General features: G+C 39.0%; 1 protein-coding gene, 1 long non-coding RNA gene, 1 other non-coding gene and 1 pseudogene across 6 annotated transcripts; 1 reads left to right on the top strand and 3 right to left on the bottom strand.

Moving 5' to 3' along the window:
- Positions 1 to 43,597: 43,597 nt before the first annotated feature.
- On the bottom strand, positions 43,598 to 99,457 carry TMEM64 (transmembrane protein 64). Of its 2 annotated transcripts, XM_076005170.1 has the most exons (4): positions 98,428 to 99,457; positions 82,151 to 82,306; positions 76,186 to 76,357; positions 43,598 to 43,713 (listed from the first exon to the last, which is right to left on the bottom strand). In XM_076005170.1, exons 1-4 carry the CDS (start codon positions 99,220 to 99,222, stop codon positions 43,667 to 43,669), a joined length of 1,170 nt encoding a protein of 389 aa, XP_075861285.1. In that variant the 5' UTR covers positions 99,223 to 99,457; the 3' UTR covers positions 43,598 to 43,666. The 2 variants fall into 2 exon arrangements, with proteins under 2 accessions (XP_075861285.1, XP_012616180.2); XM_012760726.2 differs by lacking the exon at positions 43,598 to 43,713 and having other exon boundaries at positions 74,025 to 76,357.
- Positions 99,458 to 99,581: 124 nt separating this feature from the next.
- Positions 99,582 to 139,973, top strand: LOC105869109 (uncharacterized). Of its 3 annotated transcripts, XR_012920186.1 has the most exons (5): positions 99,582 to 99,968; positions 101,520 to 101,750; positions 121,087 to 121,187; positions 122,975 to 123,083; positions 139,794 to 139,973. It is a non-coding gene; the product is annotated as an uncharacterized LOC105869109 (long non-coding RNA). The 3 variants fall into 3 exon arrangements; XR_012920185.1 differs by lacking the exon at positions 121,087 to 121,187; XR_002224435.2 differs by lacking the exons at positions 121,087 to 121,187; positions 122,975 to 123,083.
- On the bottom strand, positions 122,973 to 123,040 carry LOC142872229 (small nucleolar RNA SNORD77). The gene has a single exon (XR_012920444.1). It is a non-coding gene; the product is annotated as a small nucleolar RNA SNORD77 (small nucleolar RNA).
- Positions 129,920 to 130,268, bottom strand: LOC105869108 (non-histone chromosomal protein HMG-17 pseudogene; annotated as a pseudogene).
- Positions 139,974 to 144,179: the final 4,206 nt, after the last annotated feature.

Raw genomic sequence — 144,179 nt, 5'->3', positions numbered from 1 at the left:
TTAAGGGAACCGGTGTTTTGCTCTTGGACCAACATATGATCTGAGTGTGGAGGGTGTATGTAGGAATCCAGTGGCTGGCAATCTGCAACGACTCCACCGTGCTGGTCTGGCGAGAGTAGGATGACCTAGTGAGAGTTAAGAGTTGTATGGGCTGCAAAGGGATTTTTGGCAATGGTGCCCTAACATCTCTGTTACCCAATCTGTTAGCTTCCTTTCATTCATTCATTTAATACTCATTCACTAAGCACCTAATATGTACTGAGCACTGTGTAGGGAATTATGAATTATTCATCTATGTACTGCATCAGGGGAGGCAGTATAGAATAATCTACAGGGCAGGGATGTTAGAGTTGGGGGGTACAGATGACCCCCCCATGAGGGGATGATGCAGCAGAAGCCCTGGGGCTGCACACACCTAAGTACAACTTTGGCTCTTAGAACACATGTCAAAGGCCCGTAAAATGATGCCCCTTGCAGGTGTAGCTCTGCATCGCCCAGAATATATTCTAATATTCTAATATATTCTAAATATATTCTAATAATAAGCTACTAGATATTGTCAATTTGACCCTTACCACAGCCCCTTTAGGTAAGAATTATTATACATGCTGTATGAGTCTTTCATTCAACAAACACTAATTGCATTCCATTTGTGTGACAGGCACTGTTCTAGGGAGAGAGTTCAGGGTTGAGCAGATAGATGAGGTTAAGTTGTCCAGAGGCCACATTGCCATCAGGTGTAAAGTCTAAATTCAAATCCAGATCTTTATCTAACCTCAAAAATATTAGCTGCTGCCCAGTACTTACTTCCAAATGTTGCAAATGAACATTTTTGTTTGTTTGAGACAGGGTCTCGCTGTGTCTCCCAGGCTAGAGTGCAGTGGCATCATCACAGCTCGCTGCAACCTCAAACTCCTGGGCTTAAATGATTCTCCAGCCTAAGCCTCCCAAGTAGCTGGGACTTCAGGCATACACCACTATACCCAGCTTTTTTTTTTTTTTTTTTCCATTTTTTTGTAGAGACAGGGTCTGGCTCTTGCTCAGGCTGGTCTCAAACTCCTGGCCTCAAGCAATCCTCCTACATCAGCCTTCCAGAGTGCTGGGATAACAGGGCTCAGCCACCACACCCAGCCCATTTTTATAATTGTGGTATTGTGAGGTTTTTTTTCCTTTTTTTATTGCCTCTGCTTTCCATTTGCCTTTCTCCTAGTCGTATCCTATCTTAGAGAGCTACTTCTCTTCATGAAGGATTTTTTAAGCCAGCTACTAGCTCAAATTTTCAACAGAAATTTAAAGTGTTGCAATAAAACAAACCTAGTCAAACCTAAAGGATGACACATATTTAAAAACGTTTCAGACAAAATGGAAATTCAAAAGATTTATAGCTTAATATTGTCTCTTTTTTTGAAAGACTTTTTCTAATTCTTCTTTCTTTTCTTCCATTCACTTCTTTTCACAGTGTCCAAGTTTGTACTCTATTCCAGCTCTGAAAAGAAAGTGGCTTAATGTTCAACTTCTTTGTTCCTATCTTTTCTGTTGGTTCACATCTATTTTTTGCTTTGCTTTCCAAATTAAATCTTCACATTTCCTACACTGTTAGCCTCTTCCCATCCTTCAAACATGGTTTCTTTATAATGCTTTAGTTTTTAAAACTCTTTCTTCACAGAAAACTTGCCTTTTTTCTAAAACGTTTTGAAGAATTTTCTGTGGTAAGGGAACCAAGACATAAGGGAAACCTTGAAAGCTTATGTTCCATTAGTTTACAAACGCTTCCTGCTGTACTGAAAAGGAGAGAAAAAGGAAAATGAAAAACATTAAAGACATTTTTTTTTCCTGATTCCGGCTTATGTTGACGCATAGTTCTAAGAAGAAAACAGAACATTTTTGTTCACCAATGTTTTGCAGCAAGAACTTATGATCTCTACATGTCAGTATATACTGCCAGGAGGGCTGGATTATGTGTTAACAGAGGCCATGTCAGCATGCCCTTGGCCCAGACAGCCCTCTGCCCATCACGTGACATCAGGTAGAGCATGGTCTAACTCCTGGTTCACCTTTAAGAATGGAGGGATGACACCTTTAGTTGTTGCTAATGCCTTGGAGTGAATGAACCTATCAAAGGGCTCTTTAAGGGGTATTTTGAAAAGGGCACTGACAAGAATGGGAGGAGAGTGGCCAGGCCATGGTGGGGAAGTCAAGCATGATGTGCAGGATGCAAAGAAAAGCTACACAGGTAGGTCACCTGGGAGGCCCCTTGAGGACCCTGGTACCTGGAGAATGGAGTGAGCAAGAAACAAAAGGATGCCCCAAATAGAAACTTACAGAATGGAGTGGAAGGATTGGAGAAAGCTCAGCATGAGGACTTAGAGGCTGAACTTGCAGAACAAGAGTCAGCACCTGGGCCACAGATGCTGACAGTTCTGACCTTGGTTGCCCCATTAGTGCTGGGGCACACCCTTGTGGCAATTGCCGCCAAATAGTGGGACTCCCCTTCTGTGCTGAAAAGAAAACCTTGCATTTATTACTCAACTCTGTATACAAAGCTCCCTCTCAGTACCCAGGATATTTTTGTGGTTTTATTTTTCCCAGCTCAGGGAGGAAAACCCCAGGCACATCATGTCTGCTCTGCTGAGGCTTTAGGATTTAACATGCAATGAGCAGCAAGATCCCCAATGTTTACAAAAAGGGGGAAAAAAGTTTCCCACATTCAATACTGCTGCAAATTTTGCAAATTGTGCTTCTAATTCATTCATGACAAAAAAGCTTCACCAAGCTTCTTGCAGCCAATTTTGGCAAATGCATCAATACTGCCCTCCCTTCTTCCCAAACAGACATTGTGTGTTGTCCACAGTCTCTTCTGCAGCTGAAATCTTTATGGTCTTATGTCTTTAACACTGTGCTCCAGGAAGCCGTGAAAATTTAATAGAGACTGACACCCCAGGTAGGGACTGTGTGAACCTGATAACTTAATCCCTGCCGTGTGCTAGGAGAACCCAGGTTAGCTAAAGCCAGACAGCTGTCCAAGTTTGTCTTTCTTTTGTCACGAGCGACTTACCTTTCTCCCCACATTTCTTACACGCAGAGGTTCAGGGTTTTCCTTTGCTTTCAAGGCCACACTCCTGAACCAAATGAGAAAGAACTCCTGCCAACAAAGTTTTGCTCTCTACCCCTCAAAATACCATGCACTTTTCTGACTCAGCCCTTGAGTCACACTACGGAAGGGTGGCAGAATATGCCATCCCAAAATATGCCACTTTGACATAAAGATTACTTCAAGCTAAAGGCACTTGAAAAACAGCAGATGCAAGAAGATTAAATGCATTCTAATCCTCCACCTTTTTTTCCCTGAAGTCAGGAGATAAAGACTCACATGGGAAACATGGCCTCCTTGTACCAGGAGAAAAGAAACATTCTTCAATGGGGAGTCATGGCCAAGATAATTCTGTATGAACAGACCTTGTTGCAATAATTATCTCCCTTTGCCATCCTTGCATAATTTACTTTTTCATGGTTGCTTCTCTTTGTTCGACCTAACAAAAAAGCAGGTAAGTTCTGCCATTGTGGGGGGTGGAGGGGTCTTCATTCCCTTATGAGGCCTCCCACACCATGTAAAACATATTAAATTTATATGTTTTTCTTCCATTAACCCATCTTATGTCAATTTAATTCTCAGGCCTTGCTGAAACCCTAAGAAGGTAGAGGTAAGGTTTTGCCTCCCCTACACTGTTCATCCCAACACACACACACACACACACACACACACACACACACACACAAGAATTCTCTCTTCCTATTCTCTGCCAATAAACTTCTGCCATCCTCTCCAACTCAAAGTCCCCACACCAGCCAGATATGAGATATCTCCCTTGTTTCCCAGATTTATGTTCATTCTGCCTTATATGGTTACTTACCTGGAATCCTGCTGCAAATTTCCAGCCTCATGACCTGCAAGCCCCACCCCATAGAGCTGCATAGACCCATGAGCTTCCTCCTCTGCCTGGCACCTTGCCCCTTGTAAGTATTCAGTTGAAATCTGCCCAACCTGATCCAAAGGGAAGGATAAAGTTCATGCAGCAAACATGTTTTTTCTGACCTTAAAATGCTGACTACAGTGGAGATTAAAATCTTCCTACCAAGGTTGCTGCAGAATCTGTGATGTATTAAGTTTTACCAGAAGACTTCCACTCCACTGTGCAATTCATTCATTCAACAGTGTTTGTGAATGAACAGGAAAGGTGATTCTAAGCAGGTCAGCCACCTCCAGTGAGCACCTAAAATATATGCCAGACATTTGACTAGATGGTGGGAACATACCAGTCAATGAAGCAAACAAATCTCTACCCCATGGAGAGATACCTACAGTGCTGATTGGCAAGTGGGTTCACTTGCTGAGATTCCAAAGAAGATGATAAACAAAGAAATGAGTCATCAGATAGGAATACATTCTTTGGGAGGGAAATCAAGCATGGGAAGAAGATAGAGACGGTTGGAATAGAGCAGGGTGGTGATTTTCAACATAGTGCTCAAGGAAGGACTTACTGGAGTGAAATGTTAGGGCAAGAACTTGAAGGAGATAAGGGAATGACCATATCTTGGAGGAAAGTATTCCTGGCAGAAAGCCTAGAAAGTACAAAGGCCCTGAGGTTTCAGGGATGACAGAAAGGCCTGTGCGGCTGGAACATATTATCTGGGTGGGAGAGTAGCAGGAACAAGGATGGAGAAATAAAAGGACCTGTGTTTGGTGATTGTTAAGGACTTTGGCTTTTTCTCTGAAATGGGAAGCCAAGGGAATTTTTTGAGCAGAGAATTGACATGATCTGGTTTAGGTTTTTAAAGCTTCGCTCTGGCTGGTGTGTTGAGAACAGAGTGAAAGGATCAAAGGCAGAACCAGGGGGATCAGTTAGGAGACTGTTGTAGTAATTTAAGCGAGAGACGATAGCGGCCCCAACCAGGACTGTAACAGTGGAGGTGCCAACAGGATTTGCTGATGAATTAAAAGTGGAATGTGAAACAAAGAGAGAGGTCAAGGGACAGGTGTACAAAGGTATGCTAAGAAGGGAAATAGAATAGACAGGGTGAAAGCAGAAGCTCATAGTTCCGCTTCTGTTTCTCCTTCTTTTCTCAGATACCTCGCTCTTTCTCCAAGGAAAAGTGACCCTAAGCAGGTTGGTCACCTCCAGGTATTATTGAAGCAATGTGCACTGAATTGTGAAGAATCAACTGATTTTCATTTTGCAGAGAACATGTGTGTCTTGGATTTTTCCTACTGAAAAACCTGCTAACCCACTTTAATAATCTTCTTCTTTTTTAACAATGAAGCAGAACTTTGGCTTTTATTGCTGCCTCTGATACAAAGTGATTAGTTGTGTTTTCTTGTTAGGACACTTTTTTTTTATTCCAGTAGATAATTTTTGCCTTTCACTTGTGGCGCTGAATTCACTTACATTTAATTTAATTATTTATACAGCAATGTTCAAGTCTGCCAACTTGCATTTGTGTATAGTTGTGCCATCTGTTTTTTTTTTTTTTCCATAGTATTACGAAGGTACAAATGCTTTGGTTACATAAATTGCCTTTGTACCACCCAAGTCAGAGTATAAGCATGCCCATCCCCCAGACAGCATGCACCACACCTGTTAGGTGTGACTTTACCCATCTTCCCTCCCACCCGCTCAAGACTCTATGAATATTACTTCCCATATGTGCATGTAAGTGCTGATCAATTAGTACCATGTTTCCCCCCAAATAAGACAGGGTCTTATATTTGTTTTTCCTCAAGAAGACACCCTACAGCTTATTTTCAGGGGATGTGTTATTTTCCCCTCAAAACCTCAGCTTGCAGCATGCACAGGATGGCCAGGACCTGCGGGGGGAGCCGACCTTGTTGGTGGGGCTGCCCCCACCGTTCTGGTCACATTTGGGATAGTAGCTGTCACGATGGGGCAGATGAGAAGGGCTGCTCGTCTTCTTTACCGCTCTGTGACGAAATGCATGGGTTGTGCAGATACTCTGCGTAGCCACGCCCATCACTAGGTCTTATTTTCTGGGCAGGGCTTATGTTGTGCAAATGCTTAGAAATCCTGCTAGGGCTTATTTTATGGGTAAGTCTTATTTTCAGGGAAACACAGTACCCATTTAATGGTGAGGTCATGTGGTGTTTGTTTTTCCATTTTTGTGATACTTCACTTAGAAGAAGAGGCTCCGGCTCCATCCAGATAATATAAGAGGCAGGTCACCAGTTTTTATGGCTGAGTAGTACTCAATGGTAAACATATACCATATTTTATTAATCCACTCATGTATCGATGGGCACTTGGGTTGTTTCCACGGCTTTGCAATTGTGAATTGTGCTGCTATAAACTTTTGAGTGCAGATATCCTTTTTATAGAATGTCTTTTTTCCTTTGGGTAGATGCCCAGTAATGGAATTGCTGGATCAAATGGTAGTTCTACTTTTAGCTCTTTGAGGTATCTCCATATTGCCTTCCACAGAGGTTGCACTAGTTTGCAGTCCCACCAGCAGTGTAGGAGTGTTCCTATCTCTCCACATCCATGCCAACATTTATTGTTTTGGGACTTTTTGATAAAGGCTATTCTCACTGGAGATAAGTGGTATCTCATTGTGGTTCTGATTTGCATTTCCCTGATGATTAGAGATGTTGAGCATTTTTTCATATGTTTGTTGGCTATTAGTCTGTCTTCTTTTGAAAAGTTTCTGCTCATGTTCTTTTCCCACTTTTTGATGGGGTTGTTTGCTTTTTTTCTTGCTGATTTTCCTGAGTTCCATATAGATTCTAGTTATCAGCCCTTTATCAGATGTTATAGCTTTAATCTTCTAATGGAAGGATGTGCCTGGGTGAGTTTTGAATGGAGTTGGTGGACAATGGAATGGGGCCACAGTATCTACACCTTAGAAGTAAAATATATCAAACCAGTGTCGTGCAATACTAACTGGTCAGAAACCATTTGTTCAATAAATATTTTGGGGACATTGATTAAGTTCCAGGTACTGTACTGGGCACTGGGGATATAATGGTGAACCAAATAAATATGGTGTGGGCATCACAAAGCTTATAATTTTGTAAGGGAGACAGATCACACAGATAGATATTAACACACTATTATGTGGTATAATATGCAACTGGCAAGACAATGGCAGGGTATCCCAGCCTATATAACAGGTAGAGATACATTCACTCCTTCTTCACTTTTCTAAAGTATTTCTTCTGTGCCCTAGGACAGCTACAGAAAATACTCAAAACTAGAGAAAAATAATTGGAAAATATAAAGGTTTTTTATATTTTTAAATCATTGCAAATCATATGTAACATCAGTCATATGATTAAGGTAAGAGTACAAAATTCATTTCATAATTCAAAATCAAAGACAGTTATAATAAGGAAGACCTTTGCATTTTAAAAAGCATTGTCATAAAAATTATATATAAATATCATATATGCATAAAATGATACATATGCATATTTCTGGAAGTCAGTTTATCCCCTTAGATACTATCTCTGTTTTTATAATGAACAGATAAGTGAAAAATACATTATCTTTGTTTTTATGAAAAGATATAACCAGAACACTTCAGATTCACTATATATGACAATTTCTAACATTCAGCATGTATATTATAACACATACATGGCACTATAAAGTCATGTATTTATACTACATAAATACTTACATAAATATAAATAATGTACACTCAATGTAAAAATATAAAATATGTTAGTATTTGCAAGATTTCATTCATTCAAATGAATTTAAAGAGCTTTTTTTTATGTCTCTACTAGGTAGCTTTGAGAACTATTTCAATAAAGAATTAAAAACATCATAATATATTTTAATTTTCCTTACTTAGAAGCCTACAAATAATTATATTAGGCCCATGTAAGTTTGTGTGTATGTGTGCCTTTCAGAGAGAAAACAGATTATTTTAATAGTTAAAACTGACATTACTCATTTATTTACTTAAATAAAGCTAAAAGAAAGCAATCAAATTCAAAATAAAACATAAAATATTATTTTAGAAGAATTTGATGACAAAAAGAAAGTCTTATAATGTTACCCTATCTGGATAACTTAGATTTTTTACACTCTATTATTTCAATTTCATTCAAATTTTTTTCTAAACTGGGTTTTCTTATTTAATCATAAAATATTAGTGCTAAGTATAAAAATTAAGAAAAATACTAAAACTCTAACCCAATGTAAAAGAGATAGTCACAAAGACCCATCTATACATAATGCTAGTATAACCCAGAATTTTCTTAACTTCTACTTAAAGTTATGTTTATATGAGCTTTTTTTTTAATCCTGAGCTTTGAAAAGCTCAATTAAAATGCTTATTTTTGAAATCTTAATATCTTGCTTTCTGGTTTTAAATCAGCTCAGTAACATGGAATCAATCATCTTTTTTCAATGCATCTTTTAGAAATAAAAGTAGTGCAAATTCTCACTCTCTTTCTTAGGTAAGCACTAAAATTTAAGTTCAGTTATAAGGTTTATTGTTTCTATTACCTTACCTGAGAAATTAAAGAATTAATTACCTCCACTAATTAACTGACACACAAATAGTTCATAGTAGGCCATTCTTGGAAGTTTTAGGAAAAGAGCCCATCTGGTCCAGAAATGCATAAAAGTCTTACAAAAATTATTATTTGTGTTAGGGCTTATAAGAATGTATTCCTTTGTCAAAGATTAGATGGCTATATGAGGATGGTTTTATATCTGGGTTCTCCGTTCTATTCCACTGGTCAATGTCCCTGTTCTTGTGAATGGTGCTGGGAAAACTGGATAGCCACATGTAGAAGACTGAAACAGGACCCACACCTTTTACCCTTCACAAAAATCAACTCATATTGGGTAACAAATTTAAACCTAAGGTGTGAGAAACTATTAAAATTCTAGAGGAAAACGTTGGAAATACTCTTCTAGACATTGGCCTAGGCAAAGAATTTATGAAGACGCCAAAGGCAATCACAGCAACAACAAAAATAAATAAATGGAACCTGATCAAATTAAAAAGCTTCTTCTGCACAGCCAAAGAAACTGTCACGAGAGCAAACAGACAACCTACCAAAATGGGAGAAAATTTTTGCATGCTACACATTTGATAAAGGGCTGATAACTAGAATCTATTTAGAACTCAGGAAAATCAACAAGAAAAAATCAAACAATCCTATCAAAAAGTAGGCAAAGGACATGAACAGAAACTTTTCAAAAGAAGAGAGAATAATGGCCAACAAACATATGAAAAAATGCTCAACATCTCTAATCATCAGGGAAATGCAAATCAAAACCACAATGAGATATCACTTATCTCCAGTGAGAATGGCCTTTATCAAAAAGTCCCAAAACAATAAATATTGGCATAGATGCGGAGAGATAGGAACACTCCTACACTGCTGGTGGGACTGCAAACTAGTGCAAACTCTGTGTAAAACTGTATGAAGACATCTCAAAGAGATACAAGTAGATCTACCATTTGATCTAGCAATCCCATTACTGGGCATCTACCCAAAAAACAAAATACATTCTATAAAAAAGACATCTGCACTCAAATGTTTACAGTAGCACAATTCACAATTGCAAAGATGTGGAAACAACCCAGGTACCCATCAATACATGAGTGGATATAAAATGCGGTATATGTATACCATGGAGTACTATTCAGCTATAAGAAACAACGGTGATCTAGCACCTCTTGTATTTTCCTGGATCGAGCTGGAACCCATTCTACTAAGTGAAGTATCCCAAGAATGGACAAATAAGCACCACATGTACTCACCAGCAAATTGGTTTTACTGATCAACACCTAAGTGGACAAATAGGAATAACATTTATGGGGTGTCAGGCAGGTGGGAGGGGGAGGAGGGGATGAGTATATATATACATATTGCGTGTGATGCACACTGTCTGGGAGATGGACACGCTTGAAGCTCTGACTTGGGGAGGGGGAGGGGGGCAAGGGTAACATATGTAACTTAAACATTTGTACCCCCATAATATGCAAAAATAATTTTAAAAAAAGAATGTATTCCTATTCATCAAATATTTGATTGGCATTACATTTGTCACTCAAAAACAAACATATATATGTATATGTATATATACTTTTATTTTAAACACTCCCTCTCTCAAAAAAAAAAAGATTGTGAAAGCTTTCAAAGAAGATAAAGCAGTTTACTGAAACACTGTCAAAAGTTTTATTATCCTGCCATCTTGTGGTTAGCAGCAGTACTACAGTGCTATCTCATTTGGAATTTCCATCCATGTACCCCAAAGTATCAGAAATGCAGTTAGCTTCAAGAATAAAGTAACTTCTAAAAGAACTCAGAATATAAGGAAGCATTCTAAAGTCTCTAAAAATGTATTTCATCCTAAAATAAAAACTTGTTCAGTTACGTCCCTGAAAAGATAAGGCTGTGGTTATATATAAACCGTGTTTTAAATTTTAAATTTTTGAAATACTTCTGCAGTCAATAGATTCCAAGAGTGACAAGCTAACATATCAATAAACTAAATATTTTCTATTTTAATAAACAGAGACATCTTGTCAAGCCAAGCAAGAAAAAAAACTTCTTTTGATATTCCAAGCATGTAACTGATCTTTAACTAAAAAGGCTAGTTTGATATTTTTTTTTTTTTTTTTTTTTTTTTTTGTTAACCTCCATTTTACAGATGGAGCTAGTTTGATATTGTCACCGAAAAGGTAAGCAGAAATCTGCAAGACTGTAGGCACAGTCATGGGCTTGAAGGGGAGGAGAGCCTCTCCCTAACTGAATCTAGAGGCAGACAATAGATTTTTATTTTTGAAATACAGATTTCGTGCTAGGATTTCACGTTTCATTAGACCCATAAAATAGAACATCTATCAAAAACTCAAGTACCAGAATGGTGATTCTAAATTTTATTGAATAAAATTATTCATTTTGAATAAAATTATTCAAAAATTTTATTCAAATTATTTATTGAATAAAATTTATTGCTTCACTCCCCATAACTTTCCTGAATCGAGTGAGAAGCCTCCTTCAGTGCTAAACAATTAGAATAGCCCACTGCAGGCATTGCCAGGAAACGGTACAAAAATCCCAAGCAGGCCGGGCGCGGTGGCTCACACCTGTAATCCTAGCTCTCTGGGAGGCCGAGGCGGGCGGATCGTTTGAGTTCAGGAGTTCGAAACCAACCTGAGCAAGAGCGAGACCCCGTCTCTACTATAAATAGAAAGAAATTAATTGGCCAACTAATATATATACAAAAAAATTAGCCGGGCATGGTGGCTCATGCCTGTAGTCCCAGCTACTTGGGAGGCTGAGGCAGAAGGATCGCTTGAGCCCAGGAGTTTGAGGTTGCTGTGAGCTAGGCTGACGCCACGGCACTCACTCTAGCCTAGGCAACAAAGCGAGACTCTGTCTCAAAAAAAAAAAAAAAAAAAAAAAATCCCAAGCAACCATCAGCAAGAACTGTTACACTTTCACCTGCACCATGACAGAAATAATGACTCAGCTAAACATGCTTACACTTTGTTCCAATAACCATCAAACAGGATGTTTGGAAGTATCTGTAGTTTGCTCTCACTCGGTTTTTAAGCAAGCCACAGCTCGCCAACACATATATTTATAAATCTAGCTGGTGAACTTAATTGGCAATAAAAGGTTATTTAAGATTTATTTCAAATTATTGGTTCACTTCAAATTTGAATACAGATGCGATTGTGATTTCACTGTGCACACATTTACTCTTTATCCTGCTTTCATGTTCCCTTTACAACTCTTCGAGTCTTTTGCTTTCTCTTTTCTTTAACTTCGTTTTCAGCTTTTGGTTGGAGCTCTTCTTCCCACGTGCCCCTCTGGGCAGCTTCCCCTTCAACGCCTTCACAGTCTGACTTCCGTCCTCCATGACACCCTGAATAGAAATAAAATACTCCAATGGGAGGCACAGGGAAATTTGCCACAGGTTGGCAGAGGTAGATGCAGATCTTCAATCCGTTTTCTCTCAATATTTGCTTTGTGGTAGGAATAGGCTAGTTCTATCAATTGATCTGAACTTTGAAAGCTAAATTGTCAAACTGGCTTCCTGGGGCCAAGGGCTTTGGGAAGATGTATGTTCAGAGATTAGAAGGAACATTGATCAAGCCAGATTTTTGAGGTATTCAACTCAGAAGGAGTGTAAGCATTGATTTAAGGGCTGCATAAAGAAAGGTCCCTTAGAAAAGGAAGGAAAAAAGGGAGGGAGGGAAGGAGGGAGGAGTGGACAGAGGAAGACTTAAACCTCAGTATAGAAATGAGAATAGTTTTGTGAGGCCTTTCTTACTGTACTTTAGTATCGAACCCTAATGATGCCCAACATGCAGACTTCATTTTGCATATAACGACATGAATCTTTACTGAGCATACATCATGTGTGTTCTTAGCATTTTACATGTGGCCTTTTAATCTTGACAATGACACTGTGCAGTAAGTACTTATTTTATCTCCATTTAACAACTGAGAAACTTGGGTTATGGAGAAAAGTGAAGGAACTTGCTTCCAAGCTGAGGTAGGCAGCTTTTTGAAAAGTAGGCAGACGGCTGCCCCTGAGGAAACAAACTCCAGAGATGGAATAATATGTTGCAGGAAGAAATGCATAAGAGATTTGAACCCAGACCTCTCTATTGTTCTAGAGCACCCTGCTCTATATGTACACTGTTCACATGCGTATTGCCTAAATTTCCTTTTCTGCCCTTACATCCCCACTCTTGTTTCTCTTTGACTTCTTCTCTATTCTTTCACAGTTCATCTTTCTTCCTTTTATACCTTGACTTTCTCTTTTCTCTTCCTGTTTCTAGATATTTTTTCTATATTTATTACAATAATGTACTTACTTCCCTTTTCCTTCAACCTGAGAAGAATGACAAGCAGGAACAGTGAAACGTAGTGGTTAAGTGCACACCGGCCGGAGTTTGACCCTTGCTCCACTGTTCTTAAACTGTGGGACTTTGAGTAAGTCACTCAGTCAGAAATCTCAGGCTCCTCATATATAAACTAAAACAATAGGACAAACCTCAAGAAGTTAATCTGCAGATTAAAAGGCATAACCCCTGTAAATAGGCAGGAGGATTGCTTGAGGACAGGAGTTCGAGACCAGCCTGAGCAAAAAAGCAAGACCCTGTCCCTACCAAAAAAAATAAAATAAAATAAAATACAAAAATAGCCTTTTATAGTATCTGGCTCACAGCAAGAATGCCATATTAGTGGCTCCTCCTTCTCCTCATTTTTCTTGTCATTATCATCATCATTATTAAATGTTGCTTGTTTAAAAATCTTTTTTGAGTGTAAATGTCAAAATGCCCTTCCCATTTAAGTTTTTCTCCTTTCTTTTAGATGACAAATTGCTCAAGGGAGGTGACCTCTCTTTTTTGAATGCCAGAGATTAAGAAAAAAAAAATAAGTTAAATAGTTGCTATTATAACCCAATCTCTGGTCTCCAGTGTAAAGTTGGGGAAGTCTAAATTTAGAACAAATTGTTGCATTAAAGGTCAATTTCTCAGTGAGGACAAGAGATATGTTGCCTTTTGCTTTAAAGTGGGGCATGAGCTGAAGAGGGATGGATTTAAGAGGCGTCCTAGGGCCACGGCTTTCGGTGCGTGTTAACGACCCACCCCACAGCTGCAGGACACAGCCAGGGCGGACTGGAAGGAGCTGAGTGATGTGTCCCTCACCGCTGACTTCCAATTACCCATGGCCTCTCAATCAACTGCTGCTTTCCCTAAAGCAATCTACCACTTGGGCCTCTCCAAAGGAACAGAGAAAATTAAGGGCCACATGAATTCACCTTTCGAAAAAGCATTTCTACTCAGGCAAGCTTAAAGTGAACCGACTTTGGGGGCAAAGGAAGGTCACAGTAATTGCTCACAATAAGACTGCCTCTATTGGTGCAGATAATTCTCTTTTTTAAAAAATAAAAATAAAAACATCATGTTCTTAACTTGGCTTAATAAATATAAGCATGAGTATAAATGCTAAATTCCACTTATATCTGTGTTAACAGACTTAAAGCAAACTCTGATTTCTAATTTCCATGCTATACTTTTGGTTTCTAAATTTCTCATCCTCAGTGTACTTGAATTTGCCCAAATGTTAGGGAATAGTTTCAATTTTCCTCTTGTTCCCAGCATGTTCTTCTTAGTGCTATGTTCACTCCCTACACTCCACTCTTTCCGTGCAATGACTGAAAAATAGACTAGGTAGATTTTCAGAGTTTGACAATGTTTCGAACATAGTTCACATACCAGAATGTTTAGTGAATGCAGAATCTTCCTAAAGAAGATATTTAACCTCAATAACTGCGCTAATGGCATGCATGTATGCTGGTCCCTTCCTTAGACTCCATGAAGGAGGAAGTCATTCTGATAAAATCTCCAAACTACCTGTAAAAACATCCTCAGATTTGCTGTCAGAATGTCTAATGGAAAGGACAGAGAGGCAATGGAAACTGTAGGTTTCATTGCTGCTGTTGTTTAAATCACGGCTGCTACCATTACCCCCGAAATGTCTGTAAGATGGTACTTTATGAATTCCACATTTGTGTTCCTCATGACGTTTCTGCATTACTACATTTGAATGGCAATAGCTTTTTTGAGTTTTTACCAACTTGGCTTCAAAATACAATCACAAAGCAGTCACATTTCTTAGCCTTGCTTATCCTTTTGATATTTTCCCATTAAAAGCTAGCCCATGTTACCTTTAGCAGAACGATATGATCTCAAAAATTCTTTTGATCAGAAAACTGATTCTCACGGGTTGAGGGCCTCCCAGCCAGTTCAGATCCACACTTGTTAGGTCAGTCAACTCTGTATTAGGTTAACAATTAACTTGTCTAATCTGAAAATCAGGCATATTTCTCTGATCAGCCTCCGCTGTTTGGACAAAATATAACGAAAGAATCTGGAAATATCGGTTCCAAGGCAAAGCACCAAGATGACTCCTTGTTCTTAATAAAGAAATTTTCTGAGCTCACAAAAGGCAAGGTCTTCTAATCAGCATTTCCTCTTTTTCCTGCCACGGTTATATCATGTCAGAAGGACATTTTTTAGAAAAAAAAAATCATTCAACACATAGACACAAGAGCCTCTCTAAGGGAGGGGACAAGGGTGGGGTTACCAGACACAGAGCCACTATGTCTGTTTTTAATCTGCAGCTGCTACTGCAGATGAGTTGATCTGAGGAAGGGAATTCAAGTTCAGGGTGGAGCTGCCCTGGCCGACTCCCATCTGCCTGGCACAGAGCTCATGAATGCATTTTACAGCACACCAACTGCATTCCCAAGTTCCCTCCAGCTCAAAAAAAAAAATTGTGAGAATTTTACTGTGACCTTCCAGCTCCAGCACACACAATAATTTTAGCTCACACCTAGAGCCCCAAGTTCTCTGTCTGATACCGGCATTCTCCTAGATCCTGCTTCTCTGGAAACACCAGGTTTCAAACTGGACCAACCAGGCCCACTGCAAACTCACTCCTGTACTTGACCTTACTATAATAATTTAGGATTTCCATCTATCAGAAAGCAAATGGTTTCCAGGGTGACTTACAAGTAAATTAGGTAGCAGTTAAAGTTGATCCCTGAGTGGCAGATAAGTCTCTTGGTACTTTTTAACAGAATGTTGAAGATACAGCTTGCGTTCAAGAAATATGTACTAAATGCACAACAACAATAATAATTTAAAATCCTTAAGAGAATGAAAGGTTCCTTTTTAATGTTAAGATGAAAAAAGTCTTTTTAGAGTAATGAAAGAGCCTGAACACAGACCATGGAGGACTCCGTGCTGTGTAGTTGGGGAAACAGAAACTCTCATAGGCCCCCAGATCTTTGGCATAATATATGCATGTTACTGGGGAGAAGCAGGAAGATGACAATTTGCTAGAGTATGCTCTTCCCTCCAGATAGATGACATGGAGAGAAAACTGGGCTACTTAGAACTAATTCAATGTAGTTCACTCCAGTTTCTTGAAGTCTGGATAATTTGTGATCCATGCAGAAGACGACTTCCGTGTCAGCGCAGAGGTTTTGTTGGCTGGGAAAGAGGAAGGCGGAGGCAGAGGAACAAGCATTCTCAACAGCTGGAGAGAGGTTTAGGGCCATTTTGAACGGGGCCTACAGAATTTTGTTAAATCTAAGCCATGACTCTGGTATCAAACAACCGATAAATAGCAGTGTGTCCTGTTGCCACCTTCCCGCATTGCCCAGGCTCTTTCTCCTGCTGACCTTGGCTTGCCTCATTGAGACCTACTGTCCCTCCATGGTCTCCTAGTCTTGTAAGCCTTTAGGGTCTTTCCAACCACACTAGGTTCCCTTGCTGTTGATCAACCATGTAACTCAGGGGAATTGCTCACCACTCTGAGGTTCAGGTTCCAAATCTCTAAAACAAGCATAACATGACATCTAAGTGAGAGGGATTGTGAGAATCACTTTCTCTCTTGGAGTGCCTTGCACAGGCACCTTAGAATCCTGCACCTCTTTGGTCTATGGTCTCGGCCAAATGCAGAGAGAAACCCACCCTCTGTTTCCTCTGCTCCTGCTCAGCTCATCCTATCCTTCTATTTAATATATCAAAATAATTGTAAGACTATTTAGTCAAGCAATTGAAATTTCACTCCAAATACTTCAAGAAAAGTTGATGCTAGAGAAAGATGTGCTGCGTTCCTATAATTACGAGTGTCCTTATAATAGGAGGCAGAGGAAAGGGCGATGTGATGTGTCTCCAAGGCACAATGTCGCTAGGCCCTAGGGTGTGGATGGCTGGATTTGGGAAACCTGGCCTGGCTGACTGTTGTCTTACAGACTGTGATCTGCAGTCTCACCCAGGCCCTCCTTCTGTTCAATAATGTTTTCATTCATCTTATAGTTATTTTCTACCACATTATTCATGTTTATGGAAAAAAAACCAAACTGTAAAATAATTTAAAGAGGTTTATTCTGAGCCCAATATGATTGATCATGGTCCAGAGCTACGCAATCTCAAGAGGTCCTTAGAAAGTGGTCCCCCTCCAGAGTAGCTGGGACTACAGGCATGCACCACCATGCCCAGCTAATTTTTTCTATATATATTAGTTGGCCAATTAATTTCTTCCTATTTATAGTAGAGACAGGGGTCTCACTCTTGCTCAGGCTGGTTTTAAACTCCTGACCTCGAGCAATCTGCCCACTTCGGCCTCCCAGAATGCTAGGATTACAGGTGTGAGCTGCCGCGCCGGGCCTGGTTTTATACATTTTAAGGAGACAGGAATTGCAGGTAAAATCATGAATCAATACATGGAAAGTATACATTGGTTTGGCCCCAAAAGGCAGGACATTTTCAAACAGGATTTACAGGTTAAAGGTGGGTTCAAAGATTCTTTGATTTGTAATTGGTTAAAGAAATGAAGCTTTGTATAAAGGCTTGGAATCAGTAGGAAGGAATTTTTAAGTTAAGACAGTCTTCTAATCAGAGAGCAAGCCACAATATACTGACTGAAAGTGATCTGTTGAGCAAATTGGTTTGCTTTGCATGGCCTTGGGTCCTATTTGCAATTAGTCTAAACTCCAAAAGAGAGGGGACTCCCTTCACCACAGAGAACTCATTTTTAAGGTTTTTCTGGGGTCCCCTTGGCCAAGAAGGAGTCTGGTCAGTCGGCGAGGAGCTTAAGATTTAAATTTTGGTTTATATTCACAAATATTGTACTGAACATTTCCCTCTTCAAACTCTGATCTCACCTGCATTTTCCTCACTGAAACAATCAATGGATGCCCTCTGACATCTCCCAACTTCCATCACAAAAGCTAACAAATCAATACTTAATCCCACCTTTTCTCTTTCTTTTCTAATTCCATGACCAAACCCCTCTTCTGCTGCAAATTTAACCTCCCTTGAACCCTCTTGCCTCATCTGAACTTGTGCCCCTAACTCTCCCTCTCTTTCTTTTTTGTACTTTCAGTTTCTTCTCTGAATTGAGCGCTTTCTGGTCCATGCCTCCGTAACCTAGTTAAGCTTGCCCCACACTCTGTCTGCTAGCCAAGCCTCTTGCCTTCCTTTTACTTCTTAGTATTTCAAGATTTCCACTGAGACTTGCAGTGTGCACACCAACGATTATGAAAAGGGCTCTCCACTCACCAAGAGCACACAACTTCAGCTCTAAAGTCAGTAACTGCTTTTCCATTTGCACAATAAAAACAGCACCCACTATATAAAAACCATAAAGCTTTAACTGATAGGAGGTTCAAATAAGGTCAAAAGTCAGCAAGGAAAAATCAAACAACCCTATCAAAAAGTAGGCAAAGGACATGAACAGAAATTTTTCCAAAGAAGACAGAATAAAGGCCTACAAATATATGAGAAAATCATACATCTCTAATCATGAGGGAAATGCAAAGCAAAACCACAATGAGATATCACTTATCTCCAATAAGAATGGCCTTTATCAAAAAGTCCCCAAACAATAAATGTTGGCGTAGATGCAGAGAGACAGGAACAGTCCTACACTGCTGGTGAGACTGCAAACTGGTTCAGCCTCTGTGGAAAGCAATATGAAGATACCTTAAAGAGATACAAGAACATCTACCATTTGAGCCAGCAATTCCTCTACTGGGCATCTACCCAAAATATCAAATGACACTTTACAAATGGGACACCTGCACTCGAATGTTTATAGCAGCACAGTTCACAATCGCAAAGGAGTAGAAACAACCCAAGTGCCCATCAATTCATGAGTGGATTAATAAAATGTGGTATATGTATACCATAGAGTGCTATTCTGCTCTAAGAAACAATGGTGATATAGCACATCTTGTATTTTCCTGGATACAGCTGGGGATATTTTCCTGGATAGAGCCCATTCTACTAAGTGAAGTATATCAAGAATGGAGAAACAAGCACCACATGTATTCACCAGCAAATTGGTATTAATGGATCAACTCCTAAGTCGACATATAGAAATAACATTTATCAGATGTTGGGCGGGTGGGAGGGGGGAGGAGGGGATGGATATATACAAACACAATGAGTGAGATGTGCAACGTTTGGAGGATGGTCACGCTTGAAGCTCTGACTCGAGGGGTGTCATGGGCAATGTACATAACCTTAATATTTGTACTCCCATAATATGCTGAAATTAAAAAAAATAGAAAAAAAAGTCCATTAGACTCACATGTCTCTATTAGGAATTTTAAGATAACAGCAAATCTTCACATAATCATTATTGAGGAAAAAGCTTTAGAAGATTTTCAATCATTAATTTCTAAATTACAATAAATGTCTCGCAGTGAAAATTAAAAAACTCCTGTTCTGTGTTTTTAAGCCAGGCACACTTGCCACAAAGAACAAAGTGGCAACTTGCAGTTAGTCATTTTAAATAAGGCTAGAAAGCACCTTTGTGTTTCCTTTTTCAGAGTGCATTTATAGGTAAGGTACTATCCTTACTAAGATAAACTAGTGCCTTGGGGCCCTGCGGCCACCGTGGCTAAGTGGAAGGTGGCTTTCAGGTGGTTTGGGCAGCGTTCCAAATAGGATTCAGAAATCTGAGCAGCAGCAGAACTGGCTCATGAGCCTAAGAACTTCTCTACAATATCCACCTTGCTGATCTGCTGTCATTAACTCTGTTCACTTGAGAATAAAATTTGAAAAGGAAAATAGTTACATCCAAAGGTCTTCTGTGAAGTCTAATTGGATTAGAGGTTTTGAATATAAATTCCTAAAAGCCACAGGAAGGTGGGGAAGAGAGTAGGCAGAGGAAGGAAGAGTGATAATATTCTAACCGGTTTACTAGGTAAACACAAACGTGACTGCTATAATTAGTATGCACATTTATTTGGCATTCTTTGATCATCTTTCCTCTGCTTCACCTTTGTAAAGGGCCGTTTGGCATTTTTCCAGACCTACAATTTGACCCAGATACTAGAAATAAGCAGCTCATACAGACCTGGAGTGCAGAAGAGAACGATATGAAATCTACACAAATAAATAAATTCGCAGTCTGCAGCCTGACCCTCAGCACTAAACAGTCAGCAGAGGATATACTTAAGGACAATCAAGGACTCCTCCTGCCATTTCTTGCAAACACAGGACACCCAGCTATATTACGCCAACTGAGGAAACAATATCAAAAGGCAAAGTTTGTGACTCACGTTAACTCACATTAACATTTTCTGAAAAGAAGGATTGCATATATTTTTTAAGGTTATTACTGGGCTTCCAGCGATAAGCATCCAACCCCTTATTAGTAAAACTGAGTGCAATGCTCTGAAGGTGGTATTATTTTCTAAAATGTTCTTGGTAAAAAAGATGGTAACATTTCACATTTTGTGGGGTATTCTATTAAAAGTTCAAAATACGAGTGCATTGGTTTCCTATGGCTGCTCTAACAAACGAGCACAAATGTGGTCCTTGAAACTGTGCTCATTTATTCTCTTACACTTGTGGATCTCAGAAATCTGAAATTAGTTTCACTGGGTTCAAGTCGAGGCACTGACAGCCTCCGCTCCCTGCAGTGCCTCTGGGGGAGAAGCCCTATCCTCTCCCTTTCCTGCTTCCAGAGCTGCATTCCTTGCGTTCTTTGGCTCAGAATCCCTTTCTTCGTAGCCAAAGACAGCAGCATAGACTCTTCACCTCTCTCTGCTTCCAATTACATCACCCTTTCCTCTGCCTCCTATTATGAGGACACTTGTAATTACATCTAGTACCCACCCAGATAACTATCTCTTTCAGGATAATCTTTCTCATCCCTAAATCCTTAATCACATCTGCAAAGTCCCGTTTGCCAAATAAAGTAACATACACAAGTTCCAGGAATGAGGACCTGGCCATTGTTCAGGCTACCACAGCGTGTGCCCATAGAGTTGTTTGACTTAAATATTATACTATAGAGTAAGAAAGAGAAAGAAGTAACAGTATGGCGGCTCGAGCTATACGCTCCATTGATGCTAAGACCCATCTTGTCATTGTGCATCCTGTGAGCCTAGAATGATTGAAGTTCCTACATAAAACAAGTGCAGACCTAAACAGCTGTGACTCCAGTCCCCAGCTTTGCAAAAGGGCAAAACTGGGTCACACAGGGGAGAAACCCAATCATACTGAGATGCGGAGTGGAAATCAGGAGGCATAGTTAGAGCTGATTCCAAGTGGGCAAAATTACCTGACCTCTCCGGAAAGCCCTTGAAGCCAGAGCTAAGCTGCAGTCAATAGCACTATGGAGAGAAAAAGTAACACTAAAGAAATGGCCAGGATAGCTGGAAAGCGACAGGGGGCTGGCAGGGGAATATTATGCAGAAAAGCTGTAAATATTCTCCAAAAGGAGAGAAATATGTTAGAATATTTAATCTGGAGATTTCTGAGCTGGCCACTGACAATGATGAGTTATCATTACAAATAGCAATGGTTTGTCCCAGAAACGCCTGAATAGAAACACTTTAAATTCTAATGAACCTAAGCTTGAATCCAGCTCTGCCACTCACTAGCTGGGTTTACCTTGGGCAGGTTACTGAACTTTTCTGAGCCTCAGTTTCCTTACCTTTAAAGCAAGATTAAATAAAATCTCTTCCATAGGATTATTATAAGGCTACAGGATATCATATATTATCTGAGTGTCCGGAACACATGGCTGTTCCCGTAGCCCTACGTGCAAGGGCAGTGGTAGCTAAAGGAGAGGGAGTATAACATAGCGCTAAGGACATTCAGCTGCAGGCCGCGATGATAACCCTCCACCTCTGTTGCCAGGTTGCTGGATGTATTGGTTGATGTACCCTAGTTCACAGCTGTATAAACAACGGTGCATATGGTACAATGGTCACCTAGAGAGTTGTTAAGGTGCGAGTGAATTCTTGAATCCCATGCTATCTTTCCTACATACACGGGTCTGAGATGCCACTACCAATGTTCTGCATTTCTGAATTTCTTGTGTCTCTGGCTTAATGGGTTTTGGTGCAAGAGTATAAGCTGCAGTTTGTAGCACCAGACTAAAGACCTCATTGATACTCAGAATCGACTCGTTGACTTGCCCATATTGACATCAAGATGCCTGCTTACTTGCAGCCCTGCTGCCACAAGCATCCCTGCTGATGCTGTTGCCACCATTAGCTCTCCTCTTCTGACTGCTCGTTCTGTGTTTTCCCTAGAGACATCAGTTTGACATCATCTCTATTTATTGCAGTGTTTACACAAAAAGGCAGGCCTTTTTTTCCTTTTCTTTTCTTTCTTTCTTTTTTTTTTTTTTTTTTTTTTTTTGAGACAGAGTCCCACTTTGTTGCCTAGGCTAGCGTGAGTGTTGTGGCATCAGCCTAGCTCACAGCAACCTCTAACTCCTGGGCTCAAGCAATCCTGCTGCCTCAGCCTCCCGAGTAGCTGGGACTACAGACATGTGCCACCATGCCCAGCTAATTTTTTCTATATATATTAGTTGGCCAATTAATTTCTTTCTGTTTATAGTAGAGACGGGGTCTCGCTCTTGCTCAGGCTAGTTTTGAGCTCCTGACCTCGAGCAATCCACCCACCTTGGCCTCCCAAAGTGCTAGGATTAAAGGCGTTAGCCACTGTGCCAGGCCAAAAGGTGGGCCTTTTGTAGACATCATGAACCAATTGCAGAAACTAATACTATTGGTAAACTGACCAAACACCACATAGGGTAAATTTGGGGGTCTTTGCTACTTTTCATTGGTGATTGCACAAGAGTTTTCCTAGACCCAAAAGGCATGATTCCCCCCCCCCACCCCTTCTCCCTTTTTTCCTAATCAGTAGCTGTTCAGTGCTCAACACTATCCAAAGGCTATTCTCCAGCTAATGATTCTAATTTCTCTGGGATGTCATGACTAACTCCTAGGGAATATGTACTATCATTTAATTTGTCTAAAAATTGAAATTGCTTTTTCTTTCATTTCTAAAAGGCTTTTAAACTGCCTATGAATTATATCAAGAAGAAGCAAGTAAGAATCCAACAAGAGAAAACATCTAAAGGAAGTGAACAGAGTAGATGTTTTTAGGCACACAAGTTCAGTGGATTATAGCTTTGGGGCAATACACTTGGTTCCAGGCTTTCTGGATGGTAGAATAAAAAGGGAAACACCTAAAGACAAAAACTTTTAAAAAGGAAAACATATATGTTACCATACAAAACTGTTCTTGCCACTAAACTCAGAAACTTATTATAATAGTCTCTATTACAGCATGTTGGTATATTAACAATAGCTTTACAAAACATAAAGGCTTACTTAAACAAAGTTTTCATATCAACATTCTGAAGGCATAGAAAAATATATTTAACTCTAAATCAATGAAGATATTTCTGTGATCCTCCATGTATTGGTTTGGCATGACTGTCATAACAAACTATCACAAACCAGATTTCTTAAACAACGGAAATGTATTGTTACAAGTCCAAGAGCAAGGCATCAGCAGGATTGGTTCCTTCTGAACGTCCTAAGGAAGAATCTGCTCCATGTTCCTGTCCTAGCTTCTGGCAGTTTTCTGGCAATCTGGGTGTCCTTGGCTTGTAGATGCATCACTCTGAACTCTGCCTTCATGTTCACATGGCATTCTCCCTATGTGTCTCTGTGTCCACATTTCTCGCTTTTAAAAATATGTATTTATTTATTTTTTATTTCAGAATACTATGGGGGTACAAATGTTTAGGTTACATATATTGCCTTTGCCCTGCCTGAGTCAGAGTTACAAGCATGCCCATCCCCCAGACAGTGCCCTCTGCACCCACTAGGTGTGAAGATACTCATCTTCTCCTTCCCCTCTCACCTGCCCGACATCCAATGAATGTTACTACCATATGTGCACATATCTGTTAATCAATTAGTAGCAATTTGATGGTGATTACATGTGATGCTTGTTTTTCCATTCTTTTGATACTTCACTTAGTAGAATGGACTCCAGCTCCATCCAGAATAATACCAGAGGTGCTAGTTCACCATTGTTTTTTGTGGCTGAGTAGTACTCCATGGCATACATATACCACATTTTATTAATGCACTCATGTATATGGGCACTTGGGTTGTTTCCACATCTTTGCAATTGTGAATTGTGCTGCTGTAAACATTCAAGTGAAAATGTCTTTTTTATGGAATTATTTTTTCCTTTGGGTAGATGCCCAGTAACGGGATTGCTGGATCAAAAGATAGTTACCTCAAAGAGCTAAAAGTAGAACTATTCATACCTTTTGATCCAAATTTCTCCTTTTCATAAGGACACCAATCATATCGGATTAGGAGCCTACCTTACGCTAATATAACTTCATGTTTACTTAACTAAGCATCTGTAACGACCCTATTTCCAAATAAGGTCACATTTTGAGGTTAGGACTTCAATGTATGAATTTGGGGGCAGAGAGACACAATTCAACCCCTAACAAACCAAGATGATGTAGGATAAATATTTTAGTTGCGAATGAGCTGTCCCAACACAGACATCGACCTGCAGCATTTAGTTAAATAGACTAGAGCACTGTCCCATATGTTAAGCAAGCTTTTGACAAGTCCCAGATCATATTTAATTCCTGACCAAGCTCTCTGTCATCTACTTATGTGCAGAAAGTCTTTGCTGTTGAAAACGATATGAATGAGATTCTAAGTATGAGGGGAAACTCTGAATTATTTTTGCAGTATTAATGATTAGATGGATACATCTATGCTCATTCCATTAAAACTGTACCTCCATACCCTGAGTTCATTTACAAGCTTCTCAACCTACTGGATCTTACCAGATGTCCTGAAAATATAAGTCACTAGGGTAAGTGAAAGAATAGGACCACCTTTATGAGGAGTCACCACCACTGGCAGGAAAAACAATGCCATTTCATGATCTACTGACATTATCTTCATACAAAAGCCAGGGTTATTATAAGGAAAGAAAGATATACAGGCCCATCTAGGATTTGTAGGAGGCCCCATATTTCCTCTTCAAATGTGAGAATTTTTTTTAAAAAGTGGTATCTGACTTCTCAAACACTTTTAAATCTAGGGAACAGGTACCAGGTAATAAATAATAACCAGGTAATAAGTAAATAACCAAGTAATGGTAGATAAAACAGAAAAAACAATCCTCAGGATGAATTACTCAGTGTCCTGGGAAGCACTATGGTGTAGTGATTAAAAGCAAGGTCGATGCCAGCTTCTAACATTATTATTATTTTCACACTGCTGCTGCTATCATAGTCATAACAGCCAACATATCAACATAACCCTCTCATTTTCTTGTTAAAAAGATACATCTCTTGAAGAATATGTTCAAGGGACGCCAAATATTCTCTCTGCTTCTCTATAGTTATAGGTTTGGTTAAACCTTCAGGCTTTAAATTTATGTAGATCTGGATTGAATCCTGTCCCTACCATTTTCTAGTTCTGTTACCTTGCACAACTTTAGGTTCCTTACCTATTAAATTGGTGTAAGATACCTATCCCATTAGATTTTTAACATAGTGCCTGGTACATACTAAATGCCAATATATTTCAAGAATTATTATTTTGAACAAGCACACTTTTTGTTAAAATAAAAAAAAAACCCATAATTTGATGCTAATTGATCAAAAGGCCATTTGTCACATTTTGTTGATAGAGAAACATAGAGGGTAGGTTGTTCTTATCAAAATTATTGTTTAAAACATTTCATGGTACATTTCTAACACTACTCACACTCAAGGCATGTGAATCATTCTTGTTAATGTTAATAACCAGGAAAAAACTGATGCTAAGAAACCAAATCTTTAGATAATTCTTTATTGGTAACAAGGGAATATGCTATTCTCTTTATGGCAATATTTCACTCTTCAACCAAATAAACAGAGAACACTCAGAGAAATACTAAATGAGAAAATTACACAGATGCTAGAATGTTACATAGAAAGACATGTAAATGTTGTATGTATTTGTAAATAAGTAGTTTATTACACTAAGATAATGTTTTCCCTGAGGAGCTAGAGATGTAATGCCCTGACAGCGTATCTCTACTTTATAAGAAATTCAGATGTAAGCATGAAACAAAGATGGGTTTGGTTAGGAGGCTCTATGCTTGGGAGTCTTTTATTTTAAAAGGCAGCATTTTAATGTGATATTTATTCCTTTTCCTTAATGCTGTACCTTGTCTAGACAGAAGGTTTTTTTACCCAACCCTAATTTGGGTTGACAGTTTGCAGTGTTAAACCTTGAATGTAGACTGAAAAAAAGTGATGAAAATAGTATGGGACTTTGACTTTTTCTGATTTGAGTGGAATCTTCTGAGAGTTTCACAAAAAAGGTATTTTTTACTTCACTTTTATTATTAATTTTAAGTCATATATTCTTTTATTCAAAGTTCGAATTATTGAAGCTGGAAGCCAGCACAAAAGAGAATCCTAAAGTTAATCTTTAATGAGGATATTCTTTTATCATAGAAAATTCCTTAACTTGAAATATTTGAAACACTATCTTTTTTTTTCATATTTCTGATCCAGCACTTCATTGTATAGAGATAGGTTTGAATAAACTATCAGTCCTGTGGATCTGATGAAGAATTTGGGGGAAAAGTGAGATGACAAGGGCAGGATAGGATAAGAAGAAAGGAAATGAGTGTTTTAAAAGTAAGGATTATAATAAGATCTCAAAATATTTTTGAAGGGTTCAGAATATATTAAATACATAAATGTACATAGGATAAGACTATGCTATTCTACTCAAAATATTTGAATTTTAAGAACTTTAAAGAAAATATTAATTCTTTTGGCCCAATTTATTTCAAAGTATGTTCCCTGGCCATCAATAGGATATTCATTGGAGTTCCATAAAAAAAAAAAAAAAAAAAAAACCAAAAGACAAAAACAATTACAGACCATTTTAGATAAGCTTAATCCATTAATACTCTATTCTCTTTCATCCTAGATCCTCTCACCAGGAAAGAGAGTATTTGGATAAAAAAAATAATATTCAAGGAATTCTACAGCCTCACAATTAAAAAAAATTATTATGGAAAGAAAGTTCAAAAGTGGTCTTTAAAATATTGTAGATTCTAAAATACACCCCAAAAATAAATAAATAAAATCCTTACTGGCATGAAGCACTCGTGACAATGGCATTGTAAAGAGTTCATTTTACTTAGGTTGTAAAAACTGAACATTTTCTTATAGAATTATATTGCAACTGATTATAATATAGGACACAACTGCTAAGCAAAAAGTCAATGGATAACAAAAATAAACCAAATATGTTGGAGGAGTTTAAAGAAATCTTTCATTGGCTGTGGCAGAAAGACAATCATTAGATTGACTGGTAAAGCATTTTGGTATACCCATGCAATGTTAACATCAGATATGGGTTTGCAACCCTATAATCAAGTTGATCAAAAGCAAGACAGAATATTTCATATCTTATTTTAAAATAAGCTGGATCTTATGGGAGGCAGCAGTATAGATTGCCATGCACATTGGTAAAAGCATCAGGGGATCCTCATCTAAACCCTGACTTTACTACTTCATAGTTATACAAATTTGGATGGTTCATTTAGCCTCATTAAACCTAAGTTGCTCCACTGGCAAAGGAAGAACAAAACTAGAATCTCCTTTTCATACTCACAGGACTCGTCTGAGAATTAAATGACTTCAAATATCTAAAAGAGCAACGTAAAGTATAAAGCTCTGTAAAATTTTAGCAGTTACTACTGTTTAAATATTTGTTAGATTTCACTCATAAAAGAGCTTTGTTATTTTTTACCTTTCAGGGTAATCCCATAGTTGTGTGTAGAATATATGTTTAATGTATGATTCAAGTTGGTGGTCAATTCACTTTCTAAAATTCCACTTGGAAAAAAATGGTGAATCATCATGCAAACATTTCAAACAAGTGCCCCTTAATACAATCATTTCCTAGCAGAGTACATATTTCAGTTTTCTTCAGAGTTTTAAACTGAGTGCTTCTGGCCCTTTGAGAATGCAATGCCAACATCCTAATTTATTTTCAATTAGTGGTTAATTTGCTTTGAAGTGTATGTTATCAACACTTCCTAGTTCTGAGAGTTTTTCCCAGATCAGACAAGAGTATTGGGGACCCACCTCATTTCCCTTGTGTGGCACATTAATAGGTCACATAACGTCATAACCTACTCTGAGCAAACTTTCAGAGACCCACACGAGGTTGTCAAGACCTCAGCATCCTTCCGTGGCAGTTCACTCGGTGACCATTTTCTCCCCAACATTCTACGGGACAGGAAACAGAAATCATCTGCTTAGAAACAATATGTTAGATAAAATAGTACCCCCCCAAAGATGCTGTAAATAACAACAGCTTTCCTCTATTACAACCATATCCAAGTAATAATTAGATGTAAAATAAAAGAGCTCTCACTCAGCAGCAACACTCATAAAAAGAGATCTAGGAATAAACCCTAAAACTTTTTCAAATAAGATTATAAAAATCTCAGACTAGTGGTAATGCATAATATACTCCATTCAGAAAACTCACTATAGTAAGATGTCGAATTGAATCAAAAGTTTAGCTAGAGAGTAAATACTCCAGTATACTCAAGAAATTTTTTAAAGAATAATGAAATAGGAGCGGCCCTACTGTATTTAAAAATGTAGAATAATGCTACTAACATTTAAAAATCTGGGCCAGGAGCGGTGGCTCACACCTGTAATCCTAGCACTCTGGGAGGCTAAGGCAGGAGGATCCGAGCATTACTTGAGGTCAGGAGTTCAAGACCAGCCTGAGCAAGAGCAAGACCCATCTCTACTAAAAATAGAAGTTAGCCGGGCATGGTGATACAGTTTGTAGACCCAGTTACTCTGGAAGCTGAGACAGGAGGATCGCTTGAGCCCAGTAGTTTGAGGTTGCTGTGAGCTAGGCTGACACCACTGCACACTAGCCCATGTGACAGAGGGAGACTCTGTCTCAAAAAAAAAAAAAAAAAAAAAAAAATCTGGCACAGGTACTAGAATAGATAAATATATCAATGGAACAGAATAGAGGGGCCCAAAATAAACTGAGATATACATGAAAATCATATATAACAAAGGTGGCATTTCAAAGCAATAGTTGAACATCTGGACTATTTGGGGTAAAACCTCAATCATTAAAAAATAAATTTCACATGTACTAAATATCTAAATTTAATATGATACTATATAATACATGTACATATAAGCATACATATAAGTATACCAGAAAATGGTGAATACTTTATAATCTTACAGAGAAAATGGCCTTTCCGAGTATGACTTAGAACTCAGAAGCTACATATGGAATATTTGGTGATTTGGTGATTTGATGGCATAAAATAATTTAAATTTTCATATAATAAAAGATAGCTCAAAGGTAAACTACGTGAACTATAGCCAAAAGCAAACAAAATGGCAGAAAATATTGAATTCCTCCTACAAATCAATAACCAAGACAAAAAACTTAATAGACACAAGAACAAAAGCTATCAGCAAGTTATTTATGGAAGAATACAAATGGCCAATTGACATTGTTTTGTTAAAATTTTTGTATTGAGTTTTGAGGATATAAATATGTATTTTTTCTCTATAAAAATTGGCCAAGAAGTTAGGAAAAAATATATATATACACACACACATTCAGATATGTGTGTGTATATGTGTATGAATGTGTGTATATCTATATAAAGGGGGATTATTAAAAACTAGGAAGTGTTCTATTGAAAAAAAAAAAGAAGAGCTGATAAGAATTTGCCTGTGTATCTTTTTCTCTTATTTTTCACAAATAGGTACCCTATATACATTATTTCTTTTTTCACTTAATTTTACAAACATACACAAAATTTTAGATTAAAAGAAAAATGACAAAAAGAATAAATATTAGAATAATAACAGTGGTTGTCTCTGGATTGTTGGATTATGGGTGATTATATTCTTTTTGTTTATTGTATTTTCTAGATTCTTTACATTTTGCATAAAGAAAAAAGATTTTAAGGGAATGTTCCTTTAAAAAAGGAATTAGTTCAACTATTCCTTTAAAAGTCATTTATGAGACTTCACATTGTTCTTGTTTTAGTTAGCACTGTGAAGAAAGGGGAAGAGCAAATCTTCAATTCAGATCCCCAAAAGAAATAGTCAACACAACAAAAACTTAAATAAAATACTTTTTTAATCAACAGGAATAAAACATAAATCATGATTATGAATTCATGATCCAGAAAATGGCTGAGAAATGGTTATAAAACATGATCTCTTTGCAATCAAAGTCAACATCTTATTTGAACTAGGACAGAAGATAGAATTTCAAATAATTCAGCAACATTTTCACCTTCATAATCAAATACAATTTGGTTGACAGCATAATTTCTAGCATCTTTGCCCTGGAGTCTAGATGCAAAAATAGAGAAAATGTATTTTTCTTGTTTAGAAAAAATAGATTAGAAACTGAGAAAGAAATACCCATTGTTTTTCCCAAATTAGGAGAAACTTGCATTAGAAGACTGGTGTGGATCAAGGGTCAAATATCCTATGAAATCTTGTCTCATGTATTATAATAATAAAATCAACTCTGTGCTCCCTTCCTGAGCTCCTGGTGCGCTCTCTCTTGCTCTCTGCTCAGCAGCACTTTCTCAGCCGGCCCCTTTCTGGATCAGCACATGCTTTGCTGACACTGCATGAACCGCCATGAGTAATTTCCTGTAGCTATCGGATAGAGAAAAACAAGGATTCCCATGGTTAACCAGTCAGTCTAACAAACAGAAGAGAAATAAGAGAGGAAGCGATTAGAGAAAGAAAAAGGAAGACAGAGTGAGGAAATCATGGATTTATGTGAAGACATCAAAGCAGTTAATAAACAGTCCACAAAGTTCGAACCAGCTGACAAGGGAGAGTGTGTAATGTCATTTACAGGGCAGAGAACCTTCTGCACTGCCTGGGAGGGTCGGCATCATTCACGCACCATTATTTCTCCACTTAGAGATGCATCCAGGGAATCAAGACCAGACAGACCAATCTGTCCAAAATGTAAAGTGAGTGTTACAAATGTAGGGCTGAAAGATAGACATCTAAACATGCAATGTGATAAATGTTAAAGGAGAGAACAGTATGAGTTGATATGGAGCACATGGGAAAGCCAACTATTAGTAATATGAACTTGAGGGAAGGAAAAATATTATAGCTGAGACCGAAAGAGTGGGGGGGAGTTAGCCAGGCAAAGAGCAGGAAGGGGTGATTCTCTGAGACAATTCTCAAGACAATTTAAACCAGAGGGTAATTAAGAATTTTACAAGGCCCCAAGGTTATATTACAGCTTTTAATCATTATACTTTTTTGATTTCAAAGTATTAAGGGGGTACAAATATTTTCGTTACGTAGATAGCTTTTATAATGCTTAAGTCAGGGCTATTAGTGTGCCCATCACCAAAGTAGTGTTCACTGTACCTATTAGGTAGGTTTTTACCCCTTCCTTCCACCTCCCTCCCCACTTCTTGATTTCCAATGACTTTTACTTCTCTCTGTACCTATGTGTGCCCATCAATTAGTTCCAAATTATTACAGAGTACATGTGGTGTTTGTTTTTTCATTCCTGTGATACTTAACTTAGGATAATAGTCTCCAGTTCCATCCAAATTGCTACAAAAGATATTAATTCATTCCTCTTTATAGCTGAGTATAGTTGGTTGCAGGTAGATGGTTTTATATCTGGAAATATATCTGAAATATATTTATATATTCTCTATTCGGTTCAATTGGTCTATGTCTCTATTTTTGTACCAATGCCATGCTGATTGGGTTACTATAGCTTTTAGTATAATTTGAAGTCTGGTAATGTGATCTCTTGAGATTTGTTCATTTAGATTATGATTGCTTTTTTGGCTATGCAGGCTCCTTTTTGGTTCCAAATGAAGGATAGAATTAGTTTTCTAGATCTGTGAAATATGATGTTGTTATTTTGATGGAGATTGTATTGAATCTGTAAATCACTTTGAGCACTATGGACATTTGACATTTTAAAAATGTTGATTCTGGTCCTTGCCTGCGAGAGTGGCCACTGCGTTGGTGCTCTGGGGCTTGGACCCTGGCTAGCCAGAAAATAAACCTCCTCTTGTGTGATTGCATCCTTGATGTCTTTGCCCCTCCTCCGGTGGGGCTGTGGAAGGTCAGTCCCTAACATTTGGGGACTCGTCTGGGATTTGCCTTCCCCACAGACTACTGGATAGAATTCAGGGCTGAGGGAAGAGTGTGAAAAATCCACCCCCGGACTAGCCGGGTGTGGTGTTAGGCAAGGGACGCAGAATCCAATTCCAGGACCCCGGATCAGGACGCTGGCACAGGACCTAGGTGGATGTGCTGGTGGGTCGCCGGTCGGAGCCAGGCGGAGATGTCCTATGGCCCCGTGGGGACTCTGGAGCTGACCTTGTAGCCAAGGGCTCGGTCAGGAGGAGACCAGGGAGCAGGTCCGGACCAGGTTAGGTTGTCTGTTTACCTCACTGTCCACTTGTCTGTTGTCTGCTTTGTTTGTCGCCGGCTTTCTGTGTGTGTGTGAGTGAGTGTGACATCTCTCGTTGGCTTGTTGGAGTCTCTGGGTTCTGTGGTTTCAGCCCAAGAACCCATCAGGGTTGCCTGGGTTTTTGGGCTGGGGCCGTAGAATCAGGGGACCCACGAAAAGATCCGCGGGGGCAACTAGAACCTCCAGGTGAGTATTCCCCTGCATGGGCTGGCAGCACACAGTGTATCTCCTGCCGCCCGTGCCAGGAGTGGCTAGTGCGGGAGGGGCACGGCCGTTACCTCCGTAGGGAGTGTGAAAGGCTAGGGATTCAGATCCTTGTCCCCAGTGCCCCAACTGCAGAATATCGGTTTGCACATCTGCCTATTATCGACTAGCCATGGGACAGGCTCTAACAACGCCGTTGTCCATCCTGGTGAGCCATTTTAAGGATGTCAGGGCAAGGGCACACAACCTGTCCCTGGAGGTCAAGAAGGGAAAGTTTGTTACCCTTTGTGAGGCCGAGTGGCCCACGTTTGGAGTGGGGTGGCCCAGGGAGGGCTCGTTTGATGCCTCCTTGATCGAAAAGGTAAAAGGGGTGGTATTTGGCCACCACGGCCACCCTGATCAGATCCTCTATATTGTGGTCTGGCAAGACTTGGTTCGAGACCCGCCACCCTGGCTGAAGGCCCTCCTACCTGCCCCGAGGGGAAAGGCGGAAGTTCTGGCAGTTAAAGAGGTCAGAAAGGAGGGGGCGCAGAGTCCGCAGTCCATTGGGACACCAGTGTTGCCGGACTCCAATCTCTGAGAATCTGAGAGACCTAATTAATCTTTTAGACTCTGTTCCTTTTACTCATCAGCCCACCTGAGATGATTGCCAGCAGTTGCTTAAGGTGCTCTTCACAACGGAGGAAAGAGAAAGGATTCAGGGGGAGGCGCGGAAGCTGGTTCCCGGGGAGGATGGCAGACCTACTACAAAGCCGAGAACCATCGACCAAACTTTTCCCCTTGAACAGCCACTTTGGGACTACGATGAGGCTGAAGGTAGGGAGCGTCTCTGGGTCTACCGCCAGACTCTGATGGCCGGTCTCCGTATGGCGGCTCAAAAGCTGACCAATTTGGCCAAGGTAGGAGATGTTTGTCAGGGGCCGGAGAGCCCAGCAGCATACTTAGAGAGGATCATAGAGGCCTTCCGGCAGTACACCCCATAGATCCCACAATGGAGGAGAATAAGCCGCTGTTATGATGGCGTTTGTCAATCAGGCGGCCCCCGACATTAGGCTCAAGGTGCAGAGAATAGATTGGGCGAGAAGACTCTGCAGGACCTGTTAGAAGTGGCAGAGAAGGTCTGTAACAATAGAGAGACACCAGAAGAGAGGTTAGAGAGGATCAGGATAGAAGATAGGAAATTCCAAGCTGGGGAAGCACGGAAAGCAAACAGAGAGATGGCTAAAATCCTGCTAGCCAACACAAGAGGGGGGCAGATAGGGTCAGAGGATAGGGAAAGGCCCCGGTGGGAGAGGCTAGGAAGGATCAATGTGCCAATTGCAAGGCGCATGGGCATTGGGCCCAAGAGTGCCCCCAAAAGAAAGGGGGGTCGAAGACTTGGAGGTCCTGAAAAAGTCATGGTTGCAGGACAGGTGACAGACGAATAGGGAAGACGAGGTTCTGTCCCCCTCCCCGAACCTAGGGTAACTTTGCAAGTGGAGGGGAACCCAGTCAGCTTCCTCATAGATACAGGAGCAGAACATTCGGTACTAATGGAAGACACAGGAAAATTGTCCAGTAAGACCAGTTGGGTGCAGGGGGCAACAGGAGCCAAACTATCGGTGGACCACACAGCGGAGATTGGATTTGGGTTCAGGACAAATGAGTCACGCCTTTATGGTCATCCCTGAGTGCTCCACGCCACTACTGGGAAGAGACATCCTTACCAAACTTAAGGCTCAAATTCATTTTGAAGAAGAGGGAGTAATAATAACTAATAATAAAGGCAATCTCATCAACAGCCCCCGGGTCACTCAGATCCTGACCCTGACACAGGCAGATGAATATAGACTGTACTAGCCCACAAAAAGCAGAGAGGAAGGCATGGAGCAATGGCTCTGTGTATTTCCCATGGTGTGGGCCCAGACAGGGGGCACAGGATGGGCAAAACACTGGCTGCCTCTTTACGTTGAGTTAAAACCCGGAGCCGAGCCAGCCCGAGTCAGACAGTACCCCATGTCCCAGGAAGCCAGAGTGGGAATTACGTCCCACATTCGGAGACTCCTGGACAGTGGGATTCTCCGAAAATGCCAGTCGGCCTGGAATACCCCCGTGTTGCCGGTGAAGAAAAAGGGGGGTAAGGACTATAGGCCTGTGCAAGACCTCAGGGAAGTCAATGCAAGGGCCCTGGATATCCACCCCACAGTCCCTAACCCCTATACTCTGTTGAGCTCTCTCTCTCCCACGCTGTCTTGGTATACTGTCCTAGACCTAAAGGATGCCTTCTTTAGCCTGGCGGTGGCGACACGCAGCCAGGAGATTTTCACCTTTGAGTGGCGGGACGACAAGAGAGGAATTCATGGGCAGCTGACGTAGACGAGACTGCCCCAGGGGTTTAAAAACTCGACTACCCTGTTCAACGAGGCCCTCCATGATGACCTTGGTGAGTACCAAACTAATCACCCAGAGGTGACTCTGCTGCAGTACGTGGATGACTTGCTGTTAGCTGCACCTAACCCCCGAGCCTGCCTAGAGGGCACCAAAAACTTATTCAAAATATTAGGCGAGTTGGGGTACCAAGCCAGTGCAAAGAAGGCTCAAATTTGCAAGGATGAAGTCACCTATTTGGGATATAAAATAAAAGGTGGCCGAAGGTGGCTAACCGAGGCAATGAAGCAGACTGTGTTAAAGATACCCACTTCAGCCTCGAGCCGAGAACTGAGGGAATTCCTGGGGTCGGTGGGTTCCTGCCACCTCTGGATTCCAGGGTTTGCGGAAAAGGCTCGACCTCTGTATGAAGGGTGTAAGGCGGGGAGAGCATGGGAGTGGACTGTGCAAATGGAAGACGCTTTTCAGGCCCTGAGGGCAGCCATGCTGGAAGCCCTGGCCCTAGCACTCCCTGATCCTACAAAAGAGTTTCACCTGTTCATAGACGAGAAGAGGGAATAGCAAAGGGGGTACTCACGCAGGCCCTGGGACCCTAGAAGAGACCGGTTGCATACTTGTCAAAAACAAAAAACAAAAACTAGATCCGGTGGCGGCGGGGTGGCCAGCATGCTTGCAAATCATCACAGCCACGGCCCTGTTGGTCAAAGACGCTGATAAGCTCATCCTAGGGCAGCGGCTGCAGATCACCACCCTTAATGCCATAGAGGGGGTTCTGAAGCAGCCACCGGGACAGTGGATCACAAATGCAAGGCTGACTCATTACCAAGGGCTTTTGCTGGACGCACCCCGCATCGAGTTCTGGACCCCTGCCGCCTTAAATCTGGCTACGCTTCTGCCAACCCCCAATGCAGCCGCACCTGAACATGATTGCCTTGAGATCCTAGCCGAGACCCAGACGACCCGTAGAGACTTGAAGGATCGCTCCCTTCCAGGTAGCGACCTGACCTGGTTCACGGACAGAAGCAGTTTCGTCCGGGACGGACGCAGGTACGCAGGGGCGGCCATAGTAGATGACCAAGGTAAACTTGTCTGGGCGGCACGCCTTCCGCAAGGGACATCTGCTCAGAAGGCAGAACTAATAGCGCTGACGGAGGCTCTTAGCTGGGCCCAAGGAAAAAGGCTGACGGTGTACACTGACAGCCGCTATGCCTTTGGGACTGTGCACATACGTAGGGCCCTCTACAGGGAAAGGGGCTTCATCATGGCAGAGGGAAAAGAAATTAAGCACAAGCCTGAAATACTCCACTTACTGGAGGCTGTTTTGCTGCCAAAGGCAGTGGCGGTAGTCCATACCCCGAGACACCAGAGCGGGGATTCCGTGGAAGCACGGGGCAATCGGAGAGCGGACGCTGAAGCTAAGAAGGCTGCAGAAGGCACTCCGCAGCCAAACATCCTGCACCTTAGCCTGCCACCCCCGGGCATGGGACAGTTGCCTCCTCTGCCAGACTATTCCAGTGTAGATGAGGTCTGGGCCTCAGAGCAGCTACGTGTAAGCAAAAGTGAAGATGGCTGGTTGCGGGACGAAGGGCATCGCCTAATAGTGCCAGAACTCTTAGGACGCCACTTGTTAGAACACCTGCATCAGACCACACATCTAGGGAAGAGAAAGATGCTGCAACTGCTGGACACTGCTCAACTAAGGTTCAAGTCACAAGGATGGGTTCCAGATGACATCGTCAAAAGTTGCCGAGCCTGTCAGGTCATGCAGCCGGGGAGGACCAGAGGGACCCACGCAGGTACGAGGGAAAGGGGGAGGCAGCCAGGACTATTTTGGGAAGTGGATTTCACAGAGGTCAAGCCTGGAAAATACGGGTACCCATATTTACTGGTCATGGTAGATACGTTTTCCGGATGGGTAGAAGTCTTCCCTACGAAAGGAGAAACAGCTTTGACAGTAGCTAAGAAAATATTAGAAGAAATAGTCCCCAGGTATGGACTGCCGGAAGGGATAGGATCAGATAATGGACCTGCATTTGTCTGTCAGGTTAGTAGTCAAGGGCTGGCCCAGGCTATGGGGATAGATTGGAAATTACATTGTGCATATAATCCCCAGAGCTCTGGGCAGGTAGAGCAAATGAATAGAACAATAAAGGAGACCCTGACTAAATTGGCCCTGGAGACTGGCGGAGACTGGGTGACCCTCTTTCCCTTCTCCCTGGTCCGATCCCGGAACACCCCTTATCACTTGGGTTTAACCCCTTTTGAAATCATGTACGGCACACCCCCTCCTGTAGTTCCTAGGATGAGCCCTGAGGCTCTTCTGGGACATCCCAAAGAAGTGTTACAAGCGGTGCAGGCTCTGCAACGTGTCCACAGTCGAGTATGGCCGGGCCTCCGTGCTATCTACCGGCCTGAGGAGGAGGGTACCAGACACCCTTTTCACCCACACCAGCCGGGGGACTGGGTGTGGATGAAACGGCATAACAGCAGAACCCTCGAGCCGAGGTGGAAGGGCCCCTATCAAATTATTCTTGTTACCCCCACTGCTCTTAAGGTCGATAGAATAGTAGTGACCTGGATACACCACTCCACGTGAGACCTGCTAATAAAAAAGACCAGGAGCGGTGCCAGGACCAGTGGAAAGCAACTGCAGACCCGAAGAATCCTCTGAAGACCAGACTGACCCGAGTGGCGGCGACAGCCCAGGACTGCTGACACAGACTTGGACTAGGGTTGTGGCATCTAAGAATTAACTGGGTGACAAACCTGGACGAGTCGCAGTGGGGGTTGGTTGCTGTGTTTTGGGGATGTTGTGTTTTTGGTCTAATGTTTTTGGGATAGAGACCTACAGCTGTATTTACCGCCCCGAACCCCCACCAACCCCATAACCTTACATGGGTCTAAAGATTACTGTATAATGGTGTTAGTGTTGCCAAAAAACGTACCACACTGAAGAGGCAATGTATGAGGGCATAGTAGGGCGAAGAGTCACCAACCTAATTTTTGAAAGAAAAAGAGAGCCCTTCACAGCCATAACCCTGGCTACTCTTTTTGGCTTAGGGGCAATAAGAACAGGAACTAGTATCTCTTTTCTGGCAATGCAACAAAGAGGGTTTAATACTCTGAGGGCAGCTGTTGATGAAGATATTGCAAGGATAAAAGATTCAATCTCACACCTAGAAAAGTCACTAACCTCCCTATGTGCTGCCCTCAAAGAAGAATGTTATTTCTATGCAAACCATACGGGAGTTGTTAGAGAATCTATGGCTAAGGTCAGGGAAGGGCTTGCCCGCTGCAAACAGGAATATGAACAGCAAGCAGGTTGGTTTGAGTCTTGGTTTAACAGTTCCCCCTGGTTAAGAACGCTACTATCCACCCTACTAGGTCCCTTTATTATGCTAATCTTAGTCCTTACTTTCACGCCATGTGTAATTAATAGACTAGTAGCTTTTGTGAAAGAACGGATAAACACTGTCCAGCTACTAGTATTGCAACAACAATATCAGCAGCTGTGGTCAAGTGCTATAGAACTAAAGCACCTAAGAGACCTTGAGGACGAGTAGGAGTGCTCGTCTGCTACTTAGAGAAAGGGGGGAATGTAGGGCAGAGGAAGGGCAGAGGAATTTGTAGGACAGAGGAAGGGCAGAGGAATTTTTCCAATTGTCGGGAATTTACTTGGGTGGGGCAATGAGCTAACCGCAAACTTTTGCTTCTGGTCATTGCTTGCTTGCTACACAGCTGTAGGGGGAATTATGGGATGTCATTGAAGCACGGGCGACTGGCCCATCAGGCAATAGAGGGCAACCAACCCGCCAATTATTTCAAAAGGCAGTAGTGGGCAACCAATCATTTTAAAGGTCAACGCATGATCCATGCGTAGTCGGCTTGTGCGCAGCTTGTGCACCATGGGGATAAAAGGCATGCCGTTGTTCCGGTCGGGGTCCTTGCCTGCGAGAGTGGCCACTGCGTTGGTGCTCTGGAGCTTGGACCCTGGCTAGCCAGAAAATAAACCTCCTCTTGTGTGATTGAAAAAAAAAAATGTTGATTCTAACAATCCATGAGCATGATATGTTTTTTTATTTGTTTGTGTCATCAGAGGTTTATCTTCAGTGTTTCATAGTTCTCCTTGTACAGATCTTTCACCTCTTTGGTTAAATATATTCCTAACTATTTCATTTTCTTGACAGCTACTATGAATGGTATTGAGTCTGATTTAACTCTCAGCTTGACTGTGACTAGTATATAGAAATGGTACTAATTTTTATACATTGATTTTGTAACCTGAGACTTTGCTGAATTTATTTATCAAATATAGGAGTCTGTTGGTAGAGTCTTTGGGATTTTCTAGATACAAGACCCTATAGTCAACAAAAAGTGATAGTTTGACCTCCTTTTTCCTGATTTGAATGCCCTTTATTTCTCTCTCTTGCCTGCTTGCACTGACTAGGACTTCCAGTACTGCGTTAAATAGAAATGTTGCTAATTTGTGATCTTTCTTTCTTTTTGATATAGGCATTAGGATTGTTATGTCTTCTTGTTGAATTGCTCCCTTTATCATTATATAATGACCATCTTTGTGTTTCTTTACCATTGTTGATTTAGAGCCAATTTTATCTGATATGAGAATGGCCACACCTACTCTCTTTTGATTTCTATTTGCATGGAATATTTTTTTCCACCCTTTCACATTGAGTCTGTGTGCATCCTTGTGGTTTAGATATGTTTCCTGGAGAGAGTGGATAGCTTGGGTTGTGTTTTCTCTTCCAGTCAGCTAGCCTATGTCTTTTGAGTGGAGCATTCAGACCACTAATATTGAGTGATATTATTTATTTGTGGGATACTGTTCTGTTCATCATGTTGGGTATACCTTAGTGGTTTGGTTACCCCCTTGTGCTATTGTTTTTTACGACCTGTGAGCTTTAGCTTTTGGGTGATTGTACACTGGTGGGTATCTATTGTGTTGATTCATGTATAACGCAGTTCTGAATATTTCCCACAGGGAAGGTCTGGTCATAAAAATTTTCCTTGGTATTTATTTGTCTGGAAAAGTCATTATTTATTCAACATTTATAAAATTTAGTTTTGCAGGATACAAAATTCTAGGCTGGCAGTTGTTCTTTTTAAGAATACAGAAGATGGGGTCCTAATCCCTTCTGGATTGTAAGGTCTCTGCTGAGAAGCCTGCAGTTAGGTCGATGGATTTATTGTAGTGGAATCGTTGTTGCTTTCATCTTGCTGCTTGTAGAATGTTCTCTTTCATTTTGACTTTGGCCAGGTTGGTTACTATGTGTCTTGGAGATTTCATATTTGCTATGGATCTTCCTGGTGTTTTATGATCATCTTGTATCTGGATGTCTTAAGCTCCAGCAATACCAGGGGAGTTTTCCTCAATAATTCCCTTGAATAGATTTTCTACACTTTTTGCTCTTTCTTTTGCTCCCTTAGTGATACCTACAATCCATATATTAGTTTGCTTCACATAGTCCCATATTTCTCTAAGTGAGTATTCAGTATTCTTTATTTTCTGCATCTTTGAATGACTGGGTTAGCTTGATAGCCTTGTCTTCAAGTTTTGAGATTCTTTCTTCTGCTCGGTTTAATCTTTTGTTGGCTTTCTGCTGTGTTTTCATATTCTCTAAAGCTGTGGTCCCCAACCTCTGAGCTGCAGACTGGTATTGGTTCACGGCCCGTTAGGAACCAGGCCACACAGCAGGAGGTGAGCCGCAGGTGAGCAAGCCTATATTTTCAGCGACTCCTCATTGCATGCATCACTGCATAGGCTCCATCACCTGTCAGATCAGCAGTTCATTAGATTCTCATAGGAGCAAGAACCCTGCTGTAAACTGTGAATGTGAGGGAGCTAGGTTGCACGCTCCTTATGAGAATCTAATGCCTGATGATCTGAAGTGGAGCTGAGGCGGTGATGCTAGAGCTGGGGAGCAGCTGCAAATACAGATTATCATAAACAGAGAGGTTTGACTGGACAATAAATGTCATGCACTTGAATCATTCCAAAACCATCCCCCCACCTCCGGTCTGTGGAAAAAATTGTTTTCCATGAAATTGGCCCCTGGTGCTAGAAAGGTTGGAGACCACTGCTAAATGATTCTTTCATTTCTTTAAGTTCTGTTCCATCCTTTCTTATGTTGTCTAGCTCTTTAGTGGAGTTTTTCAGTTTTTTCATTGATTTCCTGAAATATTTTTTTTTGGCTTCTTTTTTTTAACTTTCTCTTCAATTCCATTCATCATTTTTGCCATCCATATTCTGAAATCCATTTCTGTCATTTCAGCAATTTCCTTGCGATTGGAGTCTATTACTGTAGCTCCATGGTGATCTTTTGGGAGTGTTGAACTGTTTTATTTTTTCATGTTGCCAGGGTTCTTTTGCTGTTTTCTCCTCATCTGAATCCTCTTCTCTCAGGTCAGGGCTAATAGGTTTGTAGGACACCTATTCTCCTTTGCTGGGAATGCTTCTACTTAGTGGATAGAGGAGAGGTCCTTAGGTGGTGCTTTTGTGTCCTACTCTGGAACGTTGACCCATCAGGGGAGGGGAGGGTGCGCCAAGAGCCTATAATACAGCTGTTCTGTTTTGTCCCTTTCCCTGTGATTGTCACAGTTGCATCTGGTGCTGGATGGTCTTCATGTGGGTTGTTCCCCCAATCATTGCTGGAAGTTGAAGTTGGGGGCTGAGTGAGACCCTCTCCATGGAGGCCATTACTGTGGGGATTGCCCTGCGTGGGGTCTCCCCACAGAGGTGATAGTGGCAGCTGGGTGAGGCTCTCTAAGTAGTGATTGTAGGTGTCCAGGCTGTGGATGTTTGCTCCAACCAGGTCCAGGTGTGATGGTGGTTTGGAGGATCCCTGGAAGAGCAGTGGACCTTCCGTGGGCCCAGCAGCACTGGTAGAGACTTAGGGGTGGGGTCTGCAGGTCCAGGGGCAATGCTGGAATCTTGAGGTCCGCATCATGGGCCCGACAGGAGCTCTAGAGCCACAGGGGCAGAGTCTCAGGGGCAGGCCCAGGAACAGTGAAAACCTCAGAGACAGAACTGGGGACCATGGAGGCAGAGCCGCTTGGGTGGGGGGCTGTTCCAGTGACACAGGGATTGCACATGCTGAGCCACAGAGGCAGCAGGAGTCAGTTCCAGTGCCGCAGAGACCATGGAGGCATGGCAGGGCCACTGGACAGTTGGAGCTCTCACCTCCTCTAGGTCTCACTGAGTTAGTCATCCAAGGCTTCCCAGGTGCCTGTGGTACCTGAGACACCTCCTCTGCTCAGATCCTGCACTAGGGGTGAAGGGGCTCTCAGCTTCTAGTCATTAGGCATGGCATGTGGTAGTGTCTGCTCTGTCTGCTCCCTCCCCGGCTCAGCTGTTGCTGCAAACTGAGTCCCGTGCAGACCTGGCGCTGTGCACCTGAGAGCTGAAGAAGGCATCAATTGCAGGAACCTAGGATCGGCAGCCACCCGATCCCTGCTGCGCATGCTCTCTGGTGCACCGTCTCTGCACAGACCCTGAGCAACACCATGATCAGTCCAGAGGTCTGCAGTAATGGAGGGAGCCCCCTGTCAGCTAAAGCTACAGAGCCTGTGGGGTGAGGGTGGAGCCCCAGGGCTCTCTCCTCCTGACCTTCCCCACATGTGGATGTCTCCCCACAGATCCCTTGGATCTTGCCCAATTAATAACCCCATAACCTTCTCCTTCACTCTAAACATCCCCCATCACTTATCCAGAGTTTCACAATGCCTTTTCCAAGAAGAGCCACCTGTAAGTAGGTATCTGCTTGCAACTTTCAATCCTTTCCTTGGCAGTGGTGCACATGGTCTGCTTCTAGTCTGCTTCTAGTCTACCATCTTCCCCAGGATCTGATCATTGTGCTTTAATGGGAATGAACCTGGCATGTCCTACAAGTGGCCTTTTAATTTTATCTCCTGATATATGTACTATGGTTTAGCTGTTTCGCATGGAAATGTTGTATCTTTTTCTAAGAGTTCTGGTTATTTAAACTATTGGTTGGTTAGATTACAAATAAATAAATGCTTATTATATTTTTAAAATGTTAGAAGCTTAATTTTCAAATTCACAAGAATTCCTAATATTTAGTGATTTTAAAAGATCTCTAAACCAGTGCACTCCAGACTGTTTTTGATCACTCATTTCATCCAGAAAACATTTTTGAGCATGTACCTTATACATATATCATAGTATTATTACATAATTCAAATATAAATTATGGATTACTTGTTATAAAACATTTATGCTCATTTTAAAACATATACAAAAATGGAAATTAAAAAAGAATGATCTGGGGGAAAAAGAGTAGAAATTGAAGAATTTCATTGAAGAAATAGAACCTTCCCCATGGACTATCTTGTGGACTCACTCTGAAGACCACAGTTATAATCCACATGAAATCTTTTAATTTCTGATGTTATTTTCATATAGTCAATAAAGTCTACACATGGGACTTTTTATTTCTGATTTGAAAAAATAAAATATTCTGCATGGAGCATTCCTAATTCTTAATTTACAGGCACACCTTAACAGGGAATTAATCAATGTTCTTACTATTTTGATTTCAAAAGAAAAATTCCAAACACAAGAATCACTGAGATCACCATTTACTCTTGCATGGATTCAATGTTTTACGTCGCCATGTCCTTGACAAGGAATTTCAAACGTGTACAGTTGTATGGCCTTCTCGAAGCCTTATGTTTCTTACTGCAAGGAACAGAGAAGAACAGATGAATTTAGTATTTAAAAATTAACCCTAGAGGCCTCAATAAAAGAAAGATAAAGAGGGTAAGGAGATAAAAAGGTGCAGTAAAAAGGACCATCATTTACAGCTGTCCAGATGCTTCCTAAAGGAATAACTCAGTATTATTTTTCTGGATTGAGTAAGTGCCTTCAAACATACCACTGATGCCCTGGTGTGGTGGCCAGACCATGAGTTTTCGGGTCTGTTTGGTTTGATCCAGCTCTGCCACTCACTGTGTGATGTTAGGTAAGTCACTTAACCTAAGTCTTTGATTCCTTATCTACAAAATGAGTTAGAGCAGCATCTGCCTCGTAAGATTGCTGGATGGATTAACTGAAATAATACCTGTGAGATGCTTAACACAGTGCCTGGGCTGTTGTAAGCACTCAATAAATACCAGCATAACTGTTCAAAGAAGTAAAAGGATACGTGGAACATAACAGCATCTCTTCTGACAAAGAGCTCAGGGTTAATGTAAAATTTAAACACTTTCTCTTTTTTGGTCCCATTCTTATAGAATTTTTGTCTCCCTTGGTGATTACAGTGTCCTTTCAAATGTCTGTCTGAATCAGTGTCATTTCTTTTAGACTAAAAACTGGAGATAGGGAGATGTCACATTTGCTCTGCAGAGCAGCAGGCAGAGTCCTGAGGGCCAAGGGGATGGATGAGATGAAAGTAAGAAAATCACAAGTGTGGTGGCTTCCGGCAGTCTTCCTTGACGCCAGGCAGAATGCCCAAGGGTGAACAGGCCTAGCAGTGGACCGGCAAATGAGGTGGAAATTTCAGTTCCCAGATACAGAGTAAGCAGCTATGAGATGGTTATTAGGAGAACAGTCTCAAGGAGGAAGAAGCCTGGAAAAGTGTAACATAAACACTCCTGAACTTCTTTTCCCAATCTAGTATTTACCTAAATGCCCCACTGAAAGCCACACACTGTGCTAGGCATTCCCACAAGCTATCTTTATCCTCATGTTTTTGTGAACTAAAACAAAATATTAAGCTCCCCACCCCCACCAGCTGACTGAATGGACCCCCTCTTGGCCAAGGGGACCCCAGAAAAACCTTAAATGAAGTTGCCAGACACGAGGACTAGGGAAGTCAGATATGCCTCTGTCATGTCCCCTCCAATTTGGAGTTAGTCTTGGTAACAATAAGATACTAAATCATTACCAGGCCCTGAAGGCCACGCAAGACACAGCTTAAACCACATCTGCAGGCCATCACTTTACTTTACAGATTACTTGACTTGTGCCTGTGATTAACAGACTTGCTTATCTTAAATTAAAACATCCCAAGCCTTTAGACAAAGTTTCATTTCTTTAATTATAAATCAAAGATTCTTTAAACCAACTTATCACCTGTAAGCTCCCCCCACCCCCAGCTTCTAGATGTCCTGCATTTTAAGGCCAAACCAACGTATGCCTCCCATGTATTGACTTGCAATCTTAGTGTAATTCCTGGCTCCATGAATGTATAAAACCAAACTGTAACCTGCTACCACGGGCACATTTTCTCAGGACCTCTTGAGGCCATGGGCTCAGGGCCAGTCACACATATTTGGCTCAGAAAAAAAAAACCTCTTTAAATTATTTTACAGAGTTTAGGGTTTTTTTTTTTCCATTAACATTTTACAGATGAAATAACTGAGGCTGTTTGCCCAAGATTCTATAAAGAAAACAGAGATTGCAGTTGGAAGTGGCATTTGTTGGTTGTACTAACAGTTATCATAATCCGGGTTGTAAACATCAGAAGTACAAGGCATCAAGGAGCTGAACAGTCTGCCCTCAGATTTTTAAGTGAGAGGTTTAGGACATTCCACTTGACCAATAGAGTCACGTTTGCATTGAAAAGTCCCTGGAGTAAAGCAGTAAAAATCCTAAGAGAATTCATGTGGATAATTCATTGCTGCCGAAACAATTTCCTAGGTACTTGATGGTAACAGACTTAATGATTCCTGCATTGTGTTCATGAATGAATTGGCAATCGTGATGCAGAACTAAGGGAATTCAGACTTTGGAGGCAGGGAAACAGCTCATTTAGCTCATATACATGCAAAAAAGAAATACATTGTGCAATTGCTTCACATCTACAGGAGCTATTGTTTTTAAATAGGGGTTTTATTTTCTGGGTAATTAATCACATCTCTTGATTTAGACCATGATCATTTTTAATAATTTTTAAATATGTATGCCTTGTTGCCAACTAGTTTGCTCGCCAGCTGCACATTTTACTTGGGAAAGGAGTCAAGAGTCTGATAGGTAAAAAGGTGCTATACTAGGGCTGAAAACCTTCATCTTCACCCCAGTTAGAGCACCCACAAACTTAAGAGCTTCCCTTTAGAAATGTTTTCAGATTTGATACAGTCTTCTAAAAAAAAATCTGCTTCTATAATGTTTGTTGAAATACATTGATCACCCAAAGTATGCACAATAAAGACTATTTTTCTCCTATGCACATTATGCCTGTAATTTGCAGATATTATTAAGAAGATGGTGAAATTTAAGTTTATGGATGGGGACCCATGAGGTACAGAAACTCCAGCAATCAATGACTAAACAGTCTGGATTTCGCTTTTGCTATTAATAACAATTCTTAGTAAACCAGACACAAAAGGATAAATATTACATGATTCCACTAACATTTGGTACTTAGCATAGGTAAATTTATAGAGACAGAAAGTGGGATGGTGATTACCAGGGTCTGGGGTGAGAGAGAAAGAGGGAGTTATTGTTTAATCAGGGGTCTTCAAACTTTTTAAACAGGGGGCCAGTTCACTGTCCCTCAGACCGTTGGAGAGTGCGCACTGTGGGCCCGGGACGAGTCGGCTGCTAAGCAGGACAGGCAGCAGCGGCAAAAACACACCGGGAGGGCCGGATAAATGTGCTGGGAGGGCCGGATAAATGTGCTAGGCGGCCCGCATGTGGCCCATAGTGAGGATGCCTGGTTGAATGAGTACAGAGTTTCAGTTTGGGATATAAAAATGTGGAGATGGATGATGGTGATGGTTGCACAGCAATCTGAATGTACTTACTGCCTCTTAATTGCGCACTTAAAAGTGGTTAAAATGGTAAGTTTTATATTATGTACATTTTACCACAATAGGAACTTTTTAAAGCCATAACAATACCAATAGTACCTGCCAGTTTTGACCGCTGAGCTGGACAATATGCTAAGTGCTTTTCATGCATTCTGTTATTTAATCCCTAAGGTAAGAACGGAAGAGAACAAGATGCAAAAGCTTAAGTCACCTGCTTGAGCTCCGCACAGATAGCAAATGGTAGAGCAGTCTTTGGACCTGGGTCTATTCCAAAGCCCATGTTATATCTACATCATTCTATATCTAGGACTTTATAAAACTTTTTAAAGTTTGCGTGAAACTTTTATATTTGATTTATGTTTGCATATCAAACATAAAGGGGCAAAGTTTAAGTAAATAAAAATACTACGGCTTGATATTCTAACAATGACAAGTGGCTTTATTGTCAGCTGATATTTTTTTCTTTTTAAACTCTTCATTTCTGGAACCTCAGACACAAAAGCAAGCCCAGACCTAGCATCCTTTCCTCTCACGGTCAATTGTCATTTTGACAGTAAGAAAGGAGGAAAGTGAATCTACTCCCTTTTCCCTTGCTGTCCTCAACTATCGGTTTCAGATCATGAAGCCGATATACGCATCTGCGGGGCCTCTTTTGCGATTTCTAGAATGGGCTTCTGTTACTTTGCTTTGGTTTTGACCCATGTCACACGCTGCTTTCAAAACGCTCCCCTCCCCTCCCAGGAGTAGTCAGTCCATCAGGGTCCCCGCCACCTTGGCAGGCAGGTGACCCCAGCAGGGACAGAATAATTTTGGAGTAAATGTTGACTCTGCTGCCACTTGGGGGGACCCTGCCTAAAAATGATGCTACAGACGGAAAGAGTACTGCTGCCGTTGTTTAAGAATGTCTGACCTTTGTTCCAGGAATGCCTGGCACACAATGGGCGTCCTTTTATATTTTCTTTGAAATAACATGTCATCAGACCAGTTTATCAGAACTTCAAGGTCCTGGTTTCTGAAACGAGGCTCTGGGCACATCTCTTCTCATTCCACCTCTCTCATTTATTTATTCAGTGACACAGCAGGTGACACGAGAACCGAAACAGATAAGTATTACACGCTGGTGAATGCAGTGTCAGAAATTTCAGAGAGTATTATGGGAATGCAAAGGAAGCCCCAGCCTGTGTGGGAAGAATGTTCCAGGCTGAGGATGGAAGGTGCAGGCCCTGAGAGGAGTTGTGCCCGGTGGGTTCAAGAACATCAAGATCAGTTTGCCTGTCTCTTTTGCTGCCCAACTTTCTACTCCTATGAGGGTGGTCAACCAGGTAATGTGATAAAAGCCTATCTTTATGTATGCTCATCTGAATCCTTTCTTCCTTGGAAGTCTCTTTCACCCCTAACATTATGAGTACTTACCAAGTATCCTAACTCTAAACCTCCAGCCCTAATCTCTCTACATGACTAGAGGCAAGAATTTTCAATTGCTTTCCTGAACTCTCCACTTGGGTCTCTTCCTGGTTCCTCCAGATGCCTGATGAATTCATCACCCCTCCCCACCCCCAATACACTCATCCACCTCCTCTTCCTAGTAAGGCTTTCCTTGAATGAATGGACCTTTATTATTAAGACCATAAGGCTCACAGCCGCAGAGTCACCTTTGCTTCCCCCTGCCTTGTATTTCACGTGTAATCAGGTATCCAGACAAGATGACCAATTGTCAAAGCTCCCTAGAAGGCCCCATCAAGGCACTAAACTGGATCAGGTGTGTGTAAGTGGGCAAGCATTCTCCATTGCAATCAAGAGGAAATACATTTTTTTCTTCATCGATTCATCTGCAACATGTTTTATATTGGCCTGTAAACTTCTATTGAGGTAAAATCTGGAAAACCACAAACCACACTTTCAGATGGGCTTCCATGATTAATGCAGTATGAATCAATCATTTTAAACACAATGAAAACATTTGAGTTCAAGTGTTTATGTGTCTCACAGGGTGTGGTGGCTCACTCCTGTAGTCCTAGTACTTTGGGAGGCTGAGGCAGGAGGATTGCTTTAGGCCAGGAGTTTGAGACCAGCCTGAGCAACATAGAGAGACTCTGTCTCTACAAAAAAACAGAAAAATTAGCTGGGTGTGGTGGCACCTGTACACCTAGCTACTCAGGAGGCTGAGGCAGGAGGATCGCTTGAGCCCAGCAGTTTGAGGTTGCTGTGAGCTAGGCTGACACTACAGCACTCTAGCTCAGGCAATAGAATAAGACCCTACTTCAAAAAAAAAAAAAAAAAGAAAAGAAAAGAAAAAGAAATGTTTATGTGTCTCTACATTTTTATTTAAGCTAATTGGAATTACCTGTTGGGTTCCCTTGAAGGGTTTTTATGGTGCCTAGAAATTCTAAACTATTTTGTCTTTCTTTCAGTCCACGTACTAAAGTGACGTATAGTCTCCAATGTCACTTCAGTGCTACTCAAGAGTTATTCCTTATCAAGACAGTATACCTATTCTCTCCATCATATTTTTAAACTTGCAAGTATCACTTCTTTAGAAAGTATTCCCTTATTAACTGCATGCACCCTTATGTACCTAAGCATTCCAGCCTAAACACTTGGCAATTCTGATTAATTTGGAAGTAGGCAGTTCATAGAAACAGTAAAAAATAATTTATCAAGAATAATTAAATAAATTCATTTTTAATGATGTAATGACTGTGTCTTAACTCTAGGTAGAATATATGTTGCCTGATTCATAGTCTAGAATAATATGCAGCATAACAAAATATCTGTGGAAGAAATTATTAGTTTTTATCTCGAACGAGTTTTCTTTTCTTTCTTTTTTTTTGTTTTCCTTTTGAGACAGAGTCTCACTCTCTTGCCCAGGCTAGAGTGCAGTGGCATCATCATAGCTCAGTGCAACCTCAAACTCCTGGGCTCAAGCGATCCTCCTGCCTCAGCCTCCCGCATCGCTGGGACTACAGGCTGCACCACCATGTCCGGCTAATTTTTTCTATTTTTAGTAAAGATGAGGTCTTGCTCTTGCTCAGTCTGGTCTCAAATTCCTGACCTCAAGCAATTCTCCAATCCTCCTGCCTGGGCCTCCCAGAGTGCTGGGATTACAGGTGTGAGCCACTGTACCTGGCCTCAAGCCATTTTTCATACGTAATACGTGGACAAGAAGTAAAATAAAGTAGAATTATATAAGGTATACAAGTTATCCCTTGCCAGGGGGTTGATAAATCTGAAAAATTATTCTAATGCCAGTTAAAAATAGGAAACATTTAATATACTTATCTCTAAATGTTTTCTTTGCTCTCAGGCAGTGTGCTTGTCAAACTTTTTCACATCACAGCATACATAGAAAACAATCACCTTTGTGTAGCACACTGGTGTAAACGGATCAAGCTGCTCACAGCCATAAGAAGAGACCTGGGATGCTGGGTTGCAAGTCCTGCCCAGCACCCTAAAGGGCAGCCAGGGTCAATATCTGGGTATACTTGCAGCACTTTCATGACTGAAAAGCTGTAGTCTAGTAAATGGAAAGGCAATATAGCATAGTGGTCCTAAGCTCAGCTCTGGAATCAAACTATATTTTAAAGAGCTTCCTAATCATGAGCGTTCACTGTCCTTCAGTTTTCTCATCTGTGAAAGGGGTTAATAAAGTCTACCTCATACAGTTAGGTCATCCCTATACAGTGCTTGGCATTGTGCCTGACCCACAGTAGGAGTTCAAAAAAAATGTTAGCTTTACATTGAATTCAAACCCAGCGACTATCCAAATGAGCCAGACCAGCCTCAGTGGGATAGAGAGAATCACCCTTCCCAGGAGATGACAGCGAGGCACACCCTGCCCAGGAGATGAGTGGTGGGTCACTAGAGAAAATGCTACATGGTTACTATGGACATCTCCATGCTCTGTTCCTCTGTTTCTAAGAGCAGTGACACAGCTAAACTAGATCGTGGCATGCATTTTTCCAAAGAATAATTCCAGACATACAATAGAAGTCAATATAGGCAAACAGAATCTAATTTATGGGATTTACAGCACAGATCACTATTTCAGAAATGTATTTTCTACATTTAAAAAACATCATTTAAACTATTTCTTACTTTGACCATACCAGTATATGAACCTAAGATTGCATGGGCTTTGCAAGGAAATGATTTAATGTGAAAATTTTATAAATTTGAATGTAAATTTAATGAAGTGAAAAGGTAATTTTAACTTACCTTAAAAGGAGCCATATGTATGAATTAAACAGAATACTTGTTAATATGAAAGGAGTTAATATTTAAATATTAAATACAGTTTAATTCTCAAAGTTTCTATCTCTCCCTTATACATGTAATTAGCACCATTTATTCAATGCATAAATTCTGTGGTAGAAGGACAGATTTAACTAGTACTTTATTTCCCACTAGATAAAATTAGAAGATAGAATCATTATCTGAAATCTGTTTAGAATTATTTTGAGTTCTCGATATTTCTACTTATAAAGAATTTGCTACAAAGAAATTTCTTTACAAAATTACAAAATAATTCTAGTCTGGGATAATTTAAGTCTCAAGAAACATAAAAAAGAAGAAAACTAAAGTTGGACACATATTCAACATTAATTTATTAAGGCACCTGGGCAAAAATACTAGAAGGATGCACCTACTGTCTTTATTTTTAGTGACAAGAATAAGTCCATGGCATGTTCAACAGGATTTATCTAATATGTTTTGATTTAGTCACAAACATTTCAGTGATTTTAATTTTTTTGTTTGATTATATTGACTAGATTATCAGTATTCTTTCATATATATATATATATATAAAATGATGGTGATAATATTCAACTCATTTATGCAACATTTTCCCCTGGAAACATTAAATGCTTTGTTGTAATTTTATCACAACTAAAAGACAATAAGCCATAGTAATTATAAAATAGTGTTTTTAAGCTTTGAGAAATAAAGAATGTATTTTTAACTGAGTAATGCTAAGCCATTCACATCATTTTCTTCCTACCCTGATTAAAAATATAAATACTCTTTTCATTTTAAAAATTGAACAAAATAAGAGCACTTTTAAAATGGAAACACTAAACTATTTGACAAAAGCCCAGTGAAAAACAGACCTTGTTTTCCTTTCACCAAATTCTTTCTATTATCAGAGGGGAAAACATGGTAAATAAAATATCTTTTATTTTATTATAAAGGCCAACAGACAATATTTACATCAGTAACATAATGTATATCAATTATTACTATGTGTCATTTACACATATTTAGAAATCATTTAGATAAGCAGAGTACTTTTGCAACCCATTGAATTAATATGGATTTCTGGTTCCATAAAGAATCCTTGCAGTTTTAAAATACTGTTTTGGGGGAGGATATTTCCAGGGTAATCTACATCTATACATCTAAAATAACCCCTCTTTTTCATGAAATATGAAAATGTGTAACATAAAAGCCGATTTTTAAAAATAAATATTTGAACTCCTAAAAATCTAAGAAAATTAATTGCTAAACCCTAATGACCATATTCATTACACTGAACTCTATAATATCCCTTAATAAATTTATTTTAAAAATTCTATAAGTATCTGTCAAATTCACAAGAAATTAAATGTTTTTGTTTTCAGTAATCCAGAAAAAGCAAGATCCTCTGGTATAGTATAATATTGAGTATTAAATTATATGCCCTACTACTTATATAACATATGAAAAGTAAAAAATGATTTATGTCAGCATTTTTGAATATTTATTAAATCCAGTAAATTTAGCAAGCATATTCCACCTATACAAGGTGATATTAATTTTACTATTCAGTAAGTCAGCAAATGGTAAATAATGTATCTATTAGGCTCCAAGTACTGTACTAGGTGCTGCCATACAGTGAGCAAGACAGAGAATAAGACAAATGCTTCTGAGAGGGCAAGAGCGTTGAAGTTAAGAGAATTGTGTGCACATTAGCAGGCAGATTCCATGAAGCATTCTATTTCCATATATCTGCTACAGATGAGCCCTAATTAGGGTTCCTGGTCTACTCCAGGAAAGAGAAGAAAAGGAATTGTGCACAGAGAGACAAGGAAGAGAGACTCCAGCTGGCTCCATTTTTTGCTCTGTGTAATGGAAAACACCATTAGGTAACCCAATACACTGCTATTACTGATTTCACTGTTAAGATTCTGGAGAGTTATGAAACAAGAACTCTAGCTGTGCTTGCTCATAAATGTAAAAGGGACAGAGAACTTGAACCTAAGGAGAAGTCAGGGCCAAAACTCCAGTTAATGAAGCCTCTCCAAAGGGAATAGCAGAGCTGAGCTAGAAGTGTTTCTGTTAAATTAACAGATCAAGATTCCTCAGGCCTTTCAAAGGCAACTCTCTCAAGAGCTCTCTCAAAACGATCTTGAGTAGAGGTTATACAAAGTCCATATCCTACAGGACACTGGAAGGGATTCCTTGGAGTCACTGTGAATATTTGTGACATTTTCCTAGAAACCCCCTGCTGAAATGTCATCAAGACCACCCAGTTTTGTTTTTGCTTTCCTACTATCTGTTCTTGGGGTACTCAAACAGATCTACCAGCTAATTTTATCTACAGCATGTCAGCTATTTGCATTTAACTTGTGTAACAGCAAGCATATAACATATATAAAAGCAATTCGCCTATCTTTTGTATCTTTCAGACACATCAGCTAAAAGATTTTAAATAGGAATATTTTGTGAAAGAACACTTAAGTAGCCTCAAGCCTACTGTATTTCTTCAGAAAATTCTCTTGGAACTCCCTTTGATGATTACTTTGATAGTTAATTGAAAGTGAGCTCAGTCTTCTCCCTTTTACATACGTAATAATGCAAATAGTTACCTGTTTGTTAACCCTGGGAAGCTTCTAATGAGCCCCAGGAGGAAAAGGGTAATTCTCAAAGCTCTTTAGAGGGGTGAACCTATTGCGTGAGCAAATTTAAAGCCAGATTAAGAGCTCCTCTGTTTTCAGCCACTATTACAAAGGAGGATGGTGCCGGAAGGGAGGGAAAATTACAATGGAGAACACTTCCTGAGAGAGGAGCTGACAAACCCAGCACTCATTCAGGCTTGCCTTCCTCCTGGCTAAACACGCAGGGTTCTATCTTTATTCCATTTTATAAGTCTGGCATGGATAAGTAATGATGTAAATTTATCCCATCATAACTTGTCTCCTTAGCTGCTCTTTTTCCTCTAACTGTTCTGTAAACATTGGAGGTCATCACCATTTAACTATCTTTAATGACAATCTTTCTTTAATGTCTCCTCTTTTCCTCCAGATGATCTCATTCATTTCAGTGGCTTTATATACATACTCTTAAATTTATATCTCTATCCAAGACTTCTACTCTAAGATCTAGACCCATATAACCAACTGCTCACTGATATCTCTCTTTGGATGTCTGTCTAATAGGCTTCTCAATTATAATATGTTCAAAAGAGAACTCTTGAATTTCCTCCCAAACTTATTATCCCTCCAGTCTTTACTACACTAAATGGCTAGCACCCACTCAGTTGCTCAAGTCAGAAACAAAAAATTATCTTTAATAACTCCCTTTTCTTATCTCACATATCCAATTTGTTAATGGGTCCTGTTAATTCTATCATTTGAATCTACTTTGGAATCTTTTCTTGCCAAAACTGCTGGCTCAATCTTTTTTATCTGGACACCTAAAATAGTCTTCTAACTTGTCTCCAGGCTTTCCTTCTTGGCACCTTCCAATCCATTCTCCATACCCACCCAGGTTTATTTTTGGAAAAGTAAGAATTTCAAATTTACAGAGAAATTACAGGAATAGTGCAAAGAGCTTAATTTTTCTGAACCCAGTTTCACACATGATGACCTATTCAATATCCCTAAATTCTTCAGTAATTTCGCTTCTGCCATCAAAATCCAAAAATAAATACTAGTACATTATTGGCATCTAACACAAACAGCCAGTTCAATTTTTCCAATTATCTTAGTAATGTCCTTAATGACCAAAAGATTCAATCCAGGATCACACATTGCATTTAGTTGTCAGGTCTCGTTAGGCTCCTTTAATCTGCAACAGTTCCTGTGTTTCTTTTGGCATCCTAATTTTGACACTTTTGAAGACTATAGGTCAGTTATTTTGTATAATGTCCCTCAGTTTGGGTTTGTCTGATATTTCCTCATGAAGAGGATCATCCTATGTATACTTGGCAGAAATATCACAGAAGTGATATTTTCCCTCTCATTGCATCATATTTGGTTGTGTCAGTTCAGGTCTTCCAAAGAGTAGATGCCAAGATGGTGAAAATACAAGAGATTTATTGGATATGTATGAAGGATAATGGAGAAGAAAGAGGAGTGTGCAGGGAGAGCCTTCAGACCAAAGTACTGATCTGACAACTGTGAAAAGAGAGAAGAATAGAAAAAGTTCAAACTGCAGCACGGTTCTAAGAAAATGTCAGCCAGGCTGATGGAGCGTCCCAAAGGGAATGCTACCCATTAGAAGAATTCCATGTGAGGCAGGATGGACAGACACAAGTACCCTGCCATGCTCAGTGATTGGCTGGGAGCAGCCTGGGAGAAGTGTGACATTGGCATTCACGGGGACGGCAGCTGAAAGGGTCAACCATTCTTGCTCTCCATAACATGTTCTCTTGAAGGAGGTCTCGGCAGGGCAGTGCCACGGCCACCACACAGGTAGGTGCACACAATTTGGATGATACCAATTATACCAATTTCTGGTGATGTTCACATGATTAAAGGGAGCATCAGCCAGATTCCCCCACTATAGATATGGTAATTGCTAAATGATGATTTCCTATTTCTATCACTACTTCTATTCATTATGAAGGAGAGCTTTCTCTTTTCTCCATTTATTTACTAATTTTTTATAGTATGAACTCATATATTCTTATCTTATTAGCAGGCTATGACTCTTCATCATTATTTGTTTTGGTGCTCAAATTTTTCCACATTGGCCAGCAGGAGTCCCTTGAAGCTGGCCCCCATGTCTTTTTGACACGTGTCCTATCATTCTTTGAGCACTTCCTTACTTTCATCACAAAAAAAAAGCTCCAGGCTCAGCTTATGTTTTCCTTGCCTTGGTCCTGGATTAGCCATTTCTCCTAGAAGCACTGATTCCCTTTAGTGGACTATGACATTTTGAAACCAGTACCTAAGTACTAGGTATTCTCATTGTTGCTGGACTGGCATTGCTCCCAGGCCCTCTCAGTGAACAGAGCTGGGGGGATGGCGATGTCTATCTATCTATCTCTGTCTAGAAAATCATGAGATTAAACTTCCAATCCAACACCCCAAAGTTCATTCTAAGTTTCCTGCTTTCCATATTTGTAACTCCTTTCTCTCACACTGAGAAACACGGCTTCCATTTTACTCAAGTGTATTTATTTCTCAGTCCTCATGTATAAAACCCATCTCATGGCCTCGTTAGGTAATCACCCCACTTCACACTCTTTCCTTGAGAAACTCTTGATCCCCTTGGGATACTATCACACTACATCTTAAAATGCTTTAGAATCACAAAGGTTTTGAAAGACTCATACCATCATAGGAATAAATATTCTTTTCAATACTACCAAAATTGAACTTAGTAAAATAGGATATAAACTTAAGGAAGAAATACAAAGTACAGCAAAAATAACAAAGAAGAAAAATTCTAAATAAGCTGAGCGACATGAAAACTACTCATTTATTTAATCATCCAGCAAACAATTATGTAGCACCTACCATGAGCTGTGTGCTAGTCTAGTAACAGGATATATGGTAATGAAAAACAAAAGATATAGGTGTAAACCTGTGAGTAACAGAAGTGCCAATAAAGAATTTACAAAGGATAGAATCACTAATGAAGAATACAAGTTAAGATGATTTTCTATATATGGAACAATAAGATTGAAATGGAAAGAACTCGTCCTGTAAGGGAAAAACGAAAATAAAAAGCAGAAACCAAGATCAAAACATGTGTTGGGAAATTATTAAATGTCAAGGATGAATCACACACCTAATTATAAAACATAAAACTATAAAAGTTTTATGAAAAAAAGCTCGAGAAAATGTTGGCACATTCAACATCCTGCATGAATCTCCAGAGAATTATGTTGAGTGAAAAAAGTTTATCCTCAAAGGTTATACACTGCATGTATATACACTCCATTTATATAACATTCTTGAAATGACAAAATGGTAGAGATGGAGAACAGATTAGTAGCTGCCAGGGATGGAAAAGGAGGTGGGAGCTGGGTGGAAGTGGGTATGGCTGTAACATGGCAACATGTGGGATCCTTCCCTCTGGTAATGGAAACGTTCTGTATCTCAGCGATAACCACGTCAACATCCTGGTTGGGATGTTGCTTTGGTGTTGTAAGACGGTACCATCGGGGAAACTGGTAGGGAGTACACAGGATCTCTCTATTATTTCTTACAACTGCAAGTGAATTTACAATTATCTTAAAATTAAAAGTTGAATTAAAAATAAAAGTATGTAGTTCAAGATTAATCTAGCTATCATGTGTATGCAGAAGCACAGAAAGACATTTTTATCCCTGCAATATTTAGTATGTAAGTATATGTTTCCTATAAAGATCTCTAGAACACTCAAGAGAACTCCATGGATGGGGGTAAAGAGCTTTCCAACAGAGGCAGTTAAGTACTTATTCTAAGTATTGTGAAGTTGAAATGAATAAAAAAAACTCTACAACAACTAGAGATTTATATAATTACTGATAAAACAGTCATTATGAATAGTGTAGAAAGACAAGGGATACTACTAATTTTTAGGAACACTGAAACACTAGTTAGGATAAAAGTAGCAATGACAAGAAAAGACTTTCCAGTTTAACAGATGATGAAGAATGAGGAAGCATAAGATTAGTTTTCTTTTCTTAAAAGGAAACAAAATATGGTATGCTTGATTATTATAAATTAATAATTATAATACTGTGTGAATTATCGTAACTCATTTTTAAGTGTTAAAAATAGGATATTTAAGGCCTGGTGCTGTGGCTCACGCCTGTAATCCTAGCTCTTGGGAGGCCGAGGCGGGCGGATTGCTCGAGGTCAGGAGTTCAAAACCAGCCTGAGCAAGAGCGAGACCCCGTCTCTACTATAAATAGAAAGAAATTAATTGGCCAACTGATATATATATAAAAAATTAGCCGGGCATGGTGGCTCATGCTTGTAGTCCCAGCTACCCGGGAGGCTGAGGCAGAAGGATCACTCGAGCCCAGGAGTTTGAGGTTGCTGTGAGCTAGGCTGACGCCACGGCACTCACTCTAGCCTGGGCAACAAAGCGAGACTCTGTCTCAAAAAAAAAAAAAAAAAAAATAGGATATTTACCTCCAAATTTTATTAAAATATTAATGTAAATAGAATATACATTATGCAAGAAACACCATAATGAAAAAAGAAAATGGGAAATTCTAAATTTTTAAATTACAAAGTAAAATTATAATAATATATGAAAAGGCATAAATTAATCAATCAAAATAAGTAGGATCTCAGATAATATGCAACAGTATATTCTTCAAAATAGATAACTTAAAGTAGAAAAGTTTTTAAATACAGCCTAGAAATTAATTTAGAAAAAAATGACTTTACAGGAGGGATCAAGATGGTGGACGAGAAACACTGCCAGACAGAGTGTCTCTGCAGAAAAGACAGATTCTAGCAGAAATTAGAAAAAAGAAGCAAGAAGACGAGCATACAGCAGACAAGGGCTGGAAGGAGGGGTACCTGAGACACCGGGAGACTCCACGGGAGGAGGCTGTGGAGGAGAACTGGAAGCTGAGACTGCCGGAGCAGCCCGGAGACCAGCGGGAAGGGTAGGTGGATCAGTCACCTTTCCCCTCCCCTGCATCTGGGACTGCTAGTGGGCTCCCCAGCAGGTGGAGAGACCTGCGGACACCAGCCCAGAGATGGCCACCACCAGCGAGTGGTAAGCCTGTAGCGGATGTGGCACCAGGCTCCCAAATCCCCCGGGGCACCTCCATGTGCACAGACCTGAGCTGCGCGGCAGGCGCCATATTGCCTCCTCCTCCCCTCCGCCGACCCTACCCCTACCCGGGGCTGCCCAGAGAGACAATACAGCCACCAGCCGGAGACACCTCCAGGGAATGGGACCTTCTCTTTTGGGAACCTACAGCTGACTAAGGGGAACTCAGACAGTGAGCTCCCTACCTGCCAGCCCTCCCAGGTGCTGCTGGCATGGTGATCCCAGGAGAAGGGGCAGACCCTGAGGCTGAGAGACATAGACCCAGCTTGGGCTCCCTGTGGGTGAATTGGGACTGGCACTGCTCTCCCTGGTGGGGATATAGTTTGAACTCTGGGGCCCAGAAGTCGGACCTGCAGACCAGATCCCATGCACCGAGGACTTGCATTGCCCAGGGCACAGAAAGGATATACATGAACAGCCTACTGAGGTGTGTGTGCCTTAAGGGGAAGATCAGCATCCTAGAGGGCAACCCTCCCCCCAAAGGGAGGCCATGCGCCCAGCCCAGGTGGCGTTCCTGCGCAGGGAACCTCCCCACCGGCAGCACAGTCCAGAGAGACCTGGTGGCTTGTGGTCTGGCCTGCTGGCAGAGGCCCAAGAGTAGCTGCAGAGTTGGGGAGGGTGGAAAGAAGCCAGGCCTGCTCCAGATTGCAGGTCTGAGACAGCCCCACCCCCACACCCAGATTTTCTGATTGAGCGGGGCCATTCCAGCCCCTCCCTGACAGCTTTTCCTAGAAGCAGAGAACAAAACTTTGACCCCTGCTAATGGCATTGGTGGTGCCTGAGGGCAGGCTTACCCAACCCAGATCCAGACTCTCTCCTAGACCAGCCCTCACTGAGAGGGAGAAAAGGACACACCTGGAAGTCCCAGGGCCCCACCGACCACCTGAGGCACTAGAGTGTCTCTCTACAGGAACAAAAGCTGATAACAGAACACAAAAACAACAGCATAGCCTGTTCCTCCAAGCAAGCGCCATCTACTGACAGGGAGGGCATCCTGCACACCCTTTTCATGGCACCTACTGACTGATTATACATGGAGTGGTCAAATCTCACCCACAGACACCACCTACCGGCTCAGAAACTAAACAAGGTGTGTGAATACCCAAACAAAAACCTAAAGGAAAGAAACAACAACTGATCGACATGGGAAGAAATCAGCGAAGGAACTCTGGAAATATGAAGAACCAAATTGAAAACACACCCCCAAAGAGGAGCACCAGCCCCCTAGAAACAGACACCAACCAAAATCAGGCAACCAAAATGACAGAAGAGGAATTTCCTATGTGGATCATAAGAAAACTCACAAACCTGCAAGAACAACTCAATAACCAACACAAAGAAACCATAAAAAGCATCCAGGACCTAGAAGAAAAGTTCACTAAAGAAATAGATACAATGAAGAAAAGTTTAACCAAACTCCTGGAAATGAAGAATCAATTCAGGGAACTACAAAATACAGTGGAAAGTCTCAAGAACAGGGTAGATCAAACAGAAGAAAGAATCTCAGAGATTGAAGATAACACCCTCCAACTAAATAAAATAGTCACAGAGATAGAGCAGATAAACAAGAGAAAAGAGCAAAACCTACAAGAGATGTGGGATTATGTGAAGAAACCTAATGTGAGGGTCATAGGGTTACCAGAAGGGGAAGAGGACAACACCCAAGGGTTGGACAAGCTATTTGAAGATATACTAGAGGAAAATTTCCCAGGCCTTGCTCAAAATCTCGATACACTAGTTCAAGAAGCTCAGAGGACCCCTGGGAGAGTGCCTATAACCAAAAGTCAAAAAGATCACAAATAGACAATCTAATGAAACGACTCAAAGAGCTGGAAAAAGAAGAACAGACTAACCCCAAACCCAGCAGAAGAAGTGAAATCAACAAGATCAAATCAGAACTAAATGAAATTGAAAAAAGGGAAGCAATTCAGGAGATTAATAAAACAAAAAGTTGGTTCTTTGAAAAAATAAACAAAATTGACACGCCATTGGCTAAGCTAATGAAAAGCAGAAAAGAGAAATCTCTAATAAGCTCCATCAGGAACAAAAAAAGAGATATCACAACTGATCCCAAAGAGATACAAGATATAATTTATGAATACTACAAAAGTCTTTATGCACACAAACTGGAAAATGTGGAGGAAATGGACAAATTTCTAGAAACATACAGCCTCCCTAAGCTCAACCAGGAAGAAATAGATTTGCTGAACAGATCAATCTCAAGAGCTGAAATAGAAACAGCAATTAAAAACTTCCCTAAAAAGAAAAGTCCCAGTCCAGATGGTTTCACACCTGAATTTTACCACACTTACAAAGAAGAACTAGTACCTATCTTGCAGAAACTATTCCACAACATCGAGAAGAATGGAAACCTCCCCGACACCTTTTATGAAGCGAATATTACTCTGATACCAAAACCAGGAAAGGATGCAACAAAAAAAGAAAACTACAGACCAATATCCCTAATGAATATAGATGAAAAAGTTTTCAACAAAATCTTAGCTAACCGAATCCAGATGCTTATCAAAAAAATAATCCATCATGACCAAGTGGGCTTCATCCCAGGGATGCAGGGATGGTTCAGCATACGTAAATCTATAAATGCAATTCACCACATAAACAGAAGCAAAACAAAGACCACATGATTCTTTCAATAGATGCAGAAAAAGCTTTTGACAAAATTCAACATCCTTTCATGATACAAACACTTAATAAAATAGACATAGAAGGGACATACCTAAACATGATACAAGCCATTTATGACAGACCCATAGCCAACATCATACTGAATGGGGAAAAATGAAACCATTCCCACTTAGAACTGGAACCAGACAAGGCTGCTCACTATCTCCACTTCTATTCAACATAGTGCTGGAAGTCCTGGCTACAGCAATCAGACAGGAAAATGGAATTGAAGGTATCCAAATATGGGCAGAAGAGATCAAACTTTCACTGTTTGCTGATGATATGATATTATATCAAGAAAACTCCAAAGATTCAACCAAGAAACTCCTGGAACTGATAAATGAATTTAGTAAAGTCTCAGGATATAAAATCAATACACAGAAATCAGGGGCATTCATATACGCCAACAACAATCTAATTGAGAACCAAATCAAAGACTCAATTCCCTTCACAATAGCAACAAAGAAATTAAAGTACCTAGGAATATAGTTAACAAAGGAGGTAAAAGACCTCTACAGGGAGAACTATGAAACACTGAGGAAGGAAATAGCAGAGGATGTAAACAGATGGAAATCCATACCATGCTCGTGGATCCGCAGACTCAACATCATTAAAATGTCTATACTACCCAAACTGATCTACAGATTCAATGCAATACCTATTAAAATCCCATCAGCATTCTTCACAGATATAGAAAAAATAATTTTACGCTTCGTAAGGAACCAAAGGAGACCCCGAATATCAAAAGCAATTCTAGGCAACAAAAACAAAATGGGAGGCATTAATATGCCAGATATCAAACTATACTTCAAAGCTGTAGTAATTAAATCAATCTGGTATTGGCACAAAAATAGAAATATTGACCAGTGGAACAGATCTGAAAATCCTGATATAAAACCATCCTCATATAGCCATGTAATCTTTGACAAAGCAGACAAAAACATACGCTGGGGAAAAGAATCTCTTTTCAATAAATGGTACTAGGAAATCTGGATAGCCACCTGTAGAAGGCTAAAGCAGGACCCATACCTTTCACCTCTCACAAAAATCAACTCACGCTGGATAACAGACTTAAACCTAAGGTATGAAACTATTAGAATTCTAGAAGAAAATGTTGGAAACACTCTCCTAGACATAGGCCTGGGCAAAGAGTTTATGAAGAAGTCCCCAAAGGCAATCACAGCAGCAACAAAAATAAATAAATGGGACATGATCAAACTACAAAGCTTCTGCACAGCCAAAGAAATAGTCATAAGAGTAAACAGACAACCTACAGAATGGGAGAAAATTTTTGCATCCTACGCATCGATAAGGGGCTGATAACTAGAATATACTTAGAACTCACAAAAATCAGCAAGAAAAAATCAAATAACCCCATTAAAAAGTGGGCAAAGGACTTGAACAGAAACTTTTCTAAAGAAGACAGAAGAATGGCCAACAAACATATGAAAAAGTGCTCAACATCTCCAATCATCAGGGAAATGCAAATCAAAACCACAATGAGATATCCCTTAACTCCAGTGAGAATGGCCTTTATCAAAAAGTCTCCAAACAATAAATGCTGGCGTGGATGCGGAGAGAGAGGAACACTCCTACACTGCTGGTGGGACTGCAAACTAGTTCAACCTCTGTGAAAAGCAATATGGAGATACCTTTAAGCGATACAAGTGAATCTACCATTTGATCCAGCAATCCCATTGCTAGGCATCTACCCAAAAGATCCAATGACACTCTACAAAAAAGACACCTACACTCGAATGTTTATAGCAGCACAATTCATAATTGCAAGGCTGTGGAAACAGCCCAAGTGCCCATCAATCCAAGAATGGATTAATAAAATGTGGTATATGTATACCATGGAGTACTATTCAGCTCTAAGAAACAATGGTGATATAGCACATCTTATATTTTCCTGGTTAGAGCTGGAACCCATACTACTAAGTGAAGTATCCCAAGAATGGAAAAACAAGCACCAGATATATTCTCCAGCAAACTGGTATTAACTGAGTAGCACCTAAGTGGACACATAGGTACTACAGTAATAGGGTATTGGGCAGGTGGGAGGGGGGCGGGTATATACATATATAATGAGTGAGATGTGCACCATCTGGGGGATGATCATGCTGGAAACTCAGACTTGTGGGGGGTGGGGGGAATGGGCATTTATTAAAACCTTAAAATCTATACCCCCGTAATATGCCAAAATAAAAAAAAAGAATTAAAAAAATAAAATAAAATTTTAAAAATGACTTTACAAATTTGATTTCCAAATAAAATCATAGCAGACCTTGTTCCAAACTTGACAATTAGACAATGTGATTTTAAAGGACATCTTGTTTTTAAAATATATTGTGTACAGGAAAAAATTATAGATAATAGTAATAGTATACATAGCATGTTTCCATTATTGTCAATGAGGCAAATGCATGCAAACATTTTTATATACTTGTATAGAAAGAGAAATAACTCCAAAGGGTTTTATATCAAAGTGTTAGCTGTGACTTATATATACCTGCAAAAAAGGATAACATTGTTAAAATAACCATTTAACTGATAACTAAAAATGCTAAATATACCTAATAAAGATAATATTAAATAAAATAGGATATACACATATTTCTTCATTAAACAGTATGCATATGATAATAGATGACAAAAAACTAAGTATTTTAGGGAGGTGGAATTAAGGCTTGGATTTCTAAGTTAAAATTTTAAAATTTATCTATGTCCCTTCATTCTGGAAGTAGCAACTTGTATTCAGTTTTTTTCCATTTTAAGTCTTTAATTCACCTTTAATTTTCCCAAAAGATAGCTTGTTTTCCCAATGCTATTTATTGATACTACCTTTTTATGTAATATATTCCTAGGCATACATGGACCTGATTGTAGACTTTCTCTTTTGTTCCATTAATATAACTATTCTTCTGATTTCAATAACTTGACATTATTAAATTTTGGTATAGGAAGTCCTACTTTATCGCTTTTTTTCCCCCAAAACTTTCCTAGACATTTTTGCACATTTACTATTGCAAATGATCTTTGCATCGTTTGTTAAATGAAAAATCAAGAACAATCCTCTGGAATACTTATTGTAAGGACACTAAATCGATAGGATAATTTGAGAGAACCTACTATGTTGATTTGACAATGGGATCAACTGGCCTCTCTCACCTTACAATAAGAGCACAGTCCTACTCACTCATTCCCAGGTAAAAGTTGGAACTGACATTTAAATATATTAATAGTCCCTATAAGAAAAACAGTAGAGCATATATTTTTTTCTTTTTTATGCTGAGAGGTAATATGAAACACAGAAAGCCTTAATGAGAAAGATGGTTCTAATTTGATTACAAAATTCAAAAATGCTTATCAATCAATCCAGAGGTCAAACTTTGCCTTCAAGTTAAATCAACAGTTTTCAGCTCATTTGTCAGAAGTAAGGAGCCAAGGAAATTCAGTGTACTCAAGTGGTACTAACTGGCAACAACTCCACCTAAACAGGCTAATTCTTAATTTTTGGGTCAGGAGTAACTCAGACACCCAACAGAGAGACAATTCTAAATTATTTGTTCTCTTACACCTTAGAGTATTTAGACCTCCCTCTTGCCACTGGACCCTCCAAACGGTGGGCCCTGCAGAAGTAGTAACTGTGTCACTAAAAGGATCGTACGCAGTGAAGGAAGGAATCCACTTTTCTTAAGTGTCTGTTACGGGTTAGGGCCCAAGTGCTTTGCATATGTTATCATCATTTAATAACCTTTTCGGAGGGAATGCAGCTCAAAAATTGAATCAAAAGCCACAGTAAGTTTCACTTCTCTAACTTCAGTGAACTCTAACTCATTTATTAATAGCACTGCCAGAACGTTAGGTTAAAAAGCTTTGTAAAAGTAGTTTCTACACACATTTTGGTTTGTCAATAGTATTACAAATTGTTCCTTTTGATCTGTTTGAAGAAATTCTATTGTTTCTAATTTTCTCTATCAAATCAATAACTACAAAAGGTTCATAAGCTAAATCTGAAAAACTCAGTTCATAACATTTGCTCCTGTGTGTTTAGCACACATTTTTAACCCTGAAAACATATTATGACTATCTACATCTTTAGAACTTTCAGTATCATTTCCTAAGTTTGAGGTTAATGCTGGAGCCGAAATTATCTTATATGAGACCTAATGCCCTGCTTATACAGCCAGGAGATATGGCAGGGCTTGCAACTGCTACTTAGGAATAATTTTCTTTTCAATTATTTTTTATAAATATCTCTATTTAAAAAAATTTTTTTTTCTTTTATTTCATCATATGGAGGTACAAATATTGTTAGGGTTACATATATTGCCCCTGTCCCCTCCCTCCCCCCCCATATGTCCAATCCCCTGGTGGTGTGCATCACACACGTTATGGAAGCATACACCCCTTTCCTCCTCCCCACTCCCACCTGCCCACCACCTGTTAAAAAGTAAAAAAAAAAGATTTTGCTTATTTTGCTGGGTGGAAATTACATTTACTTTGACAAGTAAAAAACTTTTTACTGAGTGTCACTATGTAAACTAAGTACCCTTAAAAATCATTTTTCTTTATCTCAATGGCCAAGATTTGAAACTATGGGATTGGGATATATATATATATATATATATATATATATATTCACACACACACACACATATTATTATATACCACAGGTCTAAAATTATGTTATCATTACATATGCAGTTTTGTAGGACTTGGTATTTTTAAAGAATTCAGTCTTAATAAAATTCTACCAAGTTTAAGTGGTTGTGGAGTAAAACTTTTCACTACATCAGGGTGATTCGGGAGGTGCTCCAGAGCTTCCCGAATTACCAAGGCAACCCAGGCTGGGTGCCCCTGTGCCACTACTTCTGTGGACCTCTGGTCTGCCAGAGGTGACAATAAGCATTAGGATGCACAGCATGGGGCCATGAGATGCTCTGCCACTAACTTGCTCTCATGCAAAGGAAATGTCCTTTTTTAACCAAAAAATCTGAACTAGTCTTCATTCCTTTCAGTTTTAAAACATGTTTTTCTAGAATTGAACAAACTAATTTTAAAATAAATTTCACTGGAGAGTAAGCATTGAGGGTAGAGGAGAACACAGTGTTCTCTAAGCCTGGCAGTTATCTAAAGAGGGTCTTGGGTGTGCTTCAACCTGTGAACGTTTTGATATTCTTATTTCAGAGATGGAAAAAAAATGCTAACAAACAATCCTAATATTAGAGTTGAAATTACATTTAACAACAGATACAAATTACTTATTCTAGAGAACCATGATTCTGCTCAAAAAGTAGTTGAAAACTAAAACAAAATATAGATTGGAATGGGCCAATGGGTAAAAAGGATTGAAGGCTCCATGCTGTATACATGTGGAAATTTTTTTACTTGCACACAGTTATGTAGCTAATTGGCGACAGTCTGAAATAAAATGCATTACATCTCAACTCCTGGGCCAATGCACTATTTGCTTTTATAATACCAGCACCTTGTGATATAAGCTAAGGGTATCTCAAATCAATGATAAAACGTTAGTAATACACTAATATAAATTATTCCCTCAGCATTTACACTGGCTAAAGTCACTCTCATCTCGACTGAAAAATCTTTCCTCAGTGGTTTACCATCCTTACAAGGCATCAGAATTAGCTGAAGCTCTTAAAAAAAAAGTCAATGCCCAGACTGTACCCTAAAAGATTATAATTAATTGGTGGTAAGGGCCAGGTGTGGGCACTTTTTTGAAAGTTCCACAGATCGCTTTAATATGAGAGAGCTACAATGCTACCTCTTTTATCTTATCCCGCACCTTAGTTACTGCTTTATCCTCTTTAATTCAGTTTGACTTTTAAAAATTTTAAATGATATAATTAATAAATATATAAAAAGTTTAAGAGATGCAAAATTTAGAGGAAAGGGTAAAGAAATGTAAATCCCTTTGAAAAGCAGGTCCTCTCTAACCAACCAGTCTCCATGGTTATCACTTTCTTCCACTTTCCCACTGCCACGCTTGCTCAAGGTGGTCCACGTTTTGCAGCCTCACCTCATCTCCCATCCACACCTCAGCACACTCCAGCATGGCTTCCATGCCCCTTGTTTGTAATTACTGCCACCAAGCTACCAATGACTATCTAGATTGTTAAACTCAACGAACATTTTGAAGTCATTAATATATTGGCCTTTCTGTGGTATTTAACCGCAGCCTATTTCTCGAAACTTTCTCCTTCCACTGCTTGTGACATTCCCTCTCAGCTGCTCTTTATCAGTCTGCTTTAAAAGACCCTCTTCTCATGCCTGGTCCTAGTTTTGTTCACCATTTCTTCCCACTTGGTACCTGATCCACACTAAAAGCATCCAACACTACCTACGTATGTTGATAATTTCCAAACCTCTAGCTGCAGCCCTATCTCTTCTTGAATTTCAGTCCATATATTCAGTTACCCAGTATCTCTTGATCTCCATGCCCCAAAGATATCTCAAACCAAGGTCTCCAGTGCCTCCAAATTGCTCATACGTATGTCACCATCTACTGTGATTTAAATGTCCTTTCCAAAACTCATGGTGAAATTTAATTGCCACTGTAACAGTGTTAAGAAGTGGGACATTTAAGAGGTGGCAGAGCCCTCACAGGTGGGATTAATACCATCATAAAATGGCAAGCTCGGCCCCCTTTTGCCTCTAGGTTCTTCCACCTTCTGCCCTGTGGACAGCCAACCCTCCTCCTCTCCAGAGTGCACGGCATGCAAGGCTCCTTCTTGGAAGAAAAGAATGGCCCCAACAAGCACCAATCCTGCTGCTGCCTTGACCTTAGACTCCCCAGACTTCAGAACTGTCAGCCAATGAATATCTGTTCTTTAAAAATTACCCAGTATCAAGCATTCTGTTGCAGCAGCACAAAATGGACTAAAACACCATCCATACCAAAACCAGAGGAGCCTTCACAGCTTCTTCCCTCTTTTGATGCCCTATATCCTATACTTGCCAAATGTATTCTCTATATAACTCTCAAATATAACCCTTTCCCACATTTACTGTTATGTCTTATTTCTGACCTTCATCATTTCTCCCCTAATTAATTCTTAGATTGGTACTTTGGACCCTCTTCAATTTCTCCAAACTGTTGAGTGTGATTTAAAATGTAGACCCAATTGTCACTTCAGTATCTCCTCATTCACATATTTAAAGCCCATACTTGTTACTTCTTAATATTTTATATGAAATTACTTATGATCTATGTGTGTTATAACACACGCTCCTATATATAATTCTCCAGCCTTAGTTCAATATCCCCGTTGCCCAGTATCTGCTAGCTGTACTGAACTATTCTGGCATGTTCTCTTGAGCTTTTGTCTTTGGAACACCCTCTGTCCGCTTCTTCCTTTGGATGATTTGCACTTACCCTTCCAAACTCAATTCAGCCATCACTGTAGCACACTTTCCAACCCTGGTTCATCCACCCCACCCCTCTGCCCTAGGGCCCTCTGTCCCTGCCACAGCTCCTGTTTCCATCTTATCCTTCCACTTCTACAGTGGAAACCTGTATCATCGACCCGCTCACATTTTATTGCAACTATGTCATTTTTTTTACCTTCCCCACGAAATATTAAGGGTCCCTCTAGTATTATTCCTATCTCTGTAACCCCGAAGCCTACCAAATAGTTGATATCTAGCTGATTTTCTCTATTTACTGAGAAAAATAACTGAGTGGGAATGTATAAAATTTATATCTTACTATCTAATAATACGAGGCAGGAACGATACTGATGAAAGTTGACATAATAAACCACCAGAGTGCAATAAATATCAACCTTGGAGTTATCCAAAGAACTTGGATAACTCAAAAGATATGAATTCAAATAAGTCTAAGTTATACATTAGCTTTACAAAATTTAAAAAGCTGATGATGGAGGTAGTAGCCAACTGGGGAAAAATTTACTAGACTAAAAACCTGTTCGTTTATCAAACAAACAAACGAGTTCTTATCTGTTTGTACAACTTTCCCCTTTACTTCAATATTTTGTAATCTTTTTTGGGCAGAGACCTATTTGAGTACCATGCACTTTATAGTCTCTACCTGCAAAAAACAAGGTAACAAATGTATCCTCTTCTGTAAACTTGCCTGACCTGGCCCTAAATTCAATAATTTCTGTAAGTACTCCTTTCACTAATTACTTAGTTTGTGCTATAATAATTTTTACATTGATATTTTACCCTCTAAAGTATGATATAGTTGTCATTTTGTATACATGTTCTCTCTCCACCTTCCTTGTGCACTCTGTAAAGATGGGAGCCAGGTAAATTTTAATCTTCTCTTCTGCTGTAGCCCATAAATGTCCAACTCAATGTATTAATAGTTGCCAAATTCACATTCAAGTATTGAAAAAGCTTCTCAACACCCAAGAACAAGCTGGTTTCAAGTAACAACAGTGTATTTATTACCAAGTGTTACTCTTAATGTTTGGCCTGTATTACACTTGTTAATTCTCACAATTACTCCCACAAGGTAAGCTATTACCCAGAAGTATCAATAACTTCTTAACTTCTCAAGATCATGAATCCAAGAAGTAGTGGCCCTGGGATTTGAACACTGACAGTTGGCTTTAAGAACGGCCACTCTTCAACACTGTACTACGTTACTTCAAGTACTTGAGCAGAATGACTATCAACTGGGATGTTTTAAAAAGTGGATGACTTGTACCACCATGTTACCTTTTTAAAACATAGTGCATTTTCTCCTTTCCTTTTTGGCTTTATTACCTTCCCTCTCTGTCCTCTTCATTCCATCCCATCAAGCCTCCACCCCAGTGTTCTGCCACCATCAGCGTTCTCATCCATTTTACACTAGCAGGTTTCCTTCCCAATTTTATCCCTATTCATTTAATCCTGTATGGGGAGACATAGATATTCACATGCACACAAACTCACATATATACATGCATACACAAAAGACAAAGGATATTTTCTCAAAACTGCAATATGTTTAGTTTTCTGCATATTGTTCCTTTCATAAAACAATACTTGCTGGAAATCCCTCTAACTCACTGGTATACATCTACTCTAGTTCATCCTTTCCAATGGCTGCTCAATCTTCTTCGGTATAGATGTATCAAAATTTATTTAGTCATTCCCCCATGAGAACTGTATTCACTTTGTTTCCAGTTGTTTGATGCTAAGAACAATGCTGCAATTAATATAAGACATCAGACATGCCAGTGGTGAAATGTTAAGTAGGCAGGCTGTGAGTTCCTTGGAGGAAGCTTCTCTGCATCTGGTCTTCCTGAATTCTTTCCTCCTTAGGTAGCAGGAACACTCTAGCCATTCAGCTCCTTCTCAGCCACTTGTTGGGGGTCACGCAGGAGAACTAACATATTTTGGTGGAGCTAATATCAAACTTCCATTCAGCAGCCTACAGATTTCAAAGCCAACGTCTCCCCGAGATCTGCAGCTCTCCAGTCTCTCCACCTGGCATTTGCTAACCCACATTGGAGAAAACCTTGCCTTGGTTCTCTTTGCCAAGACTCCCAACAGAAAGCAAGGCCCCATCTGCACCCAGCAGCCAAGTGGAGGGAAGGAAGACATTCTCAAGTTCTATGATTCCAGAATCTATTCCAAGTCTATCTAATAATTTAATGCACTGCTATGAAACCTACTTAAAGCACTGATTCCAAGCAAAGCTGTTCTATTGTATAGTTAAGGTAGAAATGTGACGACACAAAACTAGTTAATTTACTTAAAGTCAGAGTAATGAACTGAAACAATTTAGTGGAAAACAACTCAGTTCCCTGCCTTTCCTGCCAAAGTCAACTTAGGACAGGAGTATAAGAGATAAAGAGTACAAAAGAGGATATGGTTCAAAACATTTCTACTGAAAATGGCTTGATAACTAAAAAAGACAGAATCAGAGCATTCCCTTTTGGCTTCTATTACTTCATGGTGGTCATGAATTTTTATATATCCTAAGATAAATACACTCAATCGAAGCATACCTCTCCAATTGTATACCTACTCTAAAAATTTTATAATTTTCAAATTATTCTTTTTTGGTTCTGTATGTATTCTATTCACTCTTTTCCATTCAACTTCACTGCATATTCCAAACAAGCTACCTCATAGAATACTGAGTCACTTTTTAATACGAGACGTCAGCAATTTTTCAATTTGGATAATCAACTTTGCTGAAACCTGGAAGATTGGTTACATATAAATTTACCATATACATATACTTTGTTTAACACCACCATGCATGTAATGCTATCCCTAAAAATGTTCAATATTTAACTCATAATACAGTATACCCCAATATATATATATATATTGCCCACACTCAACAATGCTGATGGGTGCTGTCAACCAAGAAGAGTAAGCATGGCAAACAGTACTGTACAACTTCAGATAAGGAGCACACCGCAATGCCAACACGCTTATCTGATGGTGCGCCGCCTCACCCCTCCAGATGAAAGCAATCTGCAACATATGCTTACCTCACTGTGGCCCTCTCTATTTTGTGTTCTAGCAAGTAGTTTTGTCCCAAAATAGCTAACAAAAGGTAGACAACAATATTAGACCTGCTACAAATAAACAAGGACAAACATTATTCTTGGCGGTAGGATGAAAGTGTTACGGCAGCTGGAATGTGCCCTCAAGGAAAACAGTCAAAGGAAGCCAGGTGGTGATCAACGGAACATTAGATTTGACATTATGAAAAGCATCATAAATATTACCACAGGATGGGAAAAATGACTAATAACAATTGTTTGACTAGTGGCAATTCATGACTTTGGAGTACAGGAAAAATACTGAAGAGCGAGCACCAACGTAAGACATCGGAATCATTTCTCCATAGGGCCTCTGCTATAATAACAACCACATCACATTGGGTCAGTTACCAGCATTCCCACTTTTAGGAGCACATCCTATCTATCCCCTGAATCACTCCCTCTCATGGGACATGTCTCTATAACCATTATACTATAGAGGGAAAGAAAGAGAAGAGAGAAGAAAAATAAAATATTACCTTTTATTTTCTCAGGCACACAAGTGATTTGAAATACCAATTATCAAGACATCTTACTGATTCACTCTTAGAATGATCTATTTTAAATCTTTAGCCACCTTAGAAAAAAGTTTGTGGCAATCACTTTGCAATTCAGAAGTAGCAGGTTATAATTTAGTTGTGGAAAAAGTTAACAGTTTATGTTCAGTATGTGAGGTTATTTGAACTCCTGAGTTTTGAATATCCTGTGGAACAGTGATTTCTCTCCCTTCTTTAATGGCTTTTCAGCTTAAATCAATGATCTTTTAAAAAAAATATATCCTAAATACTTTATTATAGCAGAAATCAGCAATGCCTAATCTAAAACCCAGATAGTGTTATACTAACTAGCATTCTGATACAGTGAGTAGCCTCTAGCTGAAACAAAATTCCATAACTAAGGTTATCAATGTAGGTTAGCACTGTTGTTCCAGAGGTCCATATAAACCTCTTTTTTTCTCTGCAAATGCTTCTTGAATGTGAACAGCATAGATTTACCTTTCATCTAACAATTTATCTACACCAACCTGGCACATAGCTGGTGACTCTCTCAAGCATTCTAAAGATAGCCCCAGAGCTAACAGATATTGATATATGAAAATTTTTACCCAAGGACAGTCCAAATCAGCAGGGCACATTATCAAACACAGGAATGCTTGGGATACGCTTGTACCTATACCACTTAGTTCAGCTACAGCAAGGGCAAATAAGAATAATTACTGAACTAAACAGTTCCCAAGAAGGAAAATGTTTTATAATCATATACTTGACCCTATTAGTGGAACGCCATCTTAAAAACATTTGTAGCTGGTTACAAAGTGCATCAAGGGAAAAGTATGGCTGGCTCTGAATTGAACCTACCGTGACTCTGGACATAAAATACACATTCTAAAGACAGAGATTTGGTTACATTATTTTCACAAACCAAAGAGTACAGATTTCAAGTTTTTGCACAAATAAGCTGATCAAATGAAAATGGACACTTAGTAAATTTATACATATTTTTATAAGGTATTATTTTAAAATAATTTACATGACAGAATTTGGCAAAGAGTAAATAAAATCATTAATAATAAACCCAAAATATGCAAAACTTAGGGAAAGGCCCAAAGATTAAAAATAGAACACATTTTCATCAGATTGATTTGGAAATTAAGTGTATTACAAGCTTTTTAAAATGTGCACTGAGCAACTTTACACCGTACTTAAACAGTTTGAAAAATATAAAACATTTTATTTCTATAAATATACATGACTAGAGACATTTTATAAGTATATATGATTGAAGGCAATATTTGGGCAACATGAAAGTATCCTAGAGAAGTGTGTTGCTACCATAAATCTGGGATGCAAGGTTAGAGATGGAATGAATAAGGCATGGCAATGCTTTGCACAACCTAAAAACCCAGCAACTAAATCCACCTATGGAGTAGCATGACTGTAAAGACTAATGTTTACTTGAAGGCTGGAAATGCTGAAGAAAGAAAAACTGCAGCTACAGATTAGTAGTTTAGAAATAGTCAATCCATATTATTTTAAGAAAAAAATGGATGATTTATTATATAAAATTATGATTGGCAGAATACAGAAAAATTATTTCTCTTTTACCTTTACATATTTATTACAAGTACCAAGCAAAGTGTAACAATTGGAAGAACTCATTACGAACTACCAAAAAATATTCATTTGGTGAAATTATTCAAGTCACAAATGCTAAGTAAATAAATGCACTTCAAAATACATGAAGTGTAAAACAAGTACAAAAACAGTGATCTTAAATAATCATTTCTTTAATTAAAAGCTATTCAATAAACAAGAAGCACAAGAAAAAGGCTGTCAAGTTAGAAATAAATCAAATGTATTGTTGGTTGGATTATTAAACTAAAATCATTAAAAAATCTAAATAGCCAATTAGGATTCAAAAAAGAGAACTAAAAAAAGCAATTAGGATTCAAAAAAGAATAAGAATATTCGAATAGTTATATATTTTTTTCTACCAATAATTGAAGGGTTGGAGGCCAATTATGTCCTGTAGACCCAGGTACCTCTCAGAGTATTTGCACTAAAGTCTTCTAGATATGGCATCTAAATGAACTTTACTGTCACTCAAAGGTGAGAAGACTTATGCATGATGAAAGAAAGAAAAACAACACTCGAATAGGGCAAAAAATTTACGCATTAAAATAATCAAATTCAGTTCTAGAATAAGACTAAAACAATCTGCTTCCAAAGAATTCCTTTGTATTTTAGTATATCAGCCCAAAGGTTTTATCCTAATGAAAAGGCAAATGAGAGGTCTCTGATAAGCTGGAATCTTCATAATAAAAAGAAATACCTACCAGAAAATTTGTATTATTATCTATAATCTCATTTGTAAAAAAGGTCTCATTAAGTTACTGTAAAAATAAAGGTGATAAATGAATAACCCATATTTCATATGAATCATATGCCGAATTATTGTACTCTATAGTTGTAAGTGCTATTAATAAATACAACTGATTCATGCTATAAGAGAAAGAAGTCAAACATTTAATTTCACATTTCAGAATTCCTGAGTCTTATCAGAGAAAAACAAGTACCAAAAAAACAAACAAAATAAGCCTACCTATAGTAGGTCAAATAATACATTGGGCATTAAGTTCATATTATATTAGTAATTTTAAAGCTGAAGACTATGGGGACAAATATATATGTACTTCAATGAAATTATAAACATGGTTTTAAAGCTTGGTTTGTTAAAAAGGCGTTTTGATTGAACAAGGCCACCTGAGTGACACCTTTAATGATGGTAAGTCCACCATTTTAAAGGAAAATCATCTTTATTTCAAAGCCTAATTATCAATATAAAAAGGAAAAAAGTTTATTTTAATAAAATGTTTTAGTAAGATTGCAATGGGACAGCCCTTTGATGAAAGATCTAAGGAGGATAAAGCCAATGTAACTGAATTAGAACACAAGTTCTAATTTTGAGCCACCACCCATTAAATAATTTCCTTTTTGCTTTGCATATTACACAGTGAAAATAAAGATTATCTTAAGAGCACTTCAGTCCCACAATGTAGGATTTAAGCTTGTGTGAATAGGTGTAAATGGCTCTGCAATGATGGGATGCTTGCAAAAATACATTCAACTGAAAAGTTTATGTCTCTTTTCTAACTAGTAAGGAAATGGGAAGCAAAGTGGTCCCACCTAAAACAACAAAATAAAACTAAACAAAACAAACACTGTTCATCCTTTCTGGAAAGACTACCAAAACAAAGAACACCCAATAATATTATACATTTAATAACTGCATACTTTTACTCATCTTTTTAAGTAGGAAAGATGCATAAAACTATTCTTGGACTTTATAAATAAAGACACTTAAGCAGAAAAAATATTTGGGTTATTTCTCTGTTCATAAGTACTCAGAAATAAAACAATTAAAAAACACTAAAGTGCAGACCTATAAGCCAATACAGGCATGATAAAGAGGTGCAGCCAAAATTGCATCTACATTTACACTTACGTATCCAGAAAATGATTCTTGCTTTAAAAAAATTGTGCAATTTAAAAACTAGTCAGTTTCGTTTGTGCCGTAATACAATTAGAACTTGTCTCTGCTCACTAGGGAAGTGACTGCTAGACCTTGGACAGCACACTAGGCTCTTGACAATCATACATTTTGTTAGAATCATACAATATTGATTCCACCTCCAGAAAATGTTAGGGTCCTCTTGTTGTAGAATGAAGAGCCACTGGTATTTGGTTGATTGCCTTTAACCAGAGAGGTTTTCAGTTCCATTTCACAAGCTACAATAGCTGCATTCAATTCCACTTGAGCTCGATGAACTACATAAAACATGAGGCCTATACTTATAATAATCTGTGAATAAAAATAAAATATTAGAGTTATCAATATTTTATGCAAAAAAGAGAAATAAATCCAATAAATATTTGGCTAAGAAATACTTCAAACAGAGTGCTTCTCAAATGAGAGATATTATACATTTTAAACAGTTTATACACAGTTATCATTTATTCTTTCCTGGGGTGATTCTCCTGTCTCAGGTAAAAATACAGCAAACATACATCTCTTTTGTTCCATATAAATGATGTTTGCTTGATACAAGTCAAACTTTTCTCTTACCAAAAAGATTCCTTCGAGGAATGAAAAATGTCTATAATAGAGGTAACAGCTGGCTAGACTTTATTAGTGTATTTCAAGTAGTATTGTATCTTCGCATCACTATAAATGTCCATAGGTATTTCTAAGTCCACTTACAGGTAAGCACTATCATTTGCAACAAATTACCTGGTGCAGACAAAAAAAAAGTCTTAAGGACCACTTAAAAAACTAAAATCCCAATAAACTTCAAAAGAAATTAACGAGAGATTGTGAACATGAAATTTCACTTAGGGAAAAATAAAAACAAAAGAAAACATGATGATAATACAAAAAGAATGCCAGTCAAACCATCAAACTGATCAAACTGAAAGTCAGGGTCCCACTCTCGGTTTAGCCAGTCACTAGCGGTGTGATTTCAGGGAATTTCCTTAAACCATTTGAGCTTCAGTTTCCCATTGTCCGGTAGTAAGTCGTGGTCTCTCTGCGCTCTGAGATTCTACACACAATTCATCAGAATGTCTAAGCAGTCTACGTTTTCTAAATGATTTGTACTCCAAACTTCATTTGTAAGTCAGGTCTTCAGGGTCTGAAGCAAATACAGTAGGTGCTGTTTAATGTCCCAGCAAGTTTACAAAGGATGCTTTAAACAAAAGTGGCCCTAAAATACAACACTTTCAATTAATAAACCTACCAGTAATTATAACATAAGCTTTATGGGAAACATATTCTTAATACAAGTGTTGAGGGTGGCAGGGGTAGCAGGGGAAGTAGAGGCAGAGCATCCTGAGATGTCACAGGTGAGGTAGAGGGGAAGGATGTGCCAGGAGGTTCCATTAAATGAATACCACCACTCAATAAAATTCTAAGTAAATTAGGTAAGGTAGTTTTTAAATTTTGTAATTGTTCTCCTAAAACAAACAACATATACTTACTGAAAACTCCTAAGTTTGATACTTATTAGTAAATGGTAATGCCATGTAAAGAGATGGAGAAAATGTTAACTAATTAACTGGGGGGGGGAGGGGTTATGAATGAGATGCTAAGTTCTGTTTAAGACATACCAAATCTGAGGTTTCTGTTAGACATTTAAAGCAGTTCATGGATGTTACTGAATGGATTTGAAGCTACAGAAAGAAGGCTGAGCTAAAGATGTGTACTGGGGAAGGGGTTGTCTTTACACAAATAAACATATTAGCAGCCAGGACAGTAAGTAGATTCCTCCTCCCAAAAAAAAAGAAAGAAAATTTTCAGAGTGACTAGAGAGCTTCAGGCTAGAATGTTCAGAAACACAGATATAGGAGGGAAAAAGAAGACAAGCGTATGCCAGGGCAAGTGGGGAAAAAAGGAATCAAGACAGTGACATCAAAATAACGGAGGGAAAAGAGTTTTGATAATAAAGGCAAAGGCTTTATTAGACAGCTAAAGTGTCAATCTAGATGAGGAGTGGAAAGTGCATCTGACTGACAGGGTTAGTGGTGACCTCAGAAAGCACAGTTTGAGAAAAGGATGTGGCAGGAACACAGACAGTAAGTTCAGACCCAGTAAAAAAACTTTTTTGGGCTCCCAGAAAGAGTAAACTGGCTATATCTTTACGTGGGATTTTTTTCCTGCTCCCCTTCTGGATCCCAGGGCCTGACAGTCCCTGGGGACTGACTCTCCCCCAACATGCCCTCACCCTCTTCCTTGGCCCAGTGTAGTGTTTTGGTTTTTGGTTTTTTTTTTTTAAGACAATAAAATGGAAATGGGAATTATAAGCAATCATTTTAAGTTTCCCTATTAAAATGACATGAAAGAATGAAACACAGGCAGAAGGACAAGCCTCATATGGAAAAACAGGCATCTCTTCAAACTGGAAAGCAGGTGAAAGTAGGGGCAGGAACACAAGAAGGTTAATAGATTTCTTAGATGGAAACTTAGGGGACTTCCATTTGAAGGCTTCTGATTTTTCTGTTAAGCAAGAAAAGAGGTAATCTGTTGAGAATGAAGAGGGAAGTAGGGGAAGGAATAAAAATTGTAAGAAGAGTGAAGATAGTCTGAAATTGTCAACTACTTCAAGAAAATAGGAGAGGAGTGAGAAGACAAAGGAAAGAGTTGGGATGTGCGGCAGGGTTGACAATACCAAGGAAAGGTTTGCAACTGTGAGTTAAATATTATCAATCCATCAGGTTACATGACTTCCCCCAAAAAACTGGTACAAAGCAGATCAAACTTGGACTTACCCAGGCAGGGGGGGTCTGGGTTGGTGCGTACAAAGAAAAATGTGGGGCATGGAAAAGAATAACTAAATAGATCATGGAATCTAAGTTGGATTTCAGTACAGGTTGGGTATCGCTACTGAGGAAATCCGAAATCTAAAATGCTTCAAATTTCTAAACTTTTTGAGCACTGATGTGACACTCAAAGGAAATGCTCATTGGAGGATTTTGGATTTCAAATTAGGAATGCTCAATCAGCAAGTATAATGCAAATATTCCAAAATCTGAAAAAAAAAAATTGAAATCCGAAACATTTCTGCTTCCTAGCACTTCGGGTAAGGGATATTCAACCTGCACAAGAAATAGTTGTGGCTTCCTCCAAACACTTACTTTGTATTGCTTTAATTTTACTGATATTTTGGACTCTCTTTAGGTTGGTGGCTATAATACTCAGAGGCAAATTTGTGGCTCATTTCTAGCAAGCAGGAGGAAACTCAAATATATTTACTCTACTAGCTATAACTGAAGCTTCATCTTTTTTTCTTATGCTAATTTCCCCCCTGTAAATGACTTTTACCCTTTTTATTCTTTGGTATATATTTTAAATCCTTCCTGAATCAAATTAAGCTATAACCAATATCAATAATCAAGCTGAAGCATAACTATGCCTTCACTTTATTTATTTAATTTATTTATTTTTGGTAAATGCTAGAGCTAAGAATATGTACTTTTTCCTTGTCTTGTATCCTAAGCTTAAATTTGCAAGCTCAAACAAAAGGTAAGAAATCACTGGATAGGACCAGGTGTGGTGGCTCACGACTGTAATCCTAGCACTCTGGGAGGACAAGGCTGGTGGATCATTTGAGCTCAGGAGTTTGAGACCAGCCTGAGCAAGACCGAGATCCCCATCTCTACTAAAAATAGAAAAATAAGCTGGGCATAATGGTATGCATCCATAGTCTCAGCTACTTGAATGGAGGAGGCAAGAGGATTGCTTGAGCCCAGGAGTCTGAGGTTGCAGTGAACTATGATCACACCACTGCATTCTACCTGGGGTGCCAGAGCGAGACTCTTATCTCAAAAAGAAAAAAAAATCACTAGATAAAAGAAGATCCTATAGTTTAAGAAGTACCATGAACTCCACTGATTATAGTTAAGTAATTTACTAAGATGCATAGAAATACAAAGCTTCAAATGATGAAAATCCTCTCCAAGCTACTAATATTGAGAAATTCTAATTACTCACACATTATGTCAAGGAGAAAAAAAGATGTTTCAGATAGATTATTCACTTTTAGGAAACTATAAAAACATAAAATATGCTTAAACTTATACTAAAATCTATTTAAGAATGAAGTATATGTCAGAATCTTATAGTACCTTGGGATAATCAGAAATTTAAAAGTATTATATATGTTATATATTATAGATACAATGTACAGAAACTTTAACATAATATGATTAGCGTGCCATATTACAAATATACCAACTATAACAAAAACTCAACCTAGATTCCATTATCTAGAGAAAATATAGCTCAGGAAAAAAAATCAGTAAAGAAAAATTAAAACTCCCTGAATGTCAAAAATACTACAAAATTTTTTTAAAGCAAGCCCTTTGTATTGGCAAGCTTTATTTAAGCAATATTCCAATGTAAATATTCGTGGGCTTACTTATTTACTTAACTTGTACCTCATAAGCATAAAGAAAATTAACTCTGGTTTTATCATAATATTTTTAATACAATACAGCGTCTCAAAAATTTGAGAATGCCACCAACAGCAAATCTGTAACATGGTACCATACATTCAGTAACAGTATAAATTATAACAAGTTAAATGACCAGTAAGTCTGTAAGACTATCTTATTAGTATTATCTGCTCAGAAGACTATACTATTGTCCCTTGGTATTCACGAGATATTGGTTCCAGGAATCCCCTGGATACCAAAATCTGTAGATACTCAAGTCCCTTACATAAAATGGTATAGCATTTGCATATAACCTTCACATATCCTCTCATATACTTTAAATCATTTCTAGATTATTTATAATACCCAATACAATGTAAATGCTATGTAAATAGTTATATTCTTTTATTTGTATAGTTTTTTTATTGTCACATTGTTATTTTTTATTGTTTTGGGTTTGCTTTAGTATTTTCTATCTGGGGTTGGTTGAATTTGCAAATGTGGAAATCAGTAGATATAGAAGGCTGACTGTATTCTATTGGTTATGAGCATGATCTCTAGAACCAACCACTCTGGTTCAAATACCGGCTCTTCCCCTTATAGCTGTGACTTTGAACAAGTTACTATCTAATGATGTCTTGGTAAATTACCTCCTGGGGATTAGAGGTGGGAGGCATGATTTATAGCATTCACCATTTACCATGGTATAAATGTTCCTGCCATGGCCAATTTCAAGAAACCAATGTGACTGATATGACTGAACACAGAGCTGAAAAATGATATACACAATTGGCTCAAGATAGTAAGTCTGTACCTCCTAGGGTTTTGGTAGGGACTAAATGAGCTTAAATATGTGGCATATATACGCATGGAATAAAGGTTAGCTATCATCATCATCTTACTCATCAAAAATTATGGTGATTTTCTATTTTGATAAATCTCAGGAATAAAACATATCACAAATGAATTTTTAACTCTTTATGTTTGCAATTTAAAGGACCTGCATAAATTTCCCTAACATGGCAGTAGTTTCCTTGTTTATCAACCTCTTACATGGAATTTTATGTGTCCTAAACTATATTACAATTTGCATACACAAGTCATATTTGGATTTGTAATGGAAAACTTCAGCCATTTTTTATAAGGCAACACTTTTTAAAAACAAATTTTTTGTTCAACAGCAAACTGTACTAGAAAGAAATTTACATTGCCAATACGACTAATACTCTAAAAAATACACATACAAGAATTTCAATAATTTTATTTCAATAATTTTAAGATAAAGTAGTAAGATTAAAAGCCCAACTCCACCCAATTTCACTGAAATTACCTTCAGAAACACTTTATACAAAGTCAAAATAAAGTATTTGATTTGTGATGACTTTAAAAATAAATCACTGCAAAAATAACTATTTTTGTCATTCCTTTTTTGCCTCTTTAAGAGAGCTTTTAATAAGTATCATTTCAGTTCTACATACTTCCATATATCCACACAATTTAAAATATTTAATGTTGTTAAAATATGAAATTAGTTCTAAAAGAACATGAAAAAATCTAAAAAGGAAAAACCCTCTTAAATTATTTTCAATGAAATTTGTTAAATCAGCAATGCAATACAAAAAGAAAAAAAAAAGAAAAAAGAGACAACCCTTAGCCTTAAACTCACCTGTAAACAAAAAACAAAATATCCACTAACACTCTGTTCTGCAATGACATCTTCCATTGTCCGCAGGGTGGTACCCAAGTAAGAATTCAGAAGCTGGGTAGGAAGCAGTCCAACCGAAGATGCCATCAGATAGTTGGGTAATGAGAGATCAGTAATCTAGAAGAGTAGATTAAAGGGAACGATTCATTATCAAATAAAACTTCAATCCAACAAAAAATGTGTGTGTCAGTCTTGCTAGTGGTTTTTCCTTGGGAGTAGAGGGAAGTGAAATATTTACGAAGTATTCTCACTTTTAAAAATGATTATAAAGAGAATACATGCATAATGTAGAAGATTCAGAATGACATAGAAGTTTAAAGAAAATTTTAATATTCTACTATTCTACCACTAAAAGATAACATTTGTCACTATTTTTCCCTATATACAAATAAAATTCATACACAGATCATGTTGTAAAAACACTTATGTGTTTCCTCATGTCATTAAATATTCTTCACAAACATTCCTAAATGGCAGTGTGACTGCTGGGCTTTGAAGCCAGGTAACCCTAGAATGGCATGCTGGTACTGAGAACTCAATGAGCTATGCTGCCTTTGAATGGCAGTTTCTTTTAATCTGTAAACTGAAAATAACCACCACTTTACACAGTAGTTGTTAGGATGAGAAATACTTCTAAAGTATCTAGGAAATGCCTACCATATTACTGACACTCAAAAAAGGTAGAAATTATCATTATTATGCAATTATACTACCACAGGATATAGCACAATTTAATCACTCCTACTGTAGAACACTTACATTGCTTTATTGTTCGTATGTATGTAACTATGCATTTATTTTTTGCTATTATACAAGCTAAAACTATGATAAAACCTTTACCTGTGTGGTAGGCAGCATCTCAAATATTCCCAATGACCTAATATTCTGATATTCATGACCTTGTGTGACCCTTTCCCCTAGAGTGTGAGCTGGACCTAGTTGCCCCTAGCAAATGGCCTACAGAAGACATGAGGAGATGTCACTTCCAAGATTAGGTTACAAAAAGAATAGGACTTCCATCTTTTCCTCAAGCAGGTAGGCTGCCATGGTGTTCAACGGAGAAGCCCATGTGGCAAGGAACTGATGTCTTCAGCCAACAACTAGTAAAGACCTGAGCCCTGCCAACAGTCACATGAGTGAGTCTAGAAGTAGATCCTGCCTCAGTTAAGCCTTAACATGACTATAGCCCTGGCCAACACTTTGATTGCAGAATTGTGAGGGAGCCTGAGTCAGAGACACCCAGCTAGTAGCACAAGGATTCCTGACCTGCAGAAACTGTGAGACAATAAAGGTTTGTTGTTTTAAGCTGCTATATTGTGAAGCGACTTATTATGCTGCAATAAATGACTAATACAACATGCATCTCAATTATTTTAGTATAGATCACTAGAAATTACTGGCTCACTAAAAAACTTTCTTTTCCCAAAATGTTCACAGTGATTTCTACAACTGTCAATAATACATGAGTGAGTCCATTTTGTCATATTCTTACCAACTTTAAGCATTAAATTTCAATCTTTCTAATTTTGATAGGAGTAAAAATGTTTCATCATACTCAATCTGTAGTCTTTTGATTTATATTGACACCAGTTTTCTATATATAATTTTCTGTGTGTATTTCTTTATGACTTTGTTAACATTTGCCCTTTTTTACTGAAACATTGAATGCTTTTCTTATTTATTCATAAGAGTTATTTATATATATATCCCTTGGCAACCTATTGTCTATTATATGTGGCATATATTTCCCCCTAAAATGTCACTTATCGTTTTTTTTTTATTTTGTTACATTTAATTTTTTTTAATTTCAAAGTATTATGGGGGTACAAATGTTTCTGGTTACATGGATCACTTTTGTAATGCTGGAGTTGGGGTTAAAAAGTACCTGTCACCCAGATAGTGGTCATTGTACCTGTTAGGTAGGTTTTCACTCATACCCTCCCCCCTCCTTGATTTCCTGTGAGATTTACTTCCCTCTATGCATATGTGTGCTCATCAGTCAGTTCCAATTTAATAGTGAGTACATGTGCTATTTGTTTTTCCATTCTTTAGATACTTCACTTAGGATAATGGTCTCCAGTTCCATCCAAATTGTTGCAAAAGGCATTAAGTCATCCTTCGTTATCTTTTGATTTTATGTTTTGACATATAAATGTTTCTAAATTTTTATACAATCAAGTATTGTCAATCTTTTCAACTGATTTTTCCACTGCTTTTCACTTTACAAAATCTTTTTAAATTCCATCACTAATTTTTACCTATATATTTTTTTATGTTTTACTTTTTAACATTTACTACTTATTCTTTCTGGAATTTATTCAAATTAAAGGTGAAGATATAGCCTGATTCCTTTCCCAATAGCCAATTTTCCTAGCATTATGTATTATAATAACCAATAACTTCTCTATTAACTTGTGATATTTTATTATAAAGTTATTATATATAAAGGGGTTTATTTGAGGCTCTAATACTGTCTTATTCATCTCAAATCTTGTACTAAAACCAAAACTGATATCTCAAAAGTTTTGTACTGAAACCAGATTTTAATAAAAACTCAGTATCTGGTAAGGAATTTCCCATTCCCTTCATAGTCCTTCATTATTAATCTTTTTTCTTTAAATTGTCATAACTATCTTCATCTATTTATTCCTACAGATGATTCTGTCATTCAAAAAAAATTAGTAAATTTTATATTATTAAATTTACAAATTAATTTGAACAGAGCTGAAATCTCCACAATATTTAGCATTTTTATCCTGAAATGTTTCTACAATTACTCAAAATCAACTTTTACAACTCTTATTAAAGTTTGGTAGTAATCACATATCTCAAGTATTTCTTCTTAGTTTTTTCTAAGCATTTTGTGTTACTGTTGTTACCACTGCTATTATTAGTAAGTTTGAAAAAAAATAAATTTTCCATATCCCCTCTGGATGTTACTGGTATATAAGAAAGCTACTGGCCACTTTATTAAACTTTTTTACTAATTTTAAGATCTCATATTTTAATCAGGTATGGGTTACTCTATAACTACAATCTAATTGAATAATTATTTAAATCCTATTTCAAAAAAGCCACACTCATTTCTATTCATAGATGATGAATTAAAGATGCACTATTACTAGTTTGGAAAAAATATTTCAGTGACTGGTTGTTAATGATTCACCTTAACAATCACTGACTCAATAACTGCTTTTTGAAACAGAAAGACACATTGCCTACCCTCGATGGATTTACACACTGACAAGTACACAGGAACTACCTACCAGGCAGCAAGGGTAGCCTTGAGAAGGGCGATGTGGAGAGCATTAAAGATTAAAGGATTAAAATGACCCCTAGGAGCGGTGCACAAAGGGCAAGTTAGTGGAAAAAGAGGCATTTAAAATAGACACTGAAAGCTAAGTATGGGTTTGGCAGGCAAAGATAGATGGGATAAGGAAGGCAGGTGTTCTAAGAAGAGAACGAACAAGGACAACGTGGCAGGGAAAGTACAGGATGCATTACTAAAGTTGGCATACAGTTAGGACTGTTTATAGGACACATGCAAAGGAATCTCATAAAATAAAGACAGGAAAAGTAGATGGGGTGATACTAGCTAGGGACCTTGGGTAAAAGAGGAACAAGCATAAGGAAGAGTACTGAGGAGTCTCGTCAAAGAATGATGTGAAAGCAGTTAAGCTTGAGAAAGGCTCCTCAGTTTAGAGCACTCACAGGAGCAGAGAACTTTCTTTAGAATAAACATGTCAAATGTGTAAAATGAGGAAATATGACAAAAATGAATCAAAAATCAATCTTATAAAATTATTTTCCAGTTAATAACAAAACATTACATAATTATCTTTAAAATAAAAGTTCTAAAATGTCAGAATGCAACTTCAGTCCACAGCCTTCAAGTTTTTCTAGATAGAACACACAATTGACATTTATGGACATTAGCAATAATATCCAAAAGGGTATTTTAAGAATGGGTATTTCATAAATCTGAACTCTGCCATTCAACTCTTTTAACAAGACTATTGTCCAATGCATAAATCAAAGTTTGTCAAATCCTTCATAACTAAACATTATCCTTGGAAAAATGCTATTGTTTATATATACATCCTTTCTGAAAAGCTATATATCTAAAGAAAGCAAAAATTAATTTTGCTAATTAATGTAAATAGTTTTGCTGGAGTGTTGAATGATTTAACCAATGGAGCAACACAGTAACATACACACACAGTCTTTAAACGAATAACTTTACTAAAATATAAATGAGTTCCACTTATTTTAATATGGAATTTCCTGTAAGGCAAAATCCTATTCAGAATCTCCATCTAGCTCCAGTCTTTGACAAACATTATTAATCTAGAATACTTCTTTCTAGATTAATAAAGCAACCTTCTTTCCCTAGTAAGTCTCATGCTTCAAAGTTTCAAAAATCTGTCTCTTTGTTCTACTTTCCAGGAAGACCTTAAATATGAGCCTAGTGTAATCCCACTGGAATCACTGCCTACAGTACCCTGGAATCTTGACTCAGGACTTGTTCTCCAAATCCAAAGAACCCCAAGAAATCTCACCTTAAGGTTATCAGTGTTATCTTACTGGTTAGTTTCTATTATCAGAGATACTATGGTAAGTGTTACAACAATGACAAATGCCACCTGATTGCCATCCTCTCATGCTTTTAAAATTATATGCTACAAAATGATATATACTCTTACTCCCAGAGATATACTATGATTTACTCAGAGATGTGATTCAATTATCTGGGTCAGTAGGGGTTAAGGTAGAATATTGGTTCACCACTATACCAAACAGATCCTGAAAACAAAGTAGTACCCCTCTGGGGCAGGGAGCACTTTAATTCTGAAGAGCAACAGCTGATTCACCTCTGAATATGGCACTTTGAGCCGCTGACGACAACAGAACCTCTGTCCTTAAATCCCCCAGAGGTGCTCAGGGAAGCTGGGGCTCTGTCCTTTCAGGCACAGCACCAAGCACAGCTCCCAGGCAACGTGTCCCAGCTCCTCCATGTCCTAAGTTTACAGCTCTGTACGTGGCAGCTTTGCACTTTAACCTACCAAGAAACCGTGCTGTTTTTACAGACTGCCTTGCCATGGATGTCATGAAGAATATAAAGGTGATCTGTATTCAGAAGACCTCAAGTTTTATCTGTAGCTCTGTGAATCTAATATTAATTTTGGCAAATTATATTCTCCTGCATGGGCATGGGATGCTTAATTTATTGATAAAGTTACTATTAAGGTATTATATAAATTCCTATTAAAACATATTTAATATTATTATATAGAAAAAATCATGACTCTACAATTATTAAGGCATGGTCAAAAGAAATTAAAATGACTATGGTTTGATCTTTTCATCTCATTATTGACTGATAAATTATCTATTTTTATTGTATATATCCCTAAAATACTTTCCATCAGTATTTCAGAAAAGTTGGGGAAGAGGGAGAAGAGTTCAGAAATGGCAATTAGTTTTCACTCTCAGGAACACATTTTTAAAACTGGCTTAAGGAAAGACATTAATTGCCCACTCCCATCCCTTTCCAAAATACCTCTTCACCTTTTTCTATGTTCCCAATCTCAGCTACCCTAGCTGGAAACCTCAGAAGTCAGGCACACAGCTAAAGTCCCATTCCCCACATCTGATCACCTGCTACGTCTTGTCTTGTCCATTGTACCTTCTAAAGATCTAGGGCAGGCATCCTCAAAACTGTGGCCCACGGGCCACATGTGGGCAGCCTAGCACATTTATCTGGCCCTCCGGGTGTTTTTGCCACCACTGCCTGTCCTGCTTAGCAGCCGACTCATTCCGGGCCCACAGTACCCACTCTCCAATGGTCTGAGGGACAGCGAACTGGCCCTCAAACTGTTTAAAAAGTTTGAGGACCCCTGATCTAGGGGATCTATCCACCCTCTAGGCCTACTCCAATCTTTTTTTTTTGAGACAGGGTATCACTCTGTTGCAAAGGCTAGAGTGCCGTGGCGTCAGCCTAGCTCACAGCAACCTCAAACTCCTGGGCTCAAGTGATCCTCCTGCCTCAGCCTCCCAAATAGCTGGGACTACAGGCATGCGTCATGCACCACCATGCCCGGCTAATTTTTCTATATATTTTTAGTTGTCCAGCTAATTTCTATTTTTAGTAGAGATGGGGTCTCACTCTTGCTCAGAGCTGGTCCCGAACTCCTGACTTCAAGGGATCCTCCCACCTCGGCCTCCCAGAGTGCTAGGATTACAGGCGTGAGCCACCACGCCCAGCCTTCTCTCCAGTGTTGACTACCAGACTACCCACTCAGCACCTATGCTAAATCCTGCAGAAATCTTTTTAAAATGTGAACCCGATCCTGCTTAAACTCTCTCCTACTGCTATCAGAAGGAAGGTCAGGTTCTTCAGTGTGCAAAGTGCTTCACGATCTGGCCTGTGACCAACTCATATATCATGTCACACTACTTTCCAGCCACATCAAAATTCTCTCTGTTCCTAAAACACTCCTTGTTCCTCTTACCCCGGGGCCTTGTTCCTTCTGGTGAGTATATTCACATTCTTCCTCCCACACCTTTTACTCAGGCAATTTTTAAACTCTCCTTCACCACTCAGTCATCAATTCCTCTAGAAAAGCTTCCCTCATGTCCCAAGTCTTTGTAAGAAGTGCTTTCAAGGGGTGTGATGGAACACTATACCTTCCAGTACCCTTCATGTGGGAGAGCATGAAGGTTTTACCACCTGTTTGCCCCTCACCCCTTCCCCAAACTATAAATTCTGTGAGGGAAGGGACCTATCTCTCTTGGTTTTCATTATGTCCTGAGACCTTAGCACAATCAATATCTACTACATATTATGTGCTAAATATATGCTGATTGGAGGTTGAATGTATCAGCATCAAAATTGTTTTGTTTATAAATGGAGAAACTAACAATAGTTGCCAGTTTATAAACAGATTGGAATGCAAAGTCCATTTGTAATTGGCTCTTTAGAAACTGAGAATATCAACCCCCAAACACAGAAAAAATGTTAAAATTAAAATTAACTCATTATCAGCAAAATTTTCAACATGAGATACCAAGTATGCTATTTCTTCCCTAAATTGCTACTGCCGTGAGAGATGGACTTTGCTTTATTCACTGCTACTTTTATAGCTTCTAAAAACAGCTGTGGCTGCATGGTAGAAACCTACCAGCTATTTCCTGAATGACTACTAAAAGAATTTTCAGTAACCTCTGTGGTGAACCTAATATCAAAGTTAATACCCTCTGGTTAGAGTCTCTCAGCAACCCTGAGAGTACTGGGAAAAGTCTTGCTCCTGGAAGAAAACAAGGCAGGGGCTGTGAGGGACACCACCCTAACAGCTGGAGAGGGCCCTACTCTCCAGAGTAAAGAGGCTTCTAATGATAGAAACGGTTCAGTCAGTATGTCTGTCTACAATGCAGAAGCCATCTTTTTTTTTTTTTTTTTTTTTTTTTTTTTGAGACAGAGTCTCGCTTTCTTGCCTAGGCTAGAGTGAGTGCCGTGGCGTCAGCCTAGCTCACAGCAACCTCAAACTCCTGGGCTCAAGCGATCCTCCTGCCTCAGCCTCCCGAGTAGCTGGGACTACAGGCACAAGCCACCATGCCCGGCTGATTTTTATATGTATATATTAGTTGGCCAATTAATTTCTTTCTATTTTTATGGTAGAGACGGGGTCTCGCTCAGGCTGGTTTTGAACTCCTGGCCTTGAGCAATCCGCCCGCCTCGGCCTCCCAGAGTGCTAGGATTACAGGCGTGAGCCACCGCGCCCGGCCAGAAGCCATCTTTATATGCACACATATTTTCATTAGTTCAATGTCCCTAAATTAGGAATTCCTTTTAAATATTTTGGGGGCCACTGATCTATTTGAGAATCTGGTTAACACACATACACACACATTCTGAGTTTCTCAGTAAAAAAAAAAAAGTATATCATATTGCATGTGATTTCTGGAACAGAAGTTCAAAAGTTCTTTATATAGTTCGACACACTATAGGTTTATTCTTTTTACTCACTCAACAAAAATTTATCAAATGCCTTCTATACATAAGGTCCAGCTCTAAGCAGAAATAAAAAAGATAGATAGAAAACTATAGCTGATGGTATGGTCATTAGAAGTCACATTGTAGTATATGTAATGTCAAAATGTTCACTACATCAAAAGAAGGTTACAAAAATCATTTATAACATTAACTCGCAATGTTATAAAAGAAAAATACATATCAATAAATGCAAAGACTAGAAAAATAAACACTAAAATGTTAATGATGATTTTCTTCTTTGTTCTTGCTAGACTTCTCAAAATTTTTACAATGAACCCTTACTATGTACACAGGAAAAAGATATTGGTAAAATAAGTTTTAATAAGACCTCTCTCCTTTTAAAGAATTTTTTTTAACCAGGAATGGGTAATAAGATACGCTATATACTTTACTATGATAATAGGCTAGAGATACAGATTTGCGATTCATAGGCCTACATACAATACATAAAAACCACAGAAGCTGATGAATAACTAAAGAGGCACAGACTTTCTTTCTATTCCACCTGAACTGTACTACTGGCAGCAAACCAGTGCACTTTAATAGTAAGAAGAAATAATCACTAGATCCACTGGTACAGTAATAAGTACTATGTATGACCCATAATATCTATCTCAATCTATGGCTATATCTATAGCACAGAATAAGAATTTAAGAAAATGAAAAAACAAATATCATTCTAACTCATACTACCACTAAGCTGTTAAAAAATAAAAGGTGACATTAAATTGTTGCTTGGAACATTTGCCTCTTTAAAAAGTAAATTCTGGGACCTCCTCTAATCGCTCCCATTTTACACATAAGAAAACTGGAGGTCAGAATCATTAAGCGACTTCACCATGGCCACAAAGGAGCAAAGACAGAACTAAAGGTTCCCAGAGAATTCATGGGCTAAGACTTTGTGGCCTTAGAGTCAGTTACCAAAAACTTTTAATTGTAATAAATTTCAGTTTAACACTGAACGATATTACTAAATGTAATTTATCTGCTTCTTGATAACTCAGAAAATTTATTCAAAGCCGGGCACAGCTGATCATGCCTGTAATCCTAGCACTTTGGGAGACTGAGGCGGAAGGATTGCTTGAGCTCAGAGGTTCAAGACCACCTCTGAGTAAGAGCAAGACCCTGTCTCTACAAACAATAGAAATTAGCTGGGCATGGTGGAGTGCAACTGTTATACCAGCTACTCAGGAGGCTGAGGCAGGAGAATCGCTTGAGCCCAGGAGTTTGAGGTTGCCGTGAACTATAATGATGCCACTGCATTCTAGTCTGGGAGACAAAGTGAGAGTTCCTGTCTCAAAAAAGAAAATTTATATGAGAACAGTTCTATCTGCTTCAAGATACAATGACATCCTTCACTGTCACTATTTCAGTCATACCAGTTTCCCAGCTCCCTGCCCATCCCCAAACCTCCTGTGGGCTCACACAAATAAACAAATTAATTAACAGTTTGTCAACACCCAATTCTTTAAAGTGGTTCCACTGAGAAGAGAGCCAGGGTGATGGGTAAGGTCTTGCATTTTTAAACTTACTCATTTCTATTTTGCTTGCTTTTTATACACAGTACCCATGTATTGTTTTGGTTTAAAAAAAAAGAATTTTGTTAAATAAAATAGCAAATAAAATATATGTGAGAACTTAAGGGCATCTTACTACAGTTGCTGAGAGTCAGGCTTGGTGGCTGCTTCTTCCTTACAGCTCATAACCATACTTGATGTATTAGTTATTTATTGTTATATAACAATAAGCTCCAAAAGTTAGTGACTTAAAATAACACACATGTAATTGTCTCACAGTTTCTGTGGATCAAGATCTGATCACAGATTAGCTGGACCCTCCGCTTCAGGGTATTTCACTCAAGGTGTTGACTAGGGCTGGGATCTCATCAGAAGTTTCAACTGGGGAAGGATTTAAGCTAAGCTCACTTCCATGGTTAGCAAGAATCAGTACTTTGAGGGTTACTGGACTGAGGACCTCAGGTCTTTAATGTCTGCTAGCCAGAGACCTCCTTTAGGTACTTGCTACATTTGTCTCTCCAATCTGGCAGTTTGCTTCACCAACCCCAGAAAGAAAGTTTTTGTTGCAGTGACTGTAATGTAAAAGCAGACAAACTTCTTCCACAGATGCCAGGTAGTAAATATGCTAGGCTTTGCAGGCAGTAGAGTCTGTCACAACCACTCAACGTTGCTATTTTGGCTTAAGAGGAGCCACAGACAGCACGTACATGAATGAGCATAGCTGTGTTCCAATAACACTACTTACAGAAAATTTGAATTTCATATAATTCTCACGTACATGAAATACTATTCTTTTGATATTTTTTCCAACCATTTAGAAAAGGAAAAACCATTCTTAGCTGGTGTGCCACACAAAATCCGGCTGTAGTTTGCTGGCCCCTGCTCTAACATCCTGATATCTAAGCCAACTGTGTAGAATCTTGCACAGTCCTCCACAATGTTTGATAGACAAGATGCTCCAGGAAAAGTGTTCTACAACTGGAGTCAGGAGTTCTCTGACAAACCCAGCTCTTCTTGTACCAACACTAGTACCTGGGGTATGTTAGTGACTCTAACCATTTACAAACGGTGTGATCTTATGCAAGTTACTTTACCACTTTATGGCTCAATTGCCTCAGCTATAAGATGAGGATTTGGGTTAACCTGAGCATTAAATAAGTAATGTGTGCATAACAGAACAATGCCTGGCACAGAGCAAACGCAATACAGATATTTGTTAAATTAAAAAAAAAAAAATCTCTGAGCTTCAGTGTCTTCATTTTGGAATGCAGAGGTTGAAGAAAAAGAAAAAGTAAATAATCAGCAAACTATATATCTTAACATAGGTTTGAAACAAGTATCACTAAACACATCTTACAACAGAAAATAAGGCTCAAAAGAGTAACTATAATTACCTCAAGATGACACAGTAAATGTTAGAAGCAAGTCTGATTTCAAGTCTGTAATATTTGTCCTCTCTATAACTCTGCCTCTTAGGCACTGATACCTAACTCATAAGACCATCATGATGATTAATGGGTATCATGTATGCAAATTTACTCTCCTAATTGTAAATGGTATACAGCCTATGAGTGAAAGGATCTTTTACACTATGCTTTATGTTTTTATTTTAGATTTAAGGATGACTGAAAACAAAATTTCCCATGTGGATTTCTTTAAGAGAGGGAACCTACAAAAATCTGACTTTTTAAGTTTTTCTTAGGCCAACATGAAAAAGAGAATGGTTTTAAGAATCTCCTACAGAGCAACCTAATAACATTGGACCCTCCTGGAAGTTGCAAGCACCAATATGAATACTGTTACCCATAACAACCAATTATCATGTAATGTTTTTGGATCAAAGACAACATTTTACAGGAGTTAACTTTAAAGTGTAGGTCTCCAAAGAGGCATTGCAGAGGCAGAGCAGACCTTGTAAGGACACTTTAATGCTTACTAAATATAGAATGGGGTTATTCTTGTGAATGTCTTCAATTTTCAATTTAATCAACAAGTTTCTTCTAGTTGGCTTTATTCTTTTAGGATTCCATCTCCTTCCTACAACTGTTATCAACAGTACTTTCTTATAAATCCAGAGTTTCTTTTTTCAAGAATTGATAAACTTCAGGAGAACCTGAAGTTTGAAGGTTATAGACAGGATTTCATTTGCTATGTTTAAATCAGAAAGTACTGAGGATTAAATAAATTAACACATCAAAGGGCATATAGTAATTGTAAAATGGCAAGAGAGAGGCTATGGGAGGGGTATTAGGTTGGTGCAAAGTACTTGCAGTTATAGCATTGTTGAAATTTGCTGTTTGATACTGTAATACATTCTTACGTAAATGTTTGTGTCATTTTGATGCACATTTTTCACTTAATTTTTTTGCTATTGACTTATTACTAGCTGTTTATCTTATATTTATTTTAGACCACGAAAATTTAGACTATGAAAATATAAGTTAAAAGCAGCAGAGACAACTTGCAACATCAACAACACATTTGGCCCAGCAACTGCTAACAAACATACAGTGCAGTGGTGGTTCAAGAAGTTTTGCAAAGGAGAGGAGAGCCCTGAAGATTAGGAGTGCAGTGGTGGGCCATTGTAACAGTTGAGAGCAATCCTCTCACAACTACAAGAGAAGTTGCCAAAGAACTCAACATGGATCTTTCTACTGTTGCTCAGCATTTGAAGCAAATTGGAAAGATGAAAAAGCTTGATATGTGGGTGCCTCATGAGCTGACCAAAAATTTTAAAAAATCGTCATTTTGAAGTATCATCTTCTCTTGTACAGAACGAACCATTTCTCAACTGGATTGTGATGTGCAACGGAAAAGTGTGTTTTATACAACCAGCAATGACCAGCTCAGCGGTTGGATTGAGAAGCAACTCCAAAGTACTTCCCAAAGCCAAACTTGCACCAAAATAAGGTCATGGTCACTGTTTGGTGGTCTGCTGCCAGTCTGATCCACTACAGCTTTGTGAATTCCAGCTAAACCATCATATCTGAGAAGTATGCTCTGCAAATCCATTGCACAGAAAACTGCAACACCTGCAGCCGGCATTAGTCAACAAAAAGGACTTAATTATTTTTCTTTTTTTAAAACTTATTACAACTTTATTTCTCTTTATTAAACTTTTACATATTTTGCAATGTGCTTTTGGGGTACTCTAGTTATTCATAGTGAAGAAAATACATATTTGTTTTAGCAAGATTTAAAAATAGAAAAAGTTGGTATAGGGAAAAGCAATCCTGGGTCCACAGCACAACCTGGATTTCCTTTCCAAGTCACCAATGATATGTCTCCTCCTTTCTTTCTAAAGGGCCCAATTCTTCTCCATGACACCGCTCGACCACACCTCGTACAACCAACATTTCAAGAGTTGAACGAATTGGGCTACAAAGTTTTTCCTCATCCGCCCACATTCACTTGACCTCTGCAACCAATTACCACTTCTTCAAGCATTTCAACAACTTTTTGCAGGGAAAACACTTCCACAACCAGCAAGATGCAGAAAATGCTTTCTAAGAGTTTGTCCCAAAGCATGGATTTTTGCACTACAGGAATAAACAAACTTATTTCTTGTTGGCAAAAAAATGTGTTGATCGTAATAGTTCCTATTTTGACTATTAGGATGTGTTTGAACCTAGTTATAATGATTTAAAATTCATGGTCCAAAACTGCAATTACTTTTGCACCAACCTAATACAACTACTCTACCACTTAAAAATAACAATAAGAAGGGACTATGAGCCAGGCATAATACTTAATGCCTTCAGTACATTAGCTTATTTAAGTCTCATAACTCTATTCAATTTTACAGATGAGGAAACACAGAGAACACACAGCATGGACTAATCCAGGACTGTTCATCCAAAGTCTTTGTTTTTCATGACCATTATACCTAACTTCCTCTTTTGAGGTAAGCCTAGATAAATTTTTTTAATCATGGGCATTGAGAAAATGAATTCTAACTGGGACTTTTAAAAAAACATAATTTCAAAGATAGGGAAGGAAGTGGAAAACAAGAGAAATACGCCTGAAAAGGTGGCAGCTGTGGTCAGCCAGAATGGTATGAGGTAGAGAAAGAAGGTGGAGGTAGAATGTAGTTCTAGAAGACAGAAGGGAAGGTCAAACTAAAACCAACACCAGCCTAAACTACTTTGCTTTTCTCTCACCAATCCTAGATGAATTCAGTAAACTGTTTTGGTTGAAAGGGCTACTTCTGTAAACAGACAGTTCAGAACAACAGGAATAAACAAGATGTAACAGAGCATATCCAGTGGCTTCACAACCCACTCTGTTCATGGCTATGAGTAAGAATCTTACACTATCATGGACCGTATCAGCCAATCCTGGGTTCAAACCTCAGCTGTGCCCCTTGGCAGGTAGATGATTCTAAATAAGTTCCTGGATGGCTAAGGCTCAGCTTCTTCCTTAGTAAATGGTGACAATAATACCTATTTCAAGGGTCCATTTTTCTTTTTTTCCCTTTTTTTCTCTTGACCCCATAATGCCAAATTGAGAGTTGTCTCTCATCAAGCTTGCTTTCAATTACATGATTACCTTAAATTATTTCCAAGTACAAAGTATAACTTCTTATATACTTAATATGTAAAAAGAGACATTATCAAAAGCAAAGCCTACTTTATTGTCAATCAATAAATATATAAAGTTCTTACTATATACCTATGACCACACTAGGCATTAAATATACAATAAAGAAATAGAGGGCTATGGGTTGAGAACCTACCATTAGACCAGAGTTCAATGTTTGACTCTGCTATTTTCTACCTAGGTGACCTTGAGTAATAACAACAGAAACAACATAGCCAACAAGTGTTTGTTAGGCCAGGCTCTGTTGCACGTATTCATCTTATGTATATGTAATCTGCTCAATAGCTATATGAAGTAGGTACCACTACTATTCCAATTTTACAAATAAGAAACTGAAGCACAGAGAAAACAACTTGACCAAGGCCACCAGATTCTAAGCAGACAGCAAGACTCCAGAGTACCAGCTCTGTGCTCCTAATTAATTAGTGGACAATACTCTATAATATGTGTATAATCACTTTCTGCAGGGTTGGTTTAAGGATTAGAAATAATAGGTGAAAAGAGCCTAGGATAGTAGTTGGCACAGAGTACATGGACAAGAAAAGGCACAAGGACAGAAGCTATACACTGGAGGACAAAGCAAACTAACAGAATGAATCTATACAGGTTTCTTAGCTTCAACCTTCTTTCAAAGTTTTAGGACAGCTGATCGATTATTACCCAAGACTGCATCAAAGTTCACATTGATATTTCATACCATAGAAAGCTGTGAAAAGGTAGAAATTTAAGGCTGTGACCATACGAAACTACTATAAACACCAAACTTTATCTCTACAGAAAACCCCTTATCTTTCCACTGCCTCTGCCTCTACTAAACACCATTCTATAGTCATTGCTGCTGTTGGTTAGAATCAACAAAAGATATGCACAAAACATTTAAAAAGAAAAATACATCAATTTCATCATAAAGAGATAGGCTGGTTAGAATTATTTTTAATTTAAAACAAAATGAGAGAGTTTCCAGAGACTAGCAATGATTAAAACATAAGTCAGGATTACTAACATAAAATACATCAATTCCTCTGGTTTTGAATGCTGCATCTCTTTACTACAATATATAGTTTTTTAAAAGTATAGCTTAAGGACTGAATTCCTGGGAATCTCTACATGAACTCCTTGTAGTTTAGAATCATTGAATTTGGAGAATTCAGTAATCTAGTTTGACCCATCACTTTAGAAAAGAGGAAAATGAAGCCAGATAGGGTTAGTAATTTGTTTCAAAGTCACAAAGTTTATAAACATCAGATTCCTTTCTTCTAATCAGATAGTCTCATAGCAGCGTTTCTATCCTAAATCAGTTGCACAGAGATGCACACTACCTATAGAAACCTGAGTAGAATAAGCAGAACATATAAATGCAAGGACAGAAAGGAGTCTTGAGGGAGTGTATAAAGAAGAAAAACATGCTCAGTGAGTAAAAGATTACCTGTTCTATTTGGTTTTACTACTCAGTGTTTTGAAAATGAAGTTCCTCAAAAAAAAAAAAAAAGGAAGATTTTCTCCTTTACATCAAGTAAAGGAAATTATTTGAAGAAGGAAAGACCTATTACAGATTTAGGAAACTTCAAAATCTGGAGTCTACTGCTACACCCTCCACTGTTTACTCAAACCGCTTCCTTCAGACCCATATCGCTAAAAACTTGAGTCAAACCCCTGGATGCATTTATGGATGCAAGAGAGAAAGCTAGGAATGGGAAGCTTTCCCCTCGAACAGTTGCCAAAGCTGCTGCAGGAATAAGATGACAAATGTTAAAGATGGACATTTCCATTCATGTCGCGCCCCCACTCCCTGCCCCGTCCCATAGTTAAAAGGGACTCTTCATTTTTAATCAAACGCACATCCGGAAAAGGAGTAGTTCTTTCTCTACCAGATTTCCTATTGAGGTCCACCTGCGATTTGTCTTATTTGCATGACAGATTTCCCAGGGTGTGATGGAAAGTATTTGTAACTCCCATAGTCCATGTCACTTCTCTGCTGGTATTTATCTGATAGAGCGCCCTCCCAGGGCCGTGACAAGACCGCTCAAAAACAGACTTGGAGAGGGATAGGCCAGAGGGACACCACTTACCGAAAACACTGCATTCTGGAGCCCGAAAGGTATGGGGGTCAGTCTGGCCAGTGCCACCACTTTCAGGCCGCTTCCTCCCTCCACGACGCGAATAACGGCGCTCAGCTTCTCGCTGTTCTGGATCCTGGCGGCCACCCAGGCGGTGAGCAGCCGCTTGCAGACCACATGGGCGATGAAGGTGCCGATGAGGACGCCCACCACCATCAGACCCATGCCCAGCACGAAGCCGTACAGGTACCCGGCGGCCACGTTGAGCACGATGTAGCCCCAGCCGCAGGGGAAGGAGACCAGGATGAAGCCCACGACGAAGAGCAGAACCCCCAGCAGCGAGTCGAGGCTCTCCACCCAGAGCAGGAGGTGCTGAAGGTAGCGGCGGACCAGGGCCAGGGAAGCGAAGCACAGGGCGGCCAGCACGCACACCAGCACGAGGCTCCGGCACCAACAGGTGCTGCCGAGGCAGCAGCAGCGCCAGCTTCTCACCTCGGCCACGCCGACCACCACGCCGCCGCCGCCGCTCCCGGGCCCGCCCGCCAAGGACCCGCCCGGCTCCGGCAGCTCCGAGGCCGCGGGCGGACCGTGGCGCTCCAGATAGGCGCCGAGCAGGGCGCCCGAGGCCGCCGCCGCTGCCGCCGCCGCGCTCGCCCCGCCCCCGCGGGGGAGGCGGTCCGCCCGGTCGTCCCCGCCCGCCGCCCGCGGCAGGGCCCAGCGGGTCGGCAGCTCGGCGCGGCCCGGGAGGCTGGCGTGCTGCAGGAGCCGCGGGAGCGCCTGGAGCAGGATCCCGCCCGGGCTCCGCATCCCTCGGCCCGGCCGCGGGCCCTCAGCCGGCCAGCCCGTCCGCCGCGGCGCGCGTCAGGCGGCGGCCCTTCATGGCGCTCCGCTTGCCCGGCCTCGGCTCTCGGCGTCCGCTCGGGCGACGGGGAACGGCCGGGAGGAGGGCGAGGAGTCCGCGGCGGAGCTGCAGTCCCGCCGAGAGTGGGAAAACTCCGGCCCACGCGCCGGCCGAGCCCGCCCCTTCTCGGCCCGCGAGGGAGGGGCCGGGGCGCGCCGGCTGCTGGCCACGCCCCCGTGACGCGCCGCCCCGCCCCGCCGGGCGGCCGGGGTCGGGGGGCGTCCGCGTGGGCAAGCCCAGCCCAGGCGCTGCCGGGGCCAGTCGCGGGGAGCGGAGAGGGAGCCGGGGGCGCGCGCGCACCGGGGACGGAGGGCCCGGCTGCGAGGTGGCGAGTCCGGCGGCGGGCGGGGGGCCGGCGCGCTCCCGGCCTTCCCAGCTGGGCGCGCGCCTGCTTGCGTGTCAGGGTGCGCCCCTCTCGGGCGGAGGAGCGGCTTGGATCCTCGCCAGTACCTCGGGGTCGTTTCCGCGGTGACCTCTGACCCGAGCGGGCAGCTGTCGGTGGCGCTCACGTCCGCAGCCGCTCTGGCGAAGTAGGGAAAGAGTTCGTGGTCTGTTCTGAGGGGGCTTGCCGCTGTCCTCCACCCCGCCCTCCCGCCTCTGGTTTGCCTCTCTGGGGTTCAGCTCGCTTGGTCCTTTAGGAGCCGGGAAACAGGTATGAAGGCTCCCCTGGACAGACGCCCCTGCTGACTCCGGAGGCCCTTCGTGCAGTGCCAGGCACTGGACTGGGGGCATGTGAAAAAGACTCACAGGAGGACATTTCTTGAGGGTTCGCGCTATCAGATGGCGATTCTCAAACTCTTTCTCTGGTTTCTTTTCCTCTTTTTGCCTGTTTGAGGTTAGTGTTCTCCAGGTCCCATTTTCTCCTTTTTAGAGTTCTCTGAGCCATCTCATCCAAGCGTCCCAGTCTTGATCCCACCGTCCCCTCCACCCCCACGACCCCAGAGTCTGTGTCTCTTTGCCCATGGAGTTCCTGCAGGCACCTCACTCAACATAGCTTGGTAGATAATGAACTTGGGCTCAGGTGCAAAACAGATTTAGTAACTGGTCACGTCATTAATCCCTGAATCTCAGTGTTGCTTTTTAAATTGCAAAATGAAGATAATAGTACAACCTTACCCCCTAAGATGGTTGTGAGGATTACGAAAAATGATAAAGTAAGGTGGTGAGTGAGCACTCTGCCTGAAGTCAGTGTTCAGTAAATGTCAACTAAGGAAGGGTATCATCCCCCAAAGAGCTGCTCTTCCTTCTGGGTTTCATACCTCCACAGATGACCTTTCCACTCAGTTGCCTGCCAAATAACTGATCAGGCACTTTGGGTCCTTGCTGATCAGGTGCTTGCTTGCTCCTTCATGCCATTGTGCTGGTTCTGCTGAGTCAGGAAGAGTCCCTGCAAGGTGCCAGGCACATGCTGCTTCCTTCAAGTCCTTTTCCTGCTCCTGTGGTTCACACGGAGGAGCTGCTCCTACTGCTCCCTCAGCATTTACCTGAAGTTTTGCTTCGTCCCTAGAAACATCCCACACTACCTTCCCATCACCATGGCGCCCACTTTGGTATTGCCTTTCCATTCCCAGGCTACTTTCTACATAGCTATTATCACATTTGTCCCATTGTGTTGTAATTTTTTTTTACATCACTGTCTCCCTCTTTAGATTTTGGATTTCTTCAAGGTGGATGCTATACTTATTTAGTCTAAGAAGCAATACACCACCTTTAAATGTTCATTGAATACACAAATGATTGCAGTTTGTAGGCTAAGAAATGAAGGCAGTAAAACCAGACAGGAGGCTAAAATCCAGGAGGGACTGAAGTAGGATAATGGTCCTTGTGTTAGTAGAATGGTGATAAATTAGAGAGAAGCTTGGTGACCAATTCGGTGTTAGAAGAAAGGGAGAAGGAATCAAGTATAACACCTAGGTTTCTTATTTGAGGTAGTAGATAGATAATGGGGCCACTGGCCAAGAGAGAGAATACAGAAAGTTTGTGGGAAAGATTAAGGGTTCAGTCTGGATATATGAGACTTGAGATGTCGTTGATACCATCCAAATGTGATAATTCTAGTAGATGATTAAAAGTATGGATATGAAATTAAAATGAGGCATCTCTTTTAGTAATGTTTGCATTGGTGTATGGGCAGCAATTAAAACCATGGTTCTGGATGAGTAAATGGTAGTAGGTGTACAAAATATCTCCTGTTCACTTTCAGGAACACGGTTGGATTGCCTGCCCTGGCCCCCTGTGGTTGGGTTGAGCTACATGACACGTTCTGCCAGTGAATTGTGAGTGTAGCATTGCTGATGCAAGACCTTCCAGAACCCTTTTTCTCTTTGCCATGGCAATCAACAATGTTCCAGAGAATACATGCTCTTTCAGTCTTGGTCTTGGAGGGAAGATCATGGAGAACAGAGTCCTAGCTGTGTGTTGATGGACATGTAAAGTGAGTGAGAAGCAAACCTTGGTTGTTTTAAGCCACTGAGATTTGAGAGTTTTAATTGTTACCAAAGCAGAGCTTTGTCACTCCTAACTAAAGTGAATGAGAAGAAGAGATCTAAAGAGGGAAACTGGGAAACACCAATGTGCTTATTAGACTCTTGCTTTCAAAAAAGAAAGACTCTAAGACTACCTTAATTAAATGAGGATGAAACAAGAGTATTTATATGGATATATGAGTAGCTATTAGGAACCCAGGCATAATAACTACTCTCTTATTTCTTTCTCATTGTGTCTCTGTTCTTCTCTAGCTCTCTAATCTATTTTCATACTACCAACTGGCTAACTAGTCCTCTTCTTACCCTCTAGTTGACATTTCAGAGGACTATAATCCAGTTGCAGAGCTCTTAGCTCTAAGCCACTTCATGGGCCACCAGCCAGCCTCTGATGGGCCACTCTTGGGTCAGGTACCCATCTTGGTATAAACCATGCCACCCCTACCCAAAATGCCATCTAGCTCTTCTGGACCCAGGAATTCTGGTCAGGGCAATACAAACTGCAAGGGGACATTTCCACTCATGTCCCGTTACAATTTATTTTCCACAGAATCATGAAAATTATATTTTACAATTGGAAATCAGATGTGTCTTCATCCACACATACCAGCCCACCACAACCAGCCTAAAACTGTTATATTGCATTAGGGAAAAAACCAAACCCTAGCCTGGTCTACAAAGCCCTTTATGATCTAGCCTCTGCCTGCCATCCCTACCTCACCTCCTGCCATCCTCCCTTTAGCATGCTCCAGCCAGCTGGGCCCCCTTTGTCTCCCCTGGAGGTGCCAGACTTGTTCCACCCCAGGGTGTTTACACTTAGCCCTTACTGATTTCTCTGTTTTGAACATGCTTCCCTTGGTTCTTAGAAAGCCTGGTTTCCGACTTCTTACTCATTTTAAGCTCTACTACTATCTTCCCTGATTACCCTCGCAAAAGGACTGCCCTCCTTGCGTCACAGTCTTCCTGGCACATTCACCCCTTGAAATTGTCTTACATATTTATTCCTTTACTTTCTATCTCCAAGTAGAATGAAAACATCAAGAAAGTGGGTATCTTTCCTATGTCGTCAACCCCTGTTCCTTGACTCTTTGGAATAGCCCCTGGCACACAAAATACATCTTAAGCGAATGGAGGAGGTGGTGGCGGCGTGCGTGCATGCTGGCTGCACTCTCTGGTCCTCCATCCAAGTTCGTTTTCCACCTTCCCCTGGCTTGCTGCGCATCTCAGGAAGTCGACCTCTAGAGCCTGCATTTTCCAGGCTCTTTTGTGCTGTGGGTTTCCAGTTAGGTTCAACCAATGAGAGACACCAGCAGAATATTGGAGGACAGTAGGAGTGAGAGGTGGTCAGCGTTTTTTGTTGTTGTTGTTGTTGTTGTTGTTGTTTTACTTCCCAACCCAGTTTAACTATGGTTTTGGCAGTTGAATTCTCTCATAAACAAAGTTCCTATTTACCACAGTTCCAGTTCTATCCCAGCTCTGGTAATGGTTTTCTGTTGCTTCCCCATTCCTTGTAATACTGCCTTTATTAGACTCTTTACTGTTGCTTTTCTTGCCTGCTGGGACCTGGACTGACACAGCAGGGGCCGAAAGGAGGCTGACAAGTTCAGAATAACTAACACTTGAGTTCTTGTCACTTACCCACACAGAGAAAGGCCACACAGAGAAAGTGGGGGAGCCAGGCTTCGAATTAAAAACACAGGGATTATGAGGATATCAGGAAAAACTGTTACATTGGAAATCTAAAGAAGAGAGAGTATTAAGAAGGAAGGAAGGGTCAATAGTGCCCAATGTAGCAAAGGGTTCAAGGTGAGAGAAGGACCAATGAATGTCCCTTAGATATTTCTTCTAAAAGTAACCACTAGAGCCTTAGGGAAAATACTTTCAGTAACAGGCATATTGCAGTGGTATGAAAGTTTAAAAGAGTGAGTTGAGATAGACTTCTTGTTACTTTTGAATGGAAAGAAAGGAAGAAAAGGAAGTTATTGATGAAGCCAAGTTCTAAGGAGATGAGAGAAGAGGGGACTAAGATGTGGGAGAAGGATTAGGTGCAGGGGAAACAATGGTTCCTCTGAAATTCAAAGGAAAGAGGTAGAGATGAATGCAAATTCGCCAGTGCTTATTTCTAATTGTAATGGATTCTGTCATTTATTTGAGGATTTATTTGAATGTAGTTGGGGAGACGCAGATAGTTTTTCTCTCCCCTGTGATACCCTGGGACTTCATTTCTGTGAATTTTCCTGATCAGAAATAAGGCCTGATCTCTCTTCTCAGCCTTTCAAGGTTCAATCATACAATGGGCAAGATTTTCCAGACTCCTTGTTATAACAGACTTTCCACTGCACCTCTGATTTGGGTGTATTACCTTGTTAATAGCTGTGAGACATGGGAATAGGAGAGAAGAGGGAATCCAATCAAGCATTGTGAACTAATCACATTTAAATGCAAAATGGGAAGATGCTATTAAAAAACTAATTCAATGGTAAACCTCTCTCCAAACTCTCAATTATCAATTTTATAATTATGGATTTCCATGTACTGTACAACATTTCAGTTATATTTAAGTGCATATATAGCAATTAATATGTTTAAATTGTGGATATTGAAGCTAACTTAAAATTAGTTTGTTGTGATTTATTATTATTCATGTAAATTGTTTCTCAAGTACAAACAGGAGTTCCTTTTTCATCTGGGGTTGGTGGCCTGCTATGTCTTTGCGTTTCTCTGCCTCCCATTTAAATCTTTAATTAGGGGAGATTTTTAGGGTTCTCAGCTCAAAATTAGAATCTGGCTTGTTTTATAATAGACTTCCAGAAGCCCTGAAACTCTGAACTACATAAACACATAGGCTAGGCATCCCCCAGAGACTATTCCTGCAGCCAAGGGAGATGAAACTATCAAATGGTGGCCTCAGGAGAACAATGCTATTCTTCAATAGGCTCCTCAGCTAGCAAGGCAAATAGTTTGAACACTCTTTTTGGTGAATTTTACAGAAAGCAAGTGCCTTCTCTTTTCAGACTTGCTGAAGATCTGTAATTTAAATGAGTACATCTGGGCACAGTATGAAATTGCTTTTCAGCGTTAGCAACTAATTCTGAATGATGGATACTCAGATTATTTGCTCAACAAGAATATATTGAGGTATACGCTTTGCTAGACTCCCTTGAGAATATAAAGACGAATTAAAGGCATTTCCTACCTTCAGGGAGTACAATCCAATTGTGAAGAAGAGAACAATACTCTATTACAAAGCTTATGTGATGAGTGCTTTGAGGTGGCTGGGGAAAGCGGAATGACTGCTGATAGGGTGGGTATTTCCAAATCGTGTTCTTAGCTCTGTTTCTTCAGTGTATTTAACTAGACACTTAAAACTGAAGCCTTCCTTGATACCCTGAACTAATTGTGAACATAACCAGTCTTCTTCAACAATGCACCTGTCTAATGTTATAGTTAGTAGGAAATGCTGCAATCTCGGCCAGCCTTGATCTGCCAGCATCATGTTCACACGCCTGCTCATGCTTTTTTCCAAGTACACACCGTCCTGGGAGATATCTCCAGCCTTCCTCTCCTCTTACACTGCTCCTCCCTACCCAGAAGTGAGTCTTGATGGAGGTGACAAAGAAGGATTAGTGGAGAAAGGGGAAGCACCAACTCATATCAGCTAAGTAATTGTTTAGCGAATTACCACTCACAGTAAGAAAATGAAAAGTTATAGGTTGACTGTATAGATGTGACTTCCAGTCCAGAAGAGTAAGAAGGTTTGGTGTTTCCACTTTCCATTAGTCTCAGTTCTATGGGAAACAGTATTTCAGGGTTCCAAAAAGAAAACCATGGTTCATTTATGATAGTGGATGAAAATGTCAAATCTTGCAGTTATTATAATTCTGTTGCTATACAAGTTGATGTACACACAAAGTGCCACTCAGTCTAGCCACTACACTAATTAACATCATATAGTAAGGAGAAAAATGAGTATAAAATATCCCCTTTACATTTTTGCTTTAAAATGTTATAAAAAGGGAAATTAGAATATTCTACTGCTAATGAGCCTTTGTTTATAGAAAATGTGATTGGAGATTGATATTGATTACTTCCACAGAATAAATCCATTGCTTTGTAGCCACACAAACATACAGAGAATTGTGTTTTCTAACATTTATTAAACACTTATGGTTTTTAAACTCTTCTCATAAATCAAGACCGAAATAAAATCTATGATTAGAAGAAAGTTTAAGAATTTGAACTTGAATCTAGATTTGCATAAAGATTATTTATTTATTTATTTATTTATTTATTTATTTATTAGGTATGAGTTAGAAAAGATATTCTCTGTTGATCTCTAGTCTAATGTGACTGACCGCATCTCTTTATGACATTTTCTCTCAAACTTTTGTTCTCAACTTAAGAGGAAGATGAGGGGAAACTTCTCAGGAAAAAGAAGATTCATCTTTAGTTAAAAGAAAGAAAGAAAAAAAAAGCACAGGACTAAATGGGCTTGCTTGCTCAAAAATTTCTTCTTGGGACCATCTACTATGATCCCAGCATTTGAAAGCACGTATTGAGGATGTGTCCTCAAGAGTCTATCTTCCAGTGTAAGAAGGCATAAACAACTGTACCACAGTGTTAATTACGATGACAGCACAGTAGGAAGGAATGACTAAATCTGTCTGGGAGTCAGAGAAAGTTTTGCAGCAAAGGTGATATTTGAGCTGGGTGTTGAAGGTTGAATACATGCTTATTTATATCCTATTCATTCCAAAAGGATTTAAGCTGCCTTGTAGGATTTGACCAGACAGTGGGGGACTAGAATAGCATTTCAGGCACAAAAGGTGCCAAAGCACAGAAGCGTGAAAGGGCATGATGTGCTTGGGAAGTGGCAAGATGTTCTGAGGGCAGATGCATAGAGTACACCTCTGTGTACTCTGGGGAAAGCAAAGCAAATAGCATCAACCATATGCCAGCCTCTAGCAGTGATTTGCAAACTACAGCATGCATCAGAATCCCCTAGAGAGCTTTTAAAGCACAGTTCACTGGACCTCATCCCCAGAGTTTTTGATTGTGTGGGTCTGTGGCCTGGGAAATTCCCTAGTGATATTGGTGCAGCTGGTCTTGGGACCATACTTTAAGAACCACTTCTGGTTTTCTGAATTTTACTTTATAGTCAATTAATTGGGAGTACCTGGAAGTTTTATAACTTGAGAAAGAAAGAAACAGATTTGGATTTAGAAAGTTTGCTGGAAGCTATAGGAGGATCAGCAAAGGAAGCCACTTGGTAAATTATTTCACAGGTCCAAGAGGAAGAATAAATGGGCCTGCACCTGTTTATACAAGGATGAAATCGACTTGAGAATTTCTAAAGCATAATCAAGATCACTTGGGATGATTGAATGAATATGGGGAATAAGAGGAAGGGAAAGAATCTAGGATGTTAAAAATTATGTTCCATTTGTAAGTGAAATTCGGCATTTATATATTCAAAGAATCTTATTCTGCCAAAATCTTAAAAAGACTTTCAACAAATCATATGAAGTTTCAGATCATCTTCTTGCCAGTGTCATGGGGTGAGGCTTCACAGCTAGAGAAAGATAGTTTAGTCGTGGTCATTCAGCAGTCATACTTCAAAGATGTGAAACATGAAGCCCACTGAGATAGGAGCAGGCCTTCCTAAGGAACCTTCTAGGGGTGCTGTTTACTCACTGCACACACTCTTAGTATCAGAACCTTGCCTACAAGAATCACCTGTGATGTTTCCAGCCTCAATATACTCTTTTAGTATGCGTAGGATTCCCACCCCCTGGACCCCTGGTCTATAGGACTTTACTGAGACTATATGATATTGATAAATGAAATATGAAATTGAGACTAGCCGAAACCACAGAATGGAAAGAGAAGTATATGAGTGACTTGATCCTAATTATATTGAACACACAATAACATACAGGGAAGTTTTGATATTAGTTGCCAGTTTATCCTTTTAGCTATTATACTATTGAGCCCTGAGCCAAGTTGCCTACCAAACAGTCTCTCTTAGTTCCGATCTCTCTTCCTTTGAATGTTGTTCTTTTTCAGGTGTTCAGGTGCTGATGAGCCTCTTCCTGTGGTTTATCCTGTTCTTTCTTTTTGCAGGGCTTTTAAAAATAGTCAAATCTTTGTATAAATCCTTTCTTATCTTTTTGCAATTTTTGGATTTTCTCATCAATATAATCTCTGCCAATAGTATTTCTAAGGTGGTTGCTGTCTTCAGTCCTCAATGCTAAATACTTAAAGCACATTAGTTTCTCTTTGTTTTTGCAGCCTGTTAACCCTCTGGGTTTCTTGCACTGGACTGCAGACCCTTGGCAGCCATGGGTGGTGTGTGGGAGGAGAGAATGGAGTGGGGTGGGAGAAAGGTAGGTGTTACATTTTGCTCCTTTTGATTAGAGCAGTAAACTTTTATGTTGGATCTAAACTGAAAATAAGTTCCTCTTTTGGACAGAAATGTCATCCTTTCTTTGTAATAACATTTAACATAGTCTTTGGCTGCAGCCTCTCAGGAAATTTTCTGATTCACCATGTTATGTGCACAAATCATGTGGGAAACAAAAACTTGCATAATAATTAATAATAAATTTAAACACTATTAAGGTTAAAGGGGTTAATAAATTACTTCTCTTCACCACCTAAGTTATGAACCATTGAGAGAGACAATGAGCCAAGCAAATGAAGATCAAAAACTTTAACTCTGTTCCTGATGGAATTGATAGAGAATGGGCCTTAGAGTGAGAGCCAAATAATGACTCCCCGCAGCCAGGTCTGAGTGTGTAGAACAGACACACTCACCCAGGCCAACCGCTGTCACCCACCCACCGGGTAATTCATTCCACCACCGTGGAGAGCACGAAGCCAGGAAAAACACTTCCTCATGGAAACCAGAGGATAAATTATTCAAGACATATGCTTTATAGGAGAACATTAAAGACATAAGAAAATAATAGTGACCAATGACAACAGTGTCTAACAATGACTTCTAAACTGTAGAAAAAATAATTTCTTCCTTTCAACGTAATTAATGTCAAACAAGATAAGGAATGTAAAAAATCAAGAAAGAATTTATTTTTCAGGCTATGAAGATGGTAGATGTTGTAATTAGATGTATGTTTTATGTTGACTCCACTAATGATCTGTTTCATTCCTTAAAAGATATAATTAAGAGAGTTAAAGTTTTTTTTAGAGACAGGGTCTTATGCTGTTACCCAGGCTGGAAGACAGTGGCCCAATCATAGCTCACTAAAACTTTGAATTCCTGGTCTCAAGCGATCCTTCTGCCTCACCCTCCTGAGTAGCTGGGACTACAGACATATGCCACCATGCTCAGCTAACTTTTAATTTTTTTGTAGGGACAGAGTCTCACTATGGTGCCCAGGCTGTTCTCAAACTCCTGGCTTCAAGTGATCCTCCCACCTTGGCCTCCCAAAGTGTTAGGATTACAGGCATGAGCCACTGTGCCCAGGCAGTTTTTTAAAAGTTGTCACATGCTGTTAATTCTCCTCCACCTTGCATAGTAGTAGAGTTAAAGCTGAATGAAAGGCCACCAGCTAGAGATACTATTGCCCAGTGTCACTTGCACCTAAAGATAGCCACATGAATAAGTTCTCACCAGCAGAATGGCAATACAGAAGTGATGTGTGCAACTCCAACCTCATTTGTTTAAAAGGAAGTGTCTTGCTCTTCACTTTCTTTCCCCTTCCTGAGGAGAGATGCTGACATGGCAGAGATCCATGGCACCAGGACCCTTAGTGACCTCATGGAACAGAGCCACTCCACCCACCTAGCCTGGCCAGGGTGTAAGATGAGAGAGAAATAAATTTCTGTCTTATTTAGGCCACTGTTTTGAGGAGTGGGTTTCTTTTTTTGTATTAGCTTAACATTTATACTGTCCAGTGCAGATATTTATAGAAAGAAATGTGTACCTTTAGCTACCATGGTGGTTTGATTGGTGGTACCCAAAAGACATGTCTGCTCAGAACCTGTGAGCTTATTTGAAAAATAGTCTTTGCAGATATAATGAAGGATCTCCAATGGGATCATTCTGGATTAACCAGGTGGGCCCTAAATCCAGTGACAGGTGCCTTGATAAGAGACAGAACAGAAAAAGAGAGAAGAGAAGGAAGCCATGTAAAGACAGAGGCAGAGATGGAAGTGATGTTTCTGTAAGCCAAGGAATGCCTGGAGTTGCCAAAAGCCAGAAAAGACAAGGAAGGATTCTCCCCTGGAGTTTTCATAGGGAGCATGGACTGGCTGACACCTTGATTTTAGGCTTTTGACCTCCCAAACCGTGAGAAAATAAATTTCTATTGCTTTCAAGCCACATAGTTTGTGATTTGTAATGGTAGTTCATGGAAACTAGTACAGTTACCTAATAAAATTTGGTAATGGATATGAAGAGGCTGGAATGGAGAAGTAAAAAGAATAATTGTTTTGTTATGAAATACTAACAGGAGCAGAGAGCACTGATATAAAACTGGCTGATTCATTCATTTATAAGATTTTGTGTGTGTGTGTGTGTGTGTGTGTGTGTGTGTGTGTGTGTGTGTGTGTGTGAGACAGAGTCTCACTCTGTTAACCTGGCTAGAGTACAGTGGCATCATTGTAGCTCACTGCAACTTCCAACTCCTGGGCTCAAATGATCTTCCTCCCTTAACCTCCTGAGTAGCTGAGACTACAGGTTTGCACCACCATGCTTGGCCAATTTTTTTTCTATTTTTAATAAAGATGGGGGGAGTCTTGTTCTTGCTCAGGCTGGTCTCCAACTCCTGACCTCAAGTGATACTCCCACTTCAGCCTCCCAGAATGCTAGGGTTACAGGTGTGAGTCACCATGCCTGGACAGTAAAACATTTTCTGATTGCCTAAAATGTATCAACTGCTGAAAGGTGTAGGGCATATAAAAACGAAAAAACACAATCCCAGCCCTCAAGAGGTCTATTGTCTTCTTGGAGAACATAGATGTACGTAGACAACACTGTTTGATTCATTTTTAAAAGACACTAATTTCATGTCAGAATTGTAGACTATGTAGCAATGAGAAAATAGCCCACTGAATTGTTGGACCAATAAGTTTTCCCATCAGAAAATCAAATACGCATTTTGTCTTATGGTGATAATTCTGTGTGGTGAATATGATAAAAATGTTAATTTTAAAAAGTTACTTGTACTTCTAAAGCAATTCACTTTATAAAATAATTTCTTTAAATAAAATATCCATTGATTTAGTGAAATGCTTGTTAATAGTTAATTGATGTCTTGAGAAATATGCTAGAAAAAAAAATTTGAAAGCTTAATTCTTAGAATAATGAATCAGAATGAGACAGTATATATTTTAGTATAAAAATAAAAGAAAATGACTTAAAGAGGCAAATATTTTGCATACTGTTTTGTAATATCTATTAAGAATTAAGTACCAAAAAATTATATAATCACTTTTAATGTGATATTTGTTAATTCCTCTATGTTCTTTAGAAAAATGATCTTATAGAAATTGGTAAAATGAAAGGGAATATTGCTTGACTTAGTTAATAAATTTTAATGAACACAGTAAAAGCATTGTTTTACAGAACAAAACTAGTATAATATTTAAAAAGAAATACTATGGCTAAATATTTTTCTTTGGTTTGTACAAAAAAATCTGACCAACTTCCTTTTCAGATTTAATACATGTGAATAAAAATTAGGGTTATTATAGATCTGTACTCCTGTTTTTATATCTTTATTGCCTTACAGGTAAGTTGATAAAATAGCATTCCTTTCTAATCAGTGAAAATCTCCAATTTGGAATAAGTTTGAAAATCTATTTAATAAAAGACTCTTGCTAGGTGAGGATTTTTCTTCCTCACATATCCAGTTTATAAAATATACATTTAAAAAAATATTCTGGCAGCCTATAAATAAGGGACCTATTTCAAAATTACATTTGTCCAGAAGCCACTCCTCAGGTTAAAAGCCAAAAAACAAATTGGTCCCATGACCACATAGAAAAACATGTATCGAGCATTATTCCTGGGGTTGCATTTAGGCTTCAGTATGAATAATCCAAGATTCTCCCCTATATTAGTTTCATGTTCATGCCAGACTACAGAGTGCCCTAAAGAGTGTCTTTTCTGGTATTACAGATAAACTATAAAATGATATGGGTTCTATTGTCTAAGTTACTTCTAAATTTTATTTTGGAACCGAAGGTCCCTACTCAATTCTCTCAATGGAGGGGGTATCTTTTTAAATTATTTACACCGTCTTTGACATGATATAGGTAATGTGAAAATCTCCTGAGTCCCTTTCCCTCCTATTGTTTTAGTCTGTTTCATATTATCTTTTGTTTTGACTGATGTCTAATTTTTTACTAAATACTGAACTTGTATGATATTCCCTCTTATGCTACACAGTATTATCAGCAAGGACTTACTGTGTAAGAAATACATACTGAAAATATGTATGCATAAAAATACTGAAAGGAGATACACCAAAATGTTTTCCTTTGAGTGTTGGACTGATGAATGATTTTTAAAAATCTCCTTAGTGCATTCTCTCCTTTCTAACTTTCTATAATAAAAATTTAATAGATTTTGAGATTGGTTTGTTTGCAATTTAGAGTATCAGCTTTATTCTACAAACATGAATAAGTGGAAAAAGATGGGGTCTCTAATGCCCATTCTTAGGTAAAGAAAACTGGGTCCACAGTTGTCTTCCCCAGGATCGGTTGGAAAGACTGGAAAATCCGTGCAGCCCTTCTAAGGAATCCCTGTCTAGGCACATTCACAGGGCAGAGGTAGTGTTGAAGGGTCCTCATGATTCTGAACAGTCCACAAGACACGCAAGCCAAAAGAAACCACCATTCTAAACACTTTACTTAGTCTAAATTCATTGTAAGTAAGAAATATTTACAATGATGTTGAGAAACTTTAGACCCAATGGAGAAGAAAAATCAGATGAGTTCACTCTGACATACTCAATTTTAGCTACAGTCAAAAAAAAAAAAAAGGTAATGAAAATGAATTTTTGTTTAAGTGTCAAGGTATTTACTATGATTTTATTATTTTTTTAATTTTGTGGGGTTTTTTTGAGACAGAGTCTGCCTGTGTTGGCCAGAGTGGAATGCCGTGGTGTCAGCCTAGTTCACAGCAACTTCAAACTCCTGGGCTCAAGCGATCCTCCTGCCTCAGCCTCCTGAGTAGCTGGAACTACAGGCTCGAGCCACAGAACCTGGCTAATTTTTCTATTTTTTAGTAGAGTAATTTTCTATTAGTAATTTTTCTATTTTTCTAATTTTAGGGTGTCTTTGCTCTTGCTCAGACTGGTCTCAAACTCCTGAGTTCAAGTGATCCTCCCACCTTGGCCTCCCAGAGTGCTAGGATTATAGGCGTGAGCCACCATGCCCGGCCTTACTATGATTTTAGAATTCCACATGATGGTTATGAATTTATTAGATAGGGGCTTAGAATGTATTTGTGTACATTTGTAGATACATCGCATTTTAATGAATTATCTTGTTTGCCATTAAATTCTATTTACTACAGCTTACCTCAGTAGTGTGTGTGTATGTGTGTGTGTGTATGTGTGTTTTGTAATATGATGTTTGATAATTCTTGGAAAGGTTAACATGAAATCCATATTGTTCCACTAGATTAAAGCAGCCAGAAAGCACTTTATTTTAAATGCTATTCAGGTAGTTGAAAAATAGTATCAGTTTTGTGTTGGTATTGCTGTTTTTTCACTTAATAAGATTTTTGTGAATCTGAAGCTATTTTGCTTCTTTGTGTGAATCTTCTTTTATACTTTTTTAGCAAGCTTTCATATGGGTATTTTCAAATAAAATATATAAGTGGAGACATACTAAACGAGTACTATTGCTTTCCAGTACTAGGTGTGTTCAAAAAAAGAAAGAAGTCAAATGGGACTTAGAATAAAGTTGCACTGTGTTTTTAAGACTTATAATATCCACTTGTAAAAACAATATATTTTCAGACAAATAGAAAATTGTTCACCTGGTGAAATAATGTTTGCTAATATCTGATATATATAATAGCTAAATAAAATGAGAAATAAGGACAAGAGTAGACAAATACTGAAACAAAACCTCGTTGTACAAATAGTCTCAGAAATAACCTTGGAAAACATGCCTCCCTGATGTAAATATTACAACTGAGTTCACACAAAAATGTTGTCTGTTAAAGTCAGTGGGAGTCATGCATTCAAACATTTCTGGTTAGAACAAGGGTTTTTAATGATTTCTAAAGCCTCACATGAAGGTCTTAATTATTTTAAGCAGGAGTTCCTGTTTCCATGTCCAGCTTTTCTACTGATTTAATTTTTTTAAACACCAATTTCTAAAAATGAAGGGATGATCAATATTTCAGTTGTAAATTATCAGGTACCATATTTGCTTTTGCAAACCTGATTTGCAATTATTGCTTGAGCATTTACATATTAGCATAACATCAGATAACCTCGTGTCCTGTTTTGGTAATGCCTATGTAGACATTTTATCTGGGAGAGGGCTATGTGTGTCAAGGATCCACCCACTAGTAAATTGTGTTGATTTGAAACCACCTGGTTTTAACCTAATGGTTTATCTAAATGACTCTTGGGGACTGTTAAAGAACAAAATAATTTGAAATAATTAATAAAAATAATCCATGTCACTTTGCACAAATGGAGAAAGTATGTTTTAAAGAATAAATTCAAGCCGTTTTAACAGAAATCTGCTTTTGCTGCCTGCGTAACTTGCTTTCCTTAGCCCATTTATCTGCAGACGCTGCTGAAGAACCTCTGCCTGCAAGATCAGCCCCTTTTATGCTTTGAGACAATGTGAATCAAGCTGACATATTTTTCCCAAGGAGTTGTTAAGCAAGCAAACAGATATACTTGTTTGAAGATGGGAGAGAAATCCAGCCTGGAGATGCAAACTTAGAAGGCACCAGTATTTTAATGGTTGAAAAACCAAGGCAGTGGATGAGATTAGGAGTAGAGCAAATTTTTATTAGCTGTCTTAATCCTAGGCGCTTTTTACATAAACAAAACACATTTCCCCCACTGCACTGTCATTGAGAATCTCAGTTCAATGTCCATATAGTTCTAGCTTTAGTTTTTGTGGTTTATGTAATAAAAATAATATTTTTGGCTTCATTTTCAAATGACTATAAAATTTTAATATGCATTTTCAGACTATACATGTAAAACCCCTAATGAATAAGAAGAGCAGCCAGGTGAGCATGGGAACTCTGAAAAGGAAATAGCCAAGACTGACCCACCTACCTCACAGGGTTGCTAAGAGCAGCAGATGGAATTATCATAGGTAGAAATCTTTGAGACTCAGTATACAAAAGCCAGAATTTGCATGGTATTCTTACTAGAAACCGGTAATATTCTTATTTTTAAACATGTGTGCAATGGCAAATCTTTATGTTAGCACTTGCTTTTGGAAACTCTGGCGTGGTATATTACAAAGATTAGTAGTTCTATTTATTGCACAATTTCAACCACATGGCTGCAATGTGACTCATGGTAGATATATTTTATTACCAGCATTCAAATCATTTGCCTCTCTCTTAATGTTTAATAGTCTCTAATTCCAAAGCTAGCAAGTCAGATAAAGCAGCTCATGAACAGTGTGGGTAGCAATATGGGTATCCTTTGTTCCAGCGTGGGCAGTCTTCATTTCACTGTCAAGATTTTATTGAAGTCAATGATCTGGTTTGTCAATATCTTCTTGCTCTGTATACTGTGCTGTTTACAGTGAATGTCAGAGCTCTTACACCAATATAAGTAAAATACATTCTGTAGACAAAAATAGCATTTTTATCTTTAAATCAATAGTTAATACTTATGTTGTTGAGAAAAATGAGATTAGGGTACTATTTAATAGCATTTTATCAAAGTATACTAAGGACATCTCTAAATTTGCCTTAACTTACTAGCTCCGGATTCCTCTGAGAGGTACGTTCTCACAAAGCAAATGATTCAAGGGAGAAAATAACCAAGCAAGACCAGTAAAACACTTTATTAGCTGGGAATTTGGCTTCAAGCCACAGTACAAAGCTCTAGTAAACCTGGCTGAGTACATGAAAGGCTTCTTTTTCTTGAGCTTATTAGGCCTGAATAGCCTCAAGCTAAAGCAGGCTCTTAGGATGCTCTCTCTTCATTTTTTTTTTTTTTTTATTTCCTTAAGACTCCAGTGGGCACTAATGGAAATGGAGAGAAAGACAAACAAGAGGATCCTGTTAGCTCCCTGAGTATTGCTGAAGTGGCCTAGGCCCTGCTCCAAAAGTAGAGAGAGGGAGAAGGAAGAGAGGACAGCCCCTCCATCCCTGCACCCCCTCCCTGTCCTGCTGTCAGCCAGCCAAGTGGGAGCAAGAGAGAAGAGAGCTTGTGGCGACTTCTGTCTTGACACAAGGGGAAACTCTCACTCTAGAAAAAGCAGCTTAATCAATATCCTGTGATCTTACCAGGGCAACCAACCCACCTTTCTAAACTGGCAGAAAGGGCATGAATGTAGATTGGAGTTTTACACCCAAGAAGCAACAAAAATATTGCAAGTATTTGAGTACATTTCCCAAAAAAAGCAATATATTGTAGTCTTCATGTTTTCCGTTAGATAGATCTCTAATATAATAAAAAGAAGTTTTGTTTGGACCCCCAAGGCCCTAAAAAATAAATCAGCCATCTTTTGATTCTTTGGGGACCAGTAAAAAAGTCTGAGGCACACACACATTCTTTACAATAAGTCTCTGGCACTATACCAGAACCCCAGAGAGCAAGGCTGAGTCATGGAGTTCTACAAGGATTTCTTTTGTACAGTTGGCCGGAAGCCTAGATGGAAAGAAAGCAAAGAGGCCTCTTTGGCTCTTCTGTCCTAGTCCTATTACCTTTGCTCTCAGAGGCTTGCTACTTCAGTAGTAAGAAGGGAGAAAGTCAAATTTAAGAAAAAGAGCACCCATGGTAGGTGGGTAAGAGATCATTCAGGTTTTTTTACACATAGAACTGATTAAGTTCTAGCTTAATTAAGTTCTGGGTCACTTGGCATTGATGTGTGCGAGTGTTGTGTGTGTGTGTGTGTGTGTGTGTGTGTGTGTGTGTGTATGGGGGACAGGGGTGTGTGTTGGAGATATGGGAAGCATTTTAATACAAAAACCATATGAAACGACACACTCTATATAAGACAAAGAATGAGTCCCCACAGAGCCCTACAGGTGCCAAAGTCAGAGCTGTTTACTTATCTGCAAATCTCTTAAAAACCTTCAACCAGTGGCCGATTGGCTTAGCTTCTTCATTACATCTTCCCTTACCTGTCTCAGCTTCTCCTCTTGAAATACTCATATTACTTTATTCTTCAACAGCCATCTCTTTCCTAGACTGGAAGCTCCTCAAGGGCCAAGACATGTCTGTCCTGTTCTCTCTTGCTAACTAGGCACTGGATAGATTTTTTTCCTGTTGAATGGCGTTTAATTGCGCCCTTGACTATAACCTTAATTGAGAACACTACTGGAGAGAATATTTGGGGAAGAGGGATTTAACCTAAAGCATAGAGTGTGTTTAACCAACATTACCTCTAGAATTATTATTTTTTAAATAATTGATGATGTTAAGAAAATGAAATCTCAAGCATATATATTTATACTCACATACATGTGGAAACAACACATACATTATATATATGTGTGTATATATATATTTAATTGCTAGCCATTCAAACTAGTTTTCATGTCTCCACAGCCCCATGGACATCCTCCTTTCATGTACTCGCTTGTAATTTCATCATAAAAATCTGTATTTCAGCTAGACTATAAACCACAGGAGTGCAGAAGACAGTGCCTGATGTGTTCACTGCTGGATTCCAGGCTAACATATATTAGGTGTTCAATAAGTATTCAGTGAATGAATGAATGAAACACTCAGTAATCCCATTTTGTAGGTACTGATCATTAAGCATACAGTCACTTTGCTCATTTGAGCACTCCATGCCTTTAGTCAAAGACCATTAGAGGTCTAATGTGTGTGCTACCTATTGTAGTTACCGTAGCCATTCATGATCAGTTTTAAAGGTTTATGCTTTAGCAATTTTTATATTACATTAGAAAGACATGGGAAAAGAAATATTATATTACTATCCCTGAAATAAATGTTAGAAGGCATCTGAAACTCAACTCTAAAACACATACCTCCAATTTTTTGACATTATAAAATGGTGCACACATCTCTGTACAATGAATCTATATAAATCTGGACAGTATAATATGGTTTTTACTTCATCGAAATTTATAAATATATTTACATATAACTAAAATTTTAAACTATAGGCCCAATTCATTTTTATAGTTATACGTGGCCACAGGCAATTCTTGGTTCGAGATGGTATTTCTCTTCTAGATAATCCTCACAGTACCACCAAGTGAGATACCTTACAAAAAGCTCCTTTTCATGTTTAATCTAAACATAGATACCAAATTACTCTTCATTTTTTGAAATATTGAATTTCTAGTTGATTATATCTTATGTTTAATTTTAAAAAAGATATATAAGACTTGAAAAACCAATTATAAAAGCCAGTTGCTTCCTCATACTCTTACTCAAATTTTTATATATTTCTTTAAGTGGAAAATGAAGACAGCAGAAGACAGTGGTAAAATTTTACCTATAACCTGTGTGCTTTTTTAAAAAAACAAATTATCGTTTTTATTTTGGGTATCTTTTAATTAACATTGTCAAATTAATAAGGCCCTCAGAAGTCAAAGAGATCCAGAAAGATGTTTGTTCTGAGAAAAATTTGTTAATTTAAATACAGTATTAATATTTAGCCCAGGAAAACTCAACTTTGTTCAACAAGTAAACATTTGCACATAATTTGTTTCCATAATTGGAACAGCTGTGTACAGAAAGAATGGCAAGTGGAAGAGGGCAAAAGAGAAAATGTAAACCAAAAAATGGTAAATTTCACAGAGAAGCAGAGGACCAGAAAGTGAAAACTTGAGATATGAGTAAAGTACTCTTCTTACACCATGTTAGCCACTTGGGCTGTAAGATTCAGCATGTGACACAAGTTCCCAAGCCTCTAATTACATGATTAAGTACATTAGTCTTAATCTTGACCTTGAACGCTCTATGAGCTTTCATTCATTATTTATTCATGGAGCCCAGACTGTTCTACTCCAGAGATACAGAGATGACTATTTGCCTTGAAGGGATACAGGCAATTAGAGGATACAGACAAGTAATTGGGTGATGCTAATATATTTTAATATGTACCAAAATACTGGAAATGCTATTTTTTGTGGCAAAACATGCTAGGAAAATGGTCCAAAAACTCTTTCTCAAATTTTTATATGTCAGTTGTTAAAATGGCATTTCAGAACCATTTTTAAAAAACAGGGTTTAGTTGCACTTATAACAAAATATGCATTCTATAACAATAATACTTAATATTATATTTTCCCATATAATAAAATAAATACTGTTTAATCATTTTATTTCAAGTCAGGGTACAACTTCTTCCTTTTTCCAGAGTTAATAAGGGATCAGCTTATTTCATAGTTGACATCTCAGAGCACATGCAAAAGAAGAGTAGAAAGTAACAAATTTGACATATAATTTTTTGCTTTAGAATATACTTAAGTAGTAACTTTCGGAAGTTGTCCCAACTTTTTCTGGGTCTGGGGTGCAGTGTATGTATAGGCATGTGTCACTCAAAATGACTGAATATGTTCTGAGAAATGCATCTTTAGGTGATTGTGTTGTGCAAATGATCATAGAGTGCACTCACACAGACCTACTACCGTGTTTCCCCCAAAATAAGACAGAGTCTTATATTTATTTTTCCTCAAGAAGACACCCTACGGCCTATTTTTAGGGGATGTGTTATTTTTTTAAGTACGGTACAACAATCTACATTTATTCAAATACAGTTATGTCATCTTCTTCTGGAACATCATCATAATTCTCCAAACCCCAAATTCCATCCTGAATTTCTTGTGACTCTATTTCCTTTAGAACCACTGGCCCCAAACTCTCATGTGGAGCAGTAGAGCTCTCATGGGGCAGATGAGAAGGGCTGTTCGTCTTCTTTACCTTTCCGCAATGAAATGCATGCGTTGTGCAGATACACTGAGTAGCCACGCCCATCACTAGGTCTTATTTTCAGGGTAGGGCTTCTATTGTGCAAATGCTTAGAAATCCTGCTAGGGCTTATTTTATGGGTAGGTCTTATTTTCTGGGAAACACGGTACACACCTAGGTTATATGGTATACCCTATTGTTCTGACCACTGTTGTATATGTTGTCTAGCATTGCCCAAAGTGTGGTTAGCACATGACTGTATTTGGTTCTGTGGGTTATTGTTATTGAACGCAGTTTTGGCCGCCCACCACCTGAGAACCAACACAGGAAGCGAATGTTGGTGAAGGAAAAAGGTGGTTTATTTAAGTGCCAGCAGCCTGAGGAGATGGCAGATGATTGAGCAACTTATAAAGGGACAGGGTAAAAGGGATATGTAGCAGCAAGCAAGATTTGTGCAAGTCTTCTTGACTTCAATGGTTATCAGTAAACAATAGTTCATTCTGGTGGATCTTGCTGTCAGCCATCTGCGGTTGGCCTGTTCTGGACTCTTGATCTGTTTCTTCCCTCACTCAAGGTGTTTTCTAATCTTGTGTGCAGTAGCTGTGTAGGCAAACAGCAGGTTAATTTTAAACTTTTAAGATAGAACAAGCCACAAGCATACTGAAAGCAAAATGACTTCCCTTTAGCTAGCCTAGCAATACAGTCTGAGTGACCCATGAGGTGTGCTTACAGGATGGAGCAGGGTTGCTGGACAGAACTATAGCACTAAACGCCATCTTGGCCCTTTGTTGATGTGGGTAATCCTGGTGATGGTTTTTGATCTAAAATAAGGCAAAGTCTGGAGGCTTCAAAGGTATCATTCCACAATCTAAATTAGTATTTTTCTACTGAGCAGGGATTCTAATGCACAGGCTACTCCAAGTAGTTTTATGTGGAGGATACCATTTGGTAGGTTACAGGCAGGGAATACCCAGGGATTGCTAGAGAGAGAGATAGGAGCAAAATAATAAAGGACCCTTTATATCCTAGGAAGGAGTTTAAACTTTATTGTGAAGATAAATTATTCTCTGTCCTGATGATATTTCACAATCTAGCAGAGATTTAGATAGAGGTCCTGCCGCCTAATTTGTTTAATCAAGTATATGTCAGGATTTGCCACTATCAAACAAAAATCACAGTTTGGGCACACATTTCTCTCCTGCCTCTGAAGAAGGCCACATCATCTGCCAACGGTGAGCTGAGAGGTGATGCTATTGGAACTCTGAGAAAAATCTTGTGTAAAAGATTCTCGGCGGACATTGTGGGCAAAAGGTGAGGAAATAAATCCATATAGTGTATGCATTTTTTCCCCCTGGAGTCCTCAGCAACATAGGAGCAGAGAAGGTAAATTCTCTAAATGTTGGGATTTTGCCACAAAGATTCAGCTAGAGGTACCAGAGACAAAAGGTATTGACAAGAGTGATTAATCTTTGAAATTGATATTTGGGATTTAAATTATATTTTAGAGCAATCACTCTGGCAGTGGTATAAAAGATCTTCACCCTGCCAGTGTAGAGAGACTAGAGGCACTATTGTTTTGGCCCCTTAACCAGAAATAGATACCAAGCTAGAGATTATTTCCCAGTCCTCTTGCAAGATGTGACCATAGAACCTAGCATCACCATGGAAAATGATCAGAAGTAATGAGTGCAACTTCCAACTCACTTGTTTTAAAAGAAGCTACCTTCTCTCTTCCTTCTTCCTGTGGACTAGACCTTAGATGTGGCTGCAAGCTAGTTTGACTATGTAGAGGAGGACTGAGTCCCAGGGATTGTAGAGCAGCAATATGGAAGGAATCTGCATTGTTGAACGTACTTGTAGAGAAGAGTTGGCTCACTATGCTAGCCTGCGCTATTACATGACAGAGAAACAGTCACCTACTTTAAGCCATTGTGTATTTGGGGCTCTTTCTTAAAGAAGATTAGCCTTTACCCTAAAAACCAGCATTAGGTTGGTTAGGCTTTAAATAATCAATATTAAAAGACGCAGAGAAGTAGATAGAATTTGATATACTAAAGTCTTTAGCTACAAACTAGCCTTATGAGGTATAGGTACTATTAATTTAAAAAGAAATTACAATTTGTATTGTAATTTCAACACAAATAACGTGACAACCATGGGTATATTATTAACATATCCCAAGAAGTTGATACAGGAAGTTCTGTGCTTGTGCTTGTATATGCAAGGAAGGTGGCTTAAATAAAAATAGGCTTGCTCTGATTCTGTCTACTTGAACCAATTAGTTTTCAGTTACATCAAGAAATTGAGAAAATTCTTCAGGGCTTCCAGGTAGGGAGGTCAGCAAACATCCTAAGCCAAAGATGAACTTGGCATGTTGGAGAGTCAAGAGGGGCAGTGTACCTGGCAGATAGTAGGTAAAGAAGAGTCGTAGGAAATAAATTTGGAGAAATTGCAAAGGGTCATATGAGACAGGTCCTTTAAAATCAGGATAAGGAATTTGAATTTTAGTTTAGGCATGATAGGAATCCATTAGAAAAATTTAAGCAACTGAATCGCATGAATAGGCCTGCCTTTTAAAAATAGCACTCTATGGACAATGGATGCAAGGGAAGAAGCAGGGTATCTGATTAGGAGATGCTGCAGCAGCCCAGGCAAGAGAAGATAATGACTTGGACAAAGGTTCAGACCTTTGGGACCATTCTGGGATTTTGAACACAACAAAGTCCCTTTATCAGCAGCAAAGGAATAAATGTATTAGTTGAAACTGAAGAACATCATAGTATATCAAAGACTTTCTTTCATCTGGTACTCTTTAGCCAGAACATTCCTTCACTCCCAAACTCTGATACTGTTCCTGGCTTCCCCCTTCTTGTCTTTGTTGTCAGAGGGGAATGTCTTGGCTCAGCCTAGTAACCCTGAACAGGGGCCCCGAGCCACAGCTGCTTGCTTATGGGAACATGGTTTGCAAAATGGTTGTCCACATTTCAGTTAATCAAATCAAATGCCAGCTAGAGCCTGTGGTTTGGTGCTTCCAAAGCAAGTTGCTGCCAAGTCCAGTCAATGTTCTAAGTGATTTTATTTTATTTTTTTGTTCCCAGATACATCAGACAAATGGTGAATCTCTTAATGATTCAATCTGCTGAACTATGCAACCATCATAGCATCTAAGCCATTTTTCAAAGAGGCTTCTGCAGCTGCTTGGCCCTGGTGAGGCTGCTAATGGTGAAGGCTACAGACAGCTCACAGATGGGAGAGCTTTCGGTATTAGTCAATCCGATGTGCCAAAAGAAGGAAAATAACAAAATTGGCCAGTGATAGGTGTCTTCTGATTGGCATGGAAATGAAGTACCAGGAACTGGGAGCAGAGGAACATGACTTAAAGAGCATCCTAAAATGCTCAATCTGGCTCTCTCAATTTTAGGAGTCTAAATCTCTTTTCTTACTGACAGGCTTTAGCTGGAAAATTTGGGGGGGGGGTGTTTCTTTTTCCTTGATGAGCTGGTTTCCTTCCTCTAATCTTTGCACGTGGTGCAAGTCAAACAGACTCCCCTGGACACAGGAGCCTTTTCTGCTGGATGAGGGCTCCAGCATCACCAGAGATGGACCCAGGAGCAAATTGAAGACCCTATCCCTGCAATTCCCAAATAGATACCACCAGTAAGCAGTACCCACCAGTAAGCAGCCTACTTCAGTGTAACACAACAAATTCCTAAAGGAAGAAATGAGCAGTTGTACATCCACTAGGGCACATTGAAAGGGCATAATCTTACAAAACAAGAAGAGAAATTTAGGATAGATGCCAAGTACTTCTTGCCTGTGGAAACTGACAGACTGGAATGCCAGGGAGGCTAGGAGTTCTCCATGAATAATAAAGGGTAGGCAGAAGACAGATAGTTACCTCCTGAGTTTTTTTTCCCTAAGTTTTGGGTCATCTATGTTAGATCGATTCTAAATGTCCTCCTTACTTGTACAGTTTGGGTGATGGGCCAGGTTTTGTTTTATCTGAATAACCACCCTGTGATGGAAGTAGGGGCTCTGTAGTGCCATAGTCACCCTAGACAGAGAAAGTAAAGCATAGGGGAGGTAAGTCCTTTAAACTCAAGGACAAGCAAGAATGAAAAATCTCTTTGCAACCTCACAAAGGACACCCATTTAAAGTATATTTCAGCATTTGTCTTTTACATAAAAATATGTTTAAATAAGAGCAACACTGTAGAGAGTGTATCGGTTAAAATATACTTTGGTCTGAGGCAGAGCTGGTTCAAAGAACAGCTCACATGCCTTTATCTGAATTTGTTGGGTTGAGTAATTATTGCTTATTTTATTCAAAAGCTCTTCTTTTGCTTGACTCATCCCATTAACTTACTCAATTCTCTACCAGTTAAGTATCATTCAAATGGAACACGTTTATGCTAAATATTTTTAAATGAATAATGTAACGTGTTAGGGTGGATTTGGTAAAAGTAGAAAAATATCAAAAGTTGAGGCTCAGCCTTTTATGAGAATAGAAATAATCAGAATTTGTTCCCTTCAGTTACTGACTTTGTTAAAAAGGGGTCTCAGTCCAGTTAAAATCAATTTTAGAAAAACTCTGACTATTTAGCCACAGTAACCTCAACAAATCATGTTTATACTTTCAGTGGAATATCTTATTATAAGATTTCATAATTCAAGTATGTAGCAAAATGGATAAAGCAGAAGTAATTGCTCTCAAGTTTTAAGAAGTGCTTCTCTGAAAGATGTCTAGCCAGTGTTATCTAAGAACTTATATTTCTACATTCTTCCAGAATGTGCTCATGATAATCCTGACTGCATGCCAAGCCTCCAGTCACACTCCATGTCTTTTGTGTAATGTTTCCTGATTCTTCCCCATTATTATTTCAAGCTCCTTTGTTCTTTTTTATGTCATCTCTTATGCTGCACTCTCAGCAAGGAAGATTCCGGAATCTTCTAACCATTTAGAAAAACTAGCCTTGTGGCAGTGAATATAAAACCAACCAACAACCCCCACCACCACCCCATAATTTCAGATGTTTTCTGATGATAAAAGATGGAAATTTTATAGACTCTTGGTTTGTGCTCAGAATCTACTCCCCTTTGTGCTCAGAATCTACTCTGAAATAAAAAGTCTTAAGACGTGAGGGCTTCACAGGTTAAATTACCCTGGAAAAGTTAAAATTTACTTGCTTCCATGGAGGATACAATTGAAATTTTACAAATTATGTTCTTGAAAAAAAATTGCTTTTTGAAATTTTCATATAGACTGTACTGTCCCTGACAAAAAAAAAAAAAAAGCTTGTTCTTGGGTAAAGGAGTTTATATGTTCTTATTTAAGTACTTTCATCCCAGAAATGAAGAAAGAGAACTGAAGCTTGGAAGGGAGATTATGAAGGTGTACTCAGGGTAATATTTTGAAATATCATTTAATGTAGTTTTTTTTTTTCGTGATATCTTTACTCGGAAGCCTTTTTGCCATTAAAAGTAGACAGATTATCCACTTCATTCCCCCAAAGAAAGGAAATAAAGAGACATAGAGAAATGAGGAACCAATTGGATTTATAAATACATTTTGAAATAACTCAGCATAAACAGTAGTTTTGAAGGTCTGATTTTTCAATTGTCAAACTAAGTCATTTGCATTCTTGGAATTCCAAAAGTTTCTTTTTAACATTAGTGATTTAGAATGAATAATTCTCTCTCTCTCTCTCTCTCTCTTTCTCTCTCTTTAAGGAAAGTAGATTGACTATAAAATGTTGTTAAAGAAAGTAATTGACTGTAAGATTAACTGTAAGTTTACAACTGTGCAGAATTGGAAGCTTTTAAATGAAATCCAGTTATAGACCAAAACAGGGAACATTTCTGCACAACAATGTAAGTGACTGAATTTTGACCTGCACAGGTCAAAATAATAAAGGAAAGAGCAGCATGGCGCAGTGTAGCCTCCCCCTCCACTTGGGGCCAGCTCTAGTTTAATGGAGGACAGTGGTCCTTAAGCTAATGAACAACAAAATAAATGAGATGGAAAGCAAAGGTAATTCTGGTACTAAATGACATGAGAGACTGTGGTATAGATACCTCCCTCCCCTTTTCTTACCCTCCTACCCAATCATCCTACTAGAACAGGAGTCTTAGAAGAGGGAAGAGAGAGGTCCTGCTATCAAAGGAATTGGAGCTGTTAAGTCAACACATTTGGATGTAAAAAAAAAATGGAAAAGGATAATATGTTTATTGTTTCTTTTTTTTTTTTTTTTTTTGAGACAGAGTCTCGCTTTCTTGCCTAGGCTAGAGTGAGTGCCGTGGCGTCAGCCTAGCTCACAGCAACCTCAAACTCCTGGGCTCAAGCGATCCTCCTGCCTCAGCCTCCCAAGTAGCTGGGACTACAGGCACAAGCCACCATGCCCGGCTGATTTTTATATATATATTAGTTGGCCAATTAATTTCTTTCTATTTTTTTTATGGTAGAGACGGGGTCTCGCTCAGGCTGGTTTTGAACTCCTGACCTTGAGCAATCCGCCCGCCTCGGCCTCCCAGAGTGCTAGGATTACAGGCGTGAGCCACCGCGCCCGGCCTATTGTTTCTTTTTAAACTTAAATTCACTAAAAGAGTTTTAATATAAAAAAATATAACTGAGACAAATCAGGACTTCTCTTAGGGGCCTGTCAGGCCCCCCAAGCATGGAAATAAAGGAAAATCTTGAGTCTCTTCACGGGGAATTCTGGGCACCTGCTGACCTTGAAAAGTGAATGGGCAACCTGATGAGAACATTGGCCCTCCAAGCAAGTGAGCCTGAGTCATGAGATTTTTTTTTCATTCTTTATGAAAACTAACAGATGGTGTCTTAACGTATGTTCTTGGGTTGTTTCTCAGAAACCCTCGCCAAATGGAAAATGGAGACAAGGGGAAATGAGGAATTGAACTCTGCCCACCATTGTTTGTTCTAAATTTCCCCTGAAGGGCCTAGAGGGAGTCACATCCATCTTAATGCTCCTTTCCACAAATCCAAGAATTCTGATTCCACTTAGGACCTAAAGGCCCCCTATGTCAGAATACCCTACCTTTTTGGGCCAGGCCAATATATAATGTGCATGTATTGATTTATAATTTGGCCTGCCTGAAATGTACCCCTGCCTTTAAAAACCTTGGGTTGTAAGCCATCTGGGAGTTCAGGTCTTAAGCATTAGCTGCCCATGGTCCTGAAAAGAGGCCATACTATAAAATTGCCTCTTTCTCCCTCTGCAACTCTCTATGTCTGGCTTTGCTGCACCAGGTGAGTGGACCCCTATTTGGTTTGGTAAAATAACTGCTCCACAGCAATATAACTTGATATTTCAACAAACATGTAAACAATATATCTTGTTCTTCCATGATACCTAAACATGCATATCCTTTTCTTTTTGCATTTGTTGAATATAAACTGTCTTATGTTTTGCTATTTTTACCCACCATTACATAGTTATGAATTCTTACTATCCCTACAGTTATTCTTTTATTTCAAAAGGGCACATAACATTCTGTAATGTTTATGTGCCACAATTTATTAAGACTATTATCTAATGACAGACATTTATGTTATTTTTCTTTTTGGGGGGATAGCGAGGAAGATCAGTGGAGAGCTAGTGTATATAACCTTTTGCTTCTATTTAATTATTTCCTTTAAGTGTATTTCACTTTGAACTTGAACTGACTGGGGTTGCAGATGGTTGGCTTGCTTCCATGCCCCACATTCAGTTGACTATGAAAGAAGAGTTGGCTTTTAGAATGAAAACAAAGCTCTAAGTATCAATTTAAACAACAACAAAATTCTCTTCAGCTAAAAATTAAACAAAAACAGAGTTTGAGAATGGGGCTGCACCAATGTATTTTTTGTTGCTGTTTTTAAACAAACTTTTAAATTCTTTTAGGTTCACGGAAAAGTTCTGCAGGTAGTAAAGAGAGGTCTCATGTACCCCACACCCAGTGTGCCCTATTGTTAACATCCCATGCTAATATGGCAGCCATCACTAATGCACCAATAATAATACATTATTATTAACTAAAGGTAACTAAATTTTACTCAGTTTTCCTTCCTTTTAGAGTATTTGTTTTAACCATTGTGACAACTTGCTTAATGCAATGGGTATTCTAAGTGTATGAAGTACTGATTTTTTTTAATTAATTTCTATCGGTATAAATGGACTTTCCGAATTAGCCTAGAAAATTTACAGGGAAAGGAGCTATGAAAAATCCTTTCTAACTTACTATATAGATATGTCTAGGTAGGGGTCTTGCAGATAAAAAAGAAAAGAGGAAAGGCCAGCATCTTCTTTCTCGAATTCTTTACTCTCACCCTGCTTTTCCCACTGGTTTCTAGGCAGGGCACTGAAACTGCCGGGCATTCTCTGTGGAGACAGTGGGGAGCAAAGGTGGCCTTATTTGGGGAGTATGGTAAAGTCAATAAATATATCAAAAATGAGTGAATGAATAAGAAAGAATGAACCATTTCCCAGGTGGCGAATTTTTGAGTGGGGCATGTCTTGCACAGGTCAAGCTTAAGAACTACGTAGTTTATCTTCATCTTTACCTTAGCTAGGTTATTCAGGATAAACTTCCTGAAGAAATACAAGCACATTTCTGTGCCATTTTCAGTTTTGAATAAGAATAAGATTAACTTAAAAGATACAAAAGAGGAAATGATTCTCCACAGAAAGAACAACAAGAAAAAACGTCAGTGAGGAAAATAAAGGCAAAAAGTAAAATAAACACGCCTTTGATTAAAATAAAAGCAACACACGAGCAAGCTAAAAGTGGCACTTTTAATTTAATCAGATGAGAAAGGAAGGAGATTGAAAACCTATTGTCTGGATAGGTTGTTTGAGAGAGATGCTAAAAGCAATAACGAATCATTTAAATTCAGGAGAGGATATGACAAAGTCATTGTTGAATCTTTTCATTATTTGGCTATAGTTTTTTGCACTGATCAGGATGTAGAGAAAGACCAAAAGCAGGAAGGAGGGAACAGAAGAGGCTTCATTAAACTCCACAGCTGGGATGAATGATTGATCATGGACATAATGAGGAAGGAAGCATTTGAGAAGCTATTCCAGGGAGAGAAGACACCCTCCTCATTTGAAAGCTATTTTGAATATGAAAAGAATAATAACATAATTATTTATTTCTCTTCCTGACTTCTACTATTCTCCTTTTTATTTTACTTTTCTTTCTTTTCATTATATTTGTCAGAATTAGATGTTAAGTCTTATTTTTTCCAAGCCAAACTGTAACCACCTTTATAAAAGATACTTTTCAAAAATAATCATTGTATTTCAGGCAAGACATGGGCAGACAATTGTTAACGGTATACAATAACTTTCAAACTCCCTTCTTCAATGGACTACCCAAATCACAAAGCCACTAAAAAACCCAGTGAAGTCTTCATTTGATGCTCTGCACAGGAAAAGTTTAGAGTGAGGGTTGACATTTCCCATTTAGCAGGTTGTTTAACAACTTTTCATGAGCCGACCCTGACTTTCAGGAGATGAAATGTAAATGGCAGAATTTATCCAAAGATCCACAATCCAGAAACGGAAGCACTGTTCTTTTGAGGGTTGCCACCTCAGTGGTGTCACTCGCAAGTCCAGATTACTGACATACTGGTAACCAATTATTGGGAGTCAAGTCCCAACAGGTGTCTGGGTTTAAGGGAGTTACGTTTATGCTAAAGGCAGAAAGGGAGAAGACGATATAAGACCAAATTTTAGTTTTACCACACCACAAGGGGTTTGTGCCAAGGTCACTGTGTGGTACATCAGGGAGTCCCTACTCCTGAAAGCCAAGAGGAAGCCTCTCAAAACTAGAAGACAAAGGTGCTTTCTGCACATGAATCCAGCTTCAGAGACATTCTGTTAGTGACATATGTTCTATCCTCAAAAAACAATGAAGTGTTCTGTGTGCTAACAACATAGCTTAAAAAAAAAAGGAAAAGAAAATTCTGCATTTTTATCTTGATTAAAAAATAGTACTTTGAATTGAACAGTCGCCAGAGTACACAGTTATAAAAAATCTACTCACTTTTCTTTGGCATCTCCTGTGCCTTCAGCTCTCTGTGCCTGGTCTGTTGTGGCATCTCCATTTCTGCAGGTCTGTTGTGGCATTTCCATTTCTGCAGGGCTGTTACCCTAGTTGCCACGTCAGCTTTTCCTTTTTCCCCTTTAAGAACCTTCTCGCCCTTCTGGGCAGGGGCCTTTTTAGGCTTGGGCTCTGGCTTTGGAGGAGCAGGTTTAGCAGACAACCTGCAGGTCTTCTCTGTGGTTCGTCCTTCAGCTTGGTTTCTTCTCCTTTGGCATCTCCTTCAGCCTTTCTTTGCTGCAAAATTAGATATTCTTTCTTCCTGAATGAGTATGAAGCCTGAGACATTTTAAATGTAAATATTAAATCTCAAGTATTTATGTCATCTAGGGATCAGTAACACAGAAAGTCCCCAATCATGCTTTTTTAACTTTAAAATCCCATTTACTTAATTGGAGCACACAAGGGCAGGCAATTCTTTTAAATTTCATTTTGCTAAGGTTAATAGCGGCATAGATTGACATTCTCACAAAACATGAGACAGGCAATCAAGAGAAAGTCTGGGGAGGAGTTTCAGAATTTGGGGTTTTCAGGGGAAGACCAAAGGGAGATTTGAAGCTTTCTTTGAAAAATAAACTTTAGAATTGAAAGAGTTGACAATAATATGAATATAAAACATTTTTTAAAAATTAGAACCCTATCCCACTAATAATTACTTTCCAAATACACATCTGACTGGAAAGTTTTGACTCTAGAAGATAATTATTAAGTTCAAAAGATATAAAATGACAAAGTTTAAAATTGTATCATATTAGGCTATAATTGTAAAGTCATTATAGCAAGTTCGGAGGTAGCAATGACTAAAGACATTAGTAGTAAATACTTAAAAAAATGTCAAGGTAACCTAAGGCTAAATTTCTGATAACAGGTTACCAGTTACCCCTGGGGGACTTTTAAATGTAAACCAGTCCTGTAACTTTTGAAATTCTGCCCAGTGACCATGTATTATTTACAAAGAAATTAAAACCAATAAAATTACAACACTGAACTGTTTGCTTGATAATATGTCCTTAAATTAAGGTGTCTTTATTTGAACTATGTAAATATTGAATGATTTTATTCAGGGAATTGGCTGGAGACAATAAGGTAGTCCAAGTTTTTTTATTAGAGGCTCAAGTGTTCTTTACACTAAAGAAAAATTAAATTGATAATTTAAATGGAAGAATGGCATGCTTGCTCTCTCTTTGAAAAATGCAGTTCTCAAGTTCTCATAATGCTCTTTCTCACTGAGCCCTTGACTTGCAGGCTGCCTCTCTCACACAAAAATACAACTCTGAAGTTGTCACTGGGGAGTGCCAACAGGAGTGACAGTGCAATCACACAGCAAATAGCAAAACTTCTTAAAAATCCTCTCTGAATGTCTTTCTTTTTTTCCAAGATTCCACTCTCCACGGAAGCTCTTATATATCTCTCTTCTCACTTGCGGAAAAATCCTTACAGCTGTGCCAGTAAAATTCCTGCCACTCTCTTCCCCTACTTTCATGTGCAAAATTCTAAATGTGCTTGCATAGGACAATTAACTAAACAGAAACAAAATAAAACAGCACCCACTCAGATCCGCAGCCACCTATTATCCCTCTAAGAATGTCACTGAGGAGTCTCAACTTATCCCACCATATAATATATATATAAAACTAGCTGAAAGTAAGGTTTTGGTGTCCTGCCCTCCAATGAAAGGGGCAAGGTGAAGCATTCCTCTTCTGTATCCTACTCCTATGCTATAACTGCTATTTCTTTCCTTATAGATATTCATTTCACTCTCATGGTTTACCCTTTATGGATGTACACAAGGTCACATACCAGTCTATCTGCAACATTTTTTTTTTAATATGGGAAAATACTAAGCCACCAGCTGACTAATGTACGCAAGAAGCATTTTTAACAGATGCAGTGGAAAAATGACCTCAATGTATAGGTTAGAGTTCTAAGAAAGAGTCAATATGTGCACATGCCAACCTTTTTGTTATTATTATTTTAAATGTTTATTCAGCTGATGGTAAGAAGACACTTCTGTAACATATGTTAACAGAATTGAAGAGCCTGCTTTGCAGAAAGCTGTGGTGTTCAGGATTTTTGGAAACGAGAGGGAAGAAAGCCGTCTTGTTTCAGGGTGGGGCCAGTTGATCTGAGACCCCCAAAATAAATACTGCACGTGGCCCGTAAGCCCAGGAGTGGAGTGTGTATGCGTAAGGAGAGGATTCAGGTGCTTCCACCATCTTCCTCTCTGCTATTACTGCCCAGCATTTGCATCTTTGGGTGACGAACATCAGACGCATAGCAAAAGCAACATCAAATCATGTCTAATGCAAAACAGAGATCAACTATGATTAGTGAGTACATTAAGATGTGAAGTTGTCTTTTTTTTTTTTGTCTTTTTCAGTTGTCTTCTGTGAAGACAAATGAATTGATGAAATAATATAATGTATTTTACTTTAAAGTTAGAGATCATATACAACAGAAAACTATTCCTTTTACTTAGCACCAGTATACCTGGAAAAATGTTTTCTCACCCTGATGGCTTAAAATTTGGTTCTCTAATGAAACCCAACTCCCACGAGACTGTAAGCGCAATGAAGACAAGAACTCATTTGCCACTTTTACCACATGTGGTGCCTGGCGTGTAACAGGCAATTAATAAAAGCTTGTTGAATAAATAATGATGTGGGAGTTTATCATAGATCTGATCCTTCCTGATCTGAAGGAACTCTTAACGACATAATGATAATGATGATGATGATGCAATAGCTATGGTTTATTGAATTCCTTCTTTGTGCTGAGACTGCACTATAGGTTTACATATATTATTTCTCGTTTCGCTCAATCCTAAGGAGTATCAACATTTTACAGATGACAAAACTGAGTTACACTGTTCAACCTAAACCCCACCTAGATCAGTCTGACATCAAGGCCTAATCTTTTACTGCAATTCTTTGGACAAACACATTATATATATATATATATATATATATATATATATATATCATAGAAACAAGTTAAAAACAATGGATTAAATGTAATATGTACTCTTGGCTCGTAAGGAACCAGGTAAAGATAAAGAAAGATACTGGATATATTGCAAGGCCAAAGATAATTGGTACAGAAAACCAGTGCTACAATTTCAAATCAGAAGAAATTGCCATATCCTGAGGATCTCAGAAAATGCTTCATGGGGGAAGGAAGCTTGGACTGGACATTGAAACATGAATAGAATTTGAGTAGGGAGAAAAGGAGGTGGAGGATGCAAACCAAGCTGAGGAGCAGGAACACACAATGGGTGTTTAGAGAGCAAAGATGAGACGGAAGTGGCTGAGGCCCACTGAGGCGACAACACTCATTTAGGGAAGTGTTTGCAGGTACCATTGTTGGGACACCTAGGCTGGGTAGCTCAAATGCTACAAGAAGTTTAAAATTTCTTGATATGACAACCAAAAGTTTTTGAGATAGTATCTCATTGAAAACAATTATTTTGTTTTCCACTTAAAAATATCCTATCTATGGTAACATTTTAGTTATCTTCCTCCCAGTCTTATTTCCGTGAATATGTTATGTAAATTGGAATCATTTTCTATAAACAGTTTGAAATAGAATACATCAAAGTTAAAAATTGAGCCTGTATCCCAGAGGCAGAAGTGTCTCTTTTTGCACCAAGGTGCAGAGGCCAGGTGCTGATGCCAGCATTGGACAAGTACGTGAATAAACTGTGCTTGTGGCTGGCACTTGTGGGCCTCTGTGAATACTCTCCAATGGTGGTTTCTGTGTGTTCCCAGAATTGAGTTTTCTCACGTGGTCTGCTGCAGGGTAGAGGTGGGGCTGGTCAGGGAGCTCAGAGCCTCTGCCCTTCTTCAATTACTGCAACTCCTCCTTTCAGTGTTTACTAAATTGAAGTCATACCTCCATTTTTGCTTAAAAAATAAATTGTGCTTAATGCTTTCAGCTGTCATTTGCCTTCCTTAAAACTTTATGGCTTTTTGCCATTCTTGAATTTTCAGAATATTACATAGTCAAATCTGGTTTTTCCTTTGTGATTTGCTTTATAATTATTTTTTGGAGGAAATACTTTTATCATCCAGATAACATCCTATGTTTTTATGCGGTTTCTTCTTTTTTATCTTCTAATTTTAACTCTTTAATCTCTCTGGAAAATTATTGGAACATGATGTGAGCACTTGGTTATTTTATAAACAACCTTTTTACCAGTTCCATTTGTTGAATAATTCATTTCATTCCCATTAATGTGAGCAATTTGTATACAAAGGCGTTTTTGTACAATGCCAGTTATGTTTTATTAACCTCTTTGTCATTGTTTATTTTGTTCATGAAATAGCTATAGTACCTGGACCTAAGCCAGACTCATAGAAAATAACTAGCTGTTCCAATTTTTTTTTAAACGAGTTTAAGTATCATTTTTAATTTTCCTGACCCTCACCTTCACTCTTAAATGCAAACATCCCCAAAATTGTGTTTTAAAATGATGATGAATAGTTTTGGCATTTCATATAGGTTGCATCCTTGTGAGGGAAGTCTTGATTAGTGTTTCTCAAAGGGTTTTCCTTGCACCACTTGATTGGAATTACTAAATCAGGCCCTCTGGAGCCAGGAATCTGCAGTTCAAGCAAGTTTTCCATGGTTGAGAGCCACTGGTGTGGAGGCACAGGTAGACGTTAAGAGAATGCTGCACAGTCTAGGCATGAAGCATAGGATCTAAATAAAGGGGGTTCTCATGATATAAAAATGGATAGATATAATCTATTTCAAGGCCAGCGTTGATAGCATTTGTTTTGAGCATTTGTTTCTATTGAGTTTGAGTTTGGGGTATTGGTAAAAAAGATATGTCACCAATAAAAATAGCTAATTGAGAAAAGATTTTTTCCCCCTCTGGGGGAAGGAAATTAATTCGTTTGGACATAATGTCAAGATTTGCAAACTTAAATATCTAAAAAGTAGATGGACACATGTAATTTGGCTCAGGTGAGAGAAGGCTGTGAGTAAAAGGTGCACAGGGGTTAAAGCATGGACTGTGGAGGTGACAATGCGTCCAGCTTTGTACTTACAGGGTATGGCAACGTAGATGACCTCGAGCCCATAACCTAATTTCCCTAAACCTCAGTTTTGTTATGGGCTTGGAAATGGGACGTGGATGCAATGACTGTCTACAGAGAGAAGATGATCACAAAGCTCCCAGACCGGACTGCTTCTCCAGTGAGGAGTGACTAAGAAAGGGAAACAGAGGACAAAGGACTGAGTCTTGAGGAGTGGCCACATCTAAAGGATGGTAGGAAGAAAAGGAAGTAGCACAAGAGTTGGAGAAAGAACAATTAGGGGGAAAAACAGCCTAGCTCTCTAGTCTCAAATCTCTCCAATTTCCATTTGGTTTTTGTTAGCAGCAGAGCTCTTTCTTTAAATGCAATCCATGGGCAGAGTCCCAAGATGCTCTAGCTGAAGTGGGCATGGGGGCAGGAGCCCGGGGCGTGTATCTCCTCCTGTGACCTCTCCAAGCAGAGCCCACAGACATCTCCACGGACACCTCAGGCTCAAACCCCAGAATGTAGGATATTTGTAGCCGGAGGACCATGCTCCCTCTGACTTTGGATAACAAGATGAAACGTAGCATACCTAAAAGTCCAAAGGACACCTGACCTTTGGTTTGTAAAAACAACACCTGAGTGCTGAGTACCGAAGGTGGGGGACGGCTTGAAGAAGGCAGGTTTTGAAGTCATAGCCTTGTCTCTGTGTGAACGCGTTGCTATCAGCGACACCTACTTTGCTGTAACCTCCCAGCAGCCAAGAAAAGAGTTCTACTTAGTGCATTTATATCTTTCTTGTTATAAACCATTGTGGATATTTGCATTCTTTAAAATGCTTATTATTCTTAGTCCAATAGACAGTTGATAGTAAAGGCCTTGGAGAAAAATACAAGGAGAACGGATGATTATAGAGAAATAGGCAGGAGGTTCGTGGGAATTTAGTTTTTATGACCTATTATATCTTTTTTCCCTTATCTTCTGCCTTGCAAATAAATTTGGAATTTGTCTAATGTGTATTTTATTTATGTCCACATAATTTCTATATCTTGTAAGCGTTAACTTTGTTCCTTAGCTTCAGTATGGCTTCTAGTATTCTAAATTCCACTTAATAAATACTTTGTCCTCTGTTGAGAACGATAACAATGCAGCCAATTAATTCTCCTTTTAAGAATGATTCTGGCTCTTATATTCTGACCTTCTGGGGATTGAAATTAGACCACAAATTACTGTAATGAGGAACACAAAATTCTGCTAGGCAATAGCAACTTCCTGTAATTTTCTGAGATTTAGGGATCATGTTACAGAGCTGATACAGAAGTTCAAAGCTTTTTCTGGAAAAGTGGATCGACTTAGAACTTGTAGCACTTGGGGAGTGATTTGTCTAAATCACTGAGTTGTGGTTCTCAAATTTTTGTGTGATTAGCAACCACTCAGGCTACTACTTGAAACACAAATTCCTAGCTTCCACTCTGTGGTATTTTGATTTTGGTAGGTATGGGTTGGGACCAGGGCTTTGCTGCTTAAAGAACCATTCTGGGAGACTGTGATATAGTATGTCTGTAGGTCACACTTTGAGAAATGCCAGAGTACAGAGTAGGTTCACATCAAGGAAATCTTTTGAGGGAGGAACTTGATAGGTTTGACCACAGTGAATAAATCCTGGAGAGTTTCCATTTTATATGGCACCCCTGTGTTTCCCAGGTGCAGAGCTGCACCATGGTAGGAGATGAGCATTAAATCTCAGGATGAGGAAGTAAATACTCAGAAATATCATAGTCCTACCTTAATTATTCAAGCATCACTGGTTTTTATGTTTTGGCCATTCCAGAGGCTCCTCAAAGGGTATCCTAATTAAGTTTCAGAACACGCACTTGTTCATCCTTGAGTACTGTAAGCATTTTTTTTAAAAAAATGAATAATATATTCTGCAAATCCACCTGTTCAGCAATTACCTTGATATCCATATTTCACATTTTAATTATATAAATTTCTTTTCAGTATCTATTCTTTCCTCAATATATCATCTCATACTAGAATTTCCCTTCTAAAGACTATGAAGAAAACATAATCAAGTTGTTTGAATTTGAAGCAGTTTTCTGAATTACAAGAGTTGCCCTTGTAAAACACACACAAATACAGACTTCCTGGAAAAGTTTCTTTCAAAGGACGTCTTGTAAAGAGAATATTATTTTTCCATTGGCCTCAATAATAAGCAGGTAAGAGAGAAGGTTTACCTCCTCTTCTGCTGACCTTCAATTGTTAGAGGCTCTAACTACTAGTTAAGGCAGTGAACTCTTGACACCAGAGGGGTGTCAGAGGTGCAGGCTTGAGATCTGGCTTCAGCATTTCCCAACTATAAGACTTTAGTAATTTGTTTACCATTTTCTGCTCTCTGTTTCCTTATTTAGCTATCCATCCATCTATCCTATCGTCATTCATTTGCTCAGTCATTCAATACACTTTCTTTTACACCCACTATGCTCCATATTCAAAACGTTCTAATTTATACCTACTATGTGCCATCTCTGTGTTCTGAGGATACACAAATGGCACTTCGGAAGGGTGCTGATGGTGGTGAGGATGGACAGAAGTAGATAGAATCACTGTGTGTTCTAAGCTTCAAAAGAAATTAAGGCATGTAAACATTATTTCAAGATATAAAGTGCTATACAAAAACAAAACAAAATAAAAAAAGTGCTATACAAATGTAAATTATTAATATTTTATTTCTCATTCCCTATCCCTGTCTGCCCATGTAATTCAAGTGCCCTGAGGCATTTCTTTGAAGAGTCTTATAAATCTTCATTGAATACTTCATTGAATACTACACATTGAAAGATTAGAAATAACCTACTCATCTATTAAGAGGGACTTGACTAAATACATTATGGTCCTTCTTTATACAGGACATATAATAATGACAGTAAGTAACCTTACTGAGCACTTACTCCATGTCAGGGGTGACTCTAAATGCTTTGTTTACACATTAAATTGTTTAATTATTATAACACCCCTATTAAAAACAATCATCATCCCTATTTTATGGGCAAGGAAACTGAAGAATAGAAAGGTTAAGTAATTTGCCTAAGGTTTCAGAGCTAATAAGTGATGGAATTGGGATTTGAACCCAGGCAATTAGGTCCTTAGTCTCCACACTTAACACTAGTCTTTTCCACAGTTAGAATGAGTAAAGCAACTCCATTTTGTGGGGAAAAGAAACATTTTCCAAGATGTATTGTAAAGTGCAGAACAGCTACCACTTCCTAAAAGGAGCAAGGAAGAAAGGAAGGAAGGAAAGGACAAAAGAAGAGGAAATGCAAAGAGAAAATGTGCATGCATGTGCATAGAATATCTCTGGAAGGCTACACAAGGAAATCATAACTGGGTTTGCTTTTTGGGAGGGCCTTTGGATAGCTTGAAAACAAAGGTAGAAGACTTAGTCTTCACTATAAAACTCCCTTGTGTTTTTTATTTTTTTATTTTTGTGCCTCATGAATACATTACCATTTAAAAGTAAGTAGATTTTTTTAAAAAGTAAAGCCCTCATAATAAATCTTGGTAAGGCAAATAACAATTTTGTAATGTATATCTCATCTCCCAGTTGATACACTCTGTAATCAGAGATGCCTATTTGGGGGTGTCTAGAGGCCTTTACTTAAGGATAATGACTTCTGGTGGTTTCTCTATATGGTCCTCTGGGACCCAAATCAGCACGCAGATACGAAGCAAAGCGACATTCAGAAGGACTGGCCTCAGCCAGCCTGCTCATTGACAGCCCTTTCCTCTGGCAGCCCAACCCAAGGTAGCCCGGAAGGTCCTGCGTCTGAGGCCTCTCAGTCCAGCCAGCACATTGAGGTTTAAAGCCTAGAAATGCAAAGATGAAGGGATTACCCAGTGACAGACACATAGAAATTATCTAATAAATATATTTTAATGATAAGCCGAGAAAAGCAAAAAGAGAAAAAATGAAAAAATATAGCTGTACAAGTGTATGTGCTCCATATTCATTCAATTGTGAGATTGATTTTTTACCTGTGCCTGGCACACTGGTTTAAAATCCACTCTGAAACACGTTCCCAGAACAGCTCTTTGAGCAAGAACCAATAGCTTGAAAGTCATCAATGATATAAAAAGTTCTATTTCAGTTCTTTCTCCCCAGGGGTGGGTAGGTGGATGTGGGTATGGGAACAGGATATTAACTTTATCATCATAACTTGCACCATTTTATCCAGTCCATAAAAACCTTTGAAAATGATAAAAGGAAAACTTGATGTTCTACTTAGTTTAATTTTAAACAGGGACTTGTAGGACCATAAAGGTAAAACAAAGAAACTTTTGAGACTGTGGTTTCATGATTGGTTGGGTTACCAGGAAAGACAGAGCTCTAAGGTTTTTAACTCATCAGAGGATGATGAATACAGGGTATGTTCAGATTGGAGTCATGCGTTTAAAGATGTCAGAGCCCAAATAAAGTGCCCTGATGAGATGGCAACTTAAGAGATCGTAAGCACATTCTGCTTTTAAACACACCAGGACTGTAACATAAATTGTATTATGTTTTCCTAATTTTTCTCTTTCCTCCCTAAAAGATTATAATCCTGTGCATTGCTATGCAATGCAGTAGTGCTTTCCCTATGGAGGGAATATACGTCCCATTCCATGTGGGCTTGATCACATGACTTGGGTTGGTCAATGGAATATGAGTGAAAAAACAGATGGGATGTCTGAGCAGAAGTTTTAAGAGCTGTCACACAGTTCTACCATGTCTCTCTTTTCTGTCTGCCCTTAGGATGGCCTATGCCAAAGAGAAACTGTTCCTTCAGCCTGGATTCTGGAATAAAGAAGTTTGGAGCTGACCTTTCTGAACTTTGTTCTCCTCTTTTGTGAAGCAGGAAGAAAATTATCCACTTCCGAAATTTGTTATAACAATTAAAAGAGGTGATGTCAATAAAATATTAAGCTCACAGTGCACACTGAGAAAATTCAGTCCATTTATTCAATTTGATAATGTTCCTGCACTCTGAAGAGGAATTTGTTTTTTGTTTCCCTATGAGGAAGTAATCTATATTCCTTTTGATATCACTTCCCCCCAAAACCATGCATTTGTTTCTGATATAATCCTTTAAAATATCATAAAATGTATGAATAGAGAAGAAAAGTCATATTCAATGAACGAAATTTCATTTCTCTAATTCAGGTCCTAGCATTGTAATGCAAATGAGCATTGCATTACACCAAATAATTAACCAAATCAGTTTGTGTTTTTGCATTATTTTTAAAGGTTAATTTTTAATGTTGCTTTGCTTTCATGAATCCTGGAAACAGAAAGTGTATCTCATCTTGAATCCTGCAGCAGAAGCACAGTCCAAGCACACTATTGTTTTGGTTATTTTAACTTTGATCATTCTTTATTACATAAGTACTCCGTATTCATTGTATAATTAGAAAATGCAGATTCAAAAAAGAAAGAAAAAAACCTCAAATCTACAAATCGGAGAAAACCACTAATTGCATTTTAATGTTGCTTTGCAAAAAATTGAACCTTTAAAAATAATGCACAAACACAAACTGATTGGTTAATAATTTGGTGTAATGCAGTGCTCATTTGCATTATAATGTTGGACCTAAATTCTTTGAGACATTTTTCTATCTACATTTATACATAAATTATATAATCACTCTTTAGTTATTCTAAAGTAAATGATAACCATCTCCCTCAATGAAATGTATAATATAATATTTTAGGCATCATATTTAGTTGTTTGAATAAGTGATAATTCATGTAACAAATCTGTATTTTTGAATATTTAGATTATTTAATACATTTGTTATGACAAAATGTTGCCATTAGAATCTATTTTTATAAAACAATTTTCTTCATTGAAATTTCTATATGTAAAAATTTTGCCTGAGCCAGGCAGTTTTAAAATTCATCATAAATTTTCATATGGAGCTTCTTTCTAATTTCTCCCCTAGATGTTTGTTTGTCTCTGTTTCTACATACATACTCTGTTTCAGCTACATATATCTTAACTCAGTGCAGCTAACATGGCAAACACACAGCCCATAAACTGTTAATGTTTTGTTAACATTCAACCTCCAATTCTATCAAGTTTCTTTTTAAACAATTGTAGTTGTTCCAAAATAAAGTTTTTTCCAGCACTCATTTATTTATTCAAACAACAACTGAGATTCTAATCAAAGCAAGACATTGTTGAAAATAAAGAGGAATTTGGGCACCCTCCACTCTATGTTGTGAATTATATGATTAGTATAAGAATATAATGTTTGGCTTTGAGAGGAGTCCTGTGAAGGTGAGTTTGCTCCATTGAATATCACTCTAGCCCGTGGACTAAATTCCCAGTGTGGTCTTGGTTCTAGATACTTCCTTGCTTGAACTGTGCTGGGCATCATGTTCACATCCCCAACCTTTTCCCCACTTCTTGGTTCTAGCAGCTCCCAGAGATGCCCCACCTTGACTAGCCCTCTGGCTGGCACACTCTCATCGTGGGCTGGCTTTTACTCCTTAACCTGGACCATTAGTTCATGCTAAGAGATCTCTCAGATTTTTATATTCATGCTGCTGGGCTACTTCTTTCTTGGAACTTGCTTTTTCTATTTCCATGCTAAGAATTGAAATCCCAAGCTCTGCTACACATTCACTCCTTCATTTAGTCTTTCACTCTATATTCACTGGATACCTACACTGTGCTAGGTGCCCACTGAACAGCAGAGAGAAAACAGACCTGGCTCCTGTCCTCATAAGAGTGTGCAGCCTTGAAGAGAAAGGAGTCCGGCCCCTTTCACTGTAGCACTTCTGCCAGGCATTTGTTAACCCAGAGATACATGTCTATTGTGCAATGTCAAATGTCAGGAGGGGTATCAGCAAAGAAGTGTAGGACTTCAGGAGGGAGGTCTCTTCTGCACTGGGGACATGGACAGAGAATCTGATAACAAAGTAGCATTTGAAATTGACCTAGAATAGGTAGGTAGAATTTTTATAGGTGGATTAGGAAAGTTTTCATTACTTCTCTAGTGAGTAATACTGAACAACACAAAATGAGAACATATGTTCTAATTCTACCTCTCCTACTTTACAGTCATAGATACTTATTGGCCTAGTTTTATATCTGTAAATTGGGTGAGAAATATTGCCCTGATATCCACTGCAGAGATGTGAGGTCAAACTAAGGTAATATAATTGGAAATATTTTTAAATTATTCAGCAATCTGCAAGCATAAGGAAATTTACATATTTAGTGTTAGCATTTTAGGTGTCAAGATTTCAATTCATAATTTATAATTCTACCTAAAATGTGTTTAATAAAAATTGATCATAGGAAAATATAAAATGATTTTAATATAAGTTCAGCTATCATTTTGACAAGTGATCTTTCAAGTTAGAGTGTTTGAAGTCTTATGGAGTTATCTCATAAGTTATATCCTTAATTGCAATTACTGTCATTAATGTATTGAATACTGTGTTAGGTACCTTACATGTATTATCTCATTAAATTCTCATCACAACCTGCTGAATAAATACCATAGTCTTCCTATTTTAAAGACAAATATATTGAATGTTAGAAATTATGTGACTTGCCCAATGCTACATGATTAACAAATGACAAAATAAGGACTTCAACACAAAATTCTAAAACCCAGTAACCTATAACAACAAAAGTATATTTACAAAAAGTACTCCATCTAATAATTTATTTTCCATCTTTCAAGAGCTAACATAATGATAAGATCGATGATGACTGTAGAGTTTGAAGTCACGTTTGACTAGACTATAATGTTGAAGCTCAGAAGAATTAAATAGATTACTCAAGGTCACACATTATCTTGGTAATACTGCATGATAAACTAACCCTAAGCTTGGGACTAAAAACAATGGTCTTATTTTACTCATGGTTTTTGGGGTTAGGAATTCAGCAAGAGCCTGGCCGGGTATGGTATTTTTTCTCTGATTCACGAGGTATCAGCTGGGGCAGCTGGGACTGCAGGAGCCAATTTCAGGAAGCTTCTTCTTCATGTCTGGCACCTCAGTCGCCTTGGCCTCTCTCATTCTCCACATGGTGTCTCCTCCCCAGCAGCCCATGGCTTGGGCTTCTCACAGCACGATGATCTCAGAGTGTTTGTACTCCTTAAATGGCGAATGGCATCCAGAAGGCAGGAAGCAGGGATGCCAGTTAAGGGCAATGCCCCAAACTCACATAGCATCACTTCTACCATAAACTATTGGCAAAGCGGTTACAGGACCAGCTCAGATCTAGGAGCTGGAGAGGTGAACCCCACCTTATGTCACGGTTGTGGCAAACTCACATCACAAAAGAAAATGTAGGATAAAAGTTACCATTATAGCTATCTTTGGAAAATACAATCTATCACACACACTTAATTAGTGGCTGAGATCATATATTTAATATCAAAGATCAAATTCTTTGTTTTTTCATTACACTGAAACACAGAGAACCTAACACAGCAATGGCCAATGGATTTCTTTTTGAAAATTCAGAGTGATACCAACAAATGTCATTGCCGGTAAATTGGCATTCATATTTTCATTACATTCTTTAAGAGGATGACAAAGTTCCTCCATTGAGTGTGCTACATTCCCTACTTCTTGCCTGAAGTCCTTGCCCTCAATTTTGTGGCTCCACCCTCTTCTAGCAGGGGTCCTCAAACTGAGGCCCACGGGCCACATGCGGCCCCGCCAGGTGTTTTTGCCACTGCTGCCTGTCCTGCTTAGCAGCCCACTCGTCCCGGGCCCACAGTGCACATGTGTGGAATGGGTGCTCTACTCTCCAATGGCCCTCCAACGGTCTGAGGGACAGTGAACTGGCCCCCTGTTTAAAAAGTTTGAGGAGCCCTGGATGGATTCAGAACTTCATCAGACAGGAGAAGTACATTTCAGGGGATGGAGGCTGCCAAGAAATGGCATTGTTTTTAAACCTTAGGACATACCCCATTCTTCAGCATCCTGGGGGCTTAATCATTCCCAGAACCTGCTTTTGAAAGTGAGATTTTCCATACTCAAGTAATCTTTCTTCCACCTGATGTTGTACAGTGAACAGAGTTGGAAAATGTAATTGGAACAAATTCTAAAATTTCTCTTCTTTATATGTATAAACACCGTTCATATTGAGAGGTCACTTAAAAAAAACTAAAAACA

Source organism: Microcebus murinus, chromosome 7 (genome assembly GCF_040939455.1).
Source record: "Microcebus murinus isolate Inina chromosome 7, M.murinus_Inina_mat1.0, whole genome shotgun sequence".
NCBI lineage: Eukaryota > Metazoa > Chordata > Mammalia > Primates > Cheirogaleidae > Microcebus > Microcebus murinus.
This window is presented reverse-complemented; position numbering and strand designations above follow the sequence as displayed.

Coding starts and splice junctions, on each gene's coding strand:
- TMEM64 (XM_076005170.1), bottom strand. CDS start 99,222: ATGCGGAGCCCGGGCGGGATCCTGCTCCAGGCGCTCCCGCGGCTCCTG. Junction 82,307..98,427: donor TCCAGAATGCAGTGTTTTCG/GTAAGTGGTGTC, acceptor CTACTCTTCTAG/ATTACTGATCTCTCATTACC. Junction 43,714..76,185: donor GACCCTAACATTTTCTGGAG/GTGGAATCAATA, acceptor TGTTCCTTGCAG/TAAGAAACATAAGGCTTCGA.